General features: G+C 43.4%; 1 protein-coding gene across 3 annotated transcripts; it reads left to right on the forward strand.

The window, feature by feature from the left end:
* The first annotated feature begins 37,769 nt into the window (after positions 1-37,769).
* ETAA1 (ETAA1 activator of ATR kinase) lies at positions 37,770-101,470 on the forward strand. Of its 3 annotated transcripts, XM_069234270.1 has the most exons (6): positions 37,770-38,059; positions 57,832-57,966; positions 66,873-66,946; positions 87,236-87,354; positions 87,887-89,874; positions 99,034-101,470. In XM_069234270.1, exons 1-6 carry the CDS (start codon positions 37,885-37,887, stop codon positions 99,147-99,149), a joined length of 2,607 nt encoding a protein of 868 aa, XP_069090371.1. In that variant the 5' UTR covers positions 37,770-37,884; the 3' UTR covers positions 99,150-101,470. The 3 variants fall into 3 exon arrangements, with proteins under 3 accessions (XP_069090371.1, XP_069090372.1, XP_069090373.1); XM_069234271.1 differs by lacking the exon at positions 37,770-38,059 and having other exon boundaries at positions 87,240-87,354; XM_069234272.1 differs by lacking the exons at positions 37,770-38,059; positions 57,832-57,966 and adding an exon at positions 59,391-59,495 and having other exon boundaries at positions 87,240-87,354.
* The last annotated feature ends 42,709 nt before the right edge of the window (positions 101,471-144,179 follow it).

The following is a 144,179-nucleotide window of genomic DNA, read 5'->3' on the forward strand; positions in this document are numbered from 1 at the left end:
TGGCCCGTGAGTCTGTTTGGGGGTTGATCCAGTCTGGGTTTCGGCCTTAAGAGTTTCCAGTAGCATCTCCCAGCCCTCTGCCACTTCTGGGGGTCTGATTCCTCTCTTGTCCTCTCGATGGAGAATATTCCCCTCGCTACTAGCCCATTTAATCAACTCACTTTTCCACTGGGATGCTTTTGGCCCCCTTGGGTTTTTCCAAGACATCGCAATCCCTCGCCTTGTCAGGGAAAAGGCTAAAGCCTCAAATCTGTTGGAAACTTTGTTTTTAGTTGAATGTGGAAACCAACCTAATAGACAGTGCCCCATTGTGCAATGAATCTCTCTTTTTATGACCCGCGCCAGGGTTTGGTTCACCTCCGCCCAGAATGCTCCCAGCTTGGGACAGTCCCAGAACATGTGTTTGAATTCCACCCCTATCGAGCCACATCGTGGGCAGCTCTCGCTCTCTTTCCAGAGTATTTGTTGATTTGTGCAGGTGTCAGGTATGCCTGGTGGAGAACATAGAAATTTATGAGCTTGAATCTGGCATTCCGTGTCACTTTAGGGAGACCCCTCAGAATGCGCCCCCATTCTTCCTCAGTGATGTCAGTGTCCAGATCTTTCTCCCAAGTCTGTTTAAGAGGGGTCAGGGGGACAGTCCTGTCCGAACGCATCAATCCATAAAGGGTTGAGACTGCTTTGTGCTTGCCAGTTGAGGATGCCAGATATGAGCATGTCGCCTGTGTTGGAGGTTCTCCCCTTCCTCCCCGCCATTGCCTACGAATACTGGCCACTAGTGACCCGTGTAATAAGAAGTGCCCCCCCGGCAGCCCAAAGTCCGTCCTGAGAGTCTCAAAGGACATCAATGTTCCATCCTTGAATAATGCACCCACCGTAAGGATCCCGGTCCCCACCCAGGTCTTGAGTTCGTTCCAAGTACCCCGATGTGGTAAAGCCCATAATGATAACAGGGGGAGTTCTGGTGAGTAGGGGGTCCCTATTTTAATTTTGAGCAGGAATGCTTTCCAACACTGAGTCAGGATTTTTAATTCAGGAGTGTCTTGTTTCCCATCCGTGGTAGTTTCTAATAATACTTCGAACAGCCTGGGCCCTGGCGGGGTGAACGCCTTTACCCTCGCCCCTGTTTCTACTCTGCTCAATATCCATTGTGTTAACCACTGGAGTTGAGCCGACAAGTAGTAGGTTTCGAAGTCGGGGACCGCTAGCCCTCTGTCTGTGGATTGTCTTTGGAGTTTGGCCAGGGCTACTCTCCTCCATCCCTCGCCCCATATGAATGTCACTACCATTGTTTCTAATTCTTTAAAGATGGCCCGGGTATCCAAATTGGGAGCACTGTGAAGTGATATAGTAGTCTTGGGAGCACAATCATTTTAAGAATCGCTATTCTCCCTGCTACAGATAGTGGCAAAGTTTGCCAAAAGGACATACAGGACCTTATGGAACGTATGGAGCTACCTATGTTACCCTCTAGGATGTCTTGGGGATCATGATAAATTTTGACTCCCAAATAAGGGAGACCTCTTGGGACCCATCTGACCAGGCCTAGGCTCGGCGGGGGTGTCATGGAAGCTCTTAGAGGGAACAAACTGGTTTTATCCCAATTTACCTTCAGGCCAGAGTGCCCCCCAAACTGAGTCAGCATCTGTTGCGCTAGGGGAAAATCCCTTTGGACATCATCCAGAAATATCAAGAGGTCATCAGCGTAAAGGGCTGTTAGATGTCTCTCGCCTCCTGCTGAGATTCCCGGACCACCCTCTCCCGCTCTTGCCGCGGCAGCTAGCGGTTCCATTGCCAAGGCAAATAACAGCGGTGACAGAGGACAACCCTGCCTGGTACCCCGCTCAACTATATAGCTTCTGGATATTGTCTGTCCCGTGCGCACTCTAGCTGTGGGTTTGGTATACAAGAGTTTTACCCAGGAGATATATTCGGGCCCTAGTTTAAGCCAGGCCATCACAGTATAACAAAACTCCCATTCCAAGCTGTCAAAGGCTTTTTCTATATCTACCGCCAGGACTCCAGAGGGAGTGGTTGCAGAGGTCTGGTCTCTCATGATTGCTAGTAGTCTACGAATATTGCCCACTGTATTTCGCCCAGGGGTGAAACCAGCTTGATCTGGGTGTATTAGTGTCGTCATAAATGGGAGGAGTCTAGTTGCTAAAATCTTACTGAGGATTTTGTAGTCAAGGTTCAGCATGGATAATAGTCTATAGGCCCCCGTATCTGTTGGGTTTTTACCGGTTTTCAGGAGGGGAATTATGACCGCTTCACGGGCTGTTGCAGGTAGCTCGCCCTGCTCTTTGGCAATCCTGTGTAAGTTTTCCAATCTAGGTGTGAGTATATCTATGTAAGTGGCATAAAATTCAATAGGTAGTCCATCTGTCCCCGGGGTTTTCCCTCTAGCCAGGCTTTTTATGGCCTCCTTGATTTCTGGCTGCTTAATGGCCCCTCCCAGTATTTCCGGAACCTCAGGCGAGAGTGAACCGAGTTGCAGCTCGGAGAAGTAACCCTCAGTGGCTTCCTTGACATAGTTGAGTCTACTTTTATACAGGTGTTCATAGTAGGTCGTGAAATGTGAGTTGATTTGTTCTTGCCCGTATATGTGACCCCCTTGCTCTGTAGCTAAGTCCAGTATGGCTGGGGTCCTATGGGACTGAGATACAACCCATGCAAGCATTCGGCCCGCTTTGTCTCTCTCTCTCTCCATGTGCTCGTGTAAGGTAGTTTCTATAATCAAAGCACCGGAGGCGTTCCATACAATCTGCTACTTCTGTTCTAAACTCTAGTATAGAGTACTGTAGGTGTGGTTTCCCGGGTCTACTTCTCTCAACCTCTCACAGCTTGTCTTCTGCCCATTCAGTGTCCATAAGGAGAGTCCTACATACCCCCACTGCCCCTGCTATGCACCTCCCCCTTACCACCACCTTAAAGGCATCCCACTCATTCAGGGGGTTATTAGTGGATGGTTCGTTATCTTCAAAAAACTGAGTGATATGTTGCCTTAGCTCTCCCCGGAAGAGCGTGTTCTCCAGAGTTTCCAGTTTGAGCCTCCAAGTGGGGATGCAGGGCGGGGAGCCCCATCTTAATGACAACAAGAGGGGGTTGTGATCAGAAAGTGTGTGGGCCAAATATTCCGCATTGTGTACATGTGGTTAGACATCTGGCATGCAGAAGAACGCATCTCATCTAACATGGAACTCATGTAAGTGGGAAAAGAAGGAGTAGTCTCTTTTGTCTGGGTGCAATCTACGCCAGGCATCAATCAGCCCTGAGTTCTTTTGCCAGGTCAGGAACAGCCGAGCTACCCTCACTAGAGGAGACTCATTCAGTGGCAGGTGCGATCTGTCCATAATGGGGTTCCCCACACAGTTGAAGTCGCCCCCCCCCAACACCACAGAGGATTGCAAATATGGGGCTAATAGACCAGGTATGGTTGTGAAAAACTCTCCCTGGTCCGTGTTGGGTGCATACACATTAATCAATGCAAGCTCTCTGTCCTCCAATCTGCCCCAAACCGCTACATAATGGCCCTCTGGGTCTATGAGATTATCCAGCATCTGGAAAGGGACCCCAGCCCGAATTCAAATTAGTGTTCCCCTCGCATAAGCTGAATATGAAGTGTAATACGGCTGGCCTCTCCATTGCTTTTGGAGCGATTTTCCTTCTGCTTGTGTTAAGTGTGTTTCTTGGAGCATGCTATCTGAATTCCCCTCTGCTGTAAGTAAGAGAAGATCTTATATCTCTTAACCATCGAGTGCAAACCCCTTATGTTCCACGTAAGGTACTTATAGAAGTCTAATATTGCCATTCTGGAATTTTTTTCCTCTCTCGATCGGATACCACCTTGTCTGTGCCAACATACATTTCACCTATCTTAGCAGTCTCACGTGTCAGCTCCAATTTCCATGTGAATTCTCTTTGTGGCTCACCTATCCCCTTAAATGGAACCCAGCAGGTAACAACCCAACTCCCCGGGACAAAAGTAAGAACGTCTCTCAACCAAACTAGGAAAAAGATTTAACCAGTCTATTAAAGTAGGGTGTGCTCCTAGATCAAACAATAAGTATATCGTAACACCATCTCCCAGTCTCAGAGGAGAGAAGTACACAGGGATTTTGTAGTCCCTGTCCTCCTTCAAGACCAGCAGTTCTCTAACGCAGGGCCAGTCAGAGAATTCGATGTAATCCGCCACGGTCGCGAAAGTCGCACCAGTTTTCCATCTTAGAACCCGTTTTTCCCTTTGGGGGAATCTGGGAAAGAGTTGTTCAGATGATACAGTCTGAAGTGCCTGGAGTCACGTCAGGGCCAGTCTTTTCTGATGTGTGCGAGAGTTCTGATTCCTGTTCCGATTCTGATTGTTCTAATTCTTCTTGTGTCCGCTTATAGGATCCTGGGTCGGAGCCACTCAGAGAAGCAGACGTCTCTATCGTTTTTTGTCTTTCCTTCAGCATTTCAATAGGAGAAGGGCTACCCATTCTGTTGGCTTTACTGTGTCTGCTTTTCCTCTTTCGCTCTGGGCGTGAGCCCCCTGACATGTGGGCACCTTCCTCTGGTGTTTGCATATCAATCCATTGCCAGACTTCTTCTGCCGTACTGAAGAATAGTATGCCGTTTTTGGTCACTACTCTCAATTTTGCAGGGAACATCATCCCATATTGGATTCCCAGTTTGCGGAGTTTCTGTTTAGCGTCCCTGAAGGAGGCTCTTTGCTTCTGTACTTCTCTGGAGAAGTCTGGGAAGATACGGATCACATGATTGTCCAGTGTACTGTCTCCTCTTTTCCTGCTTTGGCGAAGCAGATAGTCTCTGTCCCTATAGTGGAGTAGTTTGGCTATTATTGGCCTCGGGGGGCCCCGGAGGAGGGGGGTGAGCCAGAAACCTGTGCGCTCTTTCAATTGCAAAGAAGGGGGTTAATCCATCTTCGGCCACCTCTTCTTTCAACCAATGTTCAAGGAACTCCACCAAGTTGGATTTTTCAGTGCGTTCGGGTAGGCCAATTAAGTGGATATTATTTCACTGTGATCTGTTTTCGGCATCCCCTGCTTGCAACTCCAACTCTCGAATCCGTTTTTCCATTTGTTGCGCCACCTTGGCAGTGTCTTTAACTTCAGGTGGCAGTTCTTCCAACTTTCAGCCAGGCGGCGGTGGTCGTCTCTAAGCACTGTAAGGTCCGTGGCCAATGCGTCGAATTTTCCTTCTGGAGCCACCCAGGAAGCCGTTATGGCCTGCAGTACGTCCTGAAGGGTGGGGTCTCCTCGCCTTACTTCTGGGGAGGGATTCAGGGCACTTCCCTGGTCGGTCATCTCTCTCGAGGTAGGTCCACTCTTAGGTTCTGTTCCTTTTTTTCGGCCCGTTTTGCCCATCTTGTGCGCCATCCAGCGTGCTCACTGCAGGTGACTTTGCCTCTTCCCTCCTGGGCCCATCCGTGTAATGGGCTGGGCTGAATCAGCGATGGATTTGTCTCCCTCCACAGCCGGATCACCTCAGTTTTTAAAGCAAAGGGGGGGGGCTCACAACACGGCCCCCGGGCTGTCGCTCCGTCCCGGGACCTCCACGCCCTGCACACATCGCCATCCAGCTCTGGCAGAACTCCCTATCAACTCTGCTCCTCCCACATCATCAGGGGGGGTCGGTTGCCAGAAGGGGAAGGGGAAGGGAGAAGGGGGAGCCCCCCACCGTCTTCTGCTGGTGCAATTCTCCAGGCGGTGCCCCCACAGTAAGAGGGGCTGCCCCGGGGCCATCAGGGGCCGGAACTGCGTGAGAGCCTTCTCACCGGGTCGTCTCCATTCTGGAATGGTTACTCCTGGGGCTCCGATCCCTCTCCTCAGCCCCATGTGATCGACCAGGGCCGCTGCTCCGCCTAAGATGCCCCCAGTACCCCTCACCTCTGTGCTGGGAAGAAAAGACGCCTCTGCGCGTTTTCAGGAGGCGCCAACTCCATTTCGGCTATGGCGGTCGCAATCTTGGATTTTTCGCAGCTCCGAGCCGCTCTGTTTAGTGGTTTTAAATTCGGGCCGCGGTCTGGACAGCCGTCGACAGCCCGACCAATAGCCTCCTCGTACCTTTAGCCCCACTGCTGGCTGAATTGTGGGACCACGGATCTGCATGATTCCCTGAGACAGGGAGTCGAAGACGGGAGCCTCACGGAGAGGCTTCTACCGTCATGGCGTCCGACCACGCCCCCCTTGAAAGTTACTGTTTACACTGATAGTCAGTATGGCTTTTGTGTCGTTCATCTAGGTCTCCGATCAAGAATGGTAGGTACATAATGAGACTGCTCAAGGCATTGCAGATGCCTCTCGAGATAGTAGTCATAAAGTGCAAAGCACACAGGATTAGAAATTATTACGTCACTATTGAAAATCAGTATGCTGATTAGGTTGCCTGATATGGTGCTCATGGGTCCTGTGCCTTCAATGGAGATGATTTTGAAAAGGAGACCGCCATCAACATGTTGTTAACCATTGCTGAGACATAACAGGAGATTAAGAGATTGCAAGAAAAAGCACCAGAGACTGAGCAGTAGGGATGGGTCTGAGCAGGTTATGTGAAAAATAAGGATGAAATCTGGGTTTCTGAAGATGCTAGGCCTATTCTACCAGACAGCTTGTTATCACCCAAGGAATGTAATTTCCACTGCCCCCCAACATATGGAGTGATGCAATGGTGAGGTTTTTCAAGTAAAATTAGTTTATTCCATGCTTTGGGATGGTTTTTGAGAAGGTTTACCATCGCTGTGTGGCATGCCAATTGCAAAATGTAGGAAGGAGGACACCAGTAACACTGAGTCATATAGGGAGATAAAGAGGTCCCTTCAATTGCATGCTGTTAGACTTAATAGAAATGCCCATGTGTAATGGGCTGCAATATGTTTCAGTTGTGGTGTTCATTTTCTCCAGTGGGTGGAGGCATACCCGACTAAGAGAAATGACGGTTTTACCGTAGACGAACTATTTCTGCCATGTTAATACCTCATTTTGGAATCCCATTTTTCCTTTAACCAAGCAGTGGAACTCACTTCAATAATCAGGTCTTAAGAATTCTATGTGTTGCCTTGCAAGTGCAACAGAGACTGCACTGTATTTACCAGCCCGAAGTCTCAGGAATTTTTCAGCCAATTAATCGGACAATGAAATCTTGCCTTGTGTGTCTACGGGCCATATGCACAAAATTTAGGAACTGCAATTTCTTAATTGCAAGTCTTGCTTAGGAAATCACAATTTCAAATGTACAAAAAGGTACACCTCTTAAATAACAATTCCTAGTGCATCTCCTATTAACCTGCCTCATAAATTTTAATGAGGTAGGTTACAGTTTGAGACCCATTAGGGATTTCAGCCACCACTGGGATGGTGGCCTGCTGGGGTCAGCAGACTACCATGTCTGTGATTGCTTTTAATAAAGCAATATATTTTTTTAAACGCCACCCATAGGGATGACCTTCAAAATATTCAATTAAATGTTTACGTTTTCATTTTTTAAGAGTAAGCAGTGGTCCATGGGATGACTGCCTGCTCTTGAAAACTATTTGTTTCAACGTTCACAATGAGGAAGAGGTCCTATTGGGACCCATTTCCATTTGCAAATTGATAACATCTCCATTGAGGTGTCAGTTAAAAATTAATGCTTTATGACTGTAATTTGGTTGTAAAAAAAATTATGCATACCACTGTGATTCTGTATTTGGAACGGATGCCCTAAACACACCCCTTCCAAATACTGAATCACAAAACCAAATTGCAATTCAGTAACAAGTTACTAAATCACAATTTGATATATGTATATTAGAAATTGCTTTTTTGCAGTCACAAACAGGCAGAATCAGCCAATCAGTCCATTTCTGACCAAATGCCCCCACATCTCTTAAGTGGCCAGATGCTTTGCTCTATTGTTGAGTCTCCGAAGTACTTCAGAAGGGAGCACAGGATTGTTGTCATACAAGATCCTCATGGGAAAAGCCATGAGGTTGCCTTCTGTGCCTGCAACTGCACTTGTAAATATTTCAGATGATATGGTTCTTGACTACTGCAAAGGACTGGTTGATGAGGTGTTTTAGACCTCTCATCCTTGGTGTGGTTTCCCCCTAACCTTTTGCCTTCAGACCTCCTATTTTTGCAGAGTTCTTTTTTGCTGACCTTAGTATTCTGCGAACTTTAGCACTGCTAACTAGTACTAAAGTGCTTGTGTTCTTTCCCTGAAACATAGTAACATTAGCTTACAACTAACTGGCATTCAATTTACTTAGTCCATAGTAAAGTGCATGTCTCTGGCCTGCCACTGCAAAGCCTATATGGGTAGTCTTAACTTGCCATGTCGACTTGGCAAAATCACCCTTCTGACAGGCCTAAACCTTACTTTTTAATACATCTAAGTTGCCCCTCGGGCAGTCTCTATACAGCCCTAAGGGCAGGGGGCAGGGGTTAGTGCATTTGAAAAGTTGGACATGTAGTTTTAGGTTTTACATGTCTTGGTAGTGGAAGACTCGTAAATTCATTTTTCACTCTTGCAAGGCCGATCTCTCCCATGGGATAACATTGGAGTTGCCTTATTACATTTTATAAGTGTAATGTCCAAATGTGAACAGATAACCCCAAATTTGGTGTCTCTGGAATCCTAATTAAAATCCTAACTTATGGTGATGTTGGGTTTTAAGTTACAATTCTGAACATACCTCTTTTAGAAAGTTGGCATTTTCGTACCTTAGCCACTTGGTGCCTGTAGTCTGTCTCTGGTCACATGACTGTGTTTAGCAGGCAGTTGGGCTTTGTGTATTCCTCCTAGACAGCCACACCAATGGGAGCTTAGGTGTTACTTAATTGGCCATCACTGGCAGGATGGGAGGGAGGAGCTGGGCACAGCCTCACTTACACCTGAATAGGCTGTGTCCTGTCTCCACACAAAGGGCTGCATATGCCCTGTAGTTAGTCTGAAGGCAGGGCAGGCAGGGCATCTGTGCACTTCAAAGGTAAGCCACAAGCAGCGTCTCCCCACTTCAAAGGCACTACTGTGTATTAAATGAGTATCACATACACCACCATGTCAATACATTTATGGGCCTGTGGATACTCTGCCAGGAAGGACTGCTGTGCTGCTACAAGGACTGCCTCTCTGCTGGACTGCTGCTGTTAAGGAACTGCTGGCCTGTTGTGCTGACCTGCTGCCCTCTTGCCTGAGTGAGAAGGACTGGACCTGCATCTCTAGAACCCAGACCCCAGAGTAACTTCAAGGGATAGTTGGTGGTTCCTGATCTGAAGCCTGAGGGATATTTCAGGCTTTCAACAACCTTGCATCTGCACATGGACTCTGCTGTGAGTCTACCTTACCAAGTGGTGCCACACCAGTCCTGGAAGTGGGCCTAAGGTGCTTGTCAGCCAAACCGACACATCACCTCTGCTGACGCATCAATGCAGAACCAACGCATTAATGTTACTACATGGATTGGGCCCGTTGCAAAGACCCGCATTGCCTGCGCCTTCCTCTGAACCAATGCATCACCATGAAGGCATAGCACATCCATTGCCCAAGTCCTCGCATCCCTTGTTGCAGGCAGCCTCGACAACAACGCTGGACTCTGCATAGCAGCCTCGCAGCTCCCCGGAACTGACACATCACCAGCTGCATGCCACATCTCTTGGACTTCGCATCACAAACTCTGCCTTTGGGATTCCTGATGATGGTGCAACAGGATCTTGAACTGCAGCCTCTCTGCACATCAGAACAGATGCATTGCTTCGGCTGAGTGGAGCATTTTTGACACAGCTATACCCAACGCTTTGCAACTGGTATTTGTACAGAGTCCCTGTAACCGGCCCACACTACATCGCGGTCGGCCTGAATTTGTGACTTTTTCACAGTCTGGTGCAACCAGATACCCAGGTTGGCGCCATATGCTTTTAGGTGCTACTCTACAGTTTATTTTTTTAAATTTTATAACTCGAGTTCTACTGATTGTATTTGTTCCCTTTTGGTCTTGTTTTATTAATTAAAATAGGATTCATTTTTCCAACCTGGTCTGAGATTCTTTTGTGTGGTGGTTTCATTAGTTTAGTGTTTGAAGTGCTTTCAAGTTAAGCCTGACTGCTCTGTACCAATCTACCATGGGGTGAGCACAGGTTAATTTGGGGTTTGCTTGCACCTTACCTACCCTGACACGGATTGTGGTTCACACCCTCTATACCCCAGTCAATCAACAACCCAGTGTCTTGCACTGGTAATCAACAATAAGGGTAGCACTTGTGTTTGTGCAGAGATTTGGTGTACACCACCATCCCATACCAATCCAAGTTTAAATTCTCCATGATTGGACTTTTTGCGTTTTTCCCAATTCTTGTTTACTCTACCTGACTGTTTGTATTTGTGACCTCACCTGAAAAGATGGAGTTTGAGTTTGTCAACCTAGAGAGCTACACTGTGGCTCAACTCAAGGAATTTTGCCAGAAGAGGGAACTGCCTGCTAAAAGGAGCATCAAGAAGGTGAAGCTCCAAAAGCCTTGAGAGCATAGGCAGAGGCTCATCAAATGCCAGTCACAACAGATGACCAGGATGATGAGGGGGATGAGGAAGGATCACAGCAAGACCAACAGGGTGCAACCTGATGAGGAAAGGGGTAATCTACTCCCAGAATTGGAGATCCGTTCACATGCAGGGAGCAGTGTGTCCTCTCGCAACTTTTCCCCAGAAGAGCTGGTAGAAATGAAGGTGGAGAGGGAGTATAAGCTGGACATGGGTAAGCTCAAAATGGAGAAAAAGAGGTTGGCCATGAAAGAAAAAAACTGGCCATGGAGGAGAAAATTGCATTTGAGAGGAGCCTTAATGAGCTGGACATCAAGGCCAGACAGGCAGGGCCAGCTGTGATGGTGGCAGCATTCCCACAGTGCCTTCTGGAGATAAGAGGGTCCATATTCCTAAAGGTCTAGTGCCTGGCTTAGTTGTGGGAGACACTATTGACAAGTGGTTTGAGGCTTATGTGATTGCCTTATATATGCACAAGATCCCCAAAAGAGATTGGTGGTGGGTAGTCTCTGGAGGCATATCCTTAGTGAGGGAAGGGACACCCTACTGGCCCTAGGGAAGGAGGACAGAATGAGGTATCCCACCATGAAGTAAGTCCTTGTCAGGACGTATGATCTGACCCCAGTAAAGTACAGACAAAAGTTTAGGAACAGTCAGAAGCTGGTTCAACAGACCTGGGTGGATTGCGTGGATTCCTTTTGCAAGGGACTGGATGGTTGGGTGAAGGGCAGTGAAGTAAAAGATAATCAGGGGCTGTACATTTTGATTGCAAAGGAGCCTGGTGGCCATTCCCATGAGGACAGTGACTGCACCCACAGAGGCCAGGGCACTGATGGGATCTTTACCCGTGTGTGGTTCCCCAAAGAGGTAGTGTTAGACCAAAGTACCAACTTTATGGCAAAGTACATGAAGGTCATGTGCAAGGAGAGTGGGGTAACCTGCAAGCTCTCCACTCCTTACAACCCTCAAACTAATGGGCTTGGAGAAAGGTTCAACAGGACCCTAAAAGCCACGATAATAGGCCTACCAGATCCCATGAGGCCAAAGTGGGACGTCCTCCTACCATGCCTTTTATTTGCCTATGGGGAGGTCCTGCAGAAAGGGGGTTGGCTTTAGCCCATTTGAACTTCTGTATGGGCACCCTGTGCAACTAGCTCTCAGTCTGTTGAAGGAGGGCTGGGAGCATGCTTCCTGGATGACCCAACAGGATGTTATCAGCAACATGCTGACACTCGGTAACCAGATGAAGTACTTCTGTAAGCAAGCACAGGAGAATCTAGAAGCCAGTCAGGAGGACCTGAAACGGTGGTATGGACAGAGTGACACTCTGGTCGAGTTTCAGCTAGGTCAAAAAGAGTGAGTTATGGAGCCTTTGGAGCCCAGAGCCCTCAAAGACCACTGGTCAGTCCTTATGAGGTGGAGTAGTGCAAGAGTGATATCACCTACCTGGTGGACCTCAAGACTCCCAGGAACACTTTGACAATCCTACATGTTAATCATCTCAAGCCCCACTTGAGAGGTCTGAGTTAAGCATGCTCCTAGTCATGGGTGAAGGGGTGGAAGAGGACAGTGAACCTCTCCCTGGCCTCCTTTCTTCCAAGGAGGAGGATATGTCAGTGGAGTGTGTCAGCCTCTCTCCTCCACTGACCCTAGAACAACAGAAAGACTGTGGCAAGTTGTTGGGGCAGTTTGCCTCTTTATTCTCCTTTACCCTGTGACTCACTAAATAGTTTACCTATGATATTGATACAGGGGACGGCATGCCAGTGAAGACTAAAATCTACAGATTACCTGATAACATGAGAGCCAGCATCAAAGAGGAGATCTCCAGGATGTTAATGTTAGGACTTATTGAGCCCTCAAACAGCCCTTGGTCCATCCCAGTGGTGTCGGTCCCCAAGGCTGCCCCTCCAGGTGGCACTCCAGAACACAGGTTCTGTGTCGACTACTGTGGGCTCAGTACAGTCACCAGGACTGACACATACTCCATCCCCAGAGCTGATGAGCTCATAGATCAGCTAAGAGCTGCTAAGTTACTCAGCATGTTTGAGTTAACGTTGAGGTACTGGAAAATTGCCTTGACCGAGGAAGCAAAAGAGAGGTCTGCATTCTCTACCCCAGAAGAGCACTTCCAGTTCAGAGTCATGCCCTTCTGGTGGAAGGACATGGGCTCAGAAAGGCAGTAGCTGCTTTGACCTGGTGAGAGACAGGATGCACCTTGTGAGAAATTGGCTTGTTGGTTGACTGGGGTGTGAACCCTGGTCAAGCAGCAATCACAGTTCAGGGTAACGCACAAGCAAACATCAAATTAACCTGTACTCACCCCCTGTTAGCTTGGCACAAAGAGTCAGGCTTAACTTGAAGTCAACATGTAAAGTGTTTGTGCAACACTTCAAGCAATAAAACAGTCAAAACACCACACAGAAAGATCCCATACCATGTTAAAAAAATAAAGCTTAATTTTTAATAAATGAAACACAACCAAAAGGACAAACATCCAATCTGTAGAACTCAAGTTTTGAATTTTCATAAAATAATCTGAATGGAGCACGGGCCAGCTACAGGGACTCACTTAGGTCCACGGAACAAAGCTTTGTGTTGGTTCCAAGATACAGGAAGGCTGAGGTGCTAGGTCCGGTTGCGTTGTCCTCAAGGATCCAGTCGACGGAGCTTGTGATGTAAAGTCCAATATTAGGAATGCAGCACCAGCTGCCAAATGCGCCGGTTGTGAGGAGCTGCAAGGCTGCAATGTGGAGTCTGGTGTCAATGTTGCGTCTGCTGTTGATGAGGGATGCGAGGACCTGAGCCATGGATACGCTATGTCTTTAGGGTGATGTATCATTTCCAAGGTCTGCAGAGGCAATGAAGGTCTTCGCAATGGGCCCAATCCATGCAGTAGGGGCAAAGCATTTGCTTGGGGATGCACAGATTCGTAAAGGAGATGCATCGGTTCGTGATCTGGAATGCACCGCTCATCAGAGGTGATGCGTTGGTTTTCCTGGCAAGCATCTTAAGTTTACTTTCATGGGTCTGAGGCTGGTGTGGCACCACTTGGCAAGGTAGACTCACAGATGGCAGAGTCCATATGCAGGTGCAAGGTTGTTGGAAGCCTGTTATGTCCTTGAGACTTCAGATCAGGAGGCCAGCCAACTGGCCCTTGAAGTCACTCTGGTTTCTGGGTTCCAGAAATGCATGTCTAGTCCTTGTCACCCTGGCAATTGGGTGGCAGGCAGCAGGCCAGCACAGCAGGGCAGTTGTTCCTTCAGAGCAGCAGTCTAGCAAAGTGGCAGCACAGCAGTCCTTCTTCCTGGCAGAGTACCCACAACTCCAGAAAGGACTGAAGTGGCGGCGTCTGTTGTTCTCCTTTTATACACAGTGGTGCCTTTGACCTGCGGAAAAGCTTTTGGAGGCATGCCTTTGAAGTGTAGAAATGCCTTATCGCCCCTGCCCTGGCTCCAGACTAACTACAGGGGATATACAGCCATTTGTATGGAGATCGGACATAGCCTACTCAGGTGTAAGTGAGGCTGGACCAGTGATGGCCCATTAAGTTACACCTAGCTCCCATTGTGTGTGGCTGTCTAGGAGGAATATACAAAGTCTAACTGCTGGCTACACTCAGTCATGTGACCAGAGACAGGCTGTAGACACCAAGGGCCAGATGTATGAAGCGATTTTGTGGTCGCAATGTGCAATATTCGCCTTTTGCAACCACAAAGTGGCCTTGTTGGAAGTACTATCTCTTATTTGCGAGTCGGTATCCTGTTACCGACTCGCAAAATAGGGATTACGACTCGCAATTAGGAAGGGGCATTCCAAGGGTGTCCCTTCCTAATTGCGACTCGCATGCCCATGTAGAATTGTTTTGCGACTGTGAATGTGGTTGCAAAACAATCGCAGTTACCACCAATTTCATATTGGTGGTATCCCATTTGCAAATGGAAAGGAGACCCTAAGGGACTCCTTCCCCTTTGTGAATGGGGATGCTATCGCTTTTTCAGAGCAGGCAGTGGTCCCAAGGACCATTGCCTACTCTGAAAAAATAAAACTGAAACATTTCATTTTTATTTTTGAAATGCATCCTGTTTGTCTTTAAGGAAAACGGGCTGCATTTCAATAAAACAATTTATTTAAAAAGTAGTCACAGTCATGGTGGTCTGCTGACCCCAGAAGGCTATCATCCCTATGAGTGTGGCTATTCCCAAATGGGTCGCAAATTCTGACCTGCCTCATGAATTTTAATATGACAGGTCCCTTGTGACCCATTTGCAAATCGCAAACAGTATGGTTGACAGTGTTGAACATTTTGTTTTGCGGCTTGCAATTTGTGGTTCGAAAAAAATCCAAATTGCAAGTCGCAAAACAAAATGTTCATACATCTGGCCCAAAATGGCTAAGGCAAGAAAATGCCAACTTTCTAAAAATAACATTTTCAGACTTGTACCTTAAAATCAAACTTCACCATAAGTTAGAATTTGAAATTAGATTTCCAGAGACACCATCCTTGAAGGGTTTATCTCTTTCCATTTAGAAGTTACACTTATAAAATGTAATAAGGTAACTCCAATGTTATCTTTTGAGGGAGATCCGCCTTAAAGTAGTGAAAATTTTAATGTAAATGTTTTTCACTACTAGGACATGTACAACTTAAAAGTATATGTCCAACCTTTTAAATACATTACACCATTCTTTCGGGGGTGTCTATGGCCTACCTTAGGGGTGACATTTGTATGAAAAAGTAAGTTGTGGGCCTGACAAAAGGTTTATTTTGCCTGGTCGACATGGCAACTTAAGCTAAGCCTGCACATACAGGCTCTGCAGTGGCTGTCCTGAGACATGTTTAGAGGCTACTTGGGTGGGTGGCACAATCAGTGCTGCAGGCCCACTAGTAGCATTTAATTTACAGGACCAGAGCACAAGTAGCGCACTTTACTAGGGACTTATAAGTAAACTAAATATGTGATTTGGTTATTCACCAATATTACCATTTTATAGGGAAATAGCACAGGCACTTTAGCACTGGTTAGCAGTGGTAAAGTGCAGAATCCTAAGGGCAGCAAAAACGAAGTCAGCAAAAACAGGAGGTCTGAAGGGGCAGACCATGTCAAGGATGCCAGGTTTAACATGTGTCCTCCCCAGCTGAAAGTGGAGAGCACTACTCAACATCATGGTAGTTCTTTTCACTAAGGTGGAAGAACCTGGAGAGGTTCTGTTTCAGGGTGCTGTTACACCATAAAGTCCATTCCCTGTAAGGAGATGGACCACCTCAACAGTTTGGGATTCTCATCCTCTGTCTGCATTAACCATCTCAGGGGTATGTGGTCTGTCTGAACCAGGAAGTGAGCACCAAACTGGTATGGTCTCAGATTCTTCAGTGCCCAGGCCACTTCAAAGGCTTGTCTTTCTAATGCACTCCACCACTGTTCCTAGAGAAGCAACCTCGTACTAATGAAGGCTACAGGTTGATTCAGGCCCTCTTAATGCCAGGCTCTGAGAAGTCCATCTGCACAATGACCTCCTTGGAGACGTCAGGGGCTTTGAGCATGGGTGCTGTGCACTTGGCCTCCTTCAGAGTATCAAAAGTGTTCTGGCATGCCTCTGTCCAGATCACCTGACATGACTTCTTCTGTGAAGTCAGCTCTGTCAATGGTGCCATACCCCTTGACATTTCTCCTGTAGTAATCAGTGAGGCCTAAGAATGCTCTCACCTTTGTCTGGGTCTTGGGTGATTCCCGAGCCAAAATGGTTTCAATCTTGACCCAGGGGGGCTCCCCCCTTGCTGACCCAAGTAGACCACTGAGCCATGCCATATCTGCCACTTACTTGCTCCGATAGTCAGGCTTGCCCTATGCAGATCCCATAGCATGTTTCTGAGGTGATACAGGTGGTCCTTTCAGCTAGAACTGAAGATCACAATGACATTCAGATAGACAGCACTGAAGTCCTCCAACCCAACCAGGACCTGGTTGACCAACTTCTGGAAGGTGGCAGCGCCGAGGCCTTAGTCCCAGAGACTGGGTCATGGTGAAGAAGCACATCAGAAAGTTGTACCTGGAACCTCATTGCCAAAGCCCCTTTTAGGTCATCTTGGTCACCGACATAGCTGTCAAATGTGGTGGGCTGCCTAAGCGGATGAGTGCAGCTCTGACTCAATAAGTAAGAGACAGTGGTGAAGAAGTGGTGCAACAGCCACTGACTTTCAGAGCTTTTTATCCAGTAGAAGGAGCAGAGGGAGGAGAGGACTATACCCAGGTGTCTCAAAGGTAACAGGTGCATCAAAGCCAAGATGTATCTCAGTGTCAAGCTTAGGCAAATACTGAGCTTGTGGTGAAAGAGTCAAGAGTGAACCAACTCAGTGGAACTGTGAATGACAGTTCTGATCTACGTGAAGGACCGAGCAATGTGATAAGTGGTGACCGCAAAAGAGAAGGGTGGCCAAGGAGTTAGGAGAGCCTGAGACCAAGTATATTCATGGAATGCAACCCATAGGCTGTCACCCAGGAGACTGAGTCAAGTGAACAGAGTGACAGTGAAGATGAACAGCCAATAGTCAGCAGATAAAAGAGAACAAGGATGCCTAGTCGAAGGTACCCAGCTCCTAAGAATACGTACTTTGCTGAAAGTGAGCATGATCCTACCTTTTATAAACCTGGTGATGAATGGGCAGTGCCTGTAGAACCACCGTGAATAAGGCTAACACATTGAAGATTTCTTTATTTCTTGATTTTCAATTTTTGGCACTACAAGTAAACTGTATCTATGAAGTAAGCTTCATTGAACTCTGGAACTAGCACCAAAGACCAGGAATACCATACCAAGGAGGACCGAACTAGGGGGACAAGGGTCAGGAGGAGAGTGACCATGAGCACCGAGGACAGGCAAATCAGGAGGAAAGAGGACCAAGTAGTCTAGTGCCCAGAGCGCAAGACCCAGGTGGGTGGAGAAATAGGATGATCAGAAAGACCAGGGTGATAAGGATAGGGAGGACATTGACCTGGAGACCCAGGGCAAGAATTAGAAGTGAGGACAAACACGACTTCAAAGAACAGGAGAATTGAAGAGGAGGGCCAGGAAGAATAGGATTTTCCATATGAACCTGAGGGGACCAGGACAAGGGGAATCAAGAGGACTAGGAGGACTAGGACCAGTGGGAGAAGGCCTGGGTTACTAGGAGGACCAGGAGCAAGAGAACCAGAAACACAGAGTAAGACTGACTAGGAGGATTAGTTGAACCAGAACATAAAGGAGCAAGATCAATGTGACAAAAAAACGGTGGGGCAGACCCAAGAGAAAAAGATGTACCAGGGGACCCAGGACCAGGGTGAGGGTTCGCCAGGGGTTAGGCTAATAGTGAATATTCTACTATTTGCATGGCTTCTGCTTAAATCATGCATAATCTCTGATGTTTAGCCAGCCTCCGGGTAAATAGCTATGTTTCTTTGTTATTTACATGCTATTTGATAAACTGAAGAGTAAACAATGAAGATTGTTGCTATTTGATGGCCAGTGGCCACATCATGTATCCCTATTATTCAGTCAGTGGACATATACATTGTTAAGTTTTCTATCTATTTGCACTGTCACCAGCCAAATAGTGCATAATGCCTACTATTTAACTAGGAACCAAGTAAATTATGACTTTTTTTACTATCTGGATGGCTACCAGAAAAATAGTAGATACATCTCTACCATTTAGCAAACAGCTGGGCAAACAATGAAGTTTATTTGGTTTTTGCTGAGCCACTGGCAAAATCTTACATAATTTCTGAAGCTCTATTTAGCCAGCAGTCAGATTAATAGTAAAGATTGTTTGCTAGCTGTAAGGCTGCCAGCCAAATAATGCATTATCTCTGCTATTTAGGCAGCAGCTCATTAAATTGCAAAGAAAATTCACTATTTTTCTGGTAGCTGGCTTAATATCTACCACTTTTAGTAAATGCATATTTTATTAGGTGCAGTTTTATTAAGTTTGACTGATATCACTTTCACTGATGTCGTCACTATTGGTGATTGGTTGTAATATGTTTTAAAGGTTACTGTTACATCATACACCAATGCTTCTTTTACTTCCATTCTGGAACATGGTGTCAGTAAATAGAATGTATAGTATTGAGAGGGCAAAGGGGTTTGAGTGTCAGTTGGAGAGAAACCTGTCTAATGTGTGAAGCTCTTTATGGAGGTTGGCTTTTGAATGAAGGCTACTAGTAATAAATAGCTCTTGTTACTCTATGCTGTGTTGAAAAACGTCCTCAAATTGGCAACATTCGTACCCACCCGCAACTTATTTCTTCCAATCGGATTTGTACCATAGGTGATTTCTCCTTTTCAGCTCTACCAGTACTCACCATCAATGATTTCAATATCAATAAAGGATTTGACTCCGGTATGCTTTGCTTTCTATGAGTGTGCAATTTCCTGCTTGAAATAATTGTTGTGTCCTTGTGATTATGTCCAAATGTAGTGATACGGCATTGCCAGGCATAACATTCAGACCTCCTCATCATCACGTTAAGCATCAGAAGCAAAACATTTAGAAGCTAAACATTTTCCTACTGGCTTGCTGTGTTATGACATGACCAATCAGATAGCTTTTAGCACCCCTGGTCGGGCTAGTAGAAGTTGTGTGGCTATTTTGTAAAGTGCAAAGGAATGTTTCAGCATGAAGTGCCACTTAACTCAAACAGTTTCTTTATTATTGCTGCACAACTGAGCGTATTGATTGCAGTACGATGCAGCAGTTCATTCAAGTATTGTTTTAAACTCCTGGGTTGCCTTATTTCAGATCTGAAGTAAACTGTATTTTGAGATCACTTGTTTTTTTATTATAACCCATTTACAAACTTGAGCAGGGTTAGTTGTTATTGTCAGCCAGCCACCTCAAATTGTTTAATTGATGATCGCCTTGACAATGTTTTAGTATTCCTTAATGCAAAGAATTTGGGCAACCAGCCACCTTTTTGCCTGTTCAGACTAATTTTGAAAAAATATAATGTTGGAGAACCTATCTTTGATATTATTATTGAAAGTTTACTGTTGTATGTTAAAGTTGATTATGGTGCTCCCATCACAATTATTGATGAAAAGTTATTTTTTCCTTGATTGGCTTAATACTGTTTTGATTCCACATCATATCAAGCTTATAGCATTCGTCGGCAGCGAAATTGAGGTCATAGCTTATTTCTTGGAACAAATGTTTAAAGATAGAGAATTTTTTACTAAAGTGCATATTGCAAGAGATATATACAATATTTTAGGTTGGATATATCAAGGTACATTTGGAATGGTACCTGGCTCTACTTGTCCAATTTTTCTGGCAGCTTAAAAAGTTAAAGCCTCCAAGATATTTTAGATGCACACACAAAACGTTTTTTAAGGACAAATTAGGTTGTCAATAGATTTGACAATTAAACTGTTCTCAAATATAATGCAATATCTGTACAACATAAAGTATGCAATGTACCTCTTACTAGTAGGTCTAAACTACAGGAACATTGGGCTCAACTTGAGAAAGATGGAGTAATTAAGCCTATCAACTCTCCAGCATGGATTTTGCCAATTGTAAAAGATAGACGGTGACATTTGTTTGTGTGCCGATAGGAATGCTTTTGTCTATTGTTATAGGTTAGTAAGATTTTAGATATTTTTGCACAATTACGTATTGCACGTTATTTTTAACTTCTGGACTTGAGATCGACATACCGTCAGACTGAATCCACTGAAGAATCTAGATCTCTTACAGTTATTGTCATGTCATCTGGGGCATTTCAGTTACATAAGATGCTGCTTGGACTCTCCTCAACTGCACCTGGTTTTTCAGATAATTATGTTTGAACAGTTTTTAGGGAGTACACAGAATCCAGGAATTTCAAGACAATATGCTCATTCATGATTGTTCTGTAAATCAGCACAACAGAATTGTGGATCAAGTACTGACTATTTTAGAAGAACACAGAATGACTTTGCAAATACCAAATTTATTTTTTCTCAAAACGTGCAGCAGATTGCTATTTATCTCACACCTGAGGGTAATAAACCCAAAGAGAATTTAGCTAAAGCTATTTTAGATGCTTGTACTCCAAAAAACGTTGCTCAGGTTAAATCTTTTTAATGATTGTGTGAATCTTGTTCACAGCTTACGGAGGGGTTAGCAAATATCACAGAACCTTTGAAAAAATGGTTTTGAAAGAGAGTACTGTTTGTTTGGGGTGATGCTGAATCTTCAGTGTTTCATTGAACCAAACCATTGTTTGTGAATGGCCCCGCTCTGAACCTATTTCAGGAAGGTGCGCTGTGTACAATAACAGTTGATGTCTAGTGCCACTGGGATTGGTGCAGTTTTGAGTCAGAGGGTGGCAAGTAGTAACATACAGTGGCTTTTGCCTCAAGGTACCCACACAATGCCAAGTTGCACTGCAGCACTGTTGAGCTCTGGCATGAGTGTGGGCTACGCAAACTTTAGTACATATGGTTATGGCAGTAAATGTATATAGTGCACAGATTACAAGCCCTTAATATTTTTCCTTGGTGATAATAGATGGGGAAAAGCCTCTACCTAGCTTGTATGTTTACTATCCAAATTGCAGTAATACGATTTTGATGTAGTACAAATTTCTGATGAGGAAAATTCTATGGCAGATTTTCTGTCCAGATTTCCTCTATGATTGCGAAAGTTTTACTTGCATTTGTGATCAAGGGTGATCTTTATAAGAATTACCTAAATTAGGTTGAGCCCCCAATGTGGATTAATCTGTTTGAGAACAAGAGCAACCCAATTAGTCAAAAGAACAAGGGTATATGAACTTAAACGTAGAACAACGGTTCATGTGAAACTTATTTATCACAAATATATAATCAAGCAGGAAATCCTTCATCGAAATAATCAGTTAAGAAGTATTAGCATTGAGACAGTCTACAATTTGTCTGGCATGAATCCATAATCCTCAATATAACCACTATGTCATATAAATCAAACTGACTTTTATTTATGAGTATCATCCAGCAACAAGTGTTTCATTAGCGACCAAACGAAATAGTGAAAAAGTGCATCCCAAGTGAAACGCACCAACATTGACAAAGAAGGTTCTTGTTTTTGTAACAATGGTTGGTGTAATAATACAAAGTCATAGACAGCAACAGTAGGTAATCATACAAATGTGCACACAGGTCAAATTCCTATGTGAGATGAGGCATGTAGGGGTCTGTCTTTTTAACTGTTGATGGCGCTTTGCCCCTAACACGGATACCAGTGTCTCATCAGGACAAGAGATAACCTGGGCGATTGATAAAAAGATATGAATTAGTGAAATCATCTAAAAAAAGATTAAATAGAATTGTAATTTGTGAGAGCTATGTACTGGTTGTCTGTGCAATAGGGCTTGGGATTTGGATGAAATCCTGAGCGGAGCAAGCTGAATTAACCTTTGGCAAAAGGTGCCTAAAATATAAGGAGGCTGAATTTTAGAGCCAAAGATATAATTGGTGAGAAGCTGGTACTAAACAGGAGGAGAATTTGCTTACCCAGACTAACAAAATTAGGGACACCAATGGGTGAAGAAATTGAAATTACTCCCTGAACGGTCTATGAAGACGCAATGGTCCAAGAGAAAAGTAAATACATAAAAATAAAGGAGAGGTTAGACAAAAAAGTAAAGGAAGACCCCTGAGGGATGCAGCACAAATTGTGCCACCCTTAGGGACCCCCTCTCTAAGTGCACACAGTGCGGCTTTTGCAGGCTGCGTGTCTTGGTGCAGAACTAAAATAAAAACATGACATGGCACACACCTTGTGTGCCCTGTCCCTTTACACTGCATGCAATATTTGTAAGTCAACCCTCTAGAAGGCCTTCCAGATCTAAAAGCAGGGTGCATTATATTGCATCTGAGGGCATACCTGCATGAGCAGATATGCCCCTACTATGTCTTTGTCGATTCTCAGACATAGTAAGTGAACGGTGAAGCCATTTTAAGTACATTTGCTGGACACTGGTTATTACGAGTTCCCCACCTACATGATGGCTTTACCGGCATAGGGGATGTTTGGTATCAAACATCTCATATTAATAAACCCTTGCTGAACCCAGTGATGGATCTGTTAATACATGCACTCAGAGGGCACCTTAGAGGTGCCCCTTGAAAACCTACCAACTCCTAGCGTGGGCACTGGCTAGTCAAAACCAGTACAGCCACATTAGACAGAGGTCTGGACCTCTGAGGTGAGAGCCAGTGCTCTCAAGGGCTCAGAACAAAGGCCTGCTATGGGCAGAGGTGTGACCTCCTCTCCCAGGCAGGATGGACATTCCAGAGCAGGGAGCTTCAAAGGCCTTGCTGCCTTTGAAAGGTGACCCAGGCCTCTCCAAATGGTGGAGGAGGCGGACCCCAATCACCTGACCCCAGTTTGGTGGCAGAACTTGTGGGAAAATTAATTAAATTAGGAGGAGTGCCCGCTTCATGGCAGTCCCACCCCCAGGGTGGACAAGCTGAAGTGGACACTACTTTTTAAATTCCTCCATCCTGTGTGGAAGGAATTAGGCCAATAGGGTTAGGGCTATGCCCACTTCCCAAAAGAAGTGGTCATAGGAAGGGTGTAGTCACCCTAAAGGTGAGCAGCCTATTGGCTACCACCTGGCACTCCTTGTAGTGCCGCTAAATTCAGTATTTAGGTGGCACCCCTGAACACTGGAATCAGATTCCTGTAGTCCTAAGAAGAGCCGATAACACAGAAGTCGCCCAGCAGAGAAGACTGAAGACACCAACTGACTTGGCCCCAGCCCTTACTGGCCTGTCTGCTTCCTTCAAGGAACCTGCGCAGAGAAGACAACATCTCCTGCAGCCCAGTGGCCTCCGAAGCCTTGGGAGGACTACCTGCCTTCGATAAAGACCAAGAACTCCTGTGGACATGTCCAAAAGAAACCATCTCTAAAGAAGAAGAAGTCTGCCTCAGGAACCGTGAAACCGCAACCTGAAGGCACCTCTGCACCCGACTCCCCCGGCCCAAGTCCAAGTGGCCCACCAGTCCAGTGAAGGTTCCCCAGCACTTATGGCCAAGAGTCCACCATGGGATGACCCCTATCAGGCTCCACAGCGACACCTGCAGCCTAAATCCAAGGACTCCCCTTGACGCGACCTGCCCAGTGAGCTTTTTCTGATATCAAAAGACACCACTGCACCCGGAGCCCCTGGGCCTTAGGGAGTTGGACCGTCGATGTCCCTACGACCCCTGGCATCTCTACTTACCTGGGCAGCTGTGGGTTTGACTTCACCCGGCCCCCAGGCTAGAACCTGCAGCCTGTTTCTGAAACAGATCTCCTACATTGAATAACTTTGGGTGCCTGGCGCTGTGATGGCACTCTGCGCCCGGCCGCCCCTGTGTTGCTGAGGGTGTAAGTTTGGTGCTGCCTGGTGGCCCCCCCTGAACTTGCCTCAACTCCAGATCAACATCTGACCCAGCTTTACTCACCTGTAAGCAGCGTGTCAGCAGATACCCTGGCTCCATTGGATAGCATTTGGCGCCTGACGCTGTGTTGACACTTTGGACTTGGCTGTCCCTGTGCTGCGGAGGGTGTAAGGTTGGTGCTGCCTTGTGCCCGCTGTGCTCGCCTCAACCCCCCGAGACCAACCGCTCACATCCCTTGTTCTTACCTGGGAGCAGCGGGTCTTCGTTGCCCCCAGACTCCATTGATTAACATTGAGCACCGACTTTGACCTCTGCACCCACCGGCCCCTGTGCTGGTGTGGGTACACTCTTGGTACCAACCTCAACTTTGCCCTGTGCTACACTATAACCCTGAAAACTGGGATTGTAAGTTGTGTACTTACCTGTGAAACTGCATTCTTGTTTTCTTCCCATAGGTTAACATTGAAGACTCTGAAAAATGCACTGTGTCGATTTTTGAAACAGAAAAGTATTTTTAATATAAAAACTGCTTTCCTTATAACAAAGTTCTTTGGTTCAAAGCATATAAAAAAGCAACTGTTATTTTTCTAAATTGGTCTTGGATTTATTCTTTGAGTGCATGTCTCACTTATTGCCTTTGTGAGTACAACAAATTCTTAACACGACCCCTTGATAAGCCTAACTGCTTGCCCACACTACCACAAAAAGAGCACTAGATCTATATATTTCTGCCTCTGTAAGTGTTTGGGTATCCTCAGGACTCTTTGCACATTGTACGCTGTTACAAAAATAAGAACCTTCTTTGTCAATTTCAGTGTGTTTCACTCACGGTGCATTTTTTCACTGTTTTGTTTGGTCACTAATGAAACTCTTTTTGCTCTGATACTCATGAACAAAAGTACTTATTTGTTTACATGACAAGTTTGGTACTGGTTGTATTGGGGCTGTCTGTGACTTTATATTATTACACCTACAATTGTTACAGAAACCAGAACCTTCTTTGTCAATTTTGGTGTGTTTCACTCAGGGTCCACTTTATCACTATTTCGTTAGTGCACTAATGAAACTCTTGTTGCCGGATGATACTCATGAAGTACATGTTGGGTTTTGGTTGCATTGGGGCTGTCTAAGACTTTGTATTACTACACCAACCATTGTTACAAGAACCTTCTTTGTCAATCTTGACGTGTTTCACTTGGGGTGCACCTTTTCAATATTTTCTTTGGTCACTAATGAAACTGTTGTTGCTGGATGATACTCTTGAATAAAAGTCCTTCTTTGCTTTATCTGACAAGTATGGTACTTGTTGTATTGAGGATTATGGATTCATGCCAGAAATATTGTAGACTCTCTCCCTGCTAAAACTTTTTATCCGATTAATTTTATGCAGGATTTCCTGCTTGATTTGATCCCACTAGGGACTATGATAGGGCATGGGACATGGGGACCACAATCAGATCCGAGGGAACAATATTTCCTTAAGCTCAACCTTGTTTTTAACCTTAATAAATGTCCTTGTGAATTAAAAATTGTTTTAAGGGAGGTCTTTAGTTATTTTGAACAACCTTCTTCATCCACCCTAAAAGCCAGTCAATTTTATACACAGAGTCCACTCACATAGACTCATTGGCTAAGATATAAAAGATATTTGGCAAAGAGCCCCCCCCCCCACCCAGTGGCCTGCAGGGCATTGCAGGGCCAACCCTACTAGGAGCATATATGCTCAGTGATGAAGCATGGCACCAAATTGGTGGGTGAAGGCACTTACTCCTAATCCTTAGTGCTGTTTTGACCCTAAAAAAGTCCTTTTATCAAACCTTATACATTTTTGTTATAATAATTGGGAGGTAGTGTGCTCGACTAAACCTAATCCTCCCTTCCGCTCTTCGCTAAGAAATGCCTCTTTCCACTACAGGTGTAAACCTGTACAAATTGTTATGCCTTAAAGTTTTAGTGTCAAAACAAGCACCTCAATAAGTACAGAAGTTGGCAAGCAAAAATAATGTGGTGGAGATCCAAGATATCAGAAACAGGATGAAATACAAACCAAAAGCGCCAATTGATACAGCAATTCCCACCTTGTGAAGTGGGAAGTTGTAAGGATTGGAAAATCATTTAGTGTAAAACTCAACACAAGTTTTTCAATGACAGAGTTATTTGTCAAAGCAAGGGTTCAGTGCAAGTCCTGAATGGTTCTTGGAGTAGTAAGAGAAGTGTTGCAAAGTGTAAAGGTGTGAATAAGGTGAAGGTGACAAACAACAACAATCACATGCACATTGGATGATTTATTTCTGTTAGGAATTCAAGCAGCAGTGTATTTAATATTAAATGTATGACTTGACTGTCAGACTCTGCTTTTCATGACTATGCCCTTCTTGACCACTTTTCCGCTGCCACACCTTGACCCTTCAATTATGGTTTTCTGGAGTCCACTATTTCTAATTTCAGCACTGGTAATACTATTATTTTCTGCCCAAAGTTGGGGACTTTGTGTTAAGAATATAATTGTCTTTTTGAGTCTCGTTTTACTCTTGAGCTTTGAAATCTGTAGGAAATGCAACTGACACCTGAATACTTACTAGTAGAAAAAGTACCACAACAACTGTTTAGTCAGGATTTTAAGTGGGAAGGGTCCCTGAGGGGATCAAATTGGTAGGAATTAAAAATAGGCACTGACCTGGTCCCAATACGGCCCTAAATTCTTGTCTTTAACTTTACTAGCAAAAACACAGATCGATTTCTGAACAATTAATGTAAAAAATGTACAGTAATCCATGTCAGCGATTCAGTCTGTGATTATATTTCACGTTTGATACTCTTAGAGAATGCATGATTAAGTACACTATTTCCAGGATGTTGTATATCTGTTTTTCCTGTAGCATATTACTCTCCATGGCTTATCTGAAGAGCACAGAGAATAATGGTCACGTATTACAGTAACAATTGGGATTCTGAGTGGCTGTGTGTGAATAAGGGACAGAGTTGTTCCGAAAATGACAAGACAAAAGTAAAAGAAAATGCAGTGCTTACAGGCGAATGGATGTGTTTTGTGTCTGAGAGGAGGCGAAGTGAAGGAGATGAAGTGTGTAGTAATCTGTCGCTTATTTCTATGATAGTGCGTGCGCTACAGCATGCTATGTGTAAACATTCTGTTGTAATAATTCTATTGTTGTCAGGTGAACAGTGGCATTCCGTTCTTTGACAGTTGTGAGGGACTGGCAAGGAGGGAAGTCACGCTTGACCTTCGCTATGAATAAACATTAAAACATCAAGTCATCGTCTAACGTGTGTGACATTACAACATATTTGGGCGACGAGCTGCTGGTTCCTCCTCTACAACAGCGAGGTCACAGCATGACTGGCCCAGGTGTGGCACGGTTAGCAGAGACTGTCGCTTCAGTGAGTGGTCTTGGAAATCCACCACACTCATTGTGAATATCAAAGGTAGGCGCAATTGACACAGAGCTAAATTTTAAACTGGACATTGCGACATTCAAAAACTCAAGGAGGGAAAGGCTCTACAGTGCGCGATGCCGAGCGTGAGACACCAAGCGTGTGCTTGGCAGTAGTCGGTGGGCACTAGATACTCAGCGCGCGTTTCCATGAACCAATTTGGTTCTCTACAATGAACTTGCCAGTGAGCGCGACGTCAAGTAAAACTTAAAGGCAGCTTTACAAGCATTCACTGTGGTTTCTGTGTCTTTCTACTGCCGCTGAGCAGTCTTTCCGGCACTTTCGGCTGCTAGGTAGTCATCGGACTGCAGACGATGGACTGCTGTGGCTGCTGGGTGTGGGAACGTGCAGTGTCTTAAAGGTGCACACCCACCAGCTAGTATTGAAATTTAAAAAGGACTAACATTTCAGGAGAATTAAAGGAAAAGACTCTAAGTATACAATTAAATTGAAGAAGAGTTCCTCAAAGTGTAAACCTGTATTGTATACAATAACAAAATAAATTATCTTACATTTATTTATTACTACATACATTTTACATATAAATATATATATATATATATATATATATGTATTTTTTTTTTTGAGTTTAAAATACAGTTTATTTACATTCCTTCTCAACAAAATGGATGTTTCATCAATAGTAGCAGCTCCACCATTCTTATCACAACCAGGAGATCCAGCTATAGAATAGGAGGAGTGGCTAGACATTTTTGACAATTATCTGGAGGCTTTAGATGGTCAAAGATTCCACCCAAGCAGGAAGAAAGCTATTTTATTAAATGTTATGGGAAAAGAGGGACAACATATTTACAAATACTTACCAGACTTACCAGTTCAAGCAGAAGTAGTAGACACTGATGTGTATCTTGATGCACAGAAAAAATTAGAATTGAGGTTTACTAAAACTCAAAATGTAGTCTTGAAGCGACATAAGTTTTACATACAGCCTCAAAGAGAGGGAGAATCTGTTAACAATTTTGTTTCAAAATTGAGAGGACTATCAGTGAAGTATCAGTTTGGAAAAATGCCTGATGAGATGATAAGAGATCAATTCATTGTTCAATGTAGGAGTGAGAAAATGCAAGAGAGGTTGTGGACAGCAAAAACTCCCAAGTTGAAAGATGCTATTGAGATAGCGAAGGTTGTGGAAGAGTTGGAATATTGTAAAAAGGTGATGGACAAAAGAGAGGTAAAAGAAGAGGTGACAGCAGTAAGCATGATACTTTTAACATGCCAAAGGCAAATAACATCAATAATAAAATGGCAAGGGGGACAAGTTCACAAATAAACAATGTGAGAGATGTGGTAGTTACAACCATACTACTGAGGCAAAATATTGTTTTGCAATTGGGAAGGAGCGTAGAAGATGCGGATTGAAAGGGCACTTTGTCAGGATGTGTTGCAATCCAAGTAAACGGAAGATAGCCATGTTGTCGGAAAAAGATGGAGAGGACAACCTGCAGGAGCAAATTGACAGGATTCTGTATGTTGAGGACGAAGAAATGATTAAGAAAATGAAGCAAAGGTCAAAAGCTGAATTTGTAGTGTGGGGAAGACATATAGGATTAATGGTGGATTCTGGGTCTTTATATCCAATTGTTCGGAAAAGTGTGTTCATGTCTGAGTGGCCAAAAGTGGGACTGCTTCCTAAAGACAAAAACCCATGAGGTTACCAAGGAGAAAAAATAGACATTATTGGGTACATGATTGCAGAGATAGAATTTGGGGGAAGAAGAACGAAAGGAAAGATTTATGTAGCGGAATCTGGTCCACCAATCCTGGGATGGGTTCATCAGTATGACCTTGTTATAAACCCTGGGGCACGTAATCACATTTTAGTAGTTGAAGAGGTAACATTACAAGACATACCAGGGATGCTAGTAATGTCTTCCGTGAAGAAATTGGACAATTGAAAGGTTACTGTCACAAGATTAAATTGAAAGAAGGTGAAATCCCAGTTCAACATAAAGTTAGGAGAGTACCAATCTTGGTCAGAGAGGAAGTTAAAAAATTGATAGATGAAATGTTGAATAGTGGGATTATAGAACCTGTGTAAGCGTCAAATTGGGTGTCTCCAGTGGTGGTCACAAGGAAAACTGATGGCAAACTTAGATTTTGTGTTGACCTGAGAAGCCCTAATCAAAATGTAATCATGGACACTTTTCCGCTTCCCAATATCAATGAACTGGTGTTGATGTTAAAAGGAGGAAAGTTGTTCTCAAAACTAGACTTGAAACATGCCTATCATCAAATAAACCTACATATTGATTCCAAATCGTTAACCACGTTTAGAACCATGGAAAGCATGTTTCAATTTACTAGAATGCCATTTGGGATATGTTCTGCAGCAAGTGTCTTCCAGAGAGTGATGACTGACTTATTTAAAGGGATACAGAATGTCATCTACTTTCAAGATGATATCTTGGTTTTTGGGGACACCGTGGAGTCTCACAATTTGACACTGAAGTAAGTCTTTGACAAAATCTTAAAGTCTGGATTGACTCTAAGAAAGGATAAATGTGTCTTTCTAGCAACGGAAATTGAATATTTAGGTCATACCTTATCACAAGATGGAGTCAAACCAAAAGGGATCTATTGGATGCTATCATGTTGGCATCACAACCTACCAATAAAGACCAGCCATGGTCTTTCTTGGGTTTAGTAGAATATTATTCTAAATTTGTAAAGAACTATGCATCCAAAACAGAAGTTTTGAAAAAAAAATTGAGGAAAGGAATAAGCTTTGTTTGGGGTACTTTACAAGAACTTAGCTTTCAATCTATAAAGAAGGAAATATGTGAGGCGGGTATTTTGGTTCCTTTTGATGTGAAAAGGGAATCTATAATTACAGTGGAAGCCAGCTGTCTTGGGGTTGGTGCAGTTTTATCACAGTTTCATGGAACCAGTGAGAAAACACTAGTGTTTCCATCACACTCTCTAACGTCTGCAGAATGAAATTATTCTATGATAGAAAAAGAGGCATTGGCAGCAGCATGGGGCATGGAACACTTTAGGACATGTTTGAGGAAGTCAATTCAAGTTACGGACTGATTATAAGCCTCTAATGAAAGTTTTGTTGCCAGGGGGAGCTGGTAAGAGTTCAGCCAGGTTAGCCTGATTAGCAGTCAGATTGCAGAAGTATAATTACAGTCTAGAATATATACCAGGGTGGAGGAATGCACAAGCTGACTGTCTCTCGTATTTACCTCAGAACTGGGAAGCCATAGACAAAGAAGCAGTGATTAAAAGTGATGGAGAGGGTGCTGTTGTGAGTTCTGGTGATGTCGTGCAGTGGTCATCGGGAGCAAAAAAAAAGGATGATTGGAGTGAGGACATGGAGCAGGATGATGTGGTGTGCGATGTGGATAGAGACCTGTGGCCGACCGTGCCAATGTGCTGACATGATGCTGTTGGAGCAGAGGCAGGGCGGCTGTCGGGTGGCTCCCATCACCGGAGGCTGGAGGCTACTGAGGATGTTGTGGATCTCGGACAGAGGTCACTGCCGGGATTATTACCTCTCGCTCACTCTCACACCCGGATGCCTCACTAATCGACGGTCCTGGTGTGGGGTGGGATGTGAGGGTTGGGAGGGCACACTGAGCTTGGGAGCCGGGAGTCAGGGGGGTCAGCACAGTAGGAGGATGGTGGCAGAGTAGCCGTGGAAAGAGGTAACCTCCTACTGGACTTTTCTGAATGCTCTGTGCTCTGGCCTGTCCCCCGCTCCTTTAATTACACATTGTGGCACCTTATTCAGACTGTATCTGCCCTCGAGGCAACCTTGGGATTGGAGCGCTACGAGTGCGGGGGCCGTAGCTGGTCAATGCTAAGTGTGTGCCCCAGCAATCTGCGGAGGCGGCCCAGTTAGACTGGGTGCGGCTTGTGGGTCATCTGGCCGCCCTACTCATTGTGTCGCTACCTTACCCAGCTCAAGTTGGCACTCTTCATCTCTGGAGGCTGTAGATCCTTTTCCAGGCTGCTGTTTGGATATATAATTCTTGGTGGGGGCTAGAAGTTAAGCCTAAATTCTGCTAATAATTTCCAAAACCTGAACTAATTTCCTGCACGAAGGTCTAAAGAAGACTCCTGATATATTTTTAGTTCCCCGAAAGGACGGGAAAAGTGCAGGGGAAAATGACAGCAGAAAAATTTAGTTCAGGGCATACATTGAAGGGTCGGTCATGTGCTAAGACCAGAGCCAATCCCCTTCGGAATAGAAACTCATTGACCCTAGCTCTGAAAGGCAAAACTGATTTTTACCCCCTTTGGGAAGTGGAGAAGTAATCTCTACAGGTTAATGGGGATTTGGCAAAACCCACTACATGCCTTATTAGACATGAAGGAATAGTGCTGTTTTGTTGTGAAGCCGGCCTGCAAGTTTCTCCGAAGGGGAAAGTGTCTTTAACATCCTTAAAGCCTGGCTCTCTGCTCCAAGGTGAAAATATGGGCCTCTCTGTTCTCGAGTCAACACAAGTTCATGGACATAGGCCAAAGGGCTGAGAGAAGGCCATCTGCTTGCCCGTCCGGAACTCCTCTTCCATGTTCATTACCTGGTATACAAGATGATGATTTTACATTACCCGATATTGATCTTGATCTCTTTAAAGATATGGATATAAAGAGAATGTTCTTATAAGCCAAGCCTCCCCTATCCCAACTCCTATTTTAGCTACCAACTTGGATCTTTTTAGTAGTACTCCATCTACCAAATCCCCTTCAGCATCTCAACTGTCGGAGACCCCAGAATTAAACTTAAGGAGAGATCAATTGATTAACACTTCGGATTGTGAAGTGAAGTGTTTGTCAGCTCTTCTCAGTCTGGAGAGACTACTATTGTCTATTCTATCATTGTTGGAAGAATTTGTTGGGGGATCTGAATCTACACTGGGTGTGGTTACTGCTAAATTAAAAGAACTGACTAAGGGAAAAAAGGTTGGAACATTAGGGGAAATAATAAAATCTTTTGCTTTAGGGGATCCTACCTTAAAGTATATAAAATCAATTTCCAAAAGGGTAAGACTTCTGTTGATGTTAGCTCACAAGCCGGTACTCCCTTCCTTAAAGACGGTAAGCAAGAAATGCCTACTGTGGAGAATCCAACTGGTAATGTGAAATATATGTTTGAGATGAATTCATCTAGAGGAGGAGACATAGATAGGGGGAGTGGGGTAAATCAGTGTATCCCATTTTTAAAACTCGTGTTGATAACACTCTTGAGTCAGGCTCGATAAAATTGAAAATAATTCCAGAAAGGAAAAAAGGGAAGAAATCTACCAAAAGAAGAACTTCAAAGAAAGGCCTCCGTAAAATTTGCTTCAGGGAAGAAGTAACCCTTCAACCGAATTGTGATCAATGTCTTGTTTTAGAAGAGCCTCAGCATTGTGTTGATAAGGAGGAACAGCCTGATTGGCTTCAGCTGGATTCAAGGGTAAATTGCTCTCCCTGGTCACCTGGTAACTCCAGGTCCTAGGGAACTGGAGTGGAATCCAGTGTAATTCGTCCAGCTAAGCCTCTTCCCGTGGTTTCTTCTTCCCTTAACCCATTGATGCACCCTTTAATTTTTTCTAAGGGTCAGAAACACATGAGGACAGTCTTCTAATCTGATGCCTCAGTCCTCCAGCAGCAAAATGCTGTGACAAGAACATTGGACTTCATTCCTCTTTTTGATTTTGACATAGTATTAAATAGGCAAGCTCTGTTGTCTTGTTTTGCTGACATTATGCCCTTAAATGTGATACAAAGTAGAGATCTGGATCTGGTTTCCTTAATTTCTAAGGGAGGAAGTCTAAAATCCAGGGTACCCTTCTTCTCTGATATTATTGTAAACACTATTGTAAAATATGCCGAGTGTCTGCAGTGTAGAGGAATTGATGGTGTTCCACTTTTCCCTGAGAGGGGCAGTTTAAATGTTGATAGGGTCCCTCTGCAGAATGAAGCGAGGGCTGAGAGCTTGCCCTCCCCATTATATAGGAGGGATAATCTAAAAGGAGAGGCTCAAAACCTGCAAATATTCCTGGGGAACCACGGTAGGGAGCCCCTAGCACACATAAATCAGGCACAGGAAGTGAGTTGTAATTGGCTGCCGGGGTCTTAAATCGATCTAGTAGAAATTCAGGTTCAACCCAGCCTTTGATTTAACAAAGAACTAAAAATTGTCTCCTTGAATGCTGCTGGAGTAAAAAATTGTAGGGAAGAACTTCCGTTTTTAAACTACATAAAAATGGATGTTATTTGTCTCCAGGAGACATGGTGTGATAATGATAGTCTATGCTCTGATTATTTTGTTTTCGACTGTAATGCGAACCCGTCGAAGAGGGGACACGCAAAGGGGGAAATAGCTGTTCTCTTAACTAATAGATACATGTGGCAATACAAATGTCATAGAGATCCCTCTAATTTATTTATGGCAGTATTGGTTTATCAATCAGATGGAGTACTTGAGATCCCTCTTTTTCTTTTAATAAATGTATACATTTCACCCAAGGCCAAATATGACTTTTTGATGTATAAGGTATTTTCCTTCATTGAAAACCAACTTGATTGTGATCCACCCCCACATGTAATCTTGGTAGGGGATCTGAATTGTAGGATTCCTAATTACGCCCTGAGTCAGATAAGTGATTTGGAAAAGGATGAAGCTTTGGGTATTCCCTCTATCCTCCTCCTGGAGCTTTGATGGCTCGATATCTAAATTTAATAAAAAAATCTGGAAGAACTCAGTGGGATATCAGAAGGTGTAGGGAATTAAAGGGTATTCTAGAGTATACCTTAGAGAATCTAGAAGCTTGGGATGGGGTTGAGATTGATAGATTTGTAGTATTAATGAAGCAAATACTAATTAGTGTAAATCAAGATTCATACAAGAGAAAGTTTAAGCCAATCCCTCTCCCTATTCTCTCTCTAAATAGAGAAATAAATAGTCTAGTACTGTAGCAATACTTATTTCCTATATCAGAAAGGGGGGCTCAGTTATCTTTGCTGAAAAGGAGGAGAAGATTGAAGGCCAGTATGGATAAAATGTCCCGGGATTGATTGTGGATAGATCTGAGGGAGGCTGCCCTAAGGGGTAATGCTAGATCCTTTTGGACCTTAGCTGCAAATGGTTAAGGATCTAGGGTTCGATCAGTTCCCCTGGAGATAGACAGAGTACAATGGATCGATTTTGTAACTGAACTGTATGCAGCAAATGGGGCAATGGTTACTCCTTGCAGCCCAGGGGGAGGGACCTTTGCTTGCCATCCCCCATCGGTCAATGAAATAGAACTGGAGAACTGAGGGATGCGTTCATCTGGAGCTATGGGGACAGATAAAATCCTCATCTCTGTTATAAAACAAGAACCTGCCCTGTGGAGCAAAATATTATTGCCAGTTTTTAATGGTTGTTACATGTTAAACAAAGTCCCCCCCTCCTGGACTGGAAGCATTCCAGTTCCCTTATACAAAAAAGGCAATAGGAAATCTCCAGGAAGCTATCATCAGATTTCTCTACTGGACGGAGTGGGCAAGGTGTTTGCCAAATGTCCCCCGAGCCAAATAAATCAATGGGCAGAAGATAATAATTTAATTCCTATGGAACAAACTAGGTTTCAAAAACACTATGGAACAAATGATAACAAATTATAAAATCATGGTTCTCCATCTGATTAATGAAAAGTATGTCCAGGGTACAGGGGGAGTCATTTATGCAGCATTTATTGATATTTCCACAGCTTTTGATAATGTTGACCATCCTTTACTGTGGAGAAAATTGGCAGGGTTGGGAATGCCTCTGCCCCTTTTAGATTTATTAATTGCTCTCCACTCCTCCACATGGTGTAGAGCTTTATTAGGAGGAGATTGAGGTATCATGGAAAAATAGCCACTGGAAATGGCCTGAAGCAGGGGTGCCTTTTGGCCCTCACTCTATTCTCATTATATATTTTGGATCTTCCAAGGCAGTTATCAGGAGCCGGGGGAATAGCACCAAAGACTGGGGTAAAGAAATAGTTTGTCTGCTATATGCGGACGACATAATCCTTTTGGATCTTACTCCCAAAGGCTTAAATAGTCACCTCAAGGTATTACAACATTTTGCTGCTAGTCACTACTTAAAGATCAATATCTCTAAAAACAAAGATTATGTGCTTCCATGGGAGGAAGAGTCCTAAATATGATAATTTTTCTTGGTCTGTGGGGCATTATAAGTTAGAATGTGTAAAATCATATACCTTCTTGGGGATGTTGGTGGCTAGCAACCTTAGTGATAGACCCTATATACGCAATAATTAAAATAAAGCATGGGCACAGGCCAGAGGGTTGAGTGCTCTATATGAGGCCATGGGTAGAAGGCACTTTCCATATTTACTGGAGCTATTTAGGGCAAACATTTCTGCTACCTTACTATATGGCTTGGAAGCTATCGAGTTGGATACATGGGATTTTTTAAACAAAATAGAAGGTCAGCTGCTTAGGAAGTAAACAGGGGTTTCTCTGTCTACTCCTGCAGCAGCACTGCTTCAGCAGATGGGGCCAAGAAGTACAGACGCTCGAGGTTTAGCTGGTGTGATTCGCTGGGTTGCGGCAATATTGAGGTGTATGGAGAATGACTTAAGGGTTTTGATGAAGAAAGAACTTTCGTCGGAAAGAAAGGTCAAAACAGTCTTGTATTGAAACTTTCTTGGATGGTTAAAGGAGCCATACAGCTAGCGTTGACAAATGGAGTGAGTGAGATATGGTTTGGGGATATCGAACAACTGTAAATATGACGATTGGCACATCACCTTTTTACATGATAAGGGACAGGAAACCAAATACTAAACTAACTCTGCCCTGGTTGAGGGAACTTATTATGTTGATGACACTTCTTGGAATTCTTTTAGAGAAGGACATACACTATGTTATGAAAGGGGGTCACAAAGAGATACTGATGACTCTACAAGCCTAAATGATGGTTCTACAGGCCATGAGCAAAGAGTTTCGAAAGGTTTGAACAAGTTCAGAAGACCATTTCAAAGAAGTCCATCGTTGGCATGTACTTTTAAATAATGGTGAAAGATGGAACTTCTGGAGAGTGGAGAAGTATGGGTCAAAATCAGTAGTACTGTGGGAAGCGATGATTGTAGTGGATATATGTACATGGAGGACAAAAGATTGCCAAAGTTTTTATGCGATTATGTGAAATCTTGAATTAGTTACTCATTTGTTTAAAATGTGATTTGATTGTTTATTATTTATTTATTAGAAAGAGAGAAGATATGTGGTAATCTGTCACTTATTTCTATGATAGTGCGTGCGCAACAGCATGTGTATATATTCTGTTGTAATAATTCTATTGCTGGCAGGTGAGCGGTGACATTCTGTGCTTTGACAGTTTTGGGGGACTGGCAAGGATGGAAGTCACGCTTGGCCTTCGCTATGTATACACTTTAAAACATCAAGTCATCGTTTACCGAGTGTGACATTACAACAAAGTGCATTCAGGAGCAAATGAAAAAAGAGTGCTAAAGAGGAAAGAGATGGACAAATGTGAAGAGAAAAAGAGCATACACGTTTAACAGAGTCAACAAAAGGGTGAGAGGCTGAGACACTTTGAAAGCAACTACTCCTTCTACTGACCTGAGAAATGTTTAATAAACAGTCTCAGAGTTGAAAAATGTTAATTATTTACAACATTATTGTTACTTTCTTATATTTAACACCCAGTGAAAAAGCCAATATTCCTGGCTGGTTTTAGGTGTATGTCAGCTGTGTCACATATGTGGATGCAATAAGAGAAAGCTCAGAGAGGACAAACATACCGGTAGGGTGGCACACCAGGGATATGAGAAATGTAGTTTATGTATTTAAGCCACGCCCTCAATTAAATAGGCTACGCCCCTTTAAGTTGTCATCTCGTTTATAGCCCTGTATTTAACATGTGAGAATAGTTTCCAACTATTGTTTGCATTGAAAATCTTTAAAACAAGAATGCAGCGCATGCTAGTTGAGTATAGTTCGCCGGCTCCGCTCCTTCTCCTATTTCCCCGAAAGACAACACATACAACGGAAATACCCAGAGAAGATATCAGTAAGAATGCTTTAATTTTGCAAATTAAAAAATACACCGACTTTTACCGATTTTCCATCTGCTTCACGAGCGATGATCCTTGCGAATACGAGGCACGACAAAACTGTACTATGGAACCTTTGCAATCAAGGTTGGGGAAGCGTATGTATACATTAACATCAGAACCATTACGATCTTTTTTAATTGATTTAAACTATAGGAATTTGGCCTGCCCTGTTGTCATTTCGCGTGTCTTCCATAAGCACTCGCATTTACTCTCAACCTGGGGGTCTAGTCTCCTCGTGAAACTTAAAAGTTGGACTGTCTATGGTCCTTACAGGTATGCGGTAGACCAATCACAACCACATCTGGCCGCAGCTCGGACCAATCACAAGTGATCTTGTTCAAGGGTTCCAAGATGGTGGCGATGGGGTGCTAGACTGTTGTTGTTCCTGTGTTTTTGTTTGGCCTCCGGGATGTGAGGACCGGGGCACCAAGGATGTTAAGTCGGAGGAAGCAACGGGTAGAGGCGGCGGAGTTGACCCGACTACGGAACTCCCCGGAGGAGGCCGGACTTAGAAGGACGAGATTGGGCAGTAAAGTCAAGCGAGAGCCACGTAATGTTGCTGGGGTACCGCCATACAATCAGCCAGGGGCCCGCTGTAAAACCGTGGGTGAGTAGACCTATATATCTGGGTTCCCGTTAGGGAGAGGCCCAAGTGGTACCATCTCCTCCTTTGCCTTTCAGCAAGAGGCGTACCGTCCACATTGCATACAGGTGGGCATATGGTCTCCTCTGGAGGTTGCAGCTAGGACCAACACAAAACAAAATATAGTTTCAGTGACTTACAGGTATCGCCATCATTTTGTGTTTCTACCATATCTTTTGTGATTTCGTGAGCTAACATTTACACTTGCTTTAAGGGGGAAGGGTGCAGATGCATTGTGTGTCTTGTGAGCCAAGTGTTTCTTGTATGAATGGCTTTTAAATGCCTTGTATTGACTCGTACTGCTAGATATGTCAGCCTTTCTGCCATCACATCGTTTTCTTACCTAAAGGTTTCGTTTACCTCTTGTTTTGAAACCTTGTCATTATTGTTACATTTTTGAAATACTGTACTTTCCTCGCTTCGTACAGTGGTTAAGTAAGAAAGCTTCATCTTTTGTTAGCTCAATGTTGCATTGCTTGCTGAATGTGTTGTAATTGCGTTAATATAACGCGTACTACTTTTGAAAAGGTGTTGAAGCACCCTATGGGGTCTATAACACTACTGCATAACCAAAGGTAAATTATTAATTTAGTGTTTATTGGGTTTAGTCTTGTGGTCTCGGGCACCTAGTTGAAGAGTTTGTTAGTTTAGGTTAAGCCAGTGGAAGCTAGATATGATCATTAGAGCAAGTTTATCATGCAGTTGGCAAAATGGGAACCATGGTGTAAAAGAAAACAGGCACATAAAATAATGTGTGTGACACTGACACAGGATAGTGCATGAAGATGCTTAACACAAAGATAGCCAGCAAGCTTCAAAATAAGTAATGGCAAAATGTAACTCAGTGGTCCTAAGCCAACACCCTTTCTCCCCCCCCCCCCCCCCCCCCGCCCAGTTGGAGCATGGAATGCTAAAATCTATACATTTTGTTGCTGCATTTCTATACTTGTTTTCAGTGATAGTGACTGGAAGCAGGAACGTTTGACAGACTGTTGCCTACAGGTAGGCTCTATTGAGGAGGTGCCAGGCTCTTTTTGTGGTAAGAATGGGAGAATGCCTTGGCAATTTGATACTGTTTTTGTGGTATTGTGGGTGACTGGTAGTATGAGTAGAGTATATTCGTGACAGAGGTTGTGTGTTTGGGTGGTGAAGGATTATGAATTGTTGACCTAGTATTGTGTTTTAGATTTCTTTTTTTTTTATATACGAAACGTGTGAGGCAAGTTGAGGGCAGGGGTGTGGAATTCCTAAAGCTCATGTCCAGGACATATTGTTTGGGTCACGGACAACAGGTTTTCAGATTTATTTTGTCCTTGGTACATGTGGGCCCAACCCCATGCCGCGCACACCCTTTGGGTGCCAACTTACAGTACCACATTATGGATGAAAGAAGGACACTGTCTGTAGTTAAGGTAATATTTGTGTACATATGTTAATTTAGTTTGAACTTATATTTCTAGTTCATTAATGCAAAGCTTTTGTTATTAGGGTGAGTGCTGTAAGGAAATTTTGCAACCTTAGACTGCACTACTGATAGTTCCAGTATAAACATTTGTAAAGTTTAACAATATGGGGCTACATATAATGCTCCAAGAGTGCTCTATGATTAGATGCAAATATTCACAGAAGCTTACAAACAAAATTGAGGATTCTTTGCTTTCTAAATAAAGCATTCACAAAAAATGCAACTAAGAAAAATAGTTTAATAAACTACTATGTCATTTTACATATCATTTCTTTGAATCATCACCTAGTAAAAGTGTTGATGCACGGTAGTATTTAAAAAAAAAAAAAATATATATATATTCATAATGGAAAATCAGTTTCAACAAGATAATGGGAAACATTAAAATAAACAAGCATTGTCCAAGCCAGTTGGTTCGACATTGATGGTCAGCCTCTTGGTTTTGGCAATGTGTCTTGTTTTGACATGGTTTTTGTAAAACCTTAATGTTGTGGGAGCGGCTAAAACAAACATTGGCAAAAAGCAAAAATATTTTTTGTTCTCAAAAAGCACACATTGCCATAGTAGTTCCTGGCATAGAACTAAACTACTTTTTGTGCCAATATGCTCCTTGTGAAAGAACACAGTGCTGCCTTTCACAATTAAGCCAGCAGAGAGAGACAACATTTTAAGACAAACAAAATGTCTTGGCTAACGCCTGACCTAATTAGGGGCCCATTTCTTAAAGGTCTCAAAAGTGCACCCGTGGTATATGTGATTGAATTTGTTCACATTTACAGCTTTTATGGATTACCTATAATATACAGAAGTAGTAGAAAATATATTTAACTGCATTTTAGCACAAAAGTAGCAAGGTGAAGATATTATATGGTATGACTCCCGGGGCCCTCCAGGACAAGTGGAGTGGGCTCTATCCCATTGTGGGGAGAAAGGTGGAAGTCACCTACTTAGTTGACTTAGGCACCCCCAGGAATCCTCACAGAATGATTCATATCAATCTCCTAAAACCACTCTAGGGCAGGGCTGTCATGACTGTGCTGTTGGTCACTGATGGAGCGCAGGATGAGGAGAGTAAGCCACTCTCAGACCTCCTGTCATCCAACCCTTAAGATGGTACAATGGAGAATGTTCAGCTGTCAGCTACCCTCACTGCGCAGCAGCAGGCTAACTGTAGGCACGTTCTAAGGCAGTTTGCAGAATTATTTTCCTTAACCCCTGGACAAACAACATGGTGTACCCATGATGTGGACAATGATGACAGCCTTTGGCTCGATAAATGCACCTGCCACTTTTCAGAGGTTGGTGAATTGAGTTTTCTCTGGTTTGGAAGACTTTAGTGCATCTTACTTGGATGACATATCTGTCTTTAGCTCCTTCTGGGAGGATCACCTGGTCCACGTCAGAGACGTTTTACAGGCCCTGCAGCAAGTAGGTCTAGCTATCAAGGCCAGTAAGTGCCAGACAGGGCAGAATTATGTTGTTTATGTGGACCACCTGGTAGGTGGAAGACAAGTTAGACCCCTCCAGACCAAAATCCAGACCATTATGGACTGGCAGCCTACCACAACCCAGACCCAGATCAGAGCCTTCTTAAGCCTGACAGGGTACTATAGGAGGTTTGTGAAAGGGTATGGAACCATTGAGCACCTCTCACTGAGTTAACCTTAACCACTAAGAAAAACCCAGGAAAGTTATTTGGACATCGGCCTGTCAAAATGCATTTGAGTCCTTGAACGGAGCCATGCCTTCATCACCTGTCCTACAATCACCTGATTATGGGAAACAATTAATTGTCCAGACAGACACTTCTGAACTAGGGATTGGGGCAGTGTTGTCATAGACCAGCGATGAGGGTCAGGATCAGCCAGTAATTTTTATTTGCAGGAGACTCCTTCCCAGAGAGCAGCGTTGGAGTTCCATTGAGAGGGAAGCCTTTGCAGTGGTTTGGTCCCTGAAGAAGTTGAGACCATTCTTGTTTGGGACTCACTTCAATGATCAAACCAACCACAGGCCTGTCTGGTGGTTAATGCAGGTGAGAGGAGGGAACCCCAATTTGTTGAGGTGGTCCATTTCCCGACGGGGAATTGGGTTTGTAGTGAAACACAGACCAGGGACTGACCATGCCAATGCAGATGGCGTTTCCAGGTTCTTTCACTTAGAAGATGAGGACTACCAGAAGTGAGGTTAGTTTTCATCCCCTTTAGTCTGCAAGGGCGGCATGTTGTTAAGTGCCCTTTTTTGAATAGTCACCCTCCCCACTTTTTGCTATCAGATGCTGTTGTATTTGACCTATCAGTGTACTGAGGCCTGTTAACCAGGCCCCAGTACCAATGTTCTTTCCCTTAAATTGTATGTCGTATTGCATAGGCCAATTGGCAAGGACCTAATTACCCCGGCAAGTCCCTAATTAATGGTACACATTAGCTCAGGGGGCAGGAAGCACTGTTCTATGAGTGAGGACAAATGTGCAGGAGCACATATGCCTCCGTGCTGGTATCTAAAATGCAATGCCGGCCCAAGTGACCGGCAGCCCATTGGATAACATAGGCTGGCACATGACCACTGCTCACATGTCTAGCTCTGCAATTGCCCAGCCGAATCCTGTCATGTTTGCTATCAAACATTGTGCTTTTTAACCCTGAACACAATGCCCAAGTTTTGGATTAAAAAGCAAATGGTTGGGTGGCACCCTTAAAGGGTGCCCACCAAGTTACAGAGTCCTGTACTGTTTTGACAGGCTGCCACCACAGACGAGAGTCTGACATCCTGCTGGTAGTGCTAGCACCGTGGCAGAATATAAGACAGGGGGCTTGAGCAGGAAGGAAGTCACACCCCCTCCCACCAGGGCTGGCTAGTGAGAAAAGCATTGGGCAGTGAACCTCAAAGGCTTCATCCACCTTTTGATGTGTAAATAGCGGTCTCCCAGTGGAGGGCAAAGTCCTTCCCACTCTGCCAGACCAGGGAGGTGGGAAACTAGCTATGGAGGAGGTGTGCACACCTATAGGACTAGCCACACCTCAAGGCTGGGCTAGGAGGTCTGCATAGCCGGGGAAAGGTTCTGCCATCTTGGCAGACTCTAAGAATAGTGGGTCCTGGGTAGAAAGTGAGGTACTCCCACAGGAAGTAATCACTACAGGGGCAGTTTAGCCGGATGAACTAGTAGCCCATTGGCCACTGTACCTCACACCCTTAAACGCCCCCTTAACCAGGATTTAAGGGGCTCCCATGGAACTAGAACTCAGATCTTATCTAGAAAAGAAGAGAGAAGCACAAAGAGATGTCTGCACAACCACAGAACCTGGACTCCAGCTCCAACACAAAGAAGGTGCCCAATGTGTGCCTGAGTTGAAGACTTGTTGGTACCAACAAGAGGGACCCCAGTGGACACTGAAACTCCAAGGAAGACTACCCTGACTGTGCTACCAGTACCAACAAGAGGGACCCCAGTGGACACTGAAACTCCAAGGAAGACTCCCCTGACTGTGCTACCAGTACCCTGTAAACTGCAGGAGCAAAGGTGGGCTGAGATCGAAGAACTGTGACCAACAGGCTGTGTGTGTAGAAGTGTAAAGAAACGCGGGACCCAGCATCTTAAGAGTGGGAGTGTGGCCTGCGCCAAATTTTACGCTTCTACTCCCTACCAAATGATCTTCAGATACCAGAGACCTTGTGGACCCCCCCTGCAGCTAGCAAGGCTTGTCTGTCATCTGCCCGGAAACCAACAGCCACGCGATGTTCCCCGACTCCAGGGCACCCTGCTTCTCCAGTATAGAGACTGGTGTCGCCAGCGACCCCCTCTCCTGTGGGACAGCAGCCTGAAGGACGCAACTTCAACTGGAGCAGCAAAGCATCTTTGGCACGACCAGCCCGATGATTGCCAGCTAGAAGCCACCTCTGCACCCAGAGCCACCAGGTGAGGTGGTGAAGATTCAAGTGTTGATTCCTAGTCCTGGCCCCCCAAAGACCTCTTCATCCAAAGGGTAGAGTGTAAGTCCACCCCCAAGTCCTGTTTTGCAATGGAGTGCAAAACACACCAACCACTGCAGACCATTCAGCACCAAGGACAGCCAAGTCACCTCTGCAACCGGTCTCCCTGGGAAAGGTAACAAAAGTCAGACTGTTGAATCTCGGTCTAGGTCCCCGCAGAACCTTAAGTTCCCCTGGGTTTGCCGGAACTCTCCCTACAAGTGCCCAAGTGCACACTGCTATTTGACCCATTGACTTTAATGGAAGCCCTTTCAATCTACAAAGCACTGCATATTCTAAAGACTTACAAATTAATGACTCCTGTTGTACAAAAGCTACAAAGTTCATTTCGGTATCTAAATTAAGATTAAAATCTACATTTTTTTTTCTAGATTTTAATACTATACTTATAGCTAGTTTTTGTGTGGAAGTTTCTCGGTTTTAAAAAATGCTGGGAGACTTATTGCTGATTCTGCAACCATTCTGTCGGCCAAAAATATTTCCAGGGTCTCTTTGTTATCCAAATAAGGTGCCAATGTATCCTGGAATGCTGCCTGGTAATAAACTTGAAAATTAGGAAGTGCCAAGCCTCCATGGTTTTTGTTGAGCTGCACAATTGGGAGCCTTAGCCTTTTTTTTTTTTTCTCCTCCATGTAAAACTTCGTATCATAGAATCCAATTCGCAAAAACGGGAGCTATTTATTCTTATTGGTACATTATTCAATTAAAAAAGAAAGACAGGGCTTAAAAAATCATAAAAATGTTACTATATCTGCAGGTCAAGCAATTTAAATAATCTACTCGACCTAACTGTAACGTACTTGACCCGTTAACAGGCCTCAAATTGCGTGATCCTAAGCAAATAGTTTACAGCGTTGCCTTTTTCTTTATTCTCACATATGATTGCACCTTCAGATATGTGCGCTCATCATTTCTGCAATATGAAAAAACCTATTTTGTTTGATTTAAGTAGACTAAAGTTTGCTGCGTGCATCACAAGAATCTAGCCCATATAACCTAGGACTTCTTTTAGTTTACTAACAACATTGCCATCAGGGCAGGAGTGTTTCTCAGTTTGTTTAAACACTCAATTTTAATAAATATATTACTAAACCATGATGTGGTAACATATTGTCATCTACACACAGTAACTTTCCAAGAAATGTCTAAAAACCTCTCCACTAACTTGCAGCTTTACTGATAAAACTATATAGTATATTAACAATCATTGAAAATTGGGTTTCAGAAAACATATCCTTTGCACATCAACACGTAAGGTATTCTGATTTGTTTTCATCCTATTAGAATATTTTTTTATCACACAGAAGTATAAAAAACAGTTTTCACAAACTGCTGAAATATATTTTGAAATGTTTGCACACTTGACTTTGTCATTTAAATGTTGTGTGTTAGGAAAAACCTGATACTCTATATCATTTTAGCAAATGTGACATAAGAACAAGATTTAAAGGCCTCTTTTATTGCCCCTCCACTTCTCAATTGAACAGAACACCAGTTCAGTTTCAACTCAAAAGGGAGGAGCAAGTATTGAAAATAGCTTGACCTGATCAAATAAGACTTGCCAATGTGAGTGGTCGAGTGGATGGATTTTTTGAGCCCTGAAAGAGCAGAAGAATTAACATCTCGACTAGGGAAACTCTCCCTATCAGAGTCAACAGGAGAACCATCCGCCTTTCTATAGGTGCTTGTACTTTTTAAAGTATCCTGACACAATTTAAGTTGAACAAACAGCCATAGTTCTTCGTAACATATGTTCACAAATATCGAATCGGTTTGAGCGAATTAGCTTGCTGTTGCAAGCCGAGAGGGAGGTTCTCTATTCCTGCGATAAATAGGAGAACCTATGTTTTACTTTTGTTAATCTTGTAGCCCCCTATTTGAGTAAACTCATTAATTCTATTCAGCACTCTTCGTTCGCTACCAACCTCTGGTTTTAGATATAAAATAATGTCATCAGCAAAGAGTTTTATTTTAGGCATAGCTACTATAGGTGGCATAATTTCACTCAAGCTGCATATTATTATTTTTGTTTAAAACCAAACAAAGAATATGGGTGAAAGAGGACAGCCCTGTCTAGTGCCCCTTTTGATCTGGATTGTGCCTCTAACCTTTTGAGTTGATGACAATTCGGGCATGAGCGCCCTAATATATCCCTGCATAAATCAGTTAGGAACGGTATTAGCTCTTAGCAGAAAATTTTGTAAAATGCTATAGGAAAGCTGTGACCACCACATGCTTTTGCACTTGGCATTTTCTGGATAGCTCCCTTTATCTCAGAGGGCATAATCTTCTGTACTATGTAATTTTGAACTGATAATGGCATCCTTGGTAACGTAATTAGCTTATAATACTGCTCTGTCTGTGCTAGTGAAACTGAGTAATTAACCTCAAAAATTCTAAAGTAATGTAACATAAATACCCAAGCAATATCCTTCTCCTGTGTAACGATTGCACTTGTCTCAGGTTCTTGAATTTGATGTATTGTCTGCTTTTCGTTCTTTATATGAGTGGTCCAAGCCAAGTATTTACCTATTCGTTGACTTTCCTCATAAACTTGTTGATAAGCCCTTGAGCTAGCTACTTCCTCGAAAATAAAATCCTTTAAATTACTCTTTGTTCGAGTGAGATCACCCCTTGCCACGTCCTGCTCCCCCTGCTTTCATACAATCATCTGTAGCCTTATCTATAGCCATTTCAAGCTCTTGCTGCCGTTTCTGAAATACTTTGAAGGAAATAATCTGACCCCTAGCTGTGTAGCTTTGAAAGCCTCCCATATGTTAAACAAATCTGCCGAATTCTGATTTAACTGGAAGAACTCCTGTATGAATTTTCTTATATCTGTGACCCACCCCTGATTGCTGAGTAAGAATCTATCGAACTGCCATCTAGGTCCCTCCTTGCTAACTGCCTCTAACTCATTTGTCACCATGACCGCTGAATGGTCAGAAAAAGCGTTCGCCCATACATGTGAACCAACATTCTTCAATGTACAAGAGACTAGAAATAATCTATCTGTGAAGCTGTTTTATAACGATGTCAAAAGCAAGTATATTGGGTGGCTGCGGGATACTCTTCTTGCCAAGGATCCATAAGCTGAAAATCGTTTTTTAATTGTCTTCATAATTCTCTTAGTTTTAAGTTTTAGTTGTCTCTTCCCTCGGTTAGCGATATCTAGAGTAATATCTTGAATATACTTAAAATCATCTCCAATAATAAAGGGGCTTGTGGCACTCATTGCTATATTATAAAGTTGTACTAATAGCTCTACTTCATCAACTCTTATTATTTAAGTATATTGCCACCCCTCTTACTGCCAGCCCAGAAGATGCATGTAGAGCTACTGAGTGCTGTTTTGGAATATATACTTTGTGGTTATTACTTTTTAGCTGGGTTTCTTGAAAAAAAAAATATATAACTTTGGGATTGAATGATATCAGCCACTTTCATATTGCCCCGTATTTTTGCCTATTTGATATTTCTTTTGCAGTGCAGGAAATAATCATAAACATTACCATGTCCTTTAATAAGCCTATCGTTGGACCTTTTCCAGCCAATCCTGGTGCTGGTTACCTTTTGAAAATTCCCTAATTTTCTCAATCTTTTAAACCCCTGCCCTTCACCCCCCCCCCCCTCCAATACCTCAGCTTAGACTCTCAGATCATTCCCCTCCCTTAATCCCACCAAACGATCGTGGCTTGGCTCTACTAGCCTGCTGCTCTGCACCACCCCACTACTCCTATAGTGGTGTCTTGACATGACAGTTGATGCCAAGACATCCGGGAGGCATTGTTATCTTTCCCCTTTTGGACGCTAGTAGACAACAAACATTTTTCCTGCTGTTTTTTCCATTATTGGTTCGTTACAATCCTAGAACCACAGTGCATAAGAAATGTCACCCCCTAAAGCATTTTCCGTCTCACATCCTCCTACCACCCCCCCCCAAAAAAAAAACACAAACCCCCCCCCCCCCCCCCCCGAACAGGTAGCCTGTTGACTTATACATTTAGGGCTAGATGTATCAAAGGGTTTTACCCATTCTGTGTCTATGGGAAAATGTGTTCGTACATATGGCCATTAATCCCCAAATGTAATGCTTCTACAACTCCCTCCCATCTGCGCTCCATATAGAATTCAGAAGAGCTTTTGCCACCTCCACCGTATGGAATATATTAACCCGTCCCTTGAATAGAACTTTCAATTTTGATTGTTGGACCAGACTGGCCCCTGCCCCCATTTTTCTGAAAAAACAGAATCTGCTCTTTAAACTCTCAGGGTCTACGTGCTGCAAGAGCAGACATGTAAGAGAAGATTTTACATGAGTAATCCTTGTTTGTTGAAAAGACCCTTGCTCTAATGGCCAGTGAAAGGATTATTCTTTAATGCAGTATTCTCCAAATTTAACCACTATCGTTCGTGGATATTTTGCACTAGGAGACTGGACTGTTGGAACTCGATGGACATGTGTGATGGTAAGATACATCTTGCTATCATCTGACTCTGTTAGAACATATGGCTTTATCAGATCTGAGATTAACTTAATGACCGTCTGACCATTCTCTCACCCTTCTGGTATGCCTGTGAACCTTAGGTTAGATCGACAGAACGATTCTCTGCATCGTCCACCCAGATCTGCAAATCGGCCAATTCAGCCTGGTATCTTGCAATCGATGCTTCCATGTGCTAACCACCATCTTTTAAGTCTGAGACCGTTGTTCGACTTCCTTGACACGAGTACTCAATTGCTGCATGTTATTGTTTATGAGGCTGAGCTGGGCTTCCGTCTTTTGATTTGCCTATTCCTGCGAATTTTTGAGCCTTAAGTGCACTAAGGATGTTAAGAAGCAGACACTGTGTAGATGAAGAGCTTTTTCCCACTTGTTCGCCTCCCGTCTGGTTGTGGAGAGCCAGACTGCAAAGCTCAAGATCTGAACAAGACGAATAGCCCATATTTCCCACTATTTTACCCATGTCATGATGTCCTGTTGTGGCCCTCGTTTCTAGTGGGCCCGAAGGAGGTGAAGAATCTATTGACCTGCAGAAATATAAGGGTCTGAGTGTTGCTGAGTATTCAGTAGATGATATCCCTGATTGCACTTTTTGTTTTAGAAATAGCTTGAGTGAAGGAAGAAAGTGGTTTTTGAGACGCAGGTTGTACCACTGAGAAGGCTGAGTCTGGGCTGGAAGTTTTATCCAATGAAGAAGGACGTTTGACCTTCGAATTTTGCGCCACTTGCATATTTTTACCAGTCGAGTGTGCCGTAGGCGGGAATTCACGAGCAATCCTTTTCATTACTTTGGATATCGTTCTCCACAAAATATGACAGATTTCCCTACCATCTTAAATGCCAGAAACTGCAACCATACCTACTCGGGCCGAATTTGTAGCATGCAAATCTGGCATTAACCCTGAAAGAGTGCCTAGTGCCAATCTCCTTTTGTGGGAGGGGTGGTTTAATTCTGACGTTTTTCACGATGCCTCGCCCCCCTCCACTTAACTGCTATGTCAATTTTTTTTATGTTTTATTTTTTTTTGCAGTTCACTCACCCCTGCCTGGCCTCTGTCATCTAAGTTTGAGCTGCTTTCCGTGTTTCCCATTACGATTTCCGGATGAACGTAGACTCTGACTCTGAGGCAAGGGGGGAGGGGGTTTCACGGGCTCCTGTGAGTGGCGTAGCAGCTCATGGAAACTTTTGTGCTTTAATGCCCAGCATCACGCCTGTGCCTTGGTGTGGAGACACTCACTTGAAACTCGCAGGAGCTAAAACCAGGAGCCAAACAGCCGGAGGGTTTCCATACTGCGTCCTCTGACGACGCGCTGCTCTCTCTGATGCCTCCTCCGCCTTGATGTTAGCTGCGGAGCATGACGGGAGCTCCTGACGCGGCCCTCAGAGATATTACCTTCTTAAAATGAAAATGTCTTAAAATGCAAGGTAATCTTTTTGGGTTTAGCATAGAGATATCATTAGTGTCTACCTCTTGTACTAGCAAATAATCTATAGTAATGATAATATTATTAACAGAAAGTGGCTTTGGGTCGGTTTTCAGGAGACATTGTTTTGTTAGAGTGTTCATTTGATTGTTGTTCAGCACAAGATAGCATGCATAAACTTGGTAATGGATCAGCCCTTTTCAGCCATTAGTTTGGATGAGGTGTCAGCTTGTGCTCTGGCCCACTGAGCGGCCACTCTGCAACTTTGGTGTCATTGGTGTTAAATGGTAGTGTTTTGCCTTGTACTGGATTCTGTAGGAATTATGTGCGCTCACCTTGGGAGTGGGATACCCCTCGTTTTGCTGGGTTTCCTGTGGAAAATATTCTTTATGCACTCGATCATATCTGAGGAGCGTTGTCTAATAACGCTCCAATGAAAAACAAACTGTTGGTAAGCTTGCTTAAGTGGCTTTAAATTCCTGAGAGAATATTCCTTTTTTCGAGGGTGGTTAGATTGCTGATATTTTGTAATTGGATTTAGAAAAAGGTAACCATAATTTGGTTTATTTCTGTGACATTAAACTTTCTTTTGTAACAGACTGTTTTAACAGTCATTATTGGAAATGGGAAGTAAGTGCTTCCTTTATTTTAAAATGGCCTGAGTTCCCAGTCCAGCAAACAAAAACTGATTGAAACTTTAACCCCTCACAAGTTTTTTCTATTTATGTGTCTAGTGTTCCAGGGCAGGCAAAATGTATCTATTTGGAATATTTGGAAGCGGGAAGAAAAACATGGGATTGCAAACGTTGCATAGCATTGATGGTGGTGTCTTGAAATGAATGTTCAGTTGTTTATATAGTTGGTTGGGGAAAAAAGCAGTTTAGGTATTGATGAACTGTGCCAATGTATGAATCGGATAGATGAAAACAAACACAACACTGACATTTATCCTGTCACTATATAAATGGACTTTGAAAGGTATCTAAGAGGCATACTATTTATATCTATGTCGATGGTTACCCATCTTAAGTATCTTTTTGCAGTGAATGTCCTTTCGGTGCGATTTTGAACTCTTGGTGCGAGTCAGTTGCACAAATGCAGACGTGAGGTCTGCTCAAGTGGGCTGAAAAGACAAAAGGCTCAGAAACTGAAAGCGGGCCAGGATGATTTAGATGTTTAGAGGTTTTAATTAGTGATTCTAAACATTTTAGTTGGTGTGTAGTGTGGTAAAATGTCACAGATATCACTGGAAAGTATAAAACTTAGTTTTTTGCAAATATTGGTAACTGACTATATTGTTTTACATGTTTGGATAGGTACATGCTGTTTTCACTCTTTTTTTCACTTAGTGAAATGTTTTCTAATGGCTATGTTTACACGTTTAAGGTCAATGCTCTCTTTAGATCAGCAATATGTGTGCCCATTTGAAACCATGGCCGATGCATTCAGGTATTTGTGCAGAGACTACCTGTTTTAGTGGGTGATTTTGTCAGGGGTTATGGAATTTTATAAGATATCTATTTGTGCAATGGACACGATACTTCACAAATCAACTTGGTAAAAAATCCACTTGATCCTTTGGAGGTATGTAGTGATTTGACACATTTTGGCAGCATTCTTATTGTATCAAATCTCTGATATTGACTTCCCTGATTATGGCAGGGATCTCATTATATCAGGGTTTGAAGTCGCGTAAGCCTCTGATTTTGCCGCCTTTCATCAAATCCAAGCGCATGGGATAGAAGTAGGCAGGGCTGGAATATACCGTGAGCCAGCGCACACCCAGAAACTTACATGTGTAAGGGTATTCACCAGCTCCTATCCATGCTCTTCCATCTTAAAAAAGATTGGAGATTTACTCCTGACAAAGAAAGCAGTAAATCTTTGTTTCATAGTGAAAGGGGTTGTGGGGGAAATTAATCCTCAACTGCTCCGCAAATTTTGGCACAGGCAAATATAAGCATGTACATTTGTTTCATGTGAAAATGGAAATTAAGATCTGGGAGTACGGGTTACAAGCCTACTCCTGTAAACTGTTGTGAATTCCTGAAAGTTGTAAATGCGTACAAGTCTAGGGACATATATACCTGCCAGTACACTTTTGTTACTTCCTTTAAGAATTGAGCCCCTAACTTAGGTTGATGTTTCCATAGTAGTTTCACACCGATTCTCCATTATAAGAAATAATATTGCCATGCATCAAACACGTCTTCATGAAATCGTATATAGTTACATATTAGTTTAGGAATGGGGAGTGTCGAGTGGTGCGCTGAAAGCCCACTAGAAACCAGGAATTTATTTTGTGTACATATATCTAGGGGTGGGGGCACAGTCTTTCTTTTTTGATTTTATATATGGGCCAAGAGAGCTTAGCTAGCTCTCAATATCGACCCACTTGCAATGGCAAGTGGCTGCACTTTTTGGGACTTGGGTACACTGCCAACTGGAAAAACCTACCAGACCCAGACACTTCTGAAAACTAAACATCTGCTTTGGTTCCCTCACAATTTCTACACGTTTTTGGGCCTTCCCTGTCGTAGGCACTTGCCCCAACTACACAAGTGAGGTTTTGTTTTTATCGGGACACAAAGCAGGACACAGGATGCTAGGACATTTGTGGCTACCCTCCGATTTCAAAACTTTTCCATCACTAAAAAGGTGAGGGGAAAAATTAGTTTTTTTAGACAAATTTTGAGGTTTGCAAGGGATTCTGGGTAACAGAGCCTGGTGAGAGTCACACAAGTCACCCAATCCTGGATTCTCCTGGTTGTCTAGTTGTAAAAAATGTACAGGTTTGCTAGATTTCCCTAGAGGTAGGACCCAAAAACCACAGTTATCCACTTTGCAAAATACAGGTCAGTTTTGCGTGGAATAATTTGATATATCTATGTGCGTTTTGGGCCGTTTCCTGTCATCAGCACAAGGCCTACCCACACAAGTGAGGTACCAGTTTCATCAGAAGACTTAGGAGAATGCTGGGTGGAAAGAAGTTTGTGGCTCTGTGCAGATTCCAGAACTTTCCATCACAGAAACGTGAGGAGAATGTGTGTGTGGTGTGTATTTTTTTTTTATTTTTTTTTTTTTTAGGTTTGCAGGGGATTACGTCTGCGTAAAACAACATGGTGAGAGCCACACAAGTCACCCTATCCTGGATTCCCCTAGATGTCTAGTTTTAAAAAATGTACAGGTTTCCTAGATTGCCCTAGGTGCTGGCTGAGCAAAAGCCCACAATCCACGCTAGGCACATTTGCAAAAAAACAAAGGATCCATTTTCAGTGGAAAAATGTGATGTGTTCACGTTGTGTATAAAGATACTTTATTCGGTATGAAATAATTCAACCCTTAAATCACGTAGACAACAATAGATAAACCAAAGTAGCAATAAAACAAGAATATACCAATAATTATAAAATGAAAAACAAATAAAACCTCATTACCAAGGATAACCATCTAAAAGATTCTTAAAACTCTAAATTACTGCGCCAAGTAATGGCTCCCCTCAATAACAATCCCAACCCCCTCCACAGCAATGCATCTGAAGCCATTTGCAGCCACATAAAAGCAGGACGATATTGCACAAAACCTTTGGCCTCAACAGGGGTAGTAAAAACGGCTTCTTAAAGGTGCATAAAAGACACAGAATAATGTAGTTGCTTCCCCTCTCTTTTAGCCCCCCGGATTCTCAAAAAATTCTCCTTTACCCAATTTTTATCACAGCTAGTCACACCCTCAGGAGTGTCAAACAAGTCAGGCCGCTCCAGATCATGCGCTGCCTTTCTTATATACATCAGCCAGGGAATATATTTTACATTATCACAGGCCAAACAGTCCCTTAAGATCTCTCTATTAAAAGTGGCATATTCATTACTCCAAATCGAGATCCATAGCAAGAGGGGAGCCAACTGAATAGTGTCTTGCACACACTCAAGATCTAGTTCTAGATGCAGGCAAAAACCAGAGGTATTTTGACCAACACCCAATAGCCTTCTACAAAAACGATTTTCTTCAACAATGGGGGCACGGGTATCCATATACCCCCAGAGTGCTGCACCATACAACAGGACAGTGATACATTTTCGCCTGTAGATTTCAAGCAGAGGCTTAATAGGTTTGCTTCCTACTCTTACAGCAAAATCAAAAGTGGCACCAACTGAGGCATGGAAGAGCATACTCCTTCTGGCAATACAGGGTTTCCATGAACCTTTTATCATCAAAGATCACCCCTAAATATGGGAATCTATGGACCCTGCTAATAATTTGATCTTCAACCTTTAGCTCCCCCACCCTACTCAAAGGTCTACCACATACCATAAAATGTGATTTCTTATAATTAATCTCTAGACCCACGCCTGACATGTAGGAGGCATAAGCTCTAACTACTTTACGGAGGCCATTCATAGTGCGGGCCATAAGGACCGCATCATCCGCGTACGTCAACACAGGGACATTAGTGCCATTCACCTTAGGGACATCCCTACAGTGTTCCACCAAAAAATCTGAGAATCCAAAACACACCCCTGGCGAACGCCCTTTGTGAGCTTAAAAGCCTCTGAACATTCCCCGCTTATCCCCACCCTCACCTTTGAGTGGAGATACCGGAGCAGCTCTACAATATTAGGATCCATCCCTGACTGACTGATCCTTATCCTGGTCAAAGGCACAACTGAGGTCCATAAAGGCAAGATAAAGGGTTCCCTTCCTGGCTTGCTTATATTTCCCAATCATCATCAGAAGATTACGGCACTGTTCACACATGCCAAGACCTTCCCTAAATCCGTACTGGTCCCGGCTCAAAATTTCCTTTTCTGACATCCAAACCTCAATACGCCTTAAGATGATCCGTCCCAAAATCTTCACAGAAGAGTCAATTAGGGAAATGGGGTGACAAGACTTAGGGTCATTCCGATCCCCCTTTTTAAAAACTGGGATGATACAAGCCCTTCTCCATGAGGCAGGAATTCCCACAGTAACTGCCGCATTAAGAACATTTAGGAGAACGTTGTGTTTTTGGGCTGTTTCCTGTCGCGGGCACTAGGCCTGTTCACACTAGTCAGTACCATTTTTATCAGGAGACTTGTGGGAACACAGAATAGCGGACCAGGTGTAATTACCAATTGTCTCTCTTTGCTTTTGCGTTTTCCAAATGTAAGACAGTGTGTAAGAATAGAAGTAATTTTGAGAAATGCCCTCTAATTCACATTCTAGTATGGGTACCCACAAATTCAGAGATGTGCAAATAACCACTGCTTCTAAACTCCATATCTTGTGCCCATTTCGAAAATACGTAGGTTTCTTTGATACCTATTTTTCATTAATTACCAAATGAATTGCTGTATACCCGGTACACAATTGAAAACCCATTGCATGGTGCAGCTCATTTAATGGGTCTGGTTCCTTGGGTTCTTGGTGAACCTTCAAACGCAATATATCCCAGCAACAAGAAGGGTCTAGCGGATGTAACAGTATATTGCTTTCAGAACTCTGCCATCGTTGGAAAAAGTTACAGATGAAAACGTAGACAGAAGTGGCTTTTTTTTTTTTCCCAACTCAATTTCAATATTTTTTTTCAACTGTTAATTTCTGCAGGAAAACCTTGAACGATCTACACAAATGACCCCTTGCTGAATTCAGAAGTTTCTCTACTTTTCACAAATGTATAACTTTCTTGGATCCACCATTGGTTTCACACCCATTTCTGTCACTAACTGGAAGGAGGTTAAAAGCACAAAAAATGGGAACAATTGGGTGTGTCCCAGTAAAATGCCAAAACTGTGTTGAAAAATGTGTATTTCTGATTCTTGTCTGCCTGTTCTTGCAAAGTAGGAAGATGGTGATTTTAGCACAGCAAACCCTTTGTTGATGCCATTTGCAGGGGGAAAAACAGACGCTTCCTTCTACAGCACCTTTTTCCCATTCCTCCCCCATGCCCCCTCCCCCCCACAAAAAAAACATGTTTAGCTGTATTTTGGCTAATTTCTCACTTCCCTCAAGGGGAGTGCACAAACTCTGGATACCTTTAAAATCCCCAGGATGTTGGAGAAATGGGATTCAAATTTGGCATGGATAGCTTATGTAGACAAAATGTTATGGGGCCTAAGCACTAGCTGCCCCAAATAGCCAAAAAAAAGGCTTTGCATAGGAGGGGGGAGGCTTATCAGCGAAAGGGTTAAGAGGAAACAACCATCACCAATCTTGCTTTCATGCTTCTATGTATATTTCTGTATAATATTGGAGAAATCTGACAGCAATGTAAGTGGCTTTAACTGTTGGATTTTGCAAAAACCTGTGCACATTTTCATACTGGATCCCTGTCAGTAATGCTGGCTTTGCTCACAACTCGCTGCATTTCTTTGGCGTGCTCACCTTAAGAGTAAAGACTTTAGCATTAATGGATCATATGTACCACGCTGCACAACTTGCACACATGGCTACACACCTAGCCTTAGTTGCAGACAGTCATTTTCACGTGTCCTTGCGGTGGTACTGTAAAGTAACAACCAGTGGGTTTCTGCTTCTGTGACTTGTGCCTAGGTGTCTAGTAGACAAAGTAAATATGTAATTAAGGAAGAGAAAATTGTATTTACTTGCACTTCCAAACCTTGAGTTCCCATCTCCAGGCCACAAACTATGCAGACGTAAACTAGAACGAGAGCACTGTGATCGGAAATCCAGCCATACATTTCTGTATATTCTCTCCTATTGATACCAAGTTGTCAAGTTTTTAAAGCATTATTACTAATACTGACAATAATAATAATAATAAGTACTACTCATATACTGCTCACCTTAAACTGAAGTGTAGTCTGCTGTTTAATGATATTGTCATTACTGCCAAAATCACTACTATTGATTTTATCACCTTTTTACGGTCGAAACAACCAACCCCCTCTTTCTTCTCTAGATTGTAAATGATACAGCACTGTTAGCCGCCCGATAGGCTCTGTGCCATTTAAGGGAATACAACTGGCAGGTGTTCTTGGTAAGATGGACCATGTACAGCTCCCATGAACTTTGACAACATAGCTATGCCCCCGCATTACTGGAGTTTTCAGCAAAGCCATGGACAATAGAGCTAAGTAACTTACAGTTAATCGGCTAGAGTATTGCAACTACACAAGTACCCTAAACTAAAGAGAAACATTTCCAAGTAGTACCATAGTGAAACGGATCAAATGGACTACTGTGTTGTTTGTCATGTTTGTCTCTTGGCTCGTACAGAAGAGACGTAATAGTAAAATTTACTTGGCTTTTCCTTGCTTTGACAATGAGCTGATCGATACCTTAGGTTATAAGTGAAGTGTGGGTTTCATGTGCCAGCCCACTGTGAATCCAGCTACTAGTCTGGTGCTGTATTTTGAACATGACATGTGACTTTGAAGTCAGATTGTTGAAGTTCAGACGTAATAGGTTGCAAGAGAGAGCAAAAGTCCCTATGCCTATGACAAAGTATGAGTGACTCTAGTTTGGCCTCTGTGTGCACAAAATGTAAGCAATTGCTTTATTGATATGTGAAATCAATAGTTGGAAGTTGGAGACTCCAGGGACATGCCAAGTTGAAATGCAGTTGTTGAAGAGAAACATGTAATATGTTCTGTAACCTGTGAAACACTTTCTCTTTATGGTATTAAGTAAGACTTTTGTTTTTTGTAACTCACATTAAGACATCCATCTGGATTAAGAAGTTGTCTATCTCTTGTGCCTACTCTGATGCCTTGATGTAGAGGAAGAGTTTAGTGTGGTTTGCCATTTCCGTGACAGGGCACATATTCTCAGTAGAGTGCAGATGGATGTGTCCATACAATAATGTGATGTTGTCAGAAGCAGGTGTGGCATTAATTCAAAAGGACATCTTTGTTTCAGTGAGAACCACAAACCACTCTCTGATTCAGCTTGACATAGTGTAGTTGTTTATGCTTAAAACTCTTTCAGCTTTGCCGACCACCATACTTGGAGCAAGAGCGTGTGTTAATGAAACTATCACCCTGAGAGACTAACATTGAATTTGTTAAGTGAATGGTATGCCTTGAAAAAAAAAACGAAAAAAAAACGTGTTAGTGAGTCACTAAGGTCTGTAGCCGGATTCGGCTGTCTTACTCCATTTATGTGGAAGAGTCTAATTTCGTTTGCAGTCTTACAAACAGTGAAACTCTGAAGGATATATTCTCATTGTTCTTAGTCTGAAAGATTTGATGTGTATTGTCATGTGTGTCTAAGCAACATGGTTTGGTAACTAAGAAAAGAGTGCATTTTCTTTTTTTAAATGGTATGATTTCTCAGAGTTGCAAGCTTTGTTTGTTGATGCGTAAGTCTGATTTCTTTTTTTATTTAGTCTTTTTGTAATATTCAACTTACAGAAATATGCACAAACCAGACCCCAAAGAGACTGTCAAAAACCGATCAGTGGACATCGACCTTCAGTTCCCCTTCCAATGATGAACTACAGCAAGAAATATTTTGGGATCCACAGTCGCCAACACCATATCGAATAGGTAACTTGAAACTTTTTGGCAGGTTTACCATGGCGTGTTTATTTTAAATTGTATTTTAAAGGAAACTGTGATGTTATAAGAATACATTCAACATTTTATTAACAGTTTTCCAGTTAACATTACCAAATGTAATTGGGGTGGAGCTTGCCTGACACGAAGTTCGCTACCTTGTAGGTGAGCTCCTCTGGCCGTGATACTGTCCTGCATCATCCTGGTGCCGCATACTGTAAAAAAAACAAAAAAAAAAAACAGAACCTGTTTGCATGCTTGTCCCCCTTCCGACGGGTGTTCATCTGGCCTGAAAACCAAGGAATTGCTCTGGGGCGCTTGGTACTACACCTGAGAGGCGGCTGACATGGCCACTAGGCTGGGGACAGACGCAGCAGCCTGTGGCTGGTGGCTGCCTGCAATGAGACCCGTTGCGGAACACCCGGTATTGCCTATATGCCTTGTAGAGATCTGCCAGAGCATCGTCAGGCTTGGAGAGGCACATGTAGCTGTAGAGAACTATTGAAAGTCCAGTAGGACCGTGCTGACAGTTGCGGCCTGTGACTGCCTGAAATGTGTGCAGTGGTGAGACACCTGCTGGCTGCGCTGCTCTAAATTGGTCAGCTGAAAGATGTTTGGGATCCCTGCCGCACTGAATGACTGCATCGAAACATGGATCGGAGGTTGCGAGATCGAGAATGGGCGCAGCCTGCGCTGGATTGTGACCAAGCTTTATCCCGACTAGCCGAGATTGATACCTTGCATATGGGCAATGGCGGTGAGCGCCCCTGTGAGCTGCTGACATTAATGTGCAGTGAGTGACACAGATACACATAGAAGAAAATCATGCTGCTGGCACTGGTGCAGAAAAGTGCTCCTTAACCTACCTCTAGAGTAGAGGCAGGCATACTTCAGATTAGAAAGTTTTATGGATACTGAGGGAGCAGAGGTGGCTGGAACTATGTGATGGACGGACACTATTGGTACCTCATCAGTAGTGCATTGAACAATTTTGGAAGGCACTGATAAGGGCAGCAGGGTCCTGGGGCCACTGTGACTGTTCCCGGTTGTGGATAGCAACGACCCTTGACAGTGTTGCCGTTGGGAGTTGACAACCTGGCTGTTTGGGGCTCTAGAGGCCTGCACGGATAGCTGCACAGTTGGGAGTCTTGCGGGGCTGTGGAAGCGCAGAGACAAATTTGCAATACATATGTACTTCAGAAGTGATAGGCTTCCCTGACGGTGGTGGGGACCTGGGTAGATTGATATTGAAGGCCCCTCACTCACTGCTGCATTTAAGAATTGCCAATTGTCGGAATTGTTTGTCTGGGGGAAGCCCCTGACCCTGCAGGCTTTTTGCATCACTATGGGCAAGACAAATAGGACTCAATCTGAATTGCAGTTTGATGACTGTAGGACACCTGAACTTCATGAAGAGGATGAAGCAGCAGCTGCCGAACTTGTGGACGCAGGAACAGAAGCTAGCGGAGACTTGCACCAAATCCTGACTACAATGCAAAACAGCCTCACAAAAATTGATGGTAAGACAGATGCCTTATCCTTCTCAATGGCCTGAATGTCAGAGCGCCTAGACAAACATACTAAGCGCCTAGATATGGTTGAGCAGAGTGTGTCAGAGGCGGAAGATGAGCAGGTTACTGTGGTGGCGGCGCAGAATTATTTAGATCAATTGATGCTCACCCTGCAATTCAAGACTGAGGACCTCGAAGCCAGGTCGCGCCGCAACAATCTTCACATTTTGGGGCTGGCAGAAACCAAAAATATTGCTAATATAAAGAGCTTTGTGGAAGCATTACGTATCAATCGGTTGGAGCATGAAACGTTCTCAAATATGTTTGTGGTGGAGCTTGCTCAGACAAAACAGTAAGTCACAAAAAATACACAAACAAGTTCATACGAAACAAATACTCAAATTAATAAAGAGATCATTATTTTATATTGAAAGAATATGCAAGAGTTGAACAATTCTAATGGGATGGTTGGCGCTGCATCTCGGCGACTAACTTTTCAATGTTTGGTTTTATTTAGGAAACCTGAATTCTCAGGTCAGATTTTACATTTCCCAAGTGATTTCTGTTTTCATTTTTTAGGTACATAAGATCTGAGAAAGTTTTTTCACATAAACATGTGGTGAGGAAAGAAAGTAAAACTGTAAGAACCTCTCATCTCTCCTTAGCCACAGTCACATGTAATTCATTTGTTTTATAGCACCTTTCATACCAGTGTAGGGTGTTGGGCAACTTAAAAGGGGACTCCAGGTGTAGGATTCACATGTCATCCACATTGGTAGGCAATTTCTAAGAGTGCTTGGTCTGGAGAAGCATAAACTCAGGATTAAGAACATAACACAGTGGTTAATGTTGACTTTGATAATGAGAATGGATTTCTACACAAGCAAAAAAAATTTAGCAGCAGAAGGAACATGAAAGATGGGGGGGGGAGAACATAACTTTCTAATTTGTACTATGCAGTTTGCATGCAGCTCTTTGACAGTTCATAGCTCACGGTGCTAGATTAAGATTGTAATTTATGAACTACACAGTAGCAAAAGAATCCCTGTGACAAAAGCAGTAACCCACTGTGCTTTGCGCATAAAATACTGTTCTTTGTGCGATACATGTTCTTTGCAGCAGGCGTATTAACCATTTGTGCTACCTTTGAGTCAAAACTCCCACTAGACAAAGCTCCCATCTCTCTCCAACGGGTACATTAATCACAAGAGTTATCTTATGCTTTTATTTTTGCCCGAAGGACACTGGATGTGCAAGGAACGTTGCAGTTCTAGGCCTGCGGACCCCCTAGGAATGTGTGCCCTCAAAGAATACCACTCCAGCAGAGGTCTGTGCTTCCCTCATTATCTCTTGAATAAATCAACTTACACAGATGACACGCTGCTGTATATTTGTGACACAGAATTAATCTTGTCGCCAGTATTGCATGAGGTGGTGCTCTTCGGTAGCCACTTGGGCCTCTTCATCAAGTCACTGATATTCCCATTGATGGTGGCGATGAACCCTGTGACCATGGAATTCCCACTACCGTGGACCACAGATGCGATGCGTTACCTGGGAATACATGTGCACACTGACCCATCAGTTGTCAGTCGGTAAAACTATAAAACAGCTGAGCGAACATTATCTGTAGCAATAGACCGTTGGATACATCTCCTGCTCTCACTCGCGGGCCGGATAGCCATAATGAAAATGGTGGTGTTACCACATTTTTGTTCACATTCACCAATCTACCAATACTATTACCGTGTATGGTATTTAGCACATTGTGTACCATCCTTACTAAATTAGCACCGGATAGCAAACAACCACAGGTTGGTTGGAATACAACAACTTTGCCATATGGTATGGGAGGGCTCACTGCCCCACATTGGGAAGCATACTACCGGGCGGCACAGTGTGCACATGCACACTGTCTGATACATGGACCCATGGAACTGCTGCACCTCTGATTAGAAAGGGACTCCACCTCTCCGCTGACACTCTCAGAGGCGTTGTCCATGAGGCCCACTTGGAGGTATAGTGTCATAGACCATCTGTCCACCATGATGCATTTATGGCATAGCAAGTTCGAGAAGCAGGCTGGTTCTCTTCTATATTCACCCTATATTTCTTTGGAGCATTGTCCATGGTTCCCCCTTGGACATGAGGGGGTGTGGTGGTGTTCTTTCAGGGGGACTGGATTGACACGTGGAATGAGATAGACCAGAACGGCTCTGGTCTTTACCTGTTGGCATTGTTCTACTACAGAGCTCGACATGTGCATTGCTTTTCTGAGAGATTACTTATTGGAGCCAATTGTGTTACCAGCATTGGCACATTTGCTTAACATGACTACTCCACAACTTCTTATGTTGTACTTATATTGTACTTGTATGCATTTGCTCAGGAAGCACGTGGGTCCGGAGTCACCAAGGCTAGACAGGAGTGGCAGATGGACCTGGCGGTCACCATCGGTGACAGGAAATAGGCATATTGTTGCTCATTGGGGCGAACTGTCTCATTGATTAGCCGTCACTGCTTGATTCACTTCAAGTACATCAACAGCTTGTATTATAGGCTGGGTCGCCTGTATAGATGTGGCTCGTAGAGTGACTCGAGTTGTGCTCTCTGCAGGGAGTCAGATGCAGATCTTGGGCTTGTGGCGTGTATTGCCTTGCTTTAAGAGATTCTGCCAGGCAACACGGGGGACACTTGAGGAAATAGTGAGTGTGTTTTTGGAGTTTACGCCTGCGATTGCTCTGCTGGGCTATGACGGGGATGTACCCTCTCTGGTTCACTGCCTTGTTCCCTTGGGACTGCTTTTGGCACAATGCAGAACAGCAATGAGATGGGTGCAAAGACCACTCTGACGCTACAGGACTGACTAGCGGATATGACCTACTGTAACACACAGTCTGAAGTTTATTGGGAATTGATGGCAAAATGTAGTAGACCGAAGGATTTATAGGCACCCCATCAAATGTATTTAGCATGCATTGGGGAAGATATGGGATCTGAGTTTGATGACCAAGAGCATACGGTCGACTGTTTGCAGAGTATGCAAGAGGATACTTATTGATGGCTTGGCGATAGTGAGTGCATGGACATGTGAGTGACCGACGCGGCAGCCTGAATTGAAGAACAGGATGTGCGGGTTGCGGAGACATTGGGAGGGGCAACTACCCAAAAGGAAAATATGCCCTATGCTACACGACAAACGGTACTATTGCAGATTTACAGGCACCTGTCCCTGTGTTTCTGCTTGTCATGTACTGTAATGTTGATGATGCACCGTGTATTATTGATAGTCGCGACTGAACCAATTGTGCATTAACCATATTTATTTTGATTGCCTCCATTGTGTGGTTGCAAAATGCTAACATTGAGTTAAAAAAAACAAATTAACAAATATATGTAATCAGCATTGACAGGTTGATGATATTCACCTGCCCAACGCTTTTCAATATTTATGTGGCTAAACTAGCCAAGCTGATCAGGTCATAGGTTTTTTCAACCATCTCTTATGCCGATTCACACTTAGATTGTAGTGTCAATCACAAGTAACGTTGAAGAGGTGGCACAATGTTTTAATAATTGTATTAGTGCAATAGTCATTTGGAAGAATAATCACTGTTTTGAAGCTGAACTTGAAGAACTTAGAGCTAAAAGATACCAAAATCTTTGTAATACAGACCGGAAAATGGGAAAGTGTATCTGTAGCACCTGAAGGGAGAACCTTGTACTCTTTGTGGGCATACCCCAGTGTTAGAAGTGAACAGAAAGGCAGATCAACGTTTCATCTCGATATTTGAATGGCAGACACGCACGAAGGGCCAGAAACAACAGTTTACCACTCTAAACTTAAAAAGTCTGACCTATCAGGGGTACTAATAAATATATCAACCAATTAAATGAGTTCTCAATTAAATTGACCCGAGCTCATCCACAAACCTGAAGGAGTTTAAGTTAGATAACTTGACTAATTTGTTTGCCACTCCAACTTCTTGCTGGAAACTCTTTAAAAATCCAATAGAACACCATACAACCCAATATCTATGTACTTCCCTCATGACCTATAACGTGGTTACCCCACCTCAGAAATACCTGAGCACTCTCATGTATATGACCCATTCAGTCAAGGGAAAGCGAACAGTCCTGTCATAACCTGCTAAACAGAACTACCAGGGAGTGACATTAGGCAGTCTCTGAACTGCAGTTTTGTTAAAAAGGACTGTACCTCCCTCCTATAAACAGCTACCCCTAACTGTTAAGTGTGTCATAACTTTGTTATAAGGGTTGTAGCCATCTATGTTACATGAAGTCCTACTTTGAGTGGTCACAGTTCACCCAACTGGGCCTAGAATTGTTGCTGGTGAGCGATACATCATAATTATGAATAACAATAGTTTAGTCCAGAGTCCCCGGGCATGCAACTCCTTCACAGTGAGACATTCCAGATCTTCAAAAACATTAACTTGAGGAGAATGTTGCTTGGACTTTTGTGGGGGAAAGCACATAAGGGAAGGGGGTAAGGGACACAATGTGTGTTTTGTTGGAAGAAGAACACAGGAGAGAGTGCAAAACAGGACCCTGGGGAAAGAGCAACACAGAGCATAGGGATACAGAATATGACGTTGAAAAGCACACAAGAGGTTGAGTTGAAATACACATGCACTCTAATTAACAAGCAGTGGCAAAGTGAACAGGTCTCGCCTGTAGGACTTACTAAGTTTGCTTATGCCTTTTGGCAATGATCTACAGCAATGAAATAAAGCATTTTTTTCACTGATGCTGTGCAGCATGGCCAAAACAAGAAAGAAATGACAGAGGGAGTGGTGAAGCATACAAGCACGAAAACAACACTGCACACAGAAGAATTTTCCTCAGGAGGGGGACGGGCATGACTAAGAACTGTGGAATATAGGGGGTTTTCAGCAGGAAGCATACAATGAAGAGGGCAGCACGGAGCACAGGGGATGCAAATGAGTGAGACAACAAGACAGTGCAGTGGAAAGCACATGAGGGAAAGAACAACACAGTGTTGGGCAAAAGTGTTTTGCTTAGTGACACACACAAGGGAGAGAGCTGGGTGTTTTGTGGGGCTGGGGGGAGGCAGAACAAGTGGGGGACTAGGGGTGCTAGTGGGAAGAAGCACACAATGCATTGTCTTGAATAAGCACTTGCACAGCCAGTAGATCTTGTCTATATGGTCTGTTGGTTTTACCAGTGTCAATACTGGACTGCATGGCAAAAGTCATTTTGTAGGCGCTTGCATGTGTGATGAAAGTTTTTTATTAAATGATTCGAGATATCCAAGATGGAAATCTTTTTTTTTTTTTTTTTAAGAGAGAATCCTTTTAAGAGGTTAAATTATTCATCTCAGTTTTGATATCATTTGGAAACATACGTTTTCTGTTTTGTTTTCTTAAATTGCTTTTCTTTCATCCTCTCAAATGTGGCCAAGACCTAGTGCTATGATGCATTTTGGTGATCGTATGTTACATAGATTTGTAGAACACAGTATCACCCCGGAAGGGGTCTCCTGGCACTGAGCGGGTGTGTATCTAGCCTTACTTAGGGCCTAGTGGGACCACATGAAAAGCCAAGTCTTCAGCTACTTGCTAAATTCAAGAAGTGAGAAGGAGGCTCTTACGTGAAGCAGGAGGTCATCACATTGTTTAGGAGCTATGGAGAACCACCAGATCTGGTTTTCTGTATGCGTGGGATTTGTGTAAATAGCAGTCCTGACCAGCCTATGTGTTTGGAAGGTTTGCTAAATTAGGTGCCATTATTGAGGTATGCTGAGCCAATATTACATAGTGCCTTGAATGTGTGGGTGAGGAAATTACAAGTAAAAATTAAATTGTGCTCATTTATGATTAGGAAGCCAGTGGAGCTCCTTCAGGTATGGCATGGTGTGATGTGAGTGCAGCGTGGAAGGTCAAGAGCGATTCTGGCTGCAGTGTTCTGAAAGGTCTGGAGCCTTCGAGTCCCGGCATTCTTGATCCCAGCATAAGAAGGTTTTCTGTAGGGCAGATGGGGGTGTTACAAGTTGTGATAAGATCAGTCTAGACTGGATCTAGCCATGCTTAAAGGATCCCATTTAGGTACTGAACCAGTATTTAGACCTGTGAACTGTAGGCTGCCACCAAGTCACCTCCGCTTTTGTTTTGCTCACTAAATTATTTCACGAGCTGAAAACAATTGTCATGATCAATAGCTGAAGCCTCAATCGCACATTCGACTACTCCTTGCATACTGAAATGTCCCAGACCTTCATCACCTATATTGAATCTATACATTTGCTGATAAAGCCTCTCCAGTGTCGGCTTTTCAGTGACTTTTCATTGATTTTTTTTTTTTCTTCTATCACAGCAAGAGTAAGAAGGACTGACCTACCATTCGTCTTCCAAAACAACAATACATGCAACAAGCACTGCAGCAGACACAAGACTAAAGGCTCAAAAGAGTGTCCAACAGAGAGTATTATGAAAATGGATGGAAAAGCTTCACCCACATTGTTGTGGCATGCTTCATCATAGGTGATTCTGTCCTACCTTGGTTGGATAATGCAAAGAAGGTGGGCTCGACCTCAACAAGAGCGAGTTCACAGGAATATTTTAAGACCAGGATCCAGATTCAGTGATAACAATATATCAGTGTTAACCCCAAAGAACACTGGGCAACATTAAACAAATACAATAGGGTGAGCTGAGATTTTATGTCTCCCTCACTGTTTCAACCAACATGTTTCAGCCCTTTTATAGCCTAAGGAGTCTTGGGCATTCATTGGGGTTAACGGGATCCCTAGAACGTCAGTCCTGGCTCAATCCATGCTGAAGGTAAGAATGGAGGCACTTGCTACCCACAGCTAGCCTAGTCCAAACACAAGCATCTATTCATAGCAATTGAAAGGTTGGCCAGTCAGATGTGCTGGAACAACATGTTGTGCCATCTGATTAGCCACTTTTTCTACCAATCTGAATAGATTGTTAGGAACATTCTGATTGGTGGCTGGCATCCAGTCACAGCTCTGGCACAGACTGTGTGTGAGCTGGCAATCTCACAACAGTATATGGGCTAACATGACATTTTATCTATGTTTGATAAGCATAGGCAGATGCCCTGAAAAAGGCAGACTGACACAAGATTAAATTCTGCTTAAGATGGACTGAAACGTACTTTCACCACCCATAATCGTTGAATGCCCCAGATACTGAAATACTGAGAGAACCATTTTTAAAACTTTCAGTCACTTGTTCTAGTAGTTCTTAATTGTTTAAATACTGGTGCAGTTACAGTTGGATTAACACCAATATAACAATTCAAGGAGGTGTCAATGTTTCTTTTATTTCAAAGATAAACTTTAAGGCAATATTTAACTCGGAAACTTTATTTTTTTAGAAAACGAAAAAAGAAAACGTACTGGCAAATGTGCTGTGGAAATCTCAGATATAGTGAAGCGAATTGCTCCTCGGGTAAGGATATGCTTTCTAATGAAACATGTAAAAGCTAATGCAGAGCATACTGTAAAACTATTATGTATTTAGCTATAAAAGAGTATCTTTAAAATAATTATTTGATTTTTTGTTTCTTTCTTCCGCAGTTTATTCTTACATAGAAGTGTCTAAGTGTGAATAAAGCCACAACATTGAACAATACAGAAGCGTTTTTATTTTAACACTATTATAACACTTTACATTAAAATCAGTGCGAACTATCTTTCTGCCACTGTACGTCAAGCGTTTCTAAAGTCTTTGGGGTAGTTGGTGTTCAAGAAAGACTGATGGGGCAGTAGTACCATTAGAACAGACCTGATTTAGCATGGATTGAAGAAGCATCTTTGTTGTGTGATAGCCAGTACCCAGCAAAAAAAAAAAAAAAAAAACTTATCTTGATACAGCATGTCTGGCGTGCTAACCCCCTGGGGTTAGTTCCCTGTGCTGGGCCAGGGAAGGGGTTGTCTCTACCAGCTGTCAGTTTCTTCTAATGAGGGAGAGAATGAGCTGGAGAAGGAAATCAGTGGTAGCAAGCTTGTCCATGGAATGACTGCTTAGTAGAGGTGATAGTTGCATGTGTCTGGATTAGGTTTTGTATCTAGTGGTAAGTGATGGGCAGTAAGGAGTTATCAAGATCAGTCCTATGTTTGCATGTGGCTTGGAGGGGATGAGGTAACTCGCCATATTTAGTTCAATATATTTGGCTGGAAGAATGCATATCATCAGTAAGTGCTACTGTTCCATTTCGTTGTCACAGCTCTGCCCTTGGAAAAGTTGCCCAAAGTGTCCCCAAATTATCTCAAACGTATCTAAATGACCATCAGGTTTTTTTTTTGTATTTTTTTTGTAAGCTATCATGTCCTGCCATTGCCATCATATTAATCAATGAGATAGAGCCCATTAGGATCGTTGGGGTTTTCCAGTGTCTAAGAATAGAGTCTTTCGCAGTGGCAATGAGTTTGCCTGTCCGTATTTTCTAATGTATTGTCAGTACTGTGAAATCTGTCATGGCGTGTAGCATAAGTAAAGCAGCTGGTAGGGAGATGCATGTTAGAGTGATTCTTCCTAAGAGGCTTCTACTTAGGTATAGCAGGCTGAATTTGTTACAGGACCATAAAATATGCAGAAAGTCCCATCCTACTTGTCCACATCTCCATCAATGTATTAACAGATTAATATGTTCTTGGTATAGTCTTAGTGAGGACCAGTGCAATTCATGGAGTTCCTTAAAGTAGATGAACATCAGCTTGGCTTTTCCGAGTCCATTGTCATGTAATAACATCATACCAGATCATTCCTCATCTTCAAACTGTGTCAAGAATCTATCTTGTCATCAAGTTCATAGAGCATTTTCTGTCAGTGTAGATCATGATACCATATTAGCTGGATACCGCACTGCTAAATGTGCCCCAGATTCTAAAACAAGGCTGTATGCATGACACCGGAAAGGAGTAGGATGAGGAACACCTACAGGAATATGTACATTGTTTAAGCAGTGTGCACTTCCAAAATGGCCTGCACTGTACACCATATGACTCTTGCTGGTTTTCAGTGGATCTCCAGTCCGCCATCTAGATGGTCATCTGTAATGTGAATTCCTGCTTCCACTCAGTCCTAGAAAATAACCTAATTGCTAACCTTACAGTTGCGATTGTCAAATATCGGGCTTCTAGGTGCAGTTGGCTATCTGTGGCAAGTCTTGTGTGGGTGGTGTGCCAGACCAAGGCAGTGGCATGCATAATAGGGTTAGTGTCTAATACAGTAATTTTAGGTCATTTTGAAGGCTTGCATGTTGTGTTTTTGGAGGGTCGTTAGTAATTTGCTAGGACATGTGGGTTTCCGTTGACCTAGGTGATAGGTCTCCATGTGCAGAAGCCAAAGACTACCCACAATTATGATGTGAAGTTTGTCAGTTTTAAGTCTATGTCTCCCTGAGTCCCAGTGAATGTTTAATCATAGAACCCTTCATTACCAACAGTGGCGAAGGAAAAAACCTGCAATGGGTGGATTAGAGCAGGAAGTAGCAGACCAGGTCTATTGGCGAGGACTTACACAAGTATCATGACATCAGTATTTAGAATTGTTATGAACCTGTAAGTGGAATAGTCAAAATGTGTTTGCTGGGTCCAGGAATTAGTGTTAGGAGTACCCCCCTGAGTTCCCAACGCTGGTGTTGTGTTTGCTCTGCCTCCGTAAAAACCTTTACAATAACTCCTGAGACCATGATCTCATTGTACTCGGTCCGAAATCTATCCTCACCCGGGGTTTTGCCTGTGCTTATGTCTTTTAATATCTTTCACAATCTCCTGCTCAGTAAAACTATCCTCTGATGTCACCCTTTTGTCTGCACATAAATTCCGCAAGATTTTATTTATTTAAAAAGAATTGCTCTTCATCATTGAGGTATCAATGTGTAGAGTTGTACAGGCCAGCGGAAAAAAAAGTAGATTCTTTGGGGCTGTCTAGTGCATGCAATAACTTTTGCCCCTGCATATATCCGATCACCAGGATGTTTGACATAAATTATCTCTGGCCAAGCTGCTGAGCTAGCAGTAGCCCCACTTATTTCTCCTTGTTTGTGGTGTTTTCTCTTAAGCCGTTGCAGAACATATTCTGCCTGCGAGGCTAAAGAAGGCAGTTAGTTTGAATTTTACTCTGATAAACTCTAGTGGGGGCAGTGCATCCAATGTGGCGTTATAACTCATCATGATGTCTCAAGGGATGTGTGATCTTTCATTGCCTTCAATCTCTGTAGGGCAGAGTTTGATTGACATCTCTTAGGTTAAACATTTTTATTACTCTATTTTTTTCAGTGCTTCCATCATCTGCTAATGTGAGAGTTTGACAAACATCTTAAGAAAAATTATTCACCTCATCGTAATAAAAAGGTCTAAGGATAAGGAAACCTGTAGCTCAAGCCCACTGGATGCTGCATTGGTTGGTTGTTGGGGTTAAGATCCTCTTCAGGCAATCAATCAAACATTTATAGAGCACGGCAAATCACTAGTGAAGGTCTCAAGACACTGGAGCTGTGTGCTATTGCGTGGAAGAATGATCATTCAAACATCCAGGTCTTCAATTCCTTCTGAATCACTGGAGTGATGGTGCATTCCTGAGGTGCAGGGGGAGGTTGTTCCTAGCCTTGGCTGCTAGGTGCGAGATGGAGCGACCTCCACAGTTGGTTCAGTGGGCCCATGGGGTGTCTGTGAGGGAGAGGGAAGCTGATCGGAGGTGTCTGCTTAGTTGGTGGAAGGTCAGGTGTTTGTTAATGTATGCTGGTCCTTCGTTTAGCAGGGCCTTGTAGGGATGGGGCAGCATGTTGAACTGGCATCTCTTCTGAATAAGGAGCCAGTGTAGTTTTTTGAGATGGGGTGTAATGTGGGTCCTTCTGGGGAAGTCGAGCATAAGTCTTGCCGCTGAGTTGTGTATTGTCTGGAGTCTCTTCAGGAGGCATTCTGTGATTCCTACGTTGAGTGTGTATCCGCAGTCTAGTCTGCTGGTGATGAGGACCTGCAAGACTGTCCTTCTGGTGTCTGCTGTTAGCCACCTGTAGATCTTGTGGAGCATGTGAATGGCGTGGAAGCAGGCGGATGTGACTGTTGACTTGTTTTTTTCACGGATATCTTGCTATGCAAGATGATGCTGAGGTTGCAGGCGTAGTCTGCTAAAGGGGTGGGTGCCGTGCCGTGCTCTGTGGGACACCATGTGTCAGTCCATAGCGTGGTGTTGTTCCCAAAGATGAGGACTTCTGTTTTTTCGGTGTTGAGTTTGAGACAGTTGGCCTTCATTCAGTTCTATAGGGTCATCATTCATCTGTGGAAGTTAGCCTTTGTGCTTGAGGGATCGTCAGACAGTTAGTAGACTAGCTGTGTGTAATCGACGTAGAAGATGATGTTGATGTGATGGTTGGGAGGGTCATGTAGGTGCAAGGCACTTCATTATTGTAATGCAATAATAATTGTGCAGTTGTTAACATGAGATATAAAGTATCTCTGTACACCCACCAGCAGGACGTGGAGGAACCATTAGCCAGCCCAGCAACTTCTGTTCATACTTTAGATCAAACCTAAAAGCAGATGAGGCATAGTCTTTTCCATTCAGGACCCGTTTTTGAAATTCATTACTGGAGAACGAAGACAATATGCCACCGTGTCCTCCTCCTAAAAAGAAAAAAGGAAAAAAAACACCTTGAAAACCTCACTATTTTTACTTGAATAAATGACTCTTGGGTAGTGTGCAGAATGCCAATATCCTAATTCATTATTTCCTTCATAATTCAATAATTGTTTCCCTACTGATTACTAAGGAAGGTTGTTTCAGTTCACAAATGAGATATGGGTGCATTTCATCACTTTATTTCCATGAACACATTCCTTTAGAATTCCTTGTTGACTATCTTGACTAGTCTTTTTTTTATGGCTCTGAAGGATGAATGCTCATCGGAATAGAGCATGCTTTATATCATCGTTTATTAGGTTGAACATAGCAGCGCGCAAGCGCTGCTTTTCTGACTTGTTGGTATGTACCTGGGCTTTTAACAATGCCCACCTCACTCCCATCACTACCACTCGTTCGTGGGCTTGCCCTTCAAAAATCCTTTGATGACATTGGTAAATGGCTTACGTTTGTTCCTCCTTGGGGAGGTTTTGTTACTGCTTTGGCCATCGCCCCTTTTACTTGGATAATTGCACTTTTGCTGGTAAGTTTGACCGCAAGCAAACTTCTTTTTCCTTTTGTGTGTCTTTTCACGCTGATGCTCATGATGGCCATGGCGCTGTGAATCTGCTCGCTTATGTGAAACAGTTTTTCTTTTCATTTTCAGTTTATGTGGCAAGAAATGTCCGGTTAGGCGTTTACAACGCTAATAGCTCTAACTTGAGCAGAAGCGAGACCCATTGCATTGCAAATGCTTGTTTTGTTTATGTATTGAAACAAACTCGTCAAGGCTTGAAACTGAAAGCTCTTTGATAGGGCAATATAACATGTTGTCAGGTCAAGGTTAAGTCACATGCTATTCTGTTTGAAGAAAAGCACCAGTAAGAAAGTCCACTACATATTTTGTCAAACTTTCTCTTACTATACACTTGCAAAAAAAAAAAAAAAAAACCTTGCCTCAGAAAAACATAAGACAAATTGGTCTCTCAAACTAGTTAAAAAAAAGACATGTATTTTCTCTGAATAAGAGTGCATTACTCCTGCCTTTGCAGGACCAGGAAGAAGTTATGTCTGCTTGTGGAAAAATGTTGTGAATATGCGTTAGTCCTCTCCGTTTCAACTGCGAGGCCCAAGACACTGCACTGAGTTGAATAACGTCACAATCTGTTTTAGCCTTGAATCTTTCCCGCTTTAATTACGTTTTGTTTTAATTCCCTCATGCTTAATCATTGAAAGATGTATTCACGTTTGACTTGTCGCTTGAGACATTTCAGGCTTACATGATGTATTCCAACGTCCTTTAAGGTACTTTGGGTCAGTCTTCTTATGCCATTCGCTTAATTTGCTCAGAAATCCTCTGCCTTTGGTCTGAGACATTTGAAGACACATCGTGGATCACCCCACAGGAGTCACTGTTTTTCCATTGGCTGCTTGCTTTGGTCCTTCCCCTCTACTAAGAATGCATTAGGGACTGTTTTACATCTGAAATTAATAGGTGCATGCCTCAGCGACTCAGGAGTGAGCACTGAACAGCAGCATATGAAAAATAGATGCTATACAAAAGCAACGCAATTTTCTTTTTTTTTTTGATGGACACTGTTTCCTACACATTCTTCACCATATGTATATCCCTCAAGAGCCAGACTGGATCCAAATAACTATCTTTCCCAGAAATGGCCTTGCAGCATCACCAGGTGTTGCCTTGCAACTCCAGCAACATCGATGTCTATAAACGACACAGACCAGTGTGTTGTTTTCCTTTCCTTTCCTGTTTTTCCGCATCTCATTGATGTGGGTCACAAGCTGTTCTTCAGTCTTTACAGGCATAAATTCCACAGTGAATCCAATAGGTCACACATAACCTCTTGGCAAACCCTCCTAATGAATTTCTAAGACGCTGTCCATGTCAGATCCATGTACGACTGAGATCCGACTGAGTCCTTCTGGCTTTTGACTGTTTTTTTATCCATGCACTCTAAAGCCGCTAGGGAGCATGAAGCCAGATTGTTCTTTTCAAGTGCGCAGAAGGATAATCCAAACTGGTCTTCTTCCACTGCTGCAGGTATGTCACAGACCAGCTGCAGTCACCAAAGGGATCCTTTCACAAAAAAACATTTAAACCTCCCATAACAAGAAGTCCTCTTCTTGCTCATGGAAACTGTCCCGCTCCTGGGAGACTGCTACACTGATGAAAATATAGGTGATGGGTACACCACAAGCAATTGCTTTATTGGTACTTGATCCAATATATATTCATGATTATACAAGCATTGTTTTATAGGAAGTGTGTCTAATGCCTATAGTGCCCACATTAATATCTATTCTTATAGTTAAGCATCTTTGGTCTCATGTGGCAATCGGCCATAACCAAATTAAGCACGATCAGTCCAATTTCTCAGTCAGCCAACAAGTGTTACACCCTGTACAGTGTCTCACAGGCCTAAGGCTTTTTGAAAACTTTTATATAGTTCTTCGTTTGGAAAAGAGATGTAAGCTGGCATTGCCTATATTTTTAAAGTTGTTTCAATCTAGTTTTAAAGGCTGTTACCTAGATTGAATGCATCTCCACACTATAAGCTAGAAAAAATTCCCCTTATACTGAGGTATTAGGTTAGTGTTGCTTTTTGGCCGAATAGCCCTTTGCTGCCTCACTCTGTGACACTGAGCCCTAATGTAATGCTGGTTTCTTCCCTGTTGTTGGAGCCATTTCGAGATCTGAAAAAGGTGAAGCCGTAAATTAAGGTTTCTTTTGCAAACACTTGTAGGCGTAGCCCATGTTTGATATTTTGAGAGTGGCCCTGCAATCCTCAGGGTTACTCAACAAGGATGAGGCTCAATCTTACATGTTTGGTGATTCTGGCAATTCTAACTGCACCACCATATGCTCTGGCCTTCCGATGAAGCCCTTGCTTACTAAAGTGCTCACCTCTTGCTTTAGTGCCACTGAGGACACCACAGCTGCCATTCCCATCTTTAAAGCCGTTCTTTGGGCCTCCTCAGCCCCCCACTTTGGACATTATTAGAGTGCTGAGAGGGAAAAATTCATGGCTCCTTTCATGTCGTGCCTAAAGCACAGAGATTCACTCAACTAGAGGGACATCTTTGGTTCAGGCTCGTAAGTCTGTTGCATCTATGGTACTGAAAGCAGCGGAGACACTACAATTACCCTTGTCTGTTGACTGACACAAAATCCAACATCTTGATAGAACTCATACAGCGGTGTTTGGTAGCTGTGGAACCCTGCTGGCATTCTGTGAACTGATCACTCTCTTTTGGGCACAGTTCATAGAAAGATCACATGGCACCAGCAGCTGGCGCTGGAGAGTTTGGTGATCCTAATCCTATCAAATCACAATCCAGACTGCTCCTCTGGATCTTGCGTCTAGGGCAAGAACAGTTTGTGTGTGGCAGTGTGCACTACCAGGGCCACATTCCTGCTTGTATGCTACTTCTAGGCCAAAGGTTATGTGGCTAATATGGTGTAATAAGCCTCCCTGACCAAGTGAGTAGGCCCTGCTATGACTTGACGAGTGACAGTCTGGATGCTTCTGAACAGATTCTGCAATGCAGGTTATAGTTTGCTGACATAATGAACTAATCTACGGCAACAGCAGCAGTCTCAATGCCAACACACTTGGATGCATTCCACGGGTTATTTGGGTATATGCCCTGGCAGCATTAATAGACATTTCTCTCAGTGGCAAGTTACTTTTCAGATAGTAGACTGATACCTTCCCGGAGCACTTTAACAATGCTGTTGTTTGTGTCTACTCTTAGAGCAACAATTCTTCACAGCCAGTCTAGACCCTACAACTATCCACCGATCTTCTCCAAGCAGAAGGGGATCTAAGAGATGCCAACAGCAGCAGCAACTTTCTTGACCATTTTCAGAGGGATCAATTGTTAGAGAAACTTCTTTTCCAACCCTCCTCAGAGTGACGCAACGAAAACACAAACACCAGGCAAGGCTCCGGAACAGATTAAATGTTTGTTGTGGTACCAAGGTTTATTGGTGGGCCAAGGCAGAAGGCAGACACGCATCCCAGTGTTACGTCTTACAAGCTAGCATCTTCTGCCCTGAAGCATATGTCAGGCAGTTATATATGTTAGTAAGTGCTGTCACAGCCGAACCCCAAAAGGGGACATAGTCCAAACATGGGCACACATATACAAAAGAAATGCTGCATATACAAAACTTCAAGTCCACAGAGTAGAAATATATGTGATGCAGTGTGAGCCATGAACAAGTGAACAAGACAACAGGTGGACCCTAAGAAAAAGGGGCTGGGTTGCTGACTGGCTGAACGTGGCTTGGAGAGGTTTGTTTGCACAGCTTGCATAGGTGTCAGAGAGGTCAGCAGGGAATTCTTGGGGCAGTGCTAAAATAGTAATGTGGATGAGTGGAGCCAACCTGTGAGTGAGAGGAGTAAGCATCTTGGTAAGAGAAAAGAATAAATAGCTTGCTGGGATTCAGATAATGGAGGAGAGAATTGGAACTAAAGTATCATCATATCTTGATAGTAATATCATACACGATTGCAAAAATATATTATATATATATATATATATATATATATATATATATATATATATATATATATATATATATATACATACACACACACGGCAGAAGCATAGTAATAACGTATTAATAAAATATATATCTCCGGATGGCATTACACATTTTTTTATTTGAGATGAAATTCAGATATTGTCATCTAAATATACACCTATGAGATATTCATTATTCAAACATAGCCAAAATGATATCCTAGTATCTAATGCGTTCATGTGTAATGGGTCTGTAGCCATTAAATCAAACATTTCTTTATGTGCTTCCTCTACATCTTCTTGTATTCTAAGAAGATACCTGTGGGCTAGCTCATGCTCTTTAGGAGGTAGAACTTTAACTTCAGAAAATGAATAGATGTTTTTATTACAGAATTGCTGGAGCATGGAGCAACAACACTGGAGGCAACACAAAAGTACCACTATTGTTATAAAGATACCTAAAGTGCTAGACCTAACTTCTGCAACTATCCTGTTGGTAACCATGATCAAAGCCAGGACCAATCATCAGAATCAGAAATTTTGTCTGCTCCATGAAATATTCTAACTGCTTTCTTAATTTGGGTGACATCCCTTGCTATGTTTCCACTTTCATTTAAAAAAATAACAGCAAGAGGAAATCAATAAAACACACTGTCCTCCTTTTTGTAGAGTCATGAGGTCAAGGGCAATTCTATGTTGAATAGTCATGGCAGCCACTGAATTTATTTCTACCTGCAACTCTTGCAGTGCATCTTGTTGCATTGAATGCTATAGCTAGCTCAGCAGACGTGTTAACAAGGGCCAATTCCAAACCATATACACCTTATCCAGGGATTAATATACGCATTAATTAGCTCAAAAAATATACCTTGTCTAGCCTCAAGAATAGGTGTATTTACATCTCTTTTATATCGATGAGCGAAACTCCCCAAATTTAATGGGTCATGTGCTGCAATATGGGCAGTACTGAAATGTTTGGTGTTTGCTAAGAAATAGCACACACGCCTTCCCAGTGCCAAGGAAGCAACTTGTAAGCCTCAGTTCCACAAATGAAATACATACCGCCCTGTAACTGTGTGTCCAATGTGTGATATTTACTGTGAGGAAGGCCTACCACCTCAGGGAAGGAGTTCTGAAATTGATCACACCATTTATAATCAATCCATGCAGAATTTATAAGAGTAACATTTTCCCAAGGTGCCATGTAAGAGCAGCGAGCTGACCATCAAGGATATTCTAATAATTTAGAAATTACATTTGGTGCACTAGCATAATCATTTTCTTGCTCAATTAGTGGATCATATAGAAGGCCATCAGGTGTTATCAACAGTGTCTCTCCATGAATAGTGATGTTCCAGTAACGTAGAGTGTAGTTAACTTTTTTTCCCTTGTGTCTTAGTTGTCCAGATCCTACTAAACTGTCAGTCCCTTATATTCCAATTACCAGTGGTATCATCAAATTCTAATATGTTAGGACACTTGTTGCTTGCTAGATATCCTAAGTATCAGGAAGCTGGGTCACATCCTGAAACTTGATGTTTTATACATACAGGAAAAGCACTGTTGCCTGCATTGTTTTCCACTGTAGGTGACACTGGGTATTCAGCTTCAATGTTTGGCATTATGGTACAACGTGGGTACCATCCACTCCTTCCTCCTCCACAGTCCCAAGTTAAATTTAGTATAAGGCATTCCTTTCCTTGTGCTTAGTTCTGTATAGGCACAGGTGCCCCGTGTAAGCCAATGGGGTAATTGGAGTGTCTGGGTAATTATCTGCACATCCAGCAGTTTTCAAGACCTAAGACTTGGGCTACTTTCTCATGTACTGCAATGAGGTGATGGTTAGCTGTTTGTCTGAATACCGGTAAAACACACAAAATTAAGGTACTAAAAAATATTATTTGTACTATGTGATGCATTTTTCTTTTTTTTCCAGAAGGTACAGATATGAAGTCTGTTACTCAATTCAAAGCCACTTTCTCTAATTGTCAGTAAGGCAATGGCACACAGCCTGCTGTCCTCTGCTTCTCCTACTGGTCTGCAGTCGTCTTGTTCAGGGACGGTTTCAGGGACCTGCCCTGCGGTGTCCTCTTCAGTTTAATGTTCTGCAGATGTGACCATCACCTTTCTTTGAGACTATGTTGTGTGCTTCATTCAACTGCATCAGATGGTGTCACCTGACACTTGAAGAGGGGCACTCAGGGTGGCTTTTAGGAATGGTCTGGTCTGTTTCCCCTTTTTCTGGTATGTTGTGTTGCTCCACAGGTTGCAGGTGCTCATCCGTTGCAGGCACCTCAGTCTCTGTTGTTGTTGGTTCAGATCTGCACCTAGTGCAGTGAATCCACTCAGGACGTCCCTGCACCTTCACCGCCATCTGCATCACCAGGAGCACAAGGTGTGGTCCAGTCCACCTAGAAGTAAGAGAAACGTCTTTTATTTTTCTCACCATGACCATGTCTCCAGCTTTAAAAGGATGTGGGGGCTCTGAGGACAGATGGGGTAAAGCTTGCTTCACTAGGAGATGGTGATGCCTCAAGACTGCTGACAACTTTATAGCACAGTCAGAAATGTTTTCATCTGTCCACAGCAGTGCTGCTTGTCATGCTGGGAGAGGCAACCGCAACCCCACAGACATAGGCCATACCATCAGTACCTTAAGGAGGGACAAAAGGGTTGTTCTAGGTGGCATTGCCCTTATGGCATGCAGCACTAAAGGCAGCACTAAAGGCCATTTTAGGCCTGTTGCATCAGTTGTTTTTTCTTATCTGTTTTTTATTGTGGAGTTCATCCTCGCCACCTGTCCTGAACTTTGGGAGTTGTAAGGGGCATGCAGTTTCCACTCTATACTCAAACATTCACACATCTTTTGCACAACTGCAGCCACAAATTCATCCCCTCTGTTGCTATTTATGCCAAAGGGGACCCCAAATCGGGGTAGAATATCTTTAATCAAGCATCGCACAACAGATGACTCATCATTCTTCCTTGTGGGAAATGCCTCCGCCCCATTTTGGAAATGTATCCACACACCAGCAAAAATTTAAATCTATTCACTGGGGGCACATAGGCAAAGTCCATTTGGACATTGGTAAATGGCCCCTGAGGTACTGGTAAGTGATCATGTGTAGCAGCAGTCCGGCCTTTATTATGTTGGGCACAGACAAGACATTGGGAGCAGAATTGTGCAGTGAAGGCTGTTATCCCTGCTGCAAACCATTCCTGTCTAATTAGCTCATTAATTCCCCCCCCCCCCCCCCTTGTGCCATGTGAGTGGGTCCATGAGCAAGCCTTTGTAAGGGGAAGGAACATACTGCGCGGAGCCACAGGTCTCCCATCCTGGTGGACCCATAATCCCTCATCAATTTGCTCACACCCAGCATCAATCCACACTCTTTCCTCAGCTAGTGTTGCAGACCATTGTGCTTCCTTCATATTAGCTAGCAACAATGGTCTCTAAATAAGCTGAATTTTTGGAATGCTTTTTGCCACTAGGGGCAGCATCTGTACTGGCTGTAACATGCTCTCTTGCTGCTGGGTCAGCCATGGCTTTTCCTCTGGCTATCTTGGTATTAGCCCCTGTATGGTCCTTGCATTTTATGACTGCTACGCTGTTGGTTAGTAGTATTGCTTTTAACAAGTTCTTTACTAAAAGGCCATTTTGAATGGGGCGCCCTGCTGCTGTTATGAAACCACGATACTTCCACAGCTGGCCAAAATCGTGGACAACTCCCAAGGCATGACGTGAGTCAGTGTAAATGTTAACAGTTTCCCCCTCGGCTAGGATGCATGCTCTTGTTACAGCATACAGCTCAGCTTGCTGAGCAGAAGAGCCAGGGGGCAGAGCTGCACTTTCAATCATGGTGTCTACTGTTGTTATAGCATATCCTGCTCTGTAATCAGTGTCTGTTAGTCTGCTGGAGGAACCATCGGTGTACCACTCATAGTCTGGCTTTTCTAATGGTGTCTGTTGTAAATCTGATCTGGGTGTGGTGCATATTTCTACAACCTCAACACAATCATGGTCAGGGGTCTCATCAGAACCACCTATTGCAGGTAATAATGTTGCCAAATTAACAGGTGGGCATTTTTTAATGGTGATATTAGTGTTAGACAACAATGTGACCTCATAACCTGTGTGCCTGGCTGCCGAAAAATGCTGTGTTGCTGCTGATGACAACAACAACTGTACAGAATATGGTACATAAACAATACAAGAGTAGTTCATCTCAGTGGAAAAGCCCTCTCTACCATCACAGCGGCTGCGGCCACTGCTCTCTAACAAGCTGGATGCCCAGTCACTGCTGAAGGCAAAGTCACAGAGTAATACGCCGCATGTCTTTTTCCACAGCCATGCTGCTGTGTCAGCACACCATTTGCAATGCCATTTTGCTCTGACACATATAGATGGAAGGGTAGTTTGTAATCGGGCAGCCCCAATGCTGGCACAGTACACAATGTCCCTTTCAGTTTCTTGAAACATTCTGCAAGTTCATTAGTCCATGCAATGTTGTTGGGTGCATCTTGTAGTGTGCATTTCCTCAAGAATGCATCATAGGATCCTTACTCAGGGATCCACTGGCGGCAGTGGTTCATAATCCCCAGGAAGGACATCATTCCTTTCTTGGTGGAAGGGGCTGCATGCTTTGAATCATTTTTAACTCTGTCAAGTGATAAGCAGCGTGTACCTTTGGATACCACATAACTAAGGTAAGTCACCTCTTTTTGGCAGCACTGAAATTTGGACAATGAGGCTTTGTGTCCTCTCTCCTGGAGGTGGTTCAGCGGAGCTACAGTGTCTTTTTCACAAGCCTCAAGTGATAGAGATGCCACAAGGAGATCATCAGCATACTGCAAGATGACACTACTGCCTTCCAGGAGTAAGCTGTCCAGGTCTCTCTCTTCTGCCTGTGCATAGACCATGGGACTCTCTGTGAAGCCTTGTGAAGGTGTACTGGGTATCTTTTTTTAATTTTATTGTGAAAGCAAAGAGGTACTCACTCTCTGGATGGACTCTAATATTGAAAAATGCACTTGCGAGACCTAACTGAAACGTACTGTGCTTCTGCAAGTATAGAGGATAATATAGTATTGGTGTTGGGCACAACAGGTGCTTACAGAACCACAATGTTGTTTATCTGGCGTAAATCCTGTATGGAGCTATACGGCCCAGTGCTGCCCTTGGGCAATGGAATCATTGGACTATTACAGGGGCAATTGATCTTTGTAATTATACTGTTGTATAAGAGACTCAATCACTGGTTCCCTCCTCTGCCTGAGGTGACAGTCTATACTGACGCACGTAAGGTAGTTCTGCATTTTCCTTACGTGTCACTTTATGGGGAGGGCATGTTTTTACCTATCCTGCCTCATTTCTGTGTTTTTCCCAAATCTCTCAGTTTGCTTGTTCTTGGACCTTGTTTTTTTATCAGCTGTAAACCCATATTCCCATCAAGCTTCTCAAAAACTGCAGCTCTGTTGTTTCTGAGCATACACAACGTCCAACACCATCCTTCTCCATCTCCCAACACAGACACAACTTCCAAATGAAATGTAAAATCCTTAGTTCTTGTTAAGACCCGGAGACATTTGACCATGGGGCCCAAATCTTTAGCGTAAAATCCTAGTGCTACAACTATAGACATGTGGTTCTGAAGCTGGTACTTGAAATAACCTCTCTTCCTGTGGTCCTACCTCAGTGCCCACAGCACACCCTTCTTTTCCTACATACAGTGTGTCTTCATGCAACTCCATTGTCCAATACCAATATTTGTCTGCCATATAGGCAATATTTGTCTGCCATCTCGCAGTGGGCCTGTAAAAAATGCTTTAGTACAGTGTCTGGGCCCAGGCACTAATGCCAACTGCACTAACTTAGTCACTAAATCACTCTCAATGTCAGGGCTGTATTTAAACAGTTCTTGAAACATGTCATTGTAGAAATCTCCCTGTAACGGTGTCGATTGGTAGCCTGAGAGAGAGACACAAGACAGGGTTTGTACATAACATAGAATCCTCACTTAATTTGCAAGCAGTAAGTGCTCTATTAGCCAATTCTTATCTGTCCTCATGCAGTTGTAAGTAAATCCCATTTTGTGAAAAATATAATGTAGTATGCAATTTACAGAGGAGGTCTCTTCCCGGCAAATTGATGGGTACATCTGGTGACAGGAGAAACTGATGGGTCGTTGTGAAATCCTCAACAAATACTGGAAGGTGTTCTGATAACTCTTCATGCATCAGTATTCCATTTACAGCTACATTAGTTACTGTTTTACCACTACTGGGACCCAACTTGTTTCTTACTGCGGAGATAGTTCCACTGCTGTCTATTAGGAAATCAATTTCCTTACCTCCTACCTTAATTGGGAACATGGGATTCTCAGGCGTGTCAGATACCTTCATTATAAAGCATTGGGCTTGCCTGTTTTCTGTTGTTTGGGTCATCTTTCTCTCTGCGTGGTCCTGTGCCGATCCATGTTGTTCCTGAAATGGGTTTCTCATGGAGTGCTGTGTGCCGATGTCTGTAGGCATGGGTGGTGCTGATGGCTGGACCTCATCCCTGTCAAACCTTTCATACCTGTTGTTTTTATCTTTTCTCTCATACCGGTTATTTCTGTCATTTCTGTCTCTTCTACCTCTATAACTTTTACAATTTCGGCTCTGGCAAACTTAGCACTAATCACTACTTTTGTCTCTTCTCTGGTATCCTTGTCCTTCATCCTGTCTATGCTGCGCCCCCTGATTGTACATTCCCTCTAGCTCCTCCTCTCATTGTACTTGCTGCAACATCATCCCTTTGTCAGTTTTAGCTGAGTCTTTCTTTACTTTGAAAATACCATCCCTTGCCATAGTTGCCAGAAGCATACACAACTCTTGATATCCTTAAGCAGACCAGTCAGGGTGGCGTAGTTTATAGCTATGGGCCACAGATGCTAATAATCCATTCATAAGTGTCTGAGTTGCCAATACTTTATATGCCTCTGTCGTGCGCAGTACCCCTGCACTATTATCCCATGCTTCTTTGAACCTTAGGATGTAATCAGCCTGAGTTCTGCAACGTGGCTGTTACTTGAGGAAAAAATCACTATGTTTAGTGATTGTGTAATGCTAAGCCATTTATTGTGTCCCTGACAAACTCTAACCAATTAATCAATCTATTTTCTGTGACGTCCATATTATTAGTCAGTATTGTCCAGTCCCTTTCCTGTGGAATTCGGCATGCACTCTTTACTAAAGACCATCTGCTAACATATCCTAGTTTTAGAAACATTTCTACATCTCTGGGAAGGGGGTATAAGCAATGCATATTTTGAGGAGCCATTCATATTTCACGCTGGTTGTGAATGGGTCCGGTTCCAAGGGGGTCCATGGTTTTAACATTGCTGTCCCTCCTAACGCTATTTTTGGTCCACTTCTGATGCCATTTGTTAGAGAAACTACTTTTCCAACCCTCCTCAGAGTGACACAACGAAAATACAAACAGGGGTTTGCTGTGACGGCACTTAATAACATATATAACTGCCTGACTTATATGTTTCAGGGCAGCGGATGCTAGCTTGTAAGATGGAACACTGGGATGTGCGTCTGCCTTCTGCCGTGGCCTGCCAATAAACCTTGGTACCTCAACAAACATTTCATCTGTTCCCGGAGCCTTGCCTGGTGTTTGTATTTTCTTTGTGTCACTGTGAGGAGGGTTGGAAGAGTAGTTTCCCTAACATCTATTGCCTAAAAGCACATTGAATCCTTTGATCACCAGCATCTGCTTAAAGCAAGGTTGTCCCATTTTATTTCTAAATGGGAGATCATTACAACTCATTGTCGGGTGATTCAGCTTACCTGCAAGGGTTACAGCCTCCCCTCTTCTCCACCACCCGGGACCATTGTCCTTCTATAAGGAAGCGCTCTTCGGCATATGCCTTTGGAGGATAAGGGCACATTATTTTACTCACTTTACTTTTCGTCCCTAAGAAGGTGGGAATTCTCAGACTTGCTCTGGACCCATGACTCTTAATTCAGTAGAGCAAGTTTAAAATGCTGTCCCTCAGCTGTGTGTTGTGGGTCTTGTTCGAAATATTAGATGAAGTTCCTGAAGTTTCTATCTGCTGATTGTCCCTGCTCACAGTAGCAGTACCACTGTTTCACAGTGGTCTAAGCACTCCCATTCTGTGGTACTGCAGTTTGGTCTAACTACTGGAGTCCATGTTTTCCTGTACTTGGAAAACTGATTGGTAATAGCAGGATTCCTTGGGCTTAATCACATGTTATTGTTCCCCCACCATGTTCCTTCTGCACAGTCTGGGCTCTATCATTGGTCAGAAATCCCTCCTCATACCCACACAGAAGTTGACATTAATAGGTGCAAAGTCAGATATGACTTGCATGAGTGCTTTTCCTCTGGCTTGAGCATTGTAGTTATTTGGCAAATCATTCCATTGTTTCTGAATCAGACTGGTTCTGCAAGTCCTCCCTCTGCTCAGCCTTACGCCCTTTTGCATACTGTTGGTGCTGCACACCTCATAGTGTATAAGCCTTTCATTTGTGCCTTAGACCACATTGTCTCTAATATCGAGGGAGCCTTGACTCGAGTACTTATGTTCCACTGTGTCCTCTGGGACCTCTATGTGTGTTTTTTTCCCTCCACTTTAATGGTGAGTTGCTCCTTTAGTCCACCACAGTCTCGGGCTGTCTTTATTATAGATACCTCTCATGGTATGGGGCACTCATATGGGATAGGTGATGCCTTTGGGTTTTGTTTCACATATGTACAGTATCTGCATATCAGTCTACTGAAGTTGTGGGTGTGTCGCCTTGCCTTGACCACCTATCTTCCTCCATCACAGGGAGCAGCATTCAGATTCCCCTGGTTCAATACAGTCACCATCCATTATATGGACAGACTGGGGAAGTGTGGGTCCCAAACCCTGTCTCGAGAGGTTTTTCAACTGGTTGCATGAGCACCCTCAATGTGAAGAGGGCTGCACTGGGTTAATACTGGCTAGAGGACCACAAGCAATAATTGTATCATGTAGTGAAGGACATGATCTCCTGATTGTAATGTTCTTGCATGGATCTCTTTGCCAGTTCCCTGAACATGACGTGCCCTCTGTTTTGTGCCCTACACTTCTCTGACTGGTTGCCTGTTGTGCCTACAAGTTCAGTAGGTTACAGAGACTGGTCTAGACATTTCCATCAATTCTTCGCATTACTTGGGTCCTGCAGAAGTTGAGAATATCAGGCACACCTGGTCCTTCTTGTCACAGAATGGGCAGGAATGATCTGGTCCACTGATCTGTGGGAACCAGCCCACTAGTTTTCTCCCACACAAGGTAGACCTGTTTTCACAGCATGATGGTGCCTTTTCCACCCCAATCCTGAGACGCTTCGACAGAGGCGTGGAGATTGGGTGGTACCAACATTTTGTTTTCCATCAGGTGTAACTGACATCAATTTATGTGTTGTACTGTCTTAAATTTGTTTTCTGTGGGTTTGAGCTCTCTCAAGCCTCGTCTACTCGGGTGCCTTGTTTTTTTTGTGGTTTAGGGTGAAACCTTACTTATGGTTTCACCCTTCGAACCAGTGCACTGTTGCTCCATTTATTTGTTTACTTTGAAGACTGTAGCCATGCTAATAGCTTCTACATGTAGGATTCACTTATTGGTCCGGCCACAAGGTGTTACTTTATACCTGCACATATTACAACTGGAGGTCATGTCTGCCTTTTTCACAGGGGTCAATCACTTTTCTATTCTCTACCAGAACAGAAGAGAGATTACAATAGCGTGCTGTACATTACTAAATCAGTCACACAAGACAGAGTGGATGATTAAGTCTTTATGGCCGTCTTTCATTTCTGGGCTCCTCAGAGCCCACAAACGTTCAGTTTCACATTGGGTGACCTGTATTTAAAGATATGTTATGCTTTGGCCAAGAAAGACCACCTCTCTGACATTGGTGCACACTTCATAAGTGCCACAGCAACGTTACTATCCTCCCCAGCGGTGTCCCTGCGGCTGATATTTGCTCGGAGTCCACTTTTTCATTACAGACATTTGCATCACTGTTCGCTGCTCAAGCACCATGTGATGTATTCGCATCATGGCTATGTTGCATGACTTCGTTGGTTAACTGGCACTATTCAGTCCTGCCTACCAGAGGAAATTACTTTAGGGCCCATTAGTGTGGTGACGATTTTGCTGAAGAAGTATCATTAAAAAAAAAAAAAAAGTTTCTTACCTACCTTCAGTAACAATATTTCTGATAGATACTATCTTCCCGCATATTCCTCACCTCTGTTCCTTTTACCCCAAAGTAATAGTGCCAGTATTATTAAGATTTCAAGGTATGCACATGTACTTCTACTCTTATTTTCACTGTAGTTAAAGGACTCTTGGTTTCTCTCCACATCTCACTTGAACACAGAAAATATTCAAGGAATTTACTGATGCCAGTGCACTGGTCTTCCTGAAACATACCCAAATGACACACCCTGGGTGGATGAATCTGTGACTGGAGTAGTGTAGCGTCCACTGGCAGCACTGGAGAGCTATTACTGGAGAAAATAGTTTTGCGGATCCACTCTATCACCAGGAGGCTGTTCTTAAGGTGAGAAATGTGCAGGAATATCTAGCATCCACCTGAAATATTGTTTCCGAAGGCGACCGGCTGTCTTCATATCATACATTTTTCCAATGCTTTTGTCTGCGCTCCCTTCCCAGTGCTGCCCTGCAAACAAGTATTAGCAAAGCCAGTCGGTTTCACAATTGTTCAGCATGCTTACACCTGATCTGCATGACATATATTATTAAACCTATTTGCTTTGCTAATGCTTGCTTCCTATGCTCCCCTTTGCCCTGTACCCAAATTATCTCCCCTTTATTCTACTGTAAGTGGGGACTTAGGGAAGAAGAGCATTTTGATAAATGTCCTGTTGACCTAACCTTGAGAAACGCAGATCTCTTCCATGCAACTCCAACTAAAATGACGTCTAGGAACATTTTAGTTGGAGTTGCATGGAAGATACAAGTAGGTTTTATGAGCATAGTTATTGCGTTATTTTTATTGCCTAGTAATGTTCGATCTGTACTGTTTGTGTGTTTTAACCAACACATCAAAATCTGCTCTATCATGTTGCAGAGGAAACATACACTGAAAGGTGTGCCTGGTAACATAAATACAGTCGTCAATAGTAGTAAACTCCAACTGGTTTGAGAATGATCAGGCTGTGGTGAAGGAAGCACAGAAAAGTATTGTTAAAAGAATTTTCCGTTTATTAATATTTTTGCGGCTAAGCAATAAAGAAAATGCAAGAAATTGATGCTTCTAGTTCAACAATTCCTCATGGGTAGACGTTGGGGACGTGTGACTGCGGTGGGTAAGTGGATGATTCCTAAGGAAGCAGAATATTGATGACAAGTAACAAAATAAAAAAGGTTTCTAATAAATATCCATTATTCTTTAAGTAAGGTGTTGTCTTTTGACGCATTCCACTGCAACCCCAACTGACAGTGCTAATACCTGTTTAAGTGAAATTGATGCTTATTGTTAAATAAATTATTCTTTAAGGAAGAAAAACCAACTAGCTCTGATGTAGCTCTGCTTGGAATGTGGATCGGTGACAATGCTATCCCTTGTACACCTGCAGTTGCAAAAATGCGAACCAGATCTAAATTAAGTGCTGCTAAGTAAGTTTTTAAGATATATTTTCCCTATCTAAAAAAATGAAAATGCTTACTTTGCTTAATGTGATTGTATACTCAGCTAGTCAAACGGTCAGTGCATGCATTATCACCTGCATCTCTCCCTCGTGTGCTTTGTTGTTGAAACGCCAAACCAGAGGCACTCCTAAGGCGGACCAACTGTATACTACACCTCAGTTTTCTCAATTGCCGTAATCCCTCGATGCACTGTTCATCACATAAACATGGTTTGCACTTATCTCCAATACACGTGCAAAGTCTTCACCTGTGCTACATAGACCACACACAGGCAGTAGTAGTCATGCACTCATTTACAAGTCTTCCTGGCTTTGCACCGTTAGCAAACCTTCAACACCTATGCCGTTTGAGCTCCTCACCAGTCACTATACTCAGCGTCTCAGACAGCATCCTTCCAGTTCCTCCACCCAGACCCAATAATAATTTCATTTTAATGCCTGCTGAGTTATACCAACATACGTTTTTATTGTTAATTACCAATTATATGTGTATTTTTCAGACATAAAATAAAGAATACAGATGAAGAACTGATGAAATTAGCTAAACAGTTTGATCAAAATCTGGTAGATGCCATACAAGAGCAAGACCATCAGGACCAGACTCAAATCCTTGCAGGAGGAGAGACTTTCATGAGCAAAGGATCAAGTGGTCAAATACAAGAGGTTGGCTCTTTACAAGGCACAGTACCAGAAGGCAGTAATGCACTGACTCTTCATCCAGTTACAATGAGCTCTGGAATTCCTGTCGCAGAGCAGTGTTTAAGGAACAGTCTGAAATCTGTTGACCACGAGACTGAAGCAGCTTTCAATGCCCTTTTTGATTCGTCAACTCAGAAATGTAGTGGCACATTGAGCCAGTGTCTATCCGATAGTTCCCAGAAAAGTTCACAGGGAAATTCATTTTCAACTGAAACGAAAAAGGATCTTGTTTTGCATACCAAAGATGAAATTCAGCATAATGCAGCAATACTAGATATCAGACCGCGTTCAGCAACAGTTTTTTCCACTGAGGACCAGATTCAGTTAGCAGATAGGAAACAACCTGCGCGACCTGACACAGTGATACCAATGGCTACAAATCAAGATGATTTTGATGATTGGGGCACTGACTTGCTGGAAGATGATTCTTTTTTAATGCAAATTACTCAAAACCCTGAGGTAATCAAGACGCCCCAAAATAATATACCAATTTCTAAACTGTCTGTGCAAACTCTGGTGTCCAGTGAGGACACTAAACTTTTTGTCCAGTCTGATGGAAAAATCACTCTTTCTTCTAAAGTAAACAACTATCAATTCAAGCATAGCAAATCATTTAAAGGTACCGATGTCTCAAATGCTCCAGTTGTAAAGCAAGTTCATCGTTCAGATTATCCCAAAGAGGAGTGCAGTTTCCTCCAAAACGCAAAAGGCTTTAAGCGTGACAATGTGCATTCATTTGAACCTAGAACTCCTAAAGAGGCTGTAAAGATGACTTCACAAGTGTTAATAAAACCTGAAGATAACAATGCAAAGGAAAGCGTTCAGCTGTTTGACATACCTGTAAAAGATACTCAGATAGAAATGCGTAGCCAACAGCCTGATAAACTGCATATTCCAATTAGGCCTAACGTTCCAATTTCCCAGTCAGATACCAGTAACCAGAAATCTGCAAGCTTTCAAACCAAACATCATAATCCTTCTGATGATTGGAATGATCCGAAGTTTTCTGATGAAATCTTGGATATGTTTTGTGGGTCTGATAGTCTTTTCGAACCAAATGAAGAGGAAGATGATTTGTTATACCAAGTATGTGATGACATAGAAAAACTCACCCAGACAGAAGAGGCCAAAAAAGAAAATGAGAAAGATGAAGACGTTGAAAGAGGAAACAAGGTTTCTAACGTTGATTCAAACAAGGGATTTCTTTTGACAAAAGCAGCGGAGGCTTTTCAGTCCATGCACACCAACCCCTCTAACAAGAGCACTTTCTCACTGGCTACCAAGTCAAAACTGAAGTCCAGTACTTCAAACGAAATAACAGCAATAAGAAATATCAACTCTACACATCTTAAAGCACCTGTGTCTTCCAAATTGCCTTCTTGGAATAGGCACGGGATTTCACAGGATTTTGAGCAAGTTACATGTGGAAGTACAACTAATCAACTTCAAGTAAAGTTTAATAGATCTAATTCTACGCCTGACGAACAATTTAGGTCTGCTTCGCTCATTCACTTGAAGGACCCTGCAAAACCTTTGAGCAACAATGTTAACAAAGCCCTGGATGCACCATCATTAAAAAAGTTTTCATTTACGAAAATCAGGACGTCACAATTAACTGGCGTTGATGTTGATCACAATAGCAGCAGGTCACAAAATGTTTTCCGAACTGAGACCCATCTGCAGTGTGGTGAGACCAAGACTCTATCCGCTATACATGGCAATCTGCCAGTTAGTCAACACCAGCCCCTTAAAAGACAGCTCTCAGAATCTTTTTTGCAGTCAGCAAAAGGTATGTATCTTTTTTTTTTTTATATTGAACCATCTTAACTCACCGGTCACCTGAAGCTAAGGAATACTGAATTTTAGAAAATGCTGTATGCAGTGAAACAATGAAAGAAAGTATATCCAATTATATAACTCGAAAATTGTTCATGCTTCCATGTCCTATTGCAATCAGTGCATTGTAGGCATGTGGTAATTTTAGTAAAGCAAACGTTTATTGCACGCTATAAAGACAGAACAACAAAACAAAAACATATATTTTAATACAGTCGAGTTATTAGTTTGAATCCAAGAGGCCAGGAAGGAGCATAATTAACCCATAAGTCTCTGACCCCACATCTTTAAACAGATCAGCATTCATTCATTTCTTCAATGCTTACTGCATTTTTGAGACACATACTTAATCTTGCAGAGACGCCCTGACTGCTCCCTCAGATAATGCATGGTAAACTTTTGAAGACCATTGATTGCCAAAATGTTAAAGCAGTTGGCTCAATTAACGGGATTTGTGTGCAGAAAGAGTACACTAGTAGACAATTGCATGCAGTGTACATTGCACCATATGATAATGGAGATGCATGGGAACCTTGGTAATCAACCTAGGCTAGCAACAAAGCCGAAAACAAGTTGTGCCTGTTCAAGTTCTAGAGACATTCTGGCTGCTGATCTGTGTCTCAGAGTATCCCTTGATCAAAATAATGCAGTATTCAATTTAATCACTCATTAAAATAAGAGAGATGGGGATATTAAATAGTGTTGAAGGGAGGACATTATTGGTGTAGAAACTCTGTGGCCAGTCCATTCATGGCTATATTATACCATGAAACATACTGAAATGATTGCCTTTATCCAGTGATGGCCACTTGCTTATAAAGGCTGAAGGCCTAATTAACGGTCATTTGCACATGTGAGTTGAACTTACATGCATAAATACATTGTCTCACATTGACTTTTGAAGTTCACAAAACGTAACTGCGCTCACAGAAAGGATTTTATTTGTATGTATTAATGTCCACTATAGTGAAATAACATGCATGGTTAAATCTTGTCTTAAGAAAAAAGTGTGGGGGGGGGGAGAAGTTGTGCACTCTAGGATGGGGGATAAGTTCATGAATTTGTGTGTATTCTTTAAAATGTCCACAACTCATTCAGTCCTAGGTCCTTTTAAGAACAGGAGTAGCTCCATTTCCAGGTTGGGGATGGGAAAGAGAGAGCATCAAATTTTGATGAGGTTGTCATGGAGGGGTTATTTACAGGAAAAAACTTCAAATACTTTAAAATAATAAGCATTTCTGCAAGCACATTGGCTCACTTGATGCAATTGCACATGCAGAACTTTTTCCGGAAATATGCAACTATTGCAAAATTTAGGGACATTTAAAAAAATAATAACTCTGCACTCAAAAGTGGAATAAATCAATGAGTGTATATTTAGATATTTTGTTTTTAAGAATAAGGCCTTGTGTCTTTGATCTGTGACATTGCCAAATTTCAGTTAGATCTTCCTGGGAGAGCTAACAAAGCTTCCTCATATTACCTTGCCTGTTGTCAGGGTCTGAAATCTGATTGTTATGGAACCCCCTTCTCCCACCGCACCTCCAATAGGTATTGGGTACATCTACAAATGACTTGAGAATCTGCTATAAGTATATGCTCCCAATTTGAAACAAACCTTCCAAGTTAGGGATGAGATTTTGAAGTTCCGTCATGAAATATACTAGGATCGACAAAAAATAAACAAAGACTTGCACTCATTTATTTGTAAATGTCTTATCTGTTGGTGTAAAAAAAAAAAAAAAAACTAGGGCCTGGAAGTGTTGGATAAGCAAGTATGTTCCTTATTTAACATTATTGTGAGGAATGGGTTTGGGAAGGAAAATCAAGAAGTCGATTTGTATTGATTTAGGGTAATTTGAAGGTTGTAGTTCAAACAATTTATCCTGTTGACTGAAGAAGAAAAATTGATTCAATATTGTGTTATTCATGCTACGATGGAGATCTAGTTCCTGATGGTTCATTACATATATTAGCAGAGACTGTTTCCGTAATAGTTGACTTGAATGCAAACAATGGGACTAATTTACCTTGAGGAGGAATTTAACTCTATTTGGATCCTCGTACCCTCAAATAATAATGAATTTGATTGGAAGGGGAAACATTTTTTTCCTTTTTACCCATTCCTGAAATCATGAAGGATTAAGAGTATCTGTGCAATTTAATTGTTGGTTGCAGCAACAGAAGATATTGCTTGTGGATAATATCTCTTCTTCTGTGATTCATGGGCCTGAATTCCTGTTCAGACTCATGGGTAGATCCAAGGCCCGTGTTCTGTAGATCCAAAAGGCCTAGTGGCACAAGAGATGGTGTTGGGATGTCTATGGAGCCTGCTTAGCACCAAAAGCACAATATCCCCAGGCAAAGGCAGTAGCTGGTTCGGCCTGCACACAGAGTATGTTAGGCACAGGTAAAGAGAATTGGGAACAGGCACATTCTTGGATGAAGGGGCTTGAATGTAAAGAAGGTAGAATGATTCTGTTGAAAAAGTTAATGGCATGGTGTGGTTATGAAATAACATCCCTGAAATAGTTATGCCTAGCTATAACTCGCTCCCTCATCATGAAAACCATAACTCGCTCCCCAAAAAGACTGCTCATGACCTCACAATATTCATAGCAATAAATTACAGGTCTTAACACGAGCATGACAACACATAGCCACACATAGAAACAGTACTTTACCTATAGTGATGGCATTGATAATACCAGTGGTAAGGTATGTGTTATGTTGTTAGAGCTATAAATGATGTAATTTGTGATGGGGTTTGCCACATCATCTTTCAGGTCACGATAAGCCCACATTGAGGGGGTGGTGGGGGGCAATTGATTCTGTTTTTTTGTTAAGTTTACCTTTCCATTGAAAAGGTATTCTTTTGTTTTCCAATATTGGGCACTGTATGACAAACCTGCACAAAATGGCAGTTTTGCTTCAGAGTATCATTTCATCCTGATGATGTCCCTGCCTGTTTGCTGACCTTAGGATCCAAAATGTTGTTCACCATCAGATTGCAAAATCCTACTATTTTTTTTTTTAATATTGTGTTTTTATCTTGATGTGCACTATTGCTTCACCCACAAAACCACTTATCATTCCTCTGCACTCACCTTTTTACTTTGTTTTGCTAGCAGAATACTTGTATAATTATTATGTGAATACCTTTGTAAAGATCATGTAGGCTTTTATGATTAGACCTGCCCATGTTGTTCTTAAAAGGCATTCTCTCTGGTTGTTAATTAACGTTTAGCTTATGATTTTGAATACAGTGGGTAGCTAATTTTGAAATCACTTGAAACTTGTTCAATTAAACTGTATGGCACATTATTTCTTTTTAATTTTTACACCCAGGTTCCATATGAAATACAAGGTCACAATGATTTTTTTTTAGCAAGTCATTGCACCTAAGGAGACTAATGTGACACTGGAGGATTTACAGTGGTTTATGATCCTTGTTAATTTGCAGATGTACCCATGTAGTTGTTGTTTGTGAAGAAAAGTTACTAGTTGCCCATTAGAAGAACTACCCTTTCCTTCTTGATGTACTATGACTAAGGTAATCAAAAGTCTTTCAACTCCATATACTCTTTGAGGAGACTGGTTGTGTTTTTTGTGGCAGCACACCCACTTAATTCCATCTAATCTTCATGAGGTCTTTTGTTAGAGCTGCAGTCCTTGTTAATCCTGGAATGTAATGTTGAGATGTCATCTTTGATGATTTGTGACGTCATGATAAGGTATTTAAAATAGCTTTTATGATGTACAGTTAACAATAACAGGTGATTTTCAGTGGTGTGTACTATTAATATTGTAACCATAATGTTCTTTCAAAATAACATTTTTTGTGGAATTTACTTTTCTGTCATAACATAGGTTTTGCAGTATGAATCCTTTTTCTGGAGTCACATGCTGTGCATTATTCTGGCATCTAGTGATTGGGTCTGGAAAGTTGTATTCTAGTGTTTTTTTCCCCCCTGGGGGAATCTGTCCTTTGTGTGACGTTAGATGGTGTCCCAGAAGTTCCTGTACGTGGCTTTCATCTTTAGATTCTTTTTTTTGCCGCTTGGTCTGGCAGCATGACAGAGGAGCTCCGATTTATTTTTTTTTTTTAAATAACTGATTTTTGAACGTTTTTTTTTTTTTTTTTTTAAAGCAAAACGTCAGAGGAGACAACGAGAGGAGAAGGGAGATCTCACCACTTCCCACCAGGGGTAAGCCGCCAGGGAAATGAGCATATGCCATCAGGGGACACGACAGAGAAGCAAGAAACTGACTTGAAATTTTTGAAGGATGGGATCAGATCCACCACCCACTTAGAATGAAGGTAGAGCGAGCAAGTAAGGGCCATGGAGAATACCCCTTTTAAGTTTTGCCCGAAGTTCCACCTCATGTTTTTGAAAAGGGACCCGCACGAGGTCTGCAACCTTGGCACAGGAACCCTCAACTCCATGAGGAAGGCTTTGACGTCAGACGAGACAGACCTACGGACACAGGACCTCAAAAGAAAAAAGAAGAAACTTGAGGAACAGATGGCCGCCCTCATCCAGAGGAAGAAGAAATGTGATAATTCGTTAGTTAAAAAAATTTCCACCTTCCTCAAAAACACAGCAATCTCGCTGCACAGGAGGAGGAGGAGGAGGAGGAGGAAATGGCCCTGGAGACACCAGCAACCCCAGAGCCCCACGAGGAGGACCAAAGTGGAGTTCTTTGATGAGGACGACGACGTAGAGTACATTCAAAGCTTTGACAAATCCAGCCATTTCGAAGACACATGGCAGGAGCTCAACACTGACTCGCCAGATGAGGGTATAGATAATTACCCATCGAGACCATCCCTACCTGACAACTTAGCCATCAACAGCCTGGTAAGAATGGCTGCAGACACTTACGGGGTGCAGCTAGAGGAAGAAGGAAGGATCATGCTTCCTCCTAGAAACACTACTGCCACCGCAAAAAGGAAACCCCTACAGCCCATGCTGCCCAGCATCATAGATTAGGGCCACAAGGCCTTTAGGGAACCTGCCAACGCCAGGGCCCTCACAACCAAAGTGGAGAAAAAATACAAACACTCCACACAAGACCGTATATATATCCAGGGTAACATCCCCGCAAACTCAATCATTGTGACCAAAAAAATGAATGCTCCCAACTCCACGGGTCCACCACCCAAGAAGGGAGAGTAAGATGCTGGATCTAGTGGAAAGAAAAATGGAAAGTGAACCCACCATACAATATAGAATAGCCAATTCCAATGTCCTGAACCACTACGGGCACCAGCAATGGCAGGAAATCAAGGACATCTTACACAACAGCTCCCTGAGGATTACAAAAAGAGAGCCAAGGCAATCCTCCAGGAGGAAAAAGGCATCGTGACTACATGCCTAAAGTCTGCGCTGAATGCAGCAGATACGGCCATCAGACAAATGTGCACAGGTATCACCTTAAGAAGACACGTCTGACTCAAGATATCAGGATTCAAGCCTGTGATACAAGCATCCCTAATAAACATGCCTTTCACAGGGGACACTCTATTTGGACAAGCTGTGGATGACACCCTACATCAAATGAAACAGGACAATGAAACGGCACGAGCTATGGGCACCTTACAATTCAGAAGCCCACATAAAAGGGGAATACCCAGTAGAAGACCCACAGGCAAAACACCCTTCAATGCAGGGCAAACGCAAGAGCAACAACAGGGGTCTTCTTTTGAGGCCTCACAACCACAGCCTTATCAACAGTGGCAGCATCCAGCAAGACAGCCCTTTCCAGGAAAAGCAAAAGGAAGAGGACAAACCCCCAGGGCCCTCAAACAAGTGACTACCAAGTCAAGGAGCCCTGACACGTAACACCAGTGGGAGGCAGAATCAAGGGTTCCTCCAGGCTTGGAGGAACATCACCACAGACAAATGGATCCTAAACATTATCCTCCATGGATTCTGCATAGAATTGAACAAACAACCCCAGCAGAGACCACCAAGGGCAAGGCCTTTCAAGGGGAAAGAACTAAAGTAGTCCAAAACAGTGGTAAAAGAACTGCTCTGAAAAAGAGCTGTTGAACTCAACTCATCCCAACACAAGAGAGGGGTACAGGAAACTACTCACTTTATTTCCTGGTACCAAAATAAGTCCTGACTTTGAAGCCAATCATAGACCTCAGGTTCAACAAATTCATACGAACACAGCACTTCAAAATGACAAACTTACAAGAAGTAATCCCACTGCAGAAGGGAGATTACATGGCTACCCTAGACCTAAAGGTTGCCTATCTACACATCCCCATTAAGGACCACAAGAAATACCTGTGGTTCATCTTTGGCAAGGAATGCTAGCAATTCACAGTGCTGCCCTTCGGTATAAAATCTGCACCAAGCAAGAGTTTTTACCAAGGTCCTATTTGCAGTAGCAGCACACTTAGGAAAAGGCAAAAGATCCACGTTTACCCATACCTGGACAACTGACTAATAAAGGCAAAATCAAGGAGAAAATGCAAGAAGGGAGTACAAGCAGTCATACAGATATTACAGCTAGGAAGGGTTTACTATAAACCGGAAGAATACTTCACCTCACCCAGAGCAAGTGAAACTATTCCTAGGAGCCACACCCAACTCCAGTAGGGCAAGGGCGTACCCAGCCCAAAAAAGGAGAGAAGCCATCAGAAATCAAATTTACCTCCCTTGAAAGTGAGACCCCCTCAAAGCAAGATTACACATGCTGCCCATCCAAAAATGGATCTGCAGCAAATGGTCACAAGCCACAGGGAGCTGGGAGGATCTAGTGGTTGTCACAGCAAGGGTACGAAAGGAGATAGGATGGTGGAACACAAGAAACATGGACATAGGGAGGACCTTCAAAACATCAGCTCCTACTGTGACCATAACCACAGACGCATTACACAAAGGATGGGGGGGGCTCACACAGGCCCTATGAACAGTGGAACAAATCAGATGCAGTGAAACAAATCAACTAACTGGATCTGAAGGCAGTCGTCCTAGCCTTAAAAGCCTTCCAAACACACTTGACAGGATAAACAGTTCTGATACAAACAGACAACACAACCACCATGTTCTACCTAAACAAACTGGGAAGATGACAAAATCCTTCACCCTGTCAAGGCTAGCCCAAGAGATCTGGCACTGGGCAATACAGCACCAAATAACTGTACTAGCAATTCACCTACCAGGAGAACTGAACACGGAGGCAGACAGACTAAGCAGAAAGGAGAACAACTCACAGGAGTGGGAGCTAAATCAGGAGTTCATCCACTGGATTTTCAACACCTGGGGCACTCCATGCATAGAAATGTTCACAACAGCAGAAACTTGAAATGCCAACCATTTGCCTCCAGGTTTCTATCCTGGAAACAGAAGTTCACTCGCAGTCCAACATATCAACAAAAGTGTAATTATCCATGTAACCGGCAAAAGTGCAATTATCCATGTAACAGGGTTGATATCCTGCAAAGCGCTCGACTACTGCCCAGTGAGATCGCGCTGTGTAGGAAATAAAAAGAAAAAGTAGTCCAGAAACCATACGGAAAACACAGAGCCTCATACTTTTTCAGTAGTTTACCGGTGCTCTTGAGGAGGGCTAAACACCGGAAAAGGCATGACGTGTGCATGCCTTTCACTAATGAAATCAAGCAAATTTTAAAAGGCAAGCCCACAAACCAACCAAACTGATGGGCATGGTTAAAAGCACACATAGAGATTACAACAGGGGCCAAAGCGCTTATGCGCTTGACCTTAAAAAGGAAATGGAGGAGAAAGAAGGAAAAAGAATCTGAAGATGGAAGCCAGGCACAGGAACTTCCGGGACACCGTTTGACCTCACACAGAGAATGAACTAAGAATCAAATGGTGGGCGACGATGACCCACTCCTCCACCCCCACCCCCACCCCACACTCCCAAAAAAAGACTAAGATAGAATACAACTTTCCGGACCCAACCACTAGATGGTGGAATAATGCATAGCATGTGAATTCAGAAAACTTTTCAAGCTGCAAACTACTTATACGGGTAAGAAACCATTTTGTTACTATATAACCTTAAGATAACATAACTTGCAAGGCCATGTGAAGCATGCATTTAGCCATACTTGTCAGGACTTGGAATTTGTCCATTCTCTTTTCCCCAAATACCTGTGGCGTTCGTATGCAGCCATGTTTTTCAGACACTGGCTGCAGTGCATATTTGCCATTGCCTTGCAAGTAAGTACAGGTCACAGGATATTCTTTCCTTTCCAAAGGCACAATATTTCAATCACGCAGACCAGGACTTAATGTTTGCTAGTCCATTGGAGCATTTTGTTAGCGCCCTATTTGTGAAATTGTTACTTACAAATGTGCATTTTTCCTAAACTGGATCAAAGACCCTGTTGCTGGTTTTCACGTGTTTTATGTCGTTCTCAAAGCTGGATATTTCTGTTTAGTAAAGATGACCTTAGGTGTGTGCCTTGGGGCCCCTAGGTTTTAGGAATTCTGCATTCTGCCAACTATGGTTTCTGTATTTGCTTTTCAAAAGAGAATTTGAAGAACCCTGTCTGATCCAAATGATTTCTTAAAGGCTGACTGTAAAAATTAGCATCTCTTGCCTGCCAAATTTTCGGCTTTGTAGACACAAGTGTCAAATTGTCTCTCATTATTTGTACGTCTTCTATTTTCTACAAAACCACCGAAAAAAGGGTACAGCAACTCAAACATACAATGAAGAAAACTGTACCTGTTTGTAAGAGCTAAATTTAATGCTAATCTGTCAAGCAGGTTTTCTGTTCGTGCTTCCCAAACCTTACCTACTGTATTAAGAATGGAAAAAGCAAGGTCTACTGATTCCTCCCTCCTTTTGCATGACATTTTCTGAGGTCAACATTTGGTTGATTTACACATTTGTACAAAGGTCTTGGGCAGAGTGATCAAATAAGGGCAAAATTATTAGTGAAACACCAAGACATGATCGATTCAAGCTGTCACTGTATCTACATGACTTCATATGATTTTATAGTTTTTTTTATGTACTAATGTATACAGTATGCTAAACCAATAAAAAAAACAGGAAATATTAAACATCTCTTTTAAAAGTTTTGCCTGCATGATGAAATATGTTTTGTTTTTCATAGTGCTTACTACCGAAGAAAGAAGTCAAAAGTGTTCTCAAGAAGAAATTGAGAGAAAGAAGCGGGAAGCGCTTGAAAGGCGGAAAAAGCGAACACAGCCACTATTGCAGCATACTTGATATTTTTGTTATTTTATTTTCAGTGACTATTTTTTTTTTTTTTTAAAGAAAGTCTATTGCCTTTTGTGTCTGAGACCTTTCAACTTGGACAGAATAATTCATGCTTTCTCTGTGAGAAATTGAGTTGAAACTAAGCACTAATTATTGTATCCTAGTTTTAGAAATGCGCGTTTGTGTGTAAACGCTCCTTCCTGTGAAGTGAATACTGTTAACGTAACCCTATTTTTGAGTAGTGTGGAGCGAGCATGAGCATTGTTTCCGGAAAATCACTGCATATTTTCAAGATGGCCTCTATGAAAGTGATTTTTTTCATGCTCCTCCATTTAAAAAAACAACAAAAAAAGGCAATCCATCGAAAAATGACATCCAGCATATTTAATTAATTAGGTAAAATAGGCCCCAACGACTTCTAATTTTGGTTGGTTGGGAGCAATTTTTGATTTTTTTTTTTTCTTTCTCTCAAAGTCTGTTTTACCATCTAAGTAATAAAAACATAAACTGTGCAATTTGAACGTCTGTAGAGTCACGTAGAAATTATATCGGGGAGCCTGACTTTCGTAAACATTTCATTAAAAAAATTAGCTGGTTCCACTTTCCAGCATCTTCGAATTTGCTGAGTATGGTAAACATTTTTATATGCAATTGTACTTCAGTGGAGGTTCTGTCCATTTTTATCTAGTTACACCAATGTATGTCTTCACCTGCCCTGACATCGTAATACGCATTCAAAGAAAAATAAAATCCATTGTTAAAACATGACCTTGAAACAGTATACACATCCCTAGGTGAGAGATAGAAAAGTTAAAAGTTTAATTTGGACCTTAGACATTTAGTTGTTGTTGGATAGCAATCATAAGAACAAATGTCTTGCTTTGTTGATTTGACGATCCATGCACCTGAACTATATTGCCATTTTATGCACGCCAACCCTAAAATTCGCAAAATCAGAGTGTTGGCAACCTCAAGATGGCTTTTTAAAATCGACTAAACTTATTTTTGGGTTTGGTTACAAGTTACCAAATCACAATATGGTTTTACAAAGGCATAACAAATCGCTGTTTGGAAGGGAGTGTTTAGAACGTGGCTTCCAGATAGCAATTGGTGTGTATCAATGTTTTGCAAACCTAATCCAGTCAGAAAAGTTATAGAAACCCATGTTTGGTTGGAAACACATTTGCAAACGTTCCGTTTGTAAAAGTAAAGATAAAGTTTGTTGAGGAGTAGGCAGTCTAGTAGACCACTGGCAACTCTCAAACTTTAGGAAAAAAACACATCTTTTTAAATGCAGCCTTCTTTCCTTTAAGGAAAAAAGGCTTAATTTAAAACCTAGCAAAAGTTTTTTTTTTTTTTTTTTTTTTTTTTTTTTTTTTTTAATGCAATACCAGACATGGTGACTTTGCTGATCCCAGCATCATCCCTGTGATGGCATCCAATCATAGTGAGATGCAATTTATGGCCAACTTCATGATTATTGAGGAGGTAGGCCAGACTGCAGCACTTTAGGATTAAAAAATTATTAGTGTATAGGTCCGTTCACAAAATTCTGTTTGATCCGCAAAATGTTGGTGTACTATTTGCCAACACTTTTTGCAAATGGAAATTTCAAACTTGAGGTCCAATGTTCTTTAAAGTGTTAAAGACAAAGCAAAATGTCTCACCACAAACATTCACCAAACAAGAGTCACCTCTGCATGGCCAGATTCTCCTCTGGTTGACTCTGTAGACCACAGATATTTACACTCAGAAGTGCTTATTCAATGAGTTAGTTGGTTACACCGCACATCACCAATATAACTATCTCAGTGAATTCACCTTATCAGTGATGTTCTTTCTTCACTTTTAGAAACAATTTCCAATTTTCATCAGGAGGAACATTTTATTTTTAAACAAATGCATATAATTCTAAAGTAATTAGAGGCAAGTGTATTTGCTTTAACATCATCCAGCTTGCTGTATGTCCTCCCAATAAATGACCAAGTAAGTCTTTTGCAGTTCAATGTGCTGCAGATGGATTATTTGAATATATCTTGTCCGAATTGTTAAATCTTATGTACAGTATCAACACCGTAAGTGCACAGTTCATATGACATTCCATGAAGGTACACTTTACACTTTGGTCAGTAAATAATCGTTATGTGGAAATCAACAAATGCATAGTTAGTTTTCACCCTAGATAAGGAACCCTCATTGCCCTTCTCCGATGTGAATGGTATTGGTAAATTAAGGGAAGTAAAATTGGTATTTTGTGAAAATGAAGTATTGGATGCAGTCATGAAATTTGTTGTTATGAAATAAAATGAGTACTTCAGTGGGAGACAATAGTAGCTACTTGAGACAATGATTTTACATGGACCTTTTTGAAGATTCTTCAGACTGTTAAAAGGAATTTGAACACAAAGTTAATTTAACTGAGTAGTAATTCTATTGGATAATTAAGCACAGAAATGTATATTTTTGGATTGTGCAAGTTATCACTTAGTGACCCCACCAACCATGTTGGAATATGTCTTTATACGGTGCCACATGTACCTCAAAATGTGGGTGTATCTTTTTTTTTTTTTTTTTTTTTTATAAATCCTGTCAGCAAGGTATTCAACTGTGAAAGACCTGGATTGAATATGCTTAAACATCTAGCTTTGACAAAGTAGATGTACACTGTGAATACATATTTGAGGATAGGTTTTTCATTTTTTTGGTTTGAATTTCCCAAACTAAGGCAAAATAATTTGGCAAGAAAAGTTACAAAGAAAAACATAATTTTCAAGCAGAACACTACCAAAAAGGCTGGTTCGTTAGAGCTACAAAGTCTTATACTACTAAAGAAAATTAGTAGAAGTATGTGGATGGATATCAAAAAGGTAGGGGATAGAGGGTAGGGCAGAAGAGTGGGTGACCCACTGAAAAAGGAAGGTTGAGAAACATTGTGTCTCCCAAAACACCATACATATCAGTTATACAATCCAAATTAAATTTGTCAAAATATTTTCTGAATTACAACTGTTTTATAGTTCATGATAATAAATTTTGGGCCGTAGGTGTTGTTGCAATTTAGTGATACTCGTTAATCTCAAGAATTAAAAGCTGAGTTTACCTTGGCCGTAGTTGGAATTGTTACCTTTTGGATCACTCCAATTGTGGGCAGGAACACTGCCCCGTTTTGTTGACTTCAAACAACCAGGGTGACCTGCAAGCTTCCTTTCTGAAACCACAGTAGACAACAGGGAAGTCTCTGCCATGCAGTGTTCACTTATATGAAATGTGTTTTAGGGGGTGATGCCGTAGTTGTTAGGTTGTAACACCAGTGTTTGTATGGATGCATACGGTAATATCTAGTCCACATATATCATTGCTCTGTAAAATAGTAGCACCAGTGTACGTTGTCAATGCACATAATAATGGGCCTAATTCAGGTAGTAATTTTGAGTTCTAGGAATTCATAACAAGTATTTCTCTGCAGTGCAAATCTATAAAATGTTGAGATTTCCATAGCTGAGTCTAACTGCATAGAGAGATGGAATACGGTTTGGGTAAAGTGTTACAGTGTAAAGGTGCTATATAGTTTCTTTATGTGCCAATATTTTTCATGTAGGAAAATCGGTTCCCAACTCTCCCTGTGCATTGATGTATTTGAAGAGCCTCCTCAACCAGATTGCAAACTTAACTCTAGTGTCTTTGATACTATACTTAAGGGTGCAAATTGAGCGTGAAACACCATTGCCTTTTTTTTTTTTTTTTTTTAGAATATCCACATCTAGCCAGAAATTTACCACATTCCCAATGGAAATTCTTATGCCTTCCACAGATACCCCCATGTTCTCACCTCCACCGTTGTGTCCTCAGAACTTGGTTCTACTAAGAAACCTTTGGAAATATCCCCAAAATCCAGGATTTTGCAGTAAAAATTTAATTTACCCCAGCACAATGTTTCGAGTACCATCTAGGGTGCATATGCTGTCACAGTACACAGAAAGCACAGCTTTCTATGTTCTAGGGGGTCTGCACTGAATGGCAGCTGCACCCTTACTCCCTGCCCTCTTTCTAGGTCAAGAGCAGTCATCCAAGCTGGCTTGAGGCCCTCATGCTTCAGTGGCTCTGCTGAGAATGCGTAGATTGCTTCGCCAGCTTGTAGCCCACAACCCACTATTTTCAGTCATGGTTCTGTCAGCAAGCAAGAGCTGGTGTCAGACGACAACAGGAGCAGCTGATGTCCTCTTTTGGGCGCCAGGGGACGTTGACAGCCCATGGTGGGGGCACATCTTCAGAAGTGGGCCTCACATCTGTGTGAGGGCCTTAATATGTAACAGCTGCCACCTCTCTCCCCAGTTATCTGGGTTCATGTATATTTATTGGCCACAGTGGTGCCTCGTCAGATCAAAAGTCCACGTGGCATCTGTGAGACAACATGCCGCAGACTAGGAGGCATGGAGAAGTAGGTATGTGACAGGGTGTTTTGGTGCATTCAACAAACGCCAGCCTTCTTGGCCCAAGCTATGCTCGACCTCCTAGCCATATTTCATTTGTTGAGATTGTAGACTTCTAGTGCCCTTAGATGTCAATTTTGGCTAGTTGAAGAGACTTGGAGTACCGGCGCCTAAGCATATGTGTAATCCAGATTTGCACAAGCTTTATGAAAATAGGGTCGCCCTTGCAAGAGGAGTGCCTATGAACCTGATATGGGTCTTCATTACCCCCTCCCTCTTTACAGTTGACCAGAGTGTGTTTTATTTTTCTCTCATCCTTTCCACAGAATATGTACAATGTTGCATTCTTGTTGTGTACGTTGCCAACATCCAGAATGAGAGCACATTTCGCTATTCAAAGGAGACCAATGCCAGTGATGTAGTATCTTAAAATAGCCAAATGTGAGTCGTGCTTTTATCCTTTATTATGATGTTCAAGTATGTTGTTCAATGCTCCTCAGATATTTGACTATTTAACATGTCATCCCACCAAAATTGAACCTTATGTGCAGTGTCTTATTCTCCAGTCTGTTCCAAATTGTTTAAAAACAAGCAATAGTGGAAACATTCACATATGTTCCTGTGGCCTGGGAGGTTATTATAGACCACACATGCGACTGTTTGCACTGCTGATTGTGTTTTAAAAAATTGGAAGTTGTTGTAAAGTAGATGTTGACCAAGCTATTCTAGGTTAACCTTGACGTCATTTTACATCGTTGTGGTAAAAGGAAGACCGATTTAGATGAAAATTGTCAAAAGCTCCTGGACTTCTGCAACAAACACAACACTTATAGGTCTAGTAGCAAATCTTAACACAATAAAACTAGCCTTTGCCAAGACCTCAATACCTGGGTAATAGTCAGGTAGTTAAGAAATGGCACACTCCAAGGCAGTATCAGAGATCATCATCCTGAAACTGAGTTTGGGAAACGGAATAAGCTGTGAGAGGGTCACAGTCTTCTGAAATTTGGGAAGCTTACAGCCACAACATGGTGGATGAGAGGAGGCAGTTTTCCCTACAACAGTGAAAAGAAATTTCCAACAATTAAAGGAATTAAGGGCGCAGGGCAAAAGGACACAGTGCAACTTCGCCATACAAAATAATAGCATCACAGCTGTTTGAGGGGCCGTCAGAAAGCATTCCAAGAACCTCAGTGTCTCTGTAAATTCACTATACAGCCATCCAAAAACACTCTGGTTAGACATATATTAAATTTTATTAAATTTATCGCCATTAAATAAGGCTTTGTTTGAATGCTAACACTCCAAAACATGATCCCAAAGACAGCATGGAGTTGGCAAGGCAATAACAGATGCCCTATTGCAAAATAAGTGTTTTTTGTTGCCAGGTGTGGCAGGCCCATTAGAATATTACTAATAAGGCCCTTAAAACACAAACGACTCCCAGCTATAAAACAAAGCTCCAACCATGAGAGAACGTAAAAAGACACTGAATGGTGGGAGGGATTATTATTTTGGGCTCCCCACAAACTAGTGTGGGGACCCAGAGATGACCTAGATAGAAAGACTGCGTCATGCTGAACGGTTTGGTGGTGGTCCCATTGTTGTAGGACCAGCACAGGCTGCGTTATGGGCCAAAATGTTTTGTAAAAGAAATCCCCCGTAAAGCATTATGGGGCGAGTTTCCAAAGTGCAGTGAATATTGTATTATCGGCTCTCCTGCTGTGCCGGGAGAGCCTCACTGAGGATTTCTGTGGTTTTTTTCCTGTTTAAAATGAACCAGTTTGTATTGTTTACTAAACTTGTACATAAGTGGTACTCATGTAAAGTGCTCCTCCTATCGTGTTTGCGCTTTATGAAACTTAAAAAAATCAATAAAAAAGAATCACCCTCCAGCTTGCAGCCTTTGGGCACAGACACCACAAAGGAACAGCGGAAGAGGAAGAAATAACATATGGCCACGGAGCGCAAAGCGGTGAGGCAAAAGAAAAAAAGTGGTGAGTCATACTAGGGTGTATGACTGATTGTGCAATAATCCATATAAACATGGTCAGTCTCCAAGGCGGTAACAAAGCAGCCTCAAGGCAGGACAAACTTAAAGCATTTCCCTATGAAATCAAGGGAATTTTGAAAGGCAGGCCAAGGAACGAATGAAAGTGATGGGCGTGAGATAGGCATAGTGAAACGCCCTCAGAAGTAGATTACACCATGTCGAGTGACAGCACATGCGTGCTGCATAGGCTCGACCTAAAAATGTTAAATAAATAGTCACTGTTGTTGATGCTCTCGCTGTTCCTCACCACACCCCTTGATGAGGCAGGGAAAAAGTGGCGCCAGCTGATGCCAGCTCGCCCGATGGCACTATACATACACTGATGTTATCACATCTGCTAGGTGAAGTTGCGGCTGCATTCGCATGACACCACCTAGTGATGCAGGATAATGATTCCGCAGGAGGACGTTTGTCTAGGATGAGTACTTGTCTTGTCAGTATTTGTCCTTGTTCATCAAATGAAGTGGCAGAGGCAGCTAGGTCTCAAAACAAAACTTTGTCCTACAGTCTTGCATTTAGTATATTTAAGCCTTTTGTAATGGTGGCCGTCCTGTTAAAGACTGGCAGCTGTCGGAGCCATAGTGAGAAGTGAATTGGCCAAAATCCCACAGTTTGATGGAATGTTGAAGTCAGATTCTCGACTTTGGCCAAGATTGTGCTTTGCAAGGTTTTCTTTGTTTCCTTTACCCGTTCAAGAATTGTAGTCAAGCATCTGAGATGAACAATAGAATATATGAGAATACGTGCAACATAGGCCAGCATATTACGCAGTTACAGACAAACTACCTAAAAGCCTCTTCCTTCCACATGCCTGTGAGCGAAAGCAGTCAGTGTTCGTAGATGAGCTAACCTTGGCTGCGCCATTTTCCAGGAGTTCGAAACCATTTGAGAGTGGGTCAGGCTCGCGCCACGTCAAGCGCTAAATGCCTGCTGTCTGTGCATCGTTGGAATGTGGATTATAACCCGCGGGACACTTATGTTTTCTTCACAACCCTTGGATGGCATTACGACCTTCTTGAGTTACCTGATAATTGAAGAGTGAGGCAAGCCTGCGATTAGGAAGGCTTCATATCTTTGACATCGTTGGACTTTTAGTGAGAGGGACCTTATGGTGGGAATAAAGACAGAGAAGGAATAAACGTTTTGCAATTTAAGCGAAATCAACATGATTATGTAATACTTCTCTGTAGAGAAACATATGAAAGTCTCGCAGATATTTTTTCAAGAGCAAAGTAAAAGGAAAATGAGTTTCCTCTACGTAACTATGGAAGAGAGGAGCAGGCACACGCACGATGCAAAGCAGAACGAGCCACGTGGAGAAAGGATTGCGACTAGGAGTAAAGGCAAAACCGAAACCAGATGGGACGGGGCCCATCACACGCTGTAACAGAAGGAAGTGTGAATGTAGTGTGCTGGCCAACAAAAATGTTCACTTCGTGAAATCACCTAGGAGGGAATTAAGCACACAAGGGAGGGAGATTTAGAAAAGAATGCATCAATAAAGAAGCATTTAAAACCAGCACAACAAAGAAGGAATGGCAATAGTGGGTGTGGTTAACCCCTTCGCTGCCAGGCCTTTTCCCCCTCAGGTGCCAGGCCTTTTTTTGGGCTATTTGCGGCAGGGCGCGCTTAGGCCCTCATAACTTTTTGACCACATAAGCTACCCACGCCAAATTTGTGCCCTTTTTTTCCCCAACATCCTAGGGATTCTAGAGGTACCCAGACTTTGTGGGTTCCCCTGAGGGAGACCAAGAAATTAGCCAAAGTACAGTGACAATTTAGTTTTAAACAAAAAAAAAAAATAGGAAAAAAGGGCTGCAAAGGAAGGCTTGTGTTTTTTGTTTTTTTTCCTGAAATTGGCATCAGCAAAGGGTTTGCAGTGCTAAAATTCACCAACTTCCCAGCTTTCAGGAACAGGCAGACTTGAATCAGAAAACCCAATTTTTCAACACAATTTTGGCATTTTACTGGGACATACCCCATTTTTACGATTTTTTTGTGCTTTAAGCCTCCTTCCTGTCAGTGACAGAAATGGGTGTGAAACCAATGCTGGATCCCAGAAACCTAAACATTTCAGAAAAGTAGACAAAATTCTGAATTCAGCAATGGGTAATTTGTGTAGATCATACAAGGGTTTCCTACAGAAAATAACAACTGAAATAAAACAAATATTGAAATTGAGGTGAAAAAACAGCCATTTTTCTCTACGTTTTACTCTAACTTTTTCCTGCAATGTCAGATTTTTGATATACCGTTACGTCTGCTGGACTTTTCTGGTTGCGGGGATATATAGGTCTTATAGGTTCATCAAGAAACCTAGGTACGCAGAGCCAATAAATGAGCTGCACCTTACAATAGGTGTTCATTCTATACCGGGTAATTGATTTGCTGAAATATAGAGAGTGAAAAATAGGCATAAAGAAAACCTTTGTATTTCCAAAATGGGCACAAGTTAAGGTGCTGAGGAGCAGTGGTTATTTTCACATCTCTGAATTCTGGGGTGCCCATACTAGCATGTGAATTACAGGGCATTTCTCAAATAGTCTTTTTTACACACTATCTTACATTTGTAAGGAAAAAATGTAGAGAAAGACAAGGGGCAATAACACTTGTTTTGCTATTCTGTATTCCCCCAAGTCTCCCGATAAAAAAAGGTACCTCACTTGTGTGGGTAGGCCTAGCGCCCGCGATAGGAGGTGCCCCAAAACACAATGTGTACACATCAAATTTTCCCAAAGAAAACAGGTGTTTTTGCTAAATGCCTACCTGTGGATTTTGGCCTCTAGCTCAGCCGGCACCGAGGGAAACCTACCAAACCTGTGCATTTTTGAAAACTAGAGACCTAGGGGAATCCAAGACGGGGTGACTTGTGGGGCTCTCACCAGGTTCTGTTACTCAGAATCCTTTGCAAACCTCAATGTGGCTAAAAAAAGCACTTTTTGCTCACATTTCGGTGACAGAAAGTTCTGGAATCTGAGAGGAGCCACAAATTTCCTTCCACCCAGTGTTCCCCCAAGTCTCCTGATAAAAATTGTTCCTCACTTGTGTGGGTAGGCCTAGTGCCCGCGACAGGAAATGCCCCAAAACACAGTGGACACATTACATTTTCTCAAAGAAAACAGAGGTGTTTTTTGCAAAGTGCCTACCTGTGGATTTTGGCCTCTAGCTCAGCCGCCACCTAGGGAAACCTACCAAACCTATGCATTTTTGAAAACTGGAGACCTAGGGGAATCCAATATGGGGTGACTTGTGGGGCTCTCACCAGGTTCTGTTAACCAGAATTCTTTGCAAACCTCAAAATTTGGCTAAAAAACACTTTTTCCTCACATTTTGGTGATAGAAAGTTCTGGAATATGAGAGGAGCCACAGATTTCCTTCCACCCAGCGTTCACCCAAGTCTCCCGATTAAAAATGGTACCTCACTTGTGTGGGTAGGCCTAGTGCCCGTGACGGGAAATGCCCCAAAACATAATCTGGACACGTCAAGATTATCAAATAGAAAACGACCTGTTTTTGCGGGGGGCACCTGCATTTTTGGTCCTGGGCTTAGCAGCCATCTAGGGAAACCTACCAAACCCAGACATTTCTGAAAACTAGACACCTGAGGGAGTCAAGGGAGGTGTAAATTGTGTGGATCCCCCAATGTTTTCTTACCCAGAATCCTCAGCAAACCTCAAATTTAGCTAAAAAAAAATAAAAATTTTCCCACATTTCTGTGTGGGATCACCACACCAGGAGAAATTTCCTACCACCCAACGTTCCCCTTAGTCTCCCGGTAAAAATTATACCTCACTTGTGTAGGTGGGCCGAATGTTTGTGACGGGGAAGAGCCAAAAACACGTCGAAATTGAGGGGGAACCAAAGTGGGTCCAAAAGGGCAGTTTGAAACAAAACATTTTTAGGCTGACAAGTGCAGCAGACCTTTTATCGATATAGATGAGACAATGCTGGGTGGTAGGAATTTTGTGGATTCTTGCAGATTCCGGAAGGTTCCATCACAAAAATGTGGGAAAAATGTGTGTTTTCCAGCAAAGTTGCAGGTGTGCAGGGCATTGTGGGTAAGGAAATGGTACGGGGTGCATGTGAAGCGCACCACCCTGGAATCAATTAGATGTTTAGTTTTCAGATGTGTCTAGGTCTTGTGGATTTTTCTACATGGCAGCGTCCCAAAGTAAAAAGAAGTGCAGCCCTCACCATTCCAAGTGGGGCGATTTTGAGAGTTACCAAGCTCTCAAGGCCCAAATGTAAAACAGAAACCAAAAAAATCAAATGTCCTCTTGCTTGCCATGGGATAAGATGTTTTAGTGTGTGGGGGAGAGCTGAAAGACTGTTAGCCCCTTCAGTTCGTGTGAGGGCATAATCCGGCCCATACTGGTTGGTAGTCACCACCCCACAATTTTTTATTTTAATTTTATTTCATGGCATCTAGTAGACTTTCTGCCCCGGGGTGTGGATCAGGGTAATTGCCCTATCTGCCGACTGGTGGGCAGAACAACTTTGGCCCCATTTATTTGGGGGGGGGGGTATGGCCATAACCCCACCCTCTCATTTTGAAAACAATTCTTCCCTGGTCTCTGGTGAGCTTTCTGCCCACCTTGGGGGCAGAGGGGCCTTCCAAAAATAGGCCAAGCCAACAGTAATGTGTCCCCATGGGGAGCGGCCCTTGCCCAAGGGGCTGCCCCCCAAACAAAACACACACATACACACACACAAATCCCTGGTGTCTAGTGGTATTGGCCTAACAAAAATAGGCCGATCTGCCGTCAAGTGGGGCAGAAATGGCCTAAATACAATTTGCCCCCCAGGGGAGCGACCCTTGCCTTAGGGGTCGGTCCCCATACATAAAAACATAAAGTAAATAAAAATATAAATATATCCCTGGTGACTAGAGGTTTCTGCCCCCCCGGAGGCAGATCGGCCTAATTATGGGGAGGGGGGGGCAGAAATGGCCTAAAAATAAGATTGCCCCCTAGGGAGCGATCCTTGCCCAAGGGGCCGCTCCCTTTATTAGAAAACACAAAGAAAAAAAAATCCCTGGTGTCTAGTGAGCATTTCTGCCCCGAAATGGCCTAAGCACAATTTGGCCCCCCAGGGAGCGACCCTTGCTAAGGGGCTGCTCCCTGCACATCCAAAAAAAAAAAAAAATCCCTGGTGTCTAGTGGGCATTTTTGCCTACCCCGGGTTCAGATCAGCCTAATTATAATATGGCCCCCTAGGGAGCGACCCTTGTCCAAGGGGCCGCTCCCTTAATCAGAAAAATAAAATAAAATCCCTGGTGTCTAGTGGGCATTTCTGCCCCCCCGGGGGAAGATCGGCCTAATTACATTAGGCCGATCAGCCCCCAAAGGGGGCAGAAATTACCTATAAATAATTTCCCCCCCTAGGGAGTGACCCTTGCCCAAGGGGCCGCTCCCCTCACGTAAATTAAAAAAAAAACAAATTCCCTGGTGTCTAGTGGGCATTTTGCGATCGGGAAGCAGAAATGCTCAGAATGACATCAGAAGAAAGGAAAAGCCTTTAATTTCTTCCGATGTCTCTCCCGCCCCCCCCCCCCTCCCGAGCGGTAGAGAAATGCTAAGCATTTCTCTTCCGCATCGTGCTTGAAGCAAGCTTCCAGCGCGACGGGAGGCGACCTCTGATGAGGTCAGCAAGCGATTGCATGCTGATGTCATCAGACGTCATGGGGGGGTCGAGGGTGAAAGGAGAAGCGATTTCCCCTTTCATTCCTGATGGAGGGGTGTGGGTGGGGCCGGGTGCAGGACGAGGTGATCTCGTCCAAGGCACCCAGGGGGTTAAAAGCCAACAGACGGAATACAACGTCTTGCCAGACAGCACATGCATGCTGCAAAGGCTCGACCTAAAAAACAGACCTGCAGGGAAATTTCTCAGTTTCATAAATGAGCAAGTCTGAAAGTGGAGGCATTAAACGTAATGGTCTCAAGCTTGGTAACATCAGCAAAGCTGAAAATGTCATTGACAGGAACGTCTGGATGAGGCACAGATACACACAACAAACTTTGTTAAAGCCAATATGTCTTACCTTTGGCAGGTGAGTGCTGAAGTATTAAATGTAATAGAACTGACTCTACAACATTGGGAGGAACTGTTACCCGGCGTTGTCATGATTCAAGTCAAGCAGCATCGGATATAAGCAGTTACTACTTAACTCACTGAGGCATCTTGCATTCATTCATTTTATTAGTTCGGTGCTCCTTTTTCAATCGAAACACCCAAACACCATCAGCCTTTTTAGGAGCAACATTGTCATAGTGACGCATGAAATTGATAGCTTGGGAATCATAGATGATGTTTTTTAGAACAAAAAACAAGAAAGACATAATAATTGGCAAAATGCAGTAAATGTTCATGTCCAAATTAATGAAAGGAAGGAGGCGGTATAAATACATTACAAGTGGTCACTTGAGAGAGATCTGTTTAGTGTTTGCCGTACACATGCATTAATAATATTCAAAATAAAAATATGGGAACAAATGAAGATTTACCTTTTACTTATTACAAAAAATCCACTGCACTTCACAGATGTACAAACATAGCTGGGGCAACTATAAATGCTGCTAAACAACAAGCCATAATACACATAATACAGGTCCTGACAGCAGTGCAACCTTCTTTAGATGGCAACATTGAATTCCATAAAGTGAAAACACTAAACGCACAAAGCTGCAACTATTACAGTCACCTTCTAACTTGCTTTGACAAAGCCTTTAAGAAGGCAATAAAGATAAAAAACGGATTTGCTGTAGATTAAAAGGTTAACATGAATGTACATCCTTAAGGTCCTTAAGATATCCACGTTTCTTAACCATCCTCTCCCAATACTGCAAACTTTTGCAAATTTGTTTTTTAGTCCCAAAAAGCAAAGAAATGTATTTTTTGTGAGGTAACCTGCTCCAGAATACTGGCCTATATAGTGTGACTGGATGTGAAGTTTGCTCATGAGAATCTGCGACTTTAGGGTGCGTTTCCCAGAATCACTTTGAGCTGCCTTTATTGAAACTGAATAAGAAACTGTAGTAAAAAAGAAAAAGGTGTCTCGCTCATTTATCTCCTATCACTTTCTTTCACACAGGCACACGTGACATATGGAGAGTGGTTGGAAGAGGGAGTAGGAGGAGACTGGGTGAAAAAACCATGTCTCTCGAGGTTGGATCAACATCCTCTAATCGTGACCACATTACCTTTGCACAGTGTAATTGTTGCTCACATAAGCATTTTAATGGCGAACTGAGAAACATGCCTTTAATGGAACCAAATCAAAGAGGTGACCCAGTTCAACAAGCAAGGGCTAGATGGAACTGATGAGGGGGGAAGAGCAACTGATTAAAACAAGGGGAGGAAAGTGAGGGGGGAGAAATAGTACTTGCATCAAAGCGGATGGGCACTAATCAATTGGAATTAATCTGTGCTTGGTCCATGCTCCTCAGTTAGGAATGAACGTGAACCTGACCAGACCAATTCAGAGGCAGCAAAGGAGAATATCTGATAGAGACTTCTAGCTGCAGATTCCTTACCTTTGAATTTCCCAGGCATCAGACTGGATCTGGAAACTTTTGTGTGAGCAGTACCCATTCATGCCATTGGGTGGCTTTGTTTGGTTCCATGTGACTTTGTCGATGCTGTAAGCGATGTCGTGGTCGCCTATATAGGCACCACCTAGGTGTGTGGATGGCAGTTGTTTTCTTTATACACCAGTTAGCGCTGATCCAGGGAAGAGGTACCCCTCTGTCTATTTTTGACAGTCTTTTTTTTGTGGACATTTTGAAAGGTAGGGTTCGTGCTGTATGGCACCTTTCACCACGCCATGTCGGTTACCAACCTGCACCATGTGTACTTGTATCTCGGGTGCAACCACAATTCGAAGTCGTGCTTTGACTGCCACTCCACGGTGCCGAAAGCTTGTAGGGAGCGGTCTCAAAAGATGCTTGCGGGCCAACAGTCAACAGCATCTAGCGTGACTCCTAGGAGGTTCCGATCAAGAAGAACGTTGCAGAACAGCTCCCGCTCCAGGAACCCTAAGTCCTCTTTGTCGCACTCGAGGTCCTTGGGACACTCAGGGAAGAGGCACAAGTAGAGGAAGAAGTTTAAATGGACTTTGACTTCACCTCATCTGTGGGCTGACGAGACGAGTAGGGAACATTGGCATTCCATTCCAGGCACGGTTCTCCAAAGCTGTTGCCAAGGCAGACTCCCCCTCCCCCCCTCCTGTATTCGGGAGCCTGAGCGACCCCCCCCCCCCAAATAAACTATTTTTACGAGGCCTTGCGGTGAGTATTCGAGCAGGTGACCCCCTTCTGCAGAGCCAGGGGGGGGGGGTGTTCAGAGGAGGCCTCATCAGGTTCCGCACCGATGACTCTGGTCTTGGCTCCGATGTGGTCTCACAGATCTGATCTCAGATCGGTGACGGTTGTTTCAATGCGACCTTCTCCAATGCTGATCCAGACTCCCATGCTCCCAGCGCTGCCAGCCCCATTCTCTTCCCCGACGACTGGGTTAGAACGGTGTTGATTGCCGATTCTGGTACCGGTAGGGCCCGTTGGTCCTAGGTGGTTTCCTCAGTGTTTTATGGAGCAGTCAGATGTGGTGTAAGAGTGGTCACTGGACCCTTTAGAATACCAGTTAAAGACCCCAACATCATTGGACTGGTATGGAGAGCTAGGAGATGCCAGTGGCCTAGACACTTCTCCAGATACTGGCTTGCTCTCTCCATCCAGTGTGGCTACGGCGGAGGGAGCATCTTACGCAATGGTGGTGAAGAGGGCAGCAGAGGTCTTTGACCTTGAACTTTCCTCCGTGGCGGTCAAGACTGATCTCTTGACCAAAGTGCTTCAGCCTGGGTCTTTCTCATCCACACCCCTATTGCTGTCTCATTAAGCACTGACCTTTGTCCTTCTGGGAACAAGCGGAGCACAGGGGCTCCTGTGACCAGGACAATTGCCCGCCACAATCATCCTTCCTTAAGTGATCCTAGTTTCCTCACCCAAACCCCCATCCCTGAGAGCTTGGTAGTCCAAGCCTCAACTTCCTGTGACACATTCCATGCCACTGCCCCAAGCATGGATTCCCAGAAGCTGGATAGCTTAGGCAAGAAAATGTTTTCTTCCACCAGCCTAGCATTGCGGTCGTTGAATACAGCACACCTGTTAGGCTGTTATTCCCATAACGTGAGGGATATGGTTACAGAAGGGAGTGGCACAGCGCCAACACTATGCCAGCCACCGTCCTGTGCAAGCTTCCGAAGCTGTGCAAGGATATGGTGCTTCCCGACCCCTGTGGGTCTGGTTGCCAGAAGTCATCCGCCATCAACCCCAGGCAGCTGCAGCCGCTAAGCCCTCGTACTTTAGTTCTGCAAGACCATGGGTGCCCTGTTGGAGGGAGAATCCAACATCATCTTCTCCACTGACAGTCCATAAAATTGGACAAATAGGTTTTGCAGATCATTCCGAGGGGCTGCTCCCTACATTTCCAATCTTTCCCTCCCCATACCATCATCTCGGAAACGTCTAACAGAGGAAGTTACAACTCATCTGGCCAAGGGGGCTATAGAAAAGGTTCTGATATCAAAAGTAGACAGTGGTTCTTATTTCAGCTACTTTCTGATACCCAAAAAACCCAAGGGTCTTTGCCCTATTCTAGACCTCCAAACTATCTATCTCTTCCTCAAAAAGTAGAAATCAAAGATGCTCACTTTGGCTCAGGTCTTGGCTGCCCTAGACCAGCGAGAGTGGCTGGTAGTGTTGGACTTGCAGGATGTGTATTTTCACATCACCACATTGCTTGCCCACAGGCATTACCTGCGGTTGAAGGTAGGCCACAAGCACTATCAGTTCACTGTGCTACGCTTTGGCCTTACCAGCGCACCTCGGTTGTTCACCAAGGTAATGGCAGTGGTCGCAGCACATCTGCGCAGGTTGAGGGTTTCAGTCTTCCCCTGCCTTGACAACTGGCTGTGGAAGTTGGTCTGGGCCCAGACTGTCTTCTCCCACTTTCCGACTACGTTGGACCTCCTACATTCCCTGGGTTTCACAATAAATGTGCTGCAGTCACATCTGACTTTTTCTCAGACTCTCCCTTTCATTGGAGATGTTCTGGACACTCCAGTTTTGGGCTTATACTCCCAAGCAGCAAGTCCAGGATATTCAGGTTATGATATGATGTTTCATCCTCTATCCTGGATTTCAGTGAGAACAACTGACGCTGCTGTGCCTCATGGCCTGCATCCTGCTGGAGAACCATGCCAGATTGCATATGCAAGCTCTACAGTGGGACCTGAAGTTCCAGTGGGTGCAGCATCAGGGAATTTCTCTGACATGGTTCAGATCTCATAGGGAACTGGAATGGACCTGCAGTGGTGGCTTACAAATCGGGATTTGGTCAAAGGCAGTCTCCTCTACGTTCCCCAACCAGATCTGACAGCAGTGACCGATGCATCACTCCTGGTATTGAGCGGCCATCTGGGAGTGGTTGAGGTCAGAGGGGTCTGGTCTCCTGCAGAATCCAGACTCCACATCAACTTGTTGGAGCTTCGTACGATTTGGCCAGCATTGAAAGCATTTCTTCCCTCTGACAAGGGGAAGTTAGTGCGGGGTTCACAGACAACACCACCACCATGTGGTACTGCAACAAGCAGGGCGGGGTGGGATCATGGATACTTTGTCAAGAAGCCCTGCATCTCTGGACAGGGCTGGAACAGCAGGGCTTAATCCTGGTGGTTCAACACTTGGCAGATTCTCTGAATGTCAGGGTGGACCAACTTACCCGTCGATGCTTGGCGACTTATGAATGGCGTCTCCATTTGGAGGTGGCGTAAGGACTCTTTCAGCAGTGGGAAGAGCCTTGATTAGATTTGTTCACCTCCTAAGATAACACGCAATGTCCGCAGTTTTGTGTTGTGGAGCTTCCAAAGTGGCTTTCACTCAGACGCTTGTGGTCTCGAGTGGAGTGCAGGCCTCCTGTATGCCTTTCTGCCTATACCACTTCTGCCTAGAGTTTCCTAAATAATCAGGAATAGCCGTACCCTAGTTATCCTTCTGACTTTGGACTGGGCACGGAGAGTCTGGTATCCAGAGCTTCTGAAAATGAGCATCGATCCTCCGATCTGGCTGACCCTTCGGGAGGATCTTCTGTCACAACAGCAGGGGAGGGTCCTCCACCTGAACCTGTCCAATCTCCACCTCCTTGTGTGGAGATTGAGCAGTGGCAGTTGACAGCTTCTGACCTTCCTCCCAAAGTCTGTAAAGTTGTCTTGGTGGCCCTGCACCAAAACTGCATATGCCTGAGGGCATAAATTTGTAAAGTATTGTACAGAAAAGTCTGTTGACCTTCTTTCTGATATTCTTCTCTTCATTCTTACCCTTGCCCAGCAGAGCTCTGGGCAGTGTTAAGGGTTCTATTTCTGCTCTGTTCGCCTATCTGCGGCTGCCTGACCAACCTTCTTCATTTAAGTCCTCTATTGTTAATAGGTTCCTGAAAGGCCTTGTAAGTATGTTTCGCCCTTTATTATGCCTCCATGGGACCTGAACCTGGTCCTCTTGTGTGCTCCCTTTGAGCCACTACACAATTTTCCCCTCCGGCTGCTTACCATCAAGACAGCCTACTTAGTGGTGATAACGTCTGCCCAGAGGGTGAGTGAGATGCAGGCTTTATCATTCAAGCCTCCCTACCTTACTGTGTTCCCAGACAATGGGCCTCTTTCCTCCCGAAAGTGGTGTCCCCATTCCATTTGGGACAGTCTGTCACCCTGCCCACCGTTTATGCTCCTCCACATCCCTCTAAAGAAGAGCAGCGATTCCATCGTCTTGCCCCAATAAGGGCGTTGTTGTTCTACCTTGACCGCACCAAAGAGGTCTTGGTGCGTGACCATCTCGTCGTGGAGTATGTAGCAGCTACAAAAGGCTGGGCAGCACAGAAATGAACCATTTTTTATGCTGTCATTCTCTGTATCAAGATCTACTATGCTCTGTCTAAAAATTAGCCTCCTGAGGACTTAAGGGCCCACTTCACCAGAGGAAAAGCTGCGGCCACGGTGTTTGCTTGTAGAGTTGCAGTCCTCGATATCTGCCAGGCAGCAATGTGGGTGTCCCTACAGGCATTTCCCAAGCACTACTGCCTGTACAGTCCGGTCCACAGGGACGGGCATTTTGCCTATTCGGTCCTACAGGACTTCTTAGTATAGTCAGTTTATTTGCCGCCCACCGCCATGATGGTATGGCTAGGGCATCTATTCAAAGGTAAGAAATCTGCAGCTAGAAGTCTCAATCAGATAAACAAGTGACTTTCAGTTATGCATTATCTGGTAGAGACGATAGCTGCAGATTCCTTACAGACCCATATGTGCCTTCCTGCTCTGTGGATGGATTTCTAGGGTTGGTATTCCCCTTTCAGGGCCCTAGTTTGGACACACTCATCAGTTCCCTTCATGGCTCTGTGCATCTGGCGTGGAAAGTTGTAAAAAGTAACCAACGTCCATGTGCCTGGGTGGTGCCTATATACGTGACCGCAACGCCACCAGTGGTGTCAATGATGCCTGCGATGTTGCACAGAACAAGATCACCTGATGGCATGCAGGGGTACTGCTCACGCAAACGTTTCCAGATCCATTCTGATGCCTGGGAAATTTAAAGGGAAGGCACCTACAGCTAGATTTTGTCTCTACCAGATAATGCGTTACCAACGGTAAGTAACTTGTTCATCACTGGAATCAACAAATAGTAAGCAGTGGGCGGGATCAAAGTCCTTTATTGAAAACAATAGTCTTGCAAACGAGAACTGACGTTAAAGCAAACTACAACAGACCGTTTTTATCGAACCACAAATCACGCAATATATTTATGTGCAGCAATTGTGTCCATGTTAAAGAACACCACTGCTTTTGTCCTAAAACCGGGCCTTGCTATCGAGGACAACTAACAATAAAAGTACAGGGACTGTGCCACTGGGCGAAAAAGAGGAGTCCTTCTGCAAGCAGAACCTGTTCCAAGAAAAGGAGCAGCATTGTAGATAGTCTCATTTGGGTAAAAATATGGTAGTGAAATAATTAAGGTTTGTAAAGAGCCATTTTTCTTGATGTGCAACCTCAATAAATGACATGCCTCGTGAAAGGAAAGAAAAGTGTATAAACTTGCCATCGAAGTAATGACAGAACGGGGAATGTATTCTTATAAACTTACATTCATTGTATACCCTATTTTTCTCTCTTTGTGTGGCAGTAGAAAGGATTCGTGCACACTATTCTTAGCTGTGGAAAGAACTGAGAGCAGCAACGAGCTGCTAGGGAAGGCTTTTCTCTTTAAATGGTTTCATGACTTTTGTATTCTGCTTTGTTCAGAGAAAGGTCAGATAAAGAAGATTTGAGCCCTAGCAGGAAACCTCTTGCCCAGTCCTACCCTCTTTGATCATCAAGTGTGAGTGAATCTCATCCCTTTAAACGAGTGAGAAAACTGCCGGAGGGCCCAGGGTCCAGGGCCCTAGAACGCATTTTGTATATATTGACCAGAAACGTGATACATGTGCTAAGATGCCCCAAAAGCAGCTGTTGATGGCATAAACCAGCATGGCGATGGCCTGGTCTTCAATGCAGCCAGGCCCACAGGTTTTAGCAATGTCAGGGCCATGGCCAAGGAGCTTGGGGGCGTTTGTGGGTCAGGCCTTCTCATATTAACCTTTGCTCCCACCCCCAAATGACCCAGGCAGATGGCACAGCATTTACCCAAAAATAAGTTTATCGAAACGGGCTGCTTTCACATTTGAATGTATACAATGTAATCGGAACCAAAAATAGGCCTGGGTGTAAAGGTGGTGGTGGATGCTGGAGTTCAGAAGTTGAATGAGCAATTAACATATTTTTACGGTTTGATTTATGTTGTCATATTTGCGTTGCATTCTAAGACAGAGGTCAAACGTCAGGTATGTCTTATGATCAATTGCTGCTTATTTTGTTTTAACATGGAAAGGTTAACATTTTTCTTTTTCTGACTGCAAAGTGAGAGAATTTTGTAAAGTGTGTGACAATAACGCTGGACTGTCAGATAAAAAAATTGTGTTCTAGCACACAGCAAAATGTTCATACCTGTAAGCAAACTGTACACTTCAAAATATATCAGCAGTTATGAAAGTCAAAATGCAGCACATTTTGGTGATACACAAATGATAAATATTGTAGTACAGCATTTGTATAGTGCTTACTACCCCCTTGTGGGGCACTTAAACCCTTACCTTCATATGCAAAAAGCCACACCAATAAGAATGTGTGGTTGGGAGGGTATTGTCTTTGTTTTGTGATCTATGTGGGCAATGTTTCTATATCATGTACGTTGACCTCTGAGGTGCACATATCGTGTTATGAGACTTAGCGAGTAGCAAGTTTAGTGGCTGAGGTGTGAAAGCAACAGGCGAACATTTTATGGTTTTCAGTACACTGGCAGCTTTGAGTTCTCTGCATGTCCCTTAATGGTATTACTTATGATTATATCCGGTTACTGCACTGAGTTTTCCAATCAAAAGACATTTTGTGTGTAGTTGTGGGCCTGAGCTGGCATGGTTGGAGGGAGAGCGAAGTGAAGAGATTGGCTGGGATGGGCATTGTTACTATCATTCCATATCTGAGTGTCATTGTGGGATGTAAATAAGCCGCTAAAGTGTTTAGATATTTGAGGTCTGCAGTGGTGGAGTAGATTAAAGTTCTCCTATTGACCAGCAGCGTGCAACAGATCTCTTCCGATTTTCCATGCCTGTTTATTTGGTGCTGGTTGGATGAACAACCCTTGTAGCAGATGCCTCTCATTTGAATGTAGGAGGTGTAAATTACAGTTGGCTGCCGACCAGACTGCTGAGTTTTAAGGTAAAGGTGTTAGTGTGGGCCAGAATTGTTCTACATGAAATTACATAACTATATAGTGTTCAGCATAACATAGGCCAGCCCTCCTTAACTAAACTGCCTATTGAAAGTGGTTGTTGGTTGGATTGTTTCGAATCAGATTATTGTAACCTGAAGATTGAGCTTGAGGGAGTAACTGTCTTTCCGAGGTCTGTTGTTGATATGTGGGGTGGTGGTGTTGCCTTGGAAATAGCCATATTTTCAAAGCCATATTTTTAACTCTTGTGAAATGTGTATGTTCCTCTATGCTTCAAATGCTGACTGGTGGCGAGTACTGGAGCTTGGTGGCTTGTACTGCGAAGGCAGTGCCTCCTTGGATTTTTTGTGGTTTGGTGGTAAGTGGTACAAGCCTGGAGTGCAGTGCCCTGTTTTGTTTGTATTGCTTGAATTTAACTTGTAGTTGTAGCTGTCCTTTTACTTTAGAAGGCTATGTGGAAAATGCAAAGTGCCTTGAACATTGCTCATCTAGCTATATATAGCCAGGGGAATGATTATAAGACTGGAGTCATTTGTTCCTTAAGTGATGGTGGAGAAGAATTATTGAGGCAACATTTGGGTGAGTTGTATTTTGCGTATGATGATTGTGGTGCACCAAGGTATAGGCTATTGACATAGTCAAGCTTGGAGATCATGAATGCGTGGATTGCTTGTAGTTTCTGTTGGGATCCAAGGTATTGGAAGGCACAACAAATTGTTTTCACTGTGTAGAAAGCACTCTGTCAAGATTTAGGATCAAGTATAGATCTGAAGCCATTATTACCCCCAAGTTTCTGACTTCTCTTGATATTGTTGGGTGGGCCTCATGGTCCTTAGGCCATATGGTGGTGAAGTGGTATTTTTGCCTTTGTCTGCAGGTCATAATCTCTGGCTTTGTGGTATTGAGCTTTAGATGGCTATTCATCATCAATGTGGCCCGAAGGCACTCATCAAATTTTAAATTGTAGAGGCCTTTCAGGCCAGCCAATTAAAAATGATTTGGGTGTTATCTGTATAGTTGTGACAGATAAGATTGAATGATTTAATCAAATTTAAGTAAGGGGTTTAGGCGGATGTTGACTAATACAGGAGATATAATGGATCCCCGAGGGATACCACAGTGTAGTGAGGTGCTGATTTTAAAAGTGGTACTAACACTAGTTTGCAGTCACAACTGAGAGGCTGAGAATTCAGTGGGCATTAGCTGAACTCCCTTATCACCTTTCGCATATGGTATGTCAAACAAGAGTTTGTTTTGAGAAGAGATTGCACAACTGTTCTGGGCACTGAGTCCTTGTTCTTAAGCTAGTAACTCTCATGGCCTTTTCTGTACCTGACACAGAAGTGGTTGTCACTACCTAAACTTAATAGCCGTCCAGAAGCAGCATGCAATCAGGAAATCACCAGTTTCCAGTATGCTGTAGTGCTTTGATTATTATATTGGTCTGGGCAGAGTCATCACAAATCAGCTATGACTTACATTTGACTTACATTGCTCAAGCCTACACCTTTTCAAGGGGCGTGGGTCTGTTGTGAAATATAGCCGGGGGACATCATGTAATAATGCATTTGCTCTCGGGATCTTTGTTTGCAGGAGCCAGATAGTTTGCTAGGTTAATGGGCCTGCTGCAGAGACCTGCATATATATGTTAAGTAGCAGTAGAGTGAATCTGAAATGGCCCATTATAGCCTGCCATGTCACAGAGGGCTGCTATAGCAGACTATCTATAAACAATTGTTAATATTTATATAACCATGCCAGGGTCAGTACGCTAAGGATTTAGCAAAATATTGTGGAAAACAGAATCAAGCATTCAAGGCCAAACGCATTCTGTTATAATTGACTTCTTGTGGCACTTCCATTGGGTACCACGGTGCTGCTTGAACGAACGAGGGGACATGTCAGAATTATTGCTTCCAGCAATTCTGTAATCATATGCCAAATCCCTAAAGAAAGCCCCTTGTGCTGTCCGGATGCTGCAAAATTAATTTATTAGCAATTGCCAACATAATGAGTTTCAGCTGCTCCTGCACATGATATCAGCGCCATCTTGGAAGTAATGTTTATGCACGTGCAAGAATGACAACTTCTGGTATAAACATAAATAACATTTTCTGCACACACATCCACTTTGTTATTTACATTTTTGTTGAGTTCAGTTATTTTTATGGTCAAATGAACCTCATATGTTACTTTCAAATGTGCAAAAAAAACTGACGGATTACTATTATGTTAAATATATTAACAAAACATGTATGTACTAAAGTAATCATTCAAACGTGCACAAATCAATGCCCAAAAAATGCACATCATCTTTACTTACTGACAAATCACAATTAGTTCATGTGTCCAACGTGCACACTGTTACATTCATTCTATATTCAATGGCAATATAAAGGATGTTTTGGACATTCCAAAAATGTGAATTTACTATATAAAAAAAATCAAAATCGGGGATTGAAAATGAAAATAGATTGTCAATTAACAAATTCCAAATCATAACTGATATTCATACTTTTAACATTATTACTTCCCCACCAAAGTGAGTTCAGAGATTACAAGTGGTATTGAAGTTCCTCTTCCACATTTAAACCCCAGCTACTGCTTATGGCCATGCACAGCCAAATGAAAAAGTTTCATTTGCCATACATGGTCTATGTAGAACAGGGGTGAGGAGAGAATACAAAATATTGAGAAGTACACAGAAGATAGAGAGAAATGGAAGAGAAAGAAAGGAGATGAAATAAGACAGATGCAGTGGCAAACCGAAACAGGTAGCGGGTATAAGGATGAGTTAGAGGATAGCTTAGTAGAGAAGGAGAGAATGGAGGAAGTAAAATGGCCACAAGGAGCAACCTGAGAATTTGAAAAGGTGATCATAGTTTTTAAGTGGAATATATAACTTATGTTTTTGCCAATGTAGCGGGCTCAGTGTGATTTCAATGCACACATTTGCACTTATTTTCTCAATCAGTAAGCCGACTTATAGACCGTGACTTGTCACCCTTGAGTGTATCCAGGTGTTGGCAGGGTCCAGGATCTCAGTCGAAGAGCCAGATTTTCAGCATCCAACGTAACTCCTGCAAAGTAGGGGAGGTCCTGAGGTGCGGGGGGAGGCCGTTCCAGGCTTTGACTGCGAGATAGGAGAAGGAGAGTTCTCCTGCTCTTCTGCATTGTTTGAGGGTGGTGGTGATGGGGGGGGTTATGGGCCAGCATGAGGGAGGAAGAGCAGAGGTGTCTGAAAGGTTTGTGGAATCTCCAGCAGTGGTTGATTTAGGTGGGTCCAGAGTTGTGCAGGGCCTTGAATGCTTGGGTGAGGACTTGAACTGGCATCTCTTCTGAACCAGAATCAGTGGAGTTTCTTGAGGTGGGAGGTGATGTGGGTATGATGAGGGAGAATCCAGGGTGAGTCTTACTGTGGTATTCTGGATGGTCTGTAGTCTTTGAACTAGGTGAGTCTCAATTCCCATGTAGAGGGTGTTTCCATAGTCCAGTCGACTGGTGACGAGGGCTTTGGTGATGGTGTGGCTTGCGTTTTGGGAAAGTCCCTTAAAGATCTTACGTAACATGCACTGGATGAAGAGCAGGAGGATGACAATGCGTTCACTTGGGACCTCATGGTAAGTTTGCTGTCCTGATGATGCCGAGGTTTCTGGCGTGTTGAGCTAGGGTATAAGTAGGCCCCAGTTCTGTGGGTCACCAGCAGGCGTCCCAGGGGGGTTGTCACTGCTGAAGAGCAAGACTTCCTTCCTGTCCGTATTGAACTTGAGGCACTTATTTCTCATCCAATTGGTAGCGCTGGTCTTGCATGGGTGGAAGTTGGTTCTGGTGGTGGAATTTTTGGAGAGGGGGAGGATCAGTTGTGTGTCGTCGGCGTAGGATATAATGTTGAGTCCATGAGTTCTGACTCTGTTGGCAAGGGGGGAACATGTAGATGTTGAATAAGGTGGAGCTGAGTGATGACCCTTGAGGACTCCGCAAATGATTGATTTGGGTTCAGCGGTGAAGGTGGATTCATTGTGGTATGTTGGTGAGGAAGGAGGCGATCCATCTGAGGGTGACTCTTTGGATGAGCGTGTGCTGGGAGATGGTGCTGAAGGCTGCTGAGAGATCTAGGAAGATAAGGAAGGCTGTCTCCTTTGTTGAGGAGGGCCGGGATGTCCTCTGTGGCCATGATCATGGCTGTCTCACTGTTGTGGTTAATGCGGAATCTAGATTGGGAGTCGTCCAGGAGGTGGTTGTGTACCAGGTAGATGGTGAGTTGCTGGTTGATGGCTTCTTCGATGACTTTGGCCTGGAAAGGGAACAGCATGATGGGTCTTATGTTGGTGAGTTTGTTGGGATCTGCTGAAGGTTTCTACATGTTTCATGTCCTCTGGGAAGGTGGCAGCATTCAGTGAGGTTTTAAGTAGGGTGGAAAGTTTGATACTACTCTTGAAGGCTCCTAGGTTGGAGATTTGGTGGGGGAATGGATCAGATGGGACCCCTGAGTATATGGTTTTCATGATAGTGATGGTATCCTGCAAAGTGAGGTGGTTAGCTTTGAGATGGTTGTGTGTGTGTGTGTGGAATTATGGCATTTGGTAAGGTCTTCAGGCTTGAATTGAGGGTTTATGTTTATGTAGATTTTGGTGATTTTGTCATGGAAGAAATCTGCAAGGCTGTCGCATAGCTCCTGAGAGGGAAAGATTGTGCTTGTTGCTGTTGTGGGATTGATGAATTCCTTCACTATGCAGATGAGCTCCTTATTGTTGTTGGGGTTAGCTTCGCTGCGCAATGCCAGGGCTTTTTATTGTCTCACATAGTTGGCGATGGTATAGGTTGAGTGCTGATTTGTAGGTGGTTCTGTTGACTGGGTCTTTGTTGTGTGCTGCCTTCTTTAGAAGTATTGCATGGGCGCTTGGCTATCCTGAGGTCCTCCGCGTACCGCTTGGCTTGCTTTGTGGATCTTCTGTGTTTCTTGTTCTTGATGGGGATGACGATGTCAGTGATCCAGGTGTTGAAGCTTCTGAGGTCCTGGTTCATGTTGTTGTGGAGTTTGGGCAGGTTGAGGGTGAGGGTGTTGGTCCATTCAGTCTGTTTAGCCTTATTCAAGCTACGATGATTGGCATTGGGTTGTGTTGGAGAGGGGGCTGTGATTATGAGGTGGATGACTGAGTGGCCAGGCAATGTCAGTTTGTTGGTGTGGCTGTATTTAATGCGGTCGCCTGAGGTTTATATGGGGTTGAGCATGTGTCCTGCAATGTGTGTGAGGTCATGAACGAGTTGTGTGAGGCTGCTGTTGGTCAGGTTGTCGAGGAGGTTGGCTGAGTTAGGGTCAGTTATGACATTGAGGTGGAAGTTGAGGTCACCCAGGAACATGTAATCCTTGAAGATGATGATGATGGTGAGGGAGGGACAATTCAATTGGTGATAAGGTTGCAGAAGGTGGCTTGAGGTCCCAGTGGACAGTATGCAGCTGTTCCCTTAATGACGGATTTCTCTCCTATTTGGATGTTGACATTGAGGTGTTCCATTGCTGGGATGGTGTAATCCATGGCTGTGGTGCAGTTGATTTAGGCTTTGTGTCTGATGGCAATTCCTCTGCTTGGCTTACTGATGCAGTTTTGGTGGGTGATTCTGTATCCTGCTAGTACGGCTGTGACAATGTCAGGGGCTGACATGGGGTTGAACTAGGTCTTGGTTAGGAAGACTGTTTTGTGTACAAGAGTGTGGATAAGGTCACAGAATTCAGTGGCATGTCTGCTGAGTGAACGAGTGTTGAGGAGGGTGCATTCGAGCTGGTGGAGGGTAGCTGGTGTTGTGCGTCAAGTGGGCTGGGTGTTGCTGAGAGCAGTGGGGGCATGCATGTTGTGGTATAGGGTGTAAAAGGTCCTTCAGCGGAGTGGAGTGGAGTGTGGTGTGGCAGTGATTGTGGCAGCATCCATGGTTGAATGCGCAGAGGGCAGTAGAAGTGTAGCTGTGAGTGGTTGTTACATCAGGGTTCCAGGCTCTGAGCACAGTCCAGTGGTGGACGAGGGCAGACGGACTACCTTTGGTGCCCCTTCAGCCAGCAGGGTAGCCACCGTAAAGTAGGTCCTGCGAGGTGGGAGGGGCACTAAGAGGTGGTGGCGGGATGGCAAAAAGGCAGGAAAGAGAATGGGAGGTGGGAGGAAGTTTGAGCAGGAGGAAGGTGTGAGAAAAGGGCAAAAAAGTGCAGCAGCAAAAGCGGGCTAAAAGAGCCCAAACAGGGCAGGAAAAAAGAAAAAAGAGAGCAAGAAAAGAATGAAGGAATAAGAATGAAGCAGTAGGGAAAAGACTGAAATGGACAGTAAGAAAAAAGGGTGGGAGCAGCAGAAAAAAGGGTGGAAAAAAAAAGCAGGAAGAGGCTCAAGAAGTGAATAGCGCAGAGGCAGGAAGAGGAAGAGTGCAGCAGAGGAGAGAAGACCTAGAAGAACGCAGGTACTGGAGCTGGTCGAAGGCCATCAAAGGTAGATGGAGAGCTGAACCTGGGCATTTTCTAAGAAGGGTCTTAGTGTAAGATCCAAAAATCACCTTCAATAGTGGTCTCTGAAGTCCTACTAAAGTCTAATCATTGTTACTTGATCCACATTGATTGATACAAATTTATTAACCTCATTGGTGACAGTGTCGGCCACTGGCCGACGCCCACACTACCTCCCTGGTGTGGGTCACAACCAGTAACCAACACCAGGGAGGGGGTTAAAAAAATCCTCTGATGCATTGCATAAGAGGATTTTTTTAATTAAAACCGTGGGAGACACAGAAGATCTTCTTTGTCTCCCCCGCCCCTTTGTGACGTCAGCACGCCGCTTCCTGCTCTAGTGGGGAAAACAGGGCCAAACGGGCCTTACGATTACCCTGCAAATAGAATACCCTGCAAAGTTGAAATGTTGAATAAAAACTCTTTTTATTTTCTTGCATTTCTGTCACACAAACTACAGGAATATGCTGGGGTCCACAAAATTCCTACCACCCACTGTTTCCCCACCTGTCCTGATAAAAACGCTACCACACTTGAGTGCCTGTACCTAGTGCCTGCATCAGGAATGGATCACCCCAGTGTCAACAGTTGCCCTCATGTAAGGACCAACATTGACAGTTTTGTGATCTATTCCTGATACGGGCACTAGACCTACCCACACAAGTGAGGTATCATTTTTATAGGAAGACTTTTACCAAATATTGAGGTTTGCCAAGGATTCTGGGTAACAGAACCTGGTGAGAGCCCCACAAGTCACCCCATCCTGGATTCCCCTAGGTGTCTAGTTGTAATAAATGCATAGGCCTGGTAGTTTTCCCTAGGTGCCGGCCGAGTTAGAGGCCAAAGACCACAGCTAGGCACTTTGCAAAAAACAGGTTAGTTTTCTTTGGTAAAATGTGATTTGTCCACTTTGTGTTTTGGGGCATTTCCTGTCGCGGGCACTAGGCCTACCCACACAAGTGAGGTACCATTTTGATTAGAAGACTTGGGGGAATGCTGGGTGAGAGTAAATTTGTGGCTCCTCTCAGGTTCCAGAACTTTCCATCACCAAAATGTGAGGAAAAAGTGTTTTTTTGCTAAATGTTGAGGTTTGTAAAGGATTCTGGGTAACTGAACATGGTGAGAGCCCCACAAGTCACCCTATTCTGAATTCCCCCAGATATCTAGTTTTCAGAAATGTACAGGTTTGCTAGGTTTCCTTAGGTGCAGGCCGAGTTACAGGCCAAAGACCACAGCTAGGCACTTTGCAAAAAACAGGTTAGTTCTCTTTGGTAAAATGTGATGTGTCCACGTTGTGTTTTGGGGCATTTCCTGTCGCAGGCACTAGGCCTACCCACACAAGTGAGGTACCATTTGTATCGGGAGACTTGGGGGAATGCTGGGTGGAAGGAAGTTTGTGGCTCCTCTCAGATTCCAGAACTTTGCAACACCGAAATGTGAGGGAAAAGTGTTTTATTTGCCAAATTGTGAGGTTTGGAAAGGATTCTGGGTAACAGAACCTGGTGAGAGCCCCACAAGTCACCCTATCCTGGATTCCCCTCTGTGTCTAGTTTTAAAAAATGCACAGGTTTGGTAGGTTTCCCTACATGCCGGCTGAGCTAGAGGCCAAAGACCACAGCTAGGCACTTTAAAAAAAAAAAAAAAGACGTTCGATTTCAATGTAAAAATGTGATTAGTCCAAGTTGTGTTTCCTGTCGCAGGCAGTAGGCCTATCCACACAAGTGAGGTACCATTTGTATCGGGAGACTTGGGGGAACACAGAATGGAAGAACAAGTGTTATTGCCCCTTGTCTATCTCTACATTTTTTCCTTCCAAATGTATGACAGTGTGTAAAAAACACGTCTATTTGAGAAATGCCCTGCAATTCACATGCTAGTATGTGACCCCGGAATTCAGAGATGTGCAAATAACCACTCCATCTCAACACCTTATCATGGGCCCATTTTGGAAATACAAAGGTTTCCTTGATACCTATTTTTCAGTCTTTATATTTCACCAAATGAATTGCTGTATACCCGATATACAATGAAAACCTATTGAAAGGTGCAGCTCATTTATTGACTCTGTGTACCTAGGGTTCTTGATGAGCCTGCAAGCTCTACATATCCCTGCTACCAGAAGAGTCCAGCAGATGTAACAGTATATTGCTTTCAAAAATCTGCCATAGCCGCAAAAAGTTATAGAAGAAAAAGTGTCCGGAAATGGCTCTTATTTATTCAAATTTCAAAATATTTGTATTTTAGCTGTTACTTTCTGTATGAAAACCTTGAAGGATCTACACAAATTAACCCTTGCTGAATCCAGAATTCTGTCTAATTTTCAGAAATGTGTAGCTGTCTGGGATCCAGCATTAGTTTCACACCCATTTCTGTCACTAACTGGAAGGAAGCTGAAATGCCAAAATTGTGCTGAAAAATGTGGTTTTCTGATTCAAGTCTGCCTGTTCCTGAGAGCTGGGAAGATGGTGATTTTAGGACCACAAACCCTTTATTGGTGCAATTTTCAGGGAAAAAACACATGCTTTCTTCAGCGGCCCTGTTTGCCCATTTTACTGAATAAAACAAAATTTTAGCAGTTTTTCAGCTAATTTCTTGGCCTCCTACATGGGAACCCACAAACTCTGGGTACCTTTAGAATCTCTGGGATGCTGGAAAAAAAAAATACGCAAATTTGGCATGGATAGTTTACGTGGACAAAAAGTTATGAGGGCCTAAGAGCGAACTACCTGAAATAGCCAAAAAAAGGGCTCAGCACTGGGTGGGGTGTTGGGGAGGGGGTGGCGGGTGAAGCCCAGCAGCTAAGGGGGTTAACATTGGCACCTCCTGGTTTTTTGTTATTACATGCTGTTGGTGAGACGAGTGGAGACCTTCCCTTTTAATGCTTATCAGTCATTTCTAAATTTAGTGATATGGTTGCTGGAAAGTAAAACTTATTTGCTGAGAAGTCCAAGTTTTATTGACCTCCTACCAGCTTCACCCAGGGCTGGGACTTGAGTCATCCTACCATTGATGGCTGTGTTGATACAGCCAACTTGTAATTGGGCAGTTGGATTTCTGGGGCGTTAGATCGAACAGCCCTGTTGGCTAACTGGACTATACAAAGATATAAAACATCAGCCGAGTGGTTTAGTGACAAATTCTTTGCTGTCAAAAAGAACATCAAGCGCTTACAGTGTTCTTGGTGGAGAGCTTGACTCTTTCAGCAAATCCAACTATCTGACGGCCCTCAAAGTGTACCAAAATTCTTGCTGCCCAGAGCATCTCTTGAGAAATCTTTTCCACTGTCAAGTTTCTCTGTTTTTTTTGTACCCAGTTTCATTGCCTTCTGAGGATGACTGCAATACTCTAGCCCAGTTCTTCTCCAACAAGGTGACATCTATCTACTCCTCCTTCCCAGTGAACTCCAGAGATGCTCTGTCTCAACATGTGGTCTGAACGCTCAGACGACAGCTCTAGGCTGCTACATTTCAAACCTATTGAACCTGATGAGTTGTCTCCTCTGATCACATCAGTCAAGTCTGGTTCTCCACTTGATCCAGCATTCCCCTCCATTTTGGAGCATGAGTGGAATCTTCCCAGCCTGTGTTTTTGGAGCCACTTTATAATTCCTTATCGTCAGGCTGGGTTCCAGAGCGATGGAAGCATGCAGTGGTGGTCCCGCTTCTTAATAAACCTCTGCTAGACCCTACCAAGCCCAAAAATTATCAGCACATCTTGCTTCTTCCTATTTCCTCCAAGGTCGCAGAAAAGTATGTTAAGCCAGCAGCTCTCTATTTTCATTGAGGCTGAATGACTTACATCAGAGGATGTAATCTGCCTTCCACCCCTCCTATAGTACAGAGTATGCTCTGGTGCTTGTCACAGAATTCACAGAATTCATCTGCTAATTTCTAGACAGGAGCAACACTGCAGCACTGCGTATGCTGGATCTCAGTGCAGCATTTGACATGTGCCCTACAATCTCCTGATCGAGCGTTTGTGGAGTTGCGGTGTCAGGATCAAAGCCCTGCAATGGGTTGCCTTCTTTCTGCAGGAATGCACCTTCCAGGTGTTTCAAAAACCTTTCTACTCTCAGGCTTTCAGATTGCAGCAGGGAGTGCCTCAGGGCTCCTCTCTGAGCCCAACTTTATTTAACCTATACATGGGCCCCCTGCAGAGATCATTGAGCTTCACGGTTTTAACGTCATAATGTACACCGATGACAGTTGATCATCACACTGTCACAAAACTCTGTCACCATGGCTACCTCGCTGAGGTCCTGCTTTAAGGGGGTTGCCTGTTGGATGGACCTTAACTGTCACAAGTTGAATGCCGAGAAAAAGAGACTCATTTTGGGCAAACAACCCTCAAACTGGTCCTTCATTTGGTGGCCAGAGTCTCTTGGCCCTCTACCTCCGCCTAAGTCTAGGATTAAAAACCTGGATATTTGGTTCGATGAAAAGCTCACTTTCGACTGCCAAATCACTGCTCTGGCAGGGAAGTGCTTTGGGATCCTAAAGACCCTCAAAAAGTCTTCTGTTTTCTTACGGAATCTACGAAAAAAAAGTAGTCCAGGCAATGGTCATATCCAGGCTAGACTACGGTAAAGTCCTGTATTTTGGGGTGTCATAATCCCAGTTGATGAGACTTCAGCGAGTGCAGAACCCAGTGCAGAACACATCAGCCTGCTTTCTGTTGAATCCTCCCAGACAGCCTCCCTTGGGGGCCACACTTTCCAAGCTGCACTGGTTGCTCTCTGAAGCAGAGACTCTCCTTCAAAGCCCTGTGCTATTGTTACTACGCTTATACGAATAAGGGTTCTTGTTACTTGCATCCCTTTAACAATCCATAATCTCCCTCCCTGGGGTTATGCTGGCTAAGCAAGTTGCACTTTATCATTATTATTATGGAAATGTTTCAGCTTTTTAGCGTACATATAAGTTTGGCAGTATCTTAACTGTTTGATAATATGAAGCTTAACCTGTATCTGCACGTGTAGTAAAGCCGAACACTCCCTCCTCAAGTAAATACTTTCCATTTCTAGTACACTTGGCAGCCTTCCATGCTTTGTACATTTGGCACTCAGAAAAGTTGCTGCTCATCCAAGTAATGTTAGGCACACAGACTGAGCCATCTTGAGGATTCTATGCAAGGAGTCTATGTCATGTGAAAGAGAGGAGAATGTCTGTAATTTGGAAGTGGAGGACTGCAGTATCCAAATGGGAAGAATCATGTAAGCAGCATCAAAGAGAGATTATCACAGAACAGGATCCTAGATGTGAACTGTAAAAAACAACCACTCAGAGCATTAAATCCTTTGCAGATGCTGTCTATTTGATGCCCATCCACTTGGTGTCCTCAGCCAGGCCACAGACTCACACAATCAAGTACCCTTTACCGTGCCTATCTTGCTGGTCGATGTCTGATGAAGGTATCCTTTTGTACAACACCTTTCACACAACCTGCCCGTAACTATGAGGGGTGTATGCTAATGTCCCAGCCTGCTTCAAGTTCATATAGTTTTGACGGATGCTTGTGATCAAATTTAATTGAACTGTCCATCTTTTGTCACAATCTTATAGTCAAATTCAATATGGGACCTTCCTGACTTCCCCAGTAAAATGGATATAGATTCTATTTACTTTTCAACATTATTACAGCTTTACAATATTTGAAATACACCTTGACACTATTTTTCCAAAATGTCCTTAATAGATAAACTCCAAGTTCTCTGTAAAGTTATTTTAAATTAGTGGCGAGTTAAATTTAAAACTTCACTTATGAAGTTGGGTGGAATTAGGAAGCTCAACATTTTACAAAGCAGATTAGGTTTTACTTTACTTGAGAAAAGGTTTAGCCATTCGGGCCTTCCAGGCATGATGATTTCCTAATGCAGAATGTCCCAGGTAGGATATCTTTGAGCAAAAAAATGTTGATTGTGGAGGCTGGACATCCTCCATCTCAGGTAAGAGGTGGCGGAGGAAGGGCTCTAAACAGAGACCAGCTTATTATTATTTTTTTGTAATAACTTCATGAACTTTGCACTTCACAAACCTTGAACTTTTTAGAAAATATACAAGTTGCTAGTCAGCTGTCTTTACAATGCTGTACGTTAAATCCCATCTAATCTACAAGATTTGAAGCTAGATTGTGTGCTTTCATACGTACCTTGAAAAATCCTTGTATTCCATCATATACAATCATACAGTGGGCACCTTGAATAGCAAAACCAGAATATTGATCTCACAGAATATTAATGACATAATACTAAATCCAAAATATCAACATTTAAGTATAGATTTTCTAAACTTTACTCCACATATATGGACCTACATGAGATATAACTTTAAGTTCCATATGAATGAAGTTAGGAATAGTAAATCGATTCTTCCTTGTATGCACTTACCTTTTGATATTCGTTCCTCAGTATTCATGTACCATGATAATCTGGAGGCCGATGTTTAGTAGTAAACCTAATGACACCAATAATTTAAAAAAGCATTAAAAAACGTGTCCTTTGAAACCTTGCATACTATACATTTGTCCCTACAAGTGTTTGGGCAAGAATGCACCAATAGTACAGATCTTTAATGTTTTGCCATATCTGATGGCCATACTTAGGAAAAATGTACTACTGACTATGGGCCTACATGGCTTTTTTTCTTGTCCTTTTCATCAGCTCACCAAAACTAGTCACTTAGGCTCAGGTGAAGGTGGTCTGTTCTTCACTACAGATAGTCACTACTTTCCTTGTCTTTTAATCACTGAAGAAAGAGAGCTTCTGTACATTTATTTTCCCTCTTACTTTCCAATAATATTTGGGATAATGTGAAAATCAAGAAGATGCTCTCGTCATAGGTCAGAAGTCAGTGTTACCTTCAGCACTAAATTTGAGCCAGTAGTTGCCAGCAGGACTCAAAGCCCTTCATTTTTAGGGGCCAGGACTTATTTTCCTGCTCTGACTGTGATGCAGAGCAGGAGAGAGACAAACAAAAAAGGGGTAAGAAGGAGCAAGACAAAGATGGAAAAACAATGACAAAGGGAGAATGCAGGAATAGAAAAGAACCTGTAAGGACGAGATAAAGAGGCAGGGAGTGTGCTTGTTGGTAGATGAAAGAGGTATGAGAAGGAATCAAGAGTATGCAGCCTTGATGTTCAGCATCCTGACCTTCTATAGCACCGGCCACTGGCTTCTTAGAAACAATTTGATACCCAGAACGTTTTCTTTTATAAATGAAGCACTGTTTACCTGACTGAGTAACAAATGACAAAGGCTGGCGTCTGGGGTTGGAAATGCCATAAACAGCATAGGAAGTGGAGGCAATACTGGGTTACACAGGTCCAGTTTCTGCATGTCACTGCCATATCACACTGGTGTGGCTAGTGGAAAGGTTAAAGGATAGGGCACAGCAACCAGATACACTGGGGATGATGCATTGCACCTAAGAGTAAAGCCACTATAGAATGCAGTACCAAGGGTCTAGTACCTAATAAGGTTTTTTGGGAGGTATCCAACCTGTCCTCTCCATGATACATACCTACCGTTTGCTATTGTATTCAGAAATTCGTAGTCAATAACTCCTTGGTTCTTGTGCAAAACCTTTAAAAAGTGCCCCATTTTTTCCTTCAGGAAACCACTCTGCTGATGAAAGAATATAGGCTTACTCATCTGTCAGTTGTGCTTATGTTCTCCTATGGGAGCATCCAGGCCTGTTGTATGTGTAACTCTTCTATGCAATCATTCACTTCCTTCCGAATGTGAACAAAGCAAAGTGTGATAGCTACTATCAGAAGTGGTAGAAACCATGCAGCCATCTATGCAGGTGGATTTGGTTCAGTGGTTCTGGGATGCTGTTGATGTCTGGTTCTGGTGCCTACTTAACTGAGCGAACTAACCTAACAAAATACAGAACAATATTATTTAAATGTAGACACTTTTTTTCATGCCCAACCTTTTTATTACAATGCACACTGCCCTATGGGTTACCTAGGGCCTACCTTAGGGGTTACATTTGTGCAATAATGAGGGAGGTTAAGGCATGGCAAGGGTTGTATATTGCCAAGTAAAACTGGCAGTTTAAAACTGCATTTAGGCTGCAATTGCAGGCCTGGGACATGTTTTAATGGGCTACCTCAGTGGGAGACACATACAGGTCCACTAGTAGCTTTTAATTTATAGGTCCTAGGCATATGGGATATCAATCTACGAGGGACTCATAAGTACATTAAATATGTCAATTAGGTATAAACCAGTTTAACCATGTTTAGGGTTGAGAGCACAAGCACTTGTAAGCAGTGATAAACTACATAGAGTTCTAAAGCCAACAAACACTAATTTCAGCAACAACGGAGGCAAGTCATGCCATTGTGACACTTGATAGACTTGTACCTTATGTTTAGTCTGTTATTGCTTTGCTGGGTGCATTTCCTGAACTGGAAACAGGATCTCTTCCCTCATAAATAGACATTACACGTTAGTGACATCCAACACATTTGAGATAGCTAAACCTCAGTTGTTTCAGCTGAAAATGCTGTTTTTTGCGTTGCTTGTAACTTTGGTGGTGTTTGACAAAACTTCATAATTTATGCAAATATCCATTGAACCCACTGCATGACGGGATCTACATAGCATTCGAAGGTGCAACATTTTAAAAATAGCCACATTTTGTTAAAAGAGGGAGCATTTTATTGCACATCCAATGTTGGATCTGTGGATCATTGCAGGATTCAATGATCTGGGCATTCAAATTTGCTGGCATCAAGTAAAAAATGTAGTTGCAGCCATTACAGGATTCTAGGCACTAAAGCCTGTGCCCTTAACAAAGTGACAGATGAGGTATTACAGGACACTGGAAAAATCATTCAGATTTGCTGGCATCAAGTAAATAAAATGTAGTTGCTGCGGCCATTACAGGATGCTAGGCACTAAAGTCTGTGGCCTGAACAAAGTGACAGACGATGTATTACAGGACACTGGAAGAATCCTCAGATGAGGAGTCCTGGAGTGGCAGACAGTAATTCTCCCCCCAACAAAAATATTTAATAAAAAATATATTATGCTTTTTAATTTTGCGAAACCTGAAAAAATGAGGCAATAAAAAAATCTCACTGAGAAATTGCATGGTCAAAGGCAGGTGCTGTGCAATGATCACTGTGGACCCATGGTCTGGTGTAAAGCCTGAATCGGTACAACTGTTTCAGTGGAATAGGGGGTTGCAATAACTTTTGGAGCACACTGTACATGACTAAAGGCCGCAAGCAGCTGGTTTGGTCACACTTGGGCCTGCCTCCGGGCCTACACTGAGAACCTGCTCCACGCATCCAAATGTCTGCATAGCTGGTTCACTGGCGCCGGGCAGACACTGTTTGGCCCTGTGCTCAGAAATTGTGGTACATTGCCAAAGGCCATGTATGGCTTGTCTGGTGGCACAGGATGGCACTGGGCGTGGTTGCAGTCTTGGCGCTGTGCCAAAGTCGACGGAGAGACAGAGAGGGATTGGTGCTCGGCGTGTCACAGGCCAGGTCATGTGATTTACTCTGACTCTACATATGTTTGACGGAAGTCCACATATAGCAGGCATTGGCTAAATCCTGGTTTTTGCATGTCTTGCAGCCAATCTCTGTAAATCATACTGGAAGTCATGCACAGCAGGAGCTTGCCTTGAGGTTGCTTATGTTCAGTGCCTGTCCACAGGCTAAGCCCTGCAGCCATCCTCACCCAGTGAGGGTTGACTGCATGGGAGGTTGTGCACAGGTCCTGCAGCCAATCTGTGTAGCACGTGACCAAATCCCTAACACAGTCTGAGTAGAAAACATTGGAGACTGGGGAAAGGGCTCTAGGCTAGGCCTTGTGACCAAATCCAACACACAGAGTTGAAGGTCATGCTCAGTGGAGCTTGGCTAAATGGTGGATCCGGTGCAGGGCCTGAACACAGTCATGGCCTTGCACCATATCTCCACTGTGCACAGCCACAGAGACTGTGAGAAACAGGGGTTACCACCACGTGGTTCAGGTACATGGCCGGTCCATAAGTCATGCGCTTTGGCCAATCCATGGAATGTCCACAGTGGAGGTTTGGTGGCCAGTCTCTGCTACACACTGCCATGTGTTGAAAATGGTGAAATGTAAAACGTGGCAGTTAAAAATAAAAAGTAATTAAAAAAATCAATCAAATCCTATGCCTAATGTTACACATTGTTTTCATTTCCTCCTAACAAACTAAAGTATATTTAAAAACTTAAAGCACTACAGCTAAAGTGAAGTGATGACGATGAAGCAAAACCTAAATCCTACCTAACATTTTCCAGTTATGGTTAGCTATGAAAACCATAACTCTCACCGTTGTCATGCACTGCTCATTACATCATAGTTGCCATAACCAATTACATCTTAAATTATATAATCAGTGACCTCATTGTTGACAGTTCAAATGACATTATTGATGATGCCACTGATGAGATCACATATGACCTTACCATGACATCATTCAGTACATCAGTGTGTAATAAGGGATGCAGAGTGAGTGTATACATCAAACAAATACAAGTAACACTTGAATACCACTTCTGTATGCATCTAAAAAAGGCAAAATAACTAAATATTCTATACAACTTATGTTGGGGAGATGTATTGACATCTTATCTCTGAAGAAAATGTATCTTATACAGCATGTACAAAGTACTAATGTACTCTGGTGCCACGATAAAGAAAGATGCCTTCGAGAAATTGAATTGTTGGTTGACTGTAGTGTGAGCCATGGTCCAGCAACAGCCACAATCCCTGGCAGGGTAAACCACAAAATGTCACCAAATTAACCTATGCTTAAACCTGGATAACTTGGCACAAAAAGCAGTTAGGCTTAACTATGGCAACGTGTAAAGTATTTATAAAACACACAAACAGTAATAAAGTAAAAATTCAACACAAAAAAATCCCACACCAATTTAGAAAAATAGAGTGAATTTTAATAAATTATTGAACACCACAACGTCAAAAGTCCAATCTGTAGAACCGCAGCTATGAATTTGTAAAGTTTTTTTGTAAATACTATCACCTAAAAAAAAAAAAATCAGTGCTCTGAATGCAAACATCTAGTCACGCATGACCAGGCCAAAGTAAAAAAAAATATGGCTGACTGCAATGGCGTGTGGGTCGCATACAAGAAGTTGATAGACCCTGGTCAGTGTTTCACTTCGGACTTAGAAGAATTTTAAAGGAAAATATTCTGAGAAGGTAAGGCTCAGCGGGGCAAGAATGCCGAAAGTGTCCAAGGAGGGAGCATTATCATCAGGGAGCGAATGTATGATGGAACAATGCATGCACCAACCATGCATGCCTGAATAACGCGTTCGGAAAAACAACTGCATTGTTTCCACAAATGCCTTTACCATGTCTGCCTTTACAATGATTTTTCGTTGTAAAGGCCTGCTTAGTAAAGGCATGTGGGGAACGGCATGCGTGGTTTTCGCATGACATCCCACCCACCTGCCCTAAAAATACAACTACCCCGATAGCCACCCCCCCACCCTGGGCCCTAAAAACAACTGACCCCACCCCCAAAATTAAAACTACCCCACCCATAAAAATGAAATTACCCGACCCCTACCCCCACCCCCAAAAACCAAACTACCCCAGCCCAAAAACCAAAATACCCTGACCCCCACCCCTCATAAACACTAACTACCCTACCCCACCCCCAAAAACCAAACTATCCTGATCCACAACACCCAAAAACAAACTACCCCAACCCCAAAAAACAAACTATCCCGACGCCCCACCCCCAAAAACCAACTCTCCCCACCCCCAAAATTCAAATTACCCTAATCCCCCACCCCCCAAAAACCAAACTACCCCGGCCCCTCATCCCCAAAAACCTAACTACCCTGATCCCCCACCCCCAAAAACCAAACTACCCCGGCCCCTCATCCCCAAAAACCTAACTACCCTGATCCCCCACCCCCAAAAAACAAACTACCCCAACCTCCCTACCCCAAAAAACCAAACTACCCAACCATCCACCTCCAAAAACCGACCCCCATCCCCACCCCCATAAAACAAACTATCCCTATCCCCCACCTCAAAACAAAACTAACCTGACCCCTCACCCTGCCCCTAAAAAAAGAACTACCCTGATCCCCACCCCTAAAAAACAAACTATTCTGACCTCCTCCCGCCCCAAGCCCTTAATCCACCCTCACCCCTAAAAACTACCCCCAACCCTGCCCCAGCCCCACTTACCTGAGTGCGTCTTCTCCCAATGCTGACTCCCTTTTTCTCTGCCTTAACCATGCATGTGCATTATTCAGCACATGCATGGTTAAGGCAGAGAAACAGGAAGTTGTTGCTAAAGAAGCATGGTTCCGCTTGCGTTAACAACGATGTTGTGGTTCTGGAGTCGTTGTTCCAGATGTTCCCCTCAGGGAGCCACTGGACGAATGTTGGAAGAAAGATTTCTACATTCAGATTCAGTCACTTCTATAGAAGTCTAAAATCTCAAGCGGGATGAGGCAGAAGCCTCTAGCAGAAGATAATTCCAGGAGCTCAGATACCCCTGTGGTGAACAACCACTGAACAGGATTTGCCGCTGTGGAGAAGAATGTAGCAGAAGCCTGCTTGTAAGGTTCTACTAGCAGGTTGGTGCAGATCCTCCCTCAGTTCTCATAGCAGTTTTTATACAAAAATGTTTCAAATTATGGAAATTGGCTATCTGGACACATTTATCATCACAACCAAGGGTCCAGGAGCGGTGGGACACCACTTGGGGTTCATGACTCACTCAGACTAGGTCCAGGTGCAAGTTCCAGGTGGTGGGATGCTTTTATGTCCCCCATGGCTCTGAACAGGAGGCCAGAAAACTAGCCCTTGGAGTCACTTTGGTAGCCCTGGGACCAGGTGAAGATACAGGGCTCAAACAGCAGAGCTGGCCTCTGAGGGTTCAAGGCAGGCTCCAGTCAGCACAGCAGTCCTTCTGGGTACAGCAAAGCCATCTTGCATAATGCACAGCAGGTCACAGCAGCAGGCACTCTTCTGAGTCTTTCCACAGTTTAAAAAGGGGGTACTGAAGAGTGGGTCTGCAGGCCCCATTTTTATACCTCCTTCATAGTTGGGAGAAGTTTCTAGACATTTCTCTTTGAAGGGCTTGGAATTTCTTGACTCCTCTGCCCTAGTTCCAAGCTGGTTGCAGAGACAAAGTGGAGATGACAAGCCCTTTGTGTGAAGACAGAGAACAGTCTATTCCATTGCAAGTGGGGCTGTGCCCAGCTCTGCCCCTACTCTTTCTACCAGCAGATGGTCCATTCAGGCATACCTAAACCCTCTATTGTGTGAATGTCTGAGAGGAATTCACAAAGTCTGTCAGTTACACCCAGTCATGTGCCACAAGACAGGCTACATTAGCAACACAAAAGGATGATGGACAGAGTGCTGAAACTTTTCAGACACCCCCCAGTCACAGATCTAGGTTTAATCCATTGTTCTTTTGCTCACCATGCCACCCCAGTTTGGACCCGCCCATATACAAATCAGTGTTGACCCTGTTCCCCATGGGAACAGTCCAGCCCGAACTGCCAGGCCAGGTCCTCCCTGGACCGGAAACAAGCATCCTGGGACTGGTTTTGGGATATCACCCTTCATCAGCCAGGCTAGCTTGAATCCAGTGGCACAGTGAGCAAGGGACCCACGTCTGGGCATACCCTTCCCACTTAGGGCAACTTTAGCAACACAAAAGGATGATGGGCGGAGTGCTGAAACTTTTCAGACACTCACCCCCAGTCACAGATCTGGATTTAATTAATTGTTCTTTTGCTCACCATGCCACCTCAGTTTGCACCAAGCCATATACAAATCAGTCTTGACCCTGTTCCCCATGGAAACAGTCCAGCCCGAACTGCCAGGCCAGGTCCTCCCTGGACCGGAAACAAGCATCCTGGGGCCGGTTTCAGGGCTTCACCCTTCACCCTTCATCAGCCAGACAAGTCTCTACTTTGGCCTGGAGGGATAGCACCTTAACCTCCCACCCCCCACAAATTGTCCCAAGTACAGGACAGACCCCTGCCCTATATGGCACTTACTGGCCTTAATAGTCAGGCCTGGCTATTGCAGGGCCTGAAGCATTTCCTGCAGGTGAAAGAGGTGGTCTCTCCAGCTGCTGCTGAAGACAGCTATGACATCCAGGTAAGCAGCACTGAAGGGATCCCATACCAGCCAAGACATGGTTCACCAGCCTCTGAAAGATGGGAAGGGCATTTTTCAGCCCAAAGAGCATCACCTTAAATTGAAAGTGGCCACCTGGAGTAGAAAAGGCCGACCTTTCTTTAGACCCCTGTTAGGGCAATCTGTGAGTATCCTGAACTCAAAGAAAAGTACTCAGGTACTTGGCAGTCGCTAATCTGTCAATGAGGTCATCAGCTCAGGGGATTGGGTGAGCATCAGTCTTAGTGACTGAGTTGAGCCCTCTGTAGTCTGTGCAGAACTGGAGTTCTGGGGAGATGCTTGGTGGGGCAGGTTTTGGTACCAGCACCACTAGGCTGGACCAGGGACTACTGGAGTGCTCAATCACCTCCAATTACGACTTCCTAGAGACCACCTCTTTGATGCTGGCCCTCACTTTGTCAGACAACCTGCATATTTTTTTTTTGATAGTTGGGCTGTTTCCAGTATCATTATCATGGGTACACGGATGTGTAAGCTTAGGAGTGAGTAAAAACAGAGAGGCGAAATGACCCAACAACTGGCGAAAGTCCCTCCGCTTTTCTGGGGTCACAGTATGGGAGAGATTGACACGTCACAGTGACCCATCTTTCTCTTTAGATGATAGAAGTTCAGGAAGAAGATCCCTCTCCTCTTTTTCCCCATCATGTTACCAGCAGCATGGTAACCTTGGATTACTCATAGATGGGGTTGAGGCAGTTGATATGGAGTGTCCCCAAGGGGTTTCTGAGGTGTTTTGAGATCCCCCAGGTGGGCGATCTCTAAGGATGGGCAGAGCTCACAGAGTTTACTCTGTGGAATTCTGCTGAGGTGGCTTAAAACTCAGTGGAATCCAGCGGCCTCTGGCCCTACCACCACCTTTGCCTGAATGCGCCTGATCTCTGAAGCGCTAAAGGAGATCGGGCCTGGCTTTTAGGGTCTTGTTAAATCTTTCAACAACCCCATTGGTTTGTGGATGGTAGGGTGTGGAGACCTTGTAAGGTACCCCACACTCCTTTTGCATTGCCTTCATGCACTCTGACATGAAGTTGGTGCCCTGTCAGACACCACGCCTTTGGTGAGCCCTACCTGGGCCCTAGCCACTTCCCACTTCAGGTGCAGTCACAGTTCTCAGAGGGATTGCCTCTGGTTACCTAGTGGCATGGTCCACCAAGATAAATGTGTTGCCTAAAGCTGTCTTGGTGTTCAGGGTCCTACTATGTCTATATCTACCCTTTCAAAGGGGGTGCCAATGGCAGGTAAGGGATTCACGGGAGCCTTTAACTTTTCCCTGTTTTCCCACTGGTCTGGCAGGTGAGAATAGTCCTGCAGAATGCATCCGAGGCTATCCTCATCCAGGGCCAATAAAAGTGGGAGACAAACCTGGCAAAGGTCTTGTCCTATCCCAGATATCCTGCCAGGAGAATATCCTGTGCTAACTCTAGTAGGAAGGCTCTATAGCCGCGGAGGACTACCAACACTAGTGTTTCCCCATGCAGAGGTGCCTTAGGATCATTATACAGGAGGTCATTCTCACTGTATATGAGGTGATCTGCAGAGGTATCACCAGCTGCCTGGGCTTCAGCTTGCTGTCTCATGCACTCCAGGGTTGGACACTGTTTCTGTGCCTTACAGAACTCCTTCTCTCATGGGTCCCCCTTCTGCTTGCCATCCAGCCGGCTCAGGCAGGTCACCAAGGGAGGCAATATCCTCACCGCTAGGTAGGTTTGACCTGATCTCCACTTCCACCCAGACAGTGTGCTCCAGATCATTCCCTAACAGACAGTCCACAGGCATGGTGGGGCTCACAACAACTTTCAGAAGATCTGAGAGCCCCTCCACATTCAAAGGGAATCAGAACCAAAGGGTAGTGGCTCTCCCGGTTGTCTGCTACTACAACCTGGTAGTATGTATTGAGTATCACCGCTCTGAGGACACCAGATGCCACTTGGCAGTAGTCAGTCTGGCTTCTGTGTCCCTCATATCCTCCACCTTCTGCCTATTAATGGTGACCCACGGCCTATGCTTGGAAGTTTTTGAAGACCAGACTGCTTTGGGCACCATCTCCTAGTCACCCAGTGACAATAGGGTAACCTCAACTGTCTCCCCGATGCTAACTCGGGCCATCTCTTCCTTGAGCATTATGCTAGCCAACTCCTGGGTTTGCCTACCTCTGAGGGGGAAGGGGGGGCTGTGCCATCGTGGGGCACTTGGGATCACCTTTGGCCTTCATGGGGTATACTTGGTTTGATCCCCTCCATCAAGTGTAATAAGTATGTCCTCTCCCCTGTAGGCATGTCCTTTCACAAGTTATCTGTCCAGTACTCCTCTGGGATAGTGTGAATCACCAGAGCTACCTCATCAGCTGAGAACTATTTATTAGTATCATCTCCCATTACATAATTGGGCACTGTGGTATGCGAACCCTCACCTCTCCACTGGACACTGCTGGTATGCTGCCACAAATATTGCTGGACTCCACGTTTTTGGCTTTTATGTCCAACGCTTTGAGCCAGCTCATGGGCCATTCTCTTCCATGGCAAGTCTCTTTTCCGCCAAGGCTCTTTCAGCCTCCAAGGATGGAGCAGCAGGGGACAGGAACGTGGAGAGGGTGCTCAGACCTCAGCTTGCCAAGATGAAGCTGAAGGAACAGGAGAGGAAGGCGTAGGCTCAGATAGAAAGAGCCTTGGCAAGAGAAAAGGCTGAGGCTGAGAGAGCCTTGGCAAGAGAAAAGGCTGAGACTGAGAGCTTATTTGCGAGAGACATAATTCGAATTTTGTGGAATTTGTATGTTTTAATTTATTTAAAGTTTTGATAAACTCTGAATAAGTCGGACATTGCAAACAGTGCTGGGCATGCCTTCTAATAAGTACTTATCAAATCCTAGTTTAAAAAATATGAAATTAAACCTTTTTGTTGCTCTGCGCTAAGACGTTTCATCATCAAGGAAACAAGACCAGCTTGATACCAAGTGTGGCTCCTTAGATGGGGTCCAAGGGCAGGTAATTCAGTGATAACATTCATACAAATTAGTC

Source organism: Pleurodeles waltl, chromosome 5 (genome assembly GCF_031143425.1).
Source record: "Pleurodeles waltl isolate 20211129_DDA chromosome 5, aPleWal1.hap1.20221129, whole genome shotgun sequence".
Lineage (NCBI taxonomy): Eukaryota > Metazoa > Chordata > Amphibia > Caudata > Salamandridae > Pleurodeles > Pleurodeles waltl.

Coding starts and splice junctions, on each gene's coding strand:
- ETAA1 (XM_069234270.1), top strand. CDS start 37,885: ATGTTAAGTCGGAGGAAGCAACGGGTAGAGGCGGCGGAGTTGACCCGA. Junction 66,947..87,235: donor TGAAGCGAATTGCTCCTCGG/GTAAGGATATGC, acceptor TTATTCTTTAAG/GAAGAAAAACCAACTAGCTC. Junction 87,355..87,886: donor TCTAAATTAAGTGCTGCTAA/GTAAGTTTTTAA, acceptor TGTATTTTTCAG/ACATAAAATAAAGAATACAG.